The sequence below is a fragment of the Martes martes genome (genome assembly GCF_963455335.1).
Source record: "Martes martes genome assembly, chromosome: 1".
NCBI classification, from domain to species: domain Eukaryota; kingdom Metazoa; phylum Chordata; class Mammalia; order Carnivora; family Mustelidae; genus Martes; species Martes martes.
This window is the reverse complement of record NC_137888.1, coordinates 25517101-25661279: the sequence shown is the minus strand read 5'-3', so window position 1 is coordinate 25661279 and position 144179 is coordinate 25517101. Positions and strand designations below refer to the sequence as shown.

General features: G+C 39.4%; 2 protein-coding genes across 8 annotated transcripts; one reads left to right on the top strand and one right to left on the bottom strand.

The window, feature by feature from the left end:
• The first annotated feature begins 49236 nt into the window (after positions 1–49236).
• Positions 49237–110856, top strand: CXADR (CXADR cell adhesion molecule). 4 transcript variants are annotated; one of them, XM_080829883.1, is made up of 8 exons: positions 49263–49438; positions 78243–78409; positions 82085–82289; positions 88417–88572; positions 90015–90137; positions 90453–90591; positions 91869–91995; positions 110466–110856. In XM_080829883.1, exons 1-8 carry the CDS (start codon positions 49396–49398, stop codon positions 110505–110507), a joined length of 1002 nt encoding a protein of 333 aa, XP_080686009.1. In that variant the 5' UTR covers positions 49263–49395; the 3' UTR covers positions 110508–110856. The 4 variants fall into 4 exon arrangements, with proteins under 4 accessions (XP_080686007.1, XP_080686009.1, XP_080686008.1 ...); XM_080829882.1 differs by having other exon boundaries at positions 91869–92052; XM_080829881.1 differs by lacking the exon at positions 110466–110856 and having other exon boundaries at positions 49237–49438; positions 91869–93382.
• On the bottom strand, positions 110850–130873 carry BTG3 (BTG anti-proliferation factor 3). 4 transcript variants are annotated; one of them, XM_080829925.1, is made up of 5 exons: positions 130649–130873; positions 126332–126510; positions 122540–122677; positions 117451–117658; positions 110850–111647 (listed from the first exon to the last, which is right to left on the bottom strand). In XM_080829925.1, exons 2-5 carry the CDS (start codon positions 126502–126504, stop codon positions 111408–111410), a joined length of 759 nt encoding a protein of 252 aa, XP_080686051.1. In that variant the 5' UTR covers positions 126505–126510; positions 130649–130873; the 3' UTR covers positions 110850–111407. The 4 variants fall into 4 exon arrangements, with proteins under 4 accessions (XP_080686051.1, XP_080686048.1, XP_080686050.1 ...); XM_080829922.1 differs by lacking the exon at positions 130649–130873 and adding an exon at positions 130109–130350; XM_080829924.1 differs by lacking the exon at positions 130649–130873 and adding an exon at positions 129915–130291.
• Between the last annotated feature and the right edge of the window lie 13306 nt (positions 130874–144179).

The window sequence follows — 144179 nt, the reverse complement described above, 5'->3', positions numbered from 1 at the left end:
TGCTTTCTCTCTCTCCCTCTCTCATTCTCTCTCTCAAATAAACAAATAAAATCTTAAAAAAAAAAAGAAGTCTTATATTTTCCTATTACACTGATGGCTTGGGTTTCTTATTGGTGTATTTGTTTTCTTTTTTCCTTAATTAAAGAAGAATGTTGAGGGGGGAGCTCAGTGGCTCAGTCGGTTAAGCATCTGCCTTCATTTCAGGTCATGATCCTAGAGTCCTGGATCGAACCTTGCATCAGGCATCCTGCTTAGAAGGGAGCTTGCTTCCTTCTCTCCTTCTGCCTCTTCTCCAGCTTGTGCTCTCTCTCTCGCTCACTTTGTCTCTCAAATAAATAAAATATTTTTTAAAAGGGGGGGGGGTACGCCTGGGTGGCACAGTCAGTTAAGCATCTGCCTTCTGCTCAGGTCATCATCCCAGGGTCCTGGGACTGAGCCCCGCATTGGGCCCCTTGCTCAGAAGGGAGCCTGCTTCTCTCTCTACTCAGTTTCTCTCTCTGACAAATAAATTTAAAAAATCTTAAAAAAAAAATCTTGGATTTGCCAGAATTTTTAAGATATGAGTACAAGATTTGTCAAAGGCCTTTTAAAATTTTTTTTAAAAAGATTTTATTTATCTTTCAGAGAGAGAAAGAGCAGAAGCAGAGAGAGCTGTCGGCAGAACAGGCAGGGCAGGCAGAGAGAGAAGCAGGTTCCCCGCTGAGCAAGGAGCCATAGGGAACTGGATCCCAGGACCCTAGGATGGTGACCTGAGCTGAAGGCAGATGACCAAGTGACTGAGCCATGCAGGCTTCCCTGTCAAAGGCCTTTTAGATACAAGTCTATTGATCCACACCAAATTTGAATTATCATTAAATATGCTTAGACAGCCATTTGCAGTGACATAGATGGAACTAGAGGGTACTATGCTAAGCAAAATAAGTCAATCAGAGAAAACAATTATCATATGATTTCACTGATAAGTGGAATTTAAGAAACAAAACAGGGGACCATAGGGGAAAAGAGGAAAAAATAAAACAAGATGAAACCAGAGAGGGAGACAAACCGTAACAGACTCTTAATCATAGGAAACAAACTGAGGGTTGCTGGAGGGGAGGGGGATAGAGGGATGGAGTAACTGGGAGATGGGCATTAAGGAAGGCATGTGGTGTAATGAGCACTGGGTATTATATAAGATTGATGAATCACAGGCCTGTATCTCTGAAACCAGTAGTACATTATATGTTAATTAATTGAATTTAAATTTTAAAAATGTTTAAAATTGGGAAAAAATATGCTTAGACATGCTCATGCACTGTTCATTCTCTTTTACTGATCTATAAGTCATTTCTAATATCAATACCATACAAGTTTACTTATTGAGCATTTTAACACATTATAATTGCTAATGACATGAGTTCCTTTATTTCTTTAAGGTTTTCTTGGCTAATGTGGCTCAATATTCTAATCATTATTTATATTGCTATCATGTAGATAGTAAAAATTAATAAAATAGAAAATAATACAAAACAATCTTGGGTACTTTGATTTACAAATTATTTTAAAATCAAGTATCACAAATTCTAGGGGAAGCAGAAATCAGTATGAGCTTAAAAAGTGATGGACAACTTCATAAAAGATATTTTTTTCTAGTTAAAGAAGAGGATAGGAGAAGGGGAGAGAACTAAATTATAGGGTGATGCAGAAGGCCCATATGGTAATTAAGGGTTATTCAGTTTAGGCTGAAATATGTTTGTGTAGGAAATCACCCTTGTTCCACTAAGGATGTCTGTGAAGAAAAACAATTTGTTATTTAGCCAAATAGTTACCAGAATAAGAACTGAGGAATTATAGTAAGATAAGGAAATAAAATCTAATGCAATGATACTGGGTCAAGGAAGAATGAATAAAAATTTTAAAAATCTTACAAAGTGAATAAAAGTATTACCAAACCAGAAATTTCCTGTAAACATGTTTTGAGTTATTTTCTCTTCCAAGAAGTTTATTGTTTTATTTAAATATAATAGTATAAATCTCTGAAAACATCTAACATCATAGTGGTGGAGAGAGGTTGAGTGATTCCTTTAAGCTCTAGGGACGTGCGCAGAGATAATTAATTATATGGATGAAGTTCAAAGAAGGTCTTCACAATACGCTGCCCCATAACCCTTCCATCTTTCTCATCCCAAGCTGTCCACGTTACATTGAACTCCTTGCACTTCTCAGAAGGCACCTCATCTTACCCATTCCCCGACCCTCTATCATCTACCCCCTTTTCCTCTAAATACTTGCTCCCAAAGTGCAGCAGGCACAGGATTCAAAAAACTTCTTCCCTCTCCTGTACCTCCGTCTGGGGTAGGCAGCATTCTCTTGGCTCCTGTTGGACCTCAGGCAAACTTCTCCAAATCCTGGTTTTCTTGACCGTAAAAGGCATCTTAATGGTTCATTAGCACTTAGCATATAGAGAGCATTTTTTTAAATTATGGAAACAAAAATTAACTGTTTTTAGAAAATCTTGAGATTCAGGGTGCAAACTCTTTACTGCACTTGGTTTTCACAACTCAGTGCGGTTAAAATGTGACACGACGGCTGCAAATCAAGCGAGCTCTCCTCTTCCTGTACTGTCTATAAAGATTAGGTAGGAGAAGGCGTCCAAGTCAGTAAGGATCAGAAGAAGGGAATCATAAAGTTGGAAAGACCCGCGAAAATCATTCATCCAGGGGTTTCTAACCTTGGCTGAGCTTTTAATAAAATGCCAATGCCTGGGTCTTATCTCAAAGGAATCTGACTTAGCTTGTCTAGTGTGGCCAAGCAGTAGTATTTTTGGAGTTCCCCAGATGCTTCCAATATGCACCCAGGATTGAGAACAACTGATATAATCCTACTCCTTCCTTTCATTTGATGAGGCTAACATGACAGGTAAAGTCACTTGGTTGGGAAGAGAGGAGACACAATGAAAATAACCACGGTGCCTCAACATACAGTTCTTTTTCCATTAAATCACACTTAATAATAAATTATTTCTGTAAGGGTGAGGAAATAAACTCTGTAAAGTCTAATGATACTCCATGATTCATTACAGAAAGAATGATGAGGAAATCAACAGATGTGTAAGAACCTGCTGGCTTAACGTGAGCACTATGGGTGCGATGAGCTGGACTGAAAGTAAATCAGCCACCAGCTGCGTGTGGTAGCACTTCAAAATAAATGTAATGAGAAGCAATTTGAAGCAAGGAAAAAAAAAAAAAAAGATTCCAACTGCCAGGCAAAGGCAGATTCTGTGCAGGAAATAACTTGGCTGAATAAACAGAACTAGCTAAGACTAGATTATACAAATATGATTTATTTCTAATTCAGACAAAGCTGAACTCTACAGCAACGCCATCTACTTATAATTTCCTCTCTGTGTAAATCTGTTGCTGGTAATAAGCATGTATATACAGCTTTCTACAAGCCTTATGCTTGACAAAGAGAAATAAGAGAGGCTTTCAGGTTCGCAGGAACTGAGGATGGAAACTACATAGGTGCGAGAGGTCAAATTTCTCTTGGATTTCTCTTCCAAACTTAGAATATTTAAAAAGTTAAACTGAGAATGACAATGAGGAAGGTCAGTGGAGGAGACAGATTAATATTTATTGGCAGAGGAGCAAGGGACAGAGGGAGCAGGTGGTGCTGTTTTGTTTCCCCACTGCAGCTCCAATCCCCATCCTCAAGTCAACTCTATTTCCAGATGGTCCCTCAGTTCCAAGACTCAAAGAAATAGTCTTATCCAGGATAAAAACTGCTTGCCTTATTGCTTGAGTTTTATTTTCATAATCATTTTCTGCTATTTCTCAACTTTTTAAACATATCTTTCTTCTTTCCAATTTTTAAAATGTATTTTTTTTTGAGAAAGAGTGAGAGCAAGGGAGATCACAGGGAGAGAGGGAGAAGCAGACTTGCCACTGAGCAGGGAGCCCAATGTAGGCTCCTGAGATCATGACTGGAGCCGAAGGCAGATGCTTAACTGATGGAACCACCCAGGAGCCCCAAGCGTAAATTCTTTTAATATACGGTCATCCTTTCTCAGTTTGTGATCCTGATCATATAGCTAGTAATATAATTTTCTGCTCCATACAAACTTCTAGAATATTTGCCTTAGCTTCCTATTTTTATATACACACATATATCATAAATTTCCATTTTTCATTTCAAGTTGAATTTTTGGGCTAAGGATATGTGATACATGGCCCAAATTAGTGAAACTCAGGGAACTAAAAAACATGCTATAGTCCAGGAAGGATAATGCCATTTGGGTTCCTATCATGCTCTAAACTAGTATAAAGATCGATATTTAGGCATCACAAACAGAAGGATAAAACACTGTAACATAAAGACTGTTATCAGAAAATAGGTTATATATATTACAGATAAGTTGTAACCTTTATTTTCACTGTATTAAAGTAACTTCTAGTTATTTCAAAGGCTGGCTGGTCACTATGTAGGTTGTGAAGACCCTTTCCATATCTGTCTCCTTTCAGTTACTTCTTCATGAGACACACAGGAGTGGAAGGGAAGAGGAAGTAAATCTTTAACCCATCTCAGATGTTCCCTTTTAGCAGCTTTCATAGATTAGAGTAATTTGGATGAAGGATAACTAATGCTTGAGACTTAGAAATTATCCATAGATGTTACTTATCCAGGTTCTCATAATGGAAAACTGCCAACTTTAAGAACTATTCAAATCAATATATTTTGTTACTGAGCCATGTGTTTCACAAACTCCGATCTCAAAGCTACAGTTCCATTTTAGATCCGTTTTAGATCCAATTCAAATGTCAGCCACACAGAAACACCCCCCACCCAACGTGACATCCCAGACCCTTCATGATAAACCTGTGAGAAAACAGAGGCATAAAAGACTTTCAATCCCCCTATCTACCATCCACTTATCAGTTTGTTTTAAAAAATTCAAATGGTTCCAATTTCAAAGTGAATCTGATGCAGTGATAGTCAGGGAAACTCACCACCAAAATGCACTCCTTCACTTTTACGCCTTAATCCATAACTTTTCCATTTTTTCCTAACAGAATCCAAGGAAAACTTGTGGATTTTTTTACACTTATCCTCCTGTAATCTCCCCCTTCCATATAGTACAATGGTACCTAATAATGAGTTGAGAACTTTTTTTCTTGTTATTTCCCTTTTTAGGTATTTGGAGTTTTTTAATAGTTTTTTGTTTTGTTTTGTTTTTTGTTTTGTTTTGTTTAAGATTTTGTTTAAGATTCTATTTATCTAGAGGGATAATCTAGATATCTAGATATCTAGAGAGAGAGAGCACAAGTGGGGGAAGCCGCAGGCAGAGGGAGAGGGAGAAGCAGGCTCCCCACTGAGCAGAGAGCCAGATGTGGGGCTCCATCCCAGGACTCTGGGATCATGACCTGAGCCAAAGGCAGACGCTTAACCAATGGAGACATCCAGGCGCCCCCCTTTTAGGTATTTGAAACTTATAGGACCTTCCCAGTTACTAATCTTTCAGCAAAGTTTACACCTTTAAAGTAAGTATATTCACCTCTGACTTGTAAAATTGTCAAGATCTGTGATAAAGTAGGCAGAGAGGCCTGACTATATGAAGCACCTATCAAGTGTTAGCTATTATTTTTAATGTTCTCCCTTGTGTTCTCTATATTCAGTGTCTTACACAAAGAGGCTCAAGGAATTAAGTAATAAATGAAAGCTTGAAAAGAGTAGTAAAAAAAATAAATAAATAAACAAATGGGTGTTCATTTCAGAACTTCCTCCCTAATTAAGCAGGATCCTCAAGTCATCTTCTCTGAACCTTGATTCCACTGTACTTTTAGTTTGTGAAGAGGTGGCTTAAATGAGTCCATTTGAACTATTAAACTTACACCATTTGAGAAAATTCATAACCCTAGAGAGAGCTCTTACAAGATGAACTAATATAGCAAGGAAGTCTTTAAACTCCAGGGGTGTGAAGTCTTGTTTGGAAGAAAGTAGGGAATCTCCCCCGCCTGTGGTGGAAACACCACATGGGAGGAGAATTAAAGATTTGTGTGACAAACAAACAAACAAACAAAAAGGTACATTTGTAAGAAGGTCTGGAAATCCACTATTCCAAACCTTCATTTAGTTTCTAAAACATCTGGGAGCCACTGGAGACTTCAGAGAACAGTGATGTGATCAGAATATTATCATGACTAACTGTAAGAAGGTAAGCCTTGTCACTTGGAAGAGAATCGATGATGGAGAAGGTAAATGATAAAATGTTCATCACTTGAGGGGCGCCTGGGTGGCTCAGTGGGTTAAAGCCTCTGCCTTCGGCTCAGGTCATGATCTCAGGGTCCTGGGATCGAGCCCCGCATCGGGCTCTCTGCTCTGCAGGGAGCCTGCTTCCTCCTCTCTCTCTGCCTGCCTCTCTGCCTAGTTGTGATTTCTCTCTGTCAAATACATAAAAAAAAGTAATAAAAATAAAAATAAAAAAAAATGTTCATCACTTGAACTACTACTAAAGCTGTTCACTGACAGCTATTACATGTCTCAAATTGTTGTAGAAAGTGTAGCTTCTAATAGGAGATGGAAAACCAAGTGTTTCATTGATAAATCAACAAAAGAATAAAGAATTTATGGAGACATAACACCCAATTGAGTATGCGCCAATCTTTTGTTCTCACACAAACACACTATCTCCCAAATGCACAATTTTTTAGATGCAAAATATGTTTTAAAAGATTTTACTTATTTGAGACAAAGGGAGAGAGCAAGAGAGAGAGAGAGAGCGTACAAGTTGAGGGGGGATCAGAGGGAGAGGGAGGTACAGACTCCCCGCTGAGCAGGGAGCCCAACTCAGGGTTCAATCCCAGGACCCTGGGATCATGACCCGACCTGAAGGCAGAAGGTTAATCAACTGAACCATCCAGGTGCCCCCAGATGTAAAATATTTAAAATTCATTTCATTTTGGGCATTTCAGGCCCTGACCTAGGACTTGGGACTGTGTGACTGACCTTTTGAGTGACCTCCAGCAAACCATGTAACTGTCTTTACTCTAAATTTTAAGTATTTCAGAAACAAGCTTTGAAATCACTGTCACACGCAAATGATCTTTAATCTTTAGGATTCTTGCTATGCTCCAAAAAGGTTTCTCTTGATTCATTCTTATTCGTTGTACAATTAAATGTTGTTTTCCCAGATCTTTGAGGAAATTTTTTTTTGTAGATTGCAGTGCTCCAGATAATCGTATGACCATTTCTTTAAGAAACACCAATTTTTAAAAAAGTTGTATCTATTTTGTATAAAAATACGAGTTGCATTAACTACTTCCCTGCTTTCTGGTTTTTTTGTTTGTTTGTTTGTTTGTTTGTTTTTTTAAGATTTATTTATTTGAGAAAGAGAGCAGGAGCTTGTGAAGGAGGCAGGCAGAGGGAGAGAGTCCTAAGTAGACTCAGTGCTGAGCACGGAGCCCTATGTGGGGCTCAGCTAGATCTCACAACTCTTGAGATCTTGACCTGAGCCAAAACCAAGAGTTGGATGATTAACTGACTGTGCCACCCAGGTGCCCCGCTTCCCTGCTTTCTTAAGCAGAGTGTGCTGAATGTGATTTAATGCTTTATTGATGACTCAGAACCATAACAAACACCTTCATTCTCATGGCGAGCTGAGATTCAATGATGTGTGACCCAACCGCCAAAGGAAGAAAATGTAAGAAAAGCCTACACACACATACACATAAGAGATTGTTTGCTTTCTAACTATTCATTTCACCACTGAACTGGGTGCCTCACTTAAGGGAGGACAGCAGCAAAGTAGAGCATCTAGGGAAGCCAGGATGGTGAGTGGCCTTGAAATAGGGTAGAGTCAGGGGAATGACTGAAAGAAGAATTAGAGGCTTCACTTACAAAGAGAAAATTTAGAAAAGATAAATATTTAAATGTTGGTAGTGTTATGAAGATGCCTTAGCTATAAATCGCAAATACCTCAATCAGAGAACCAGGACCAAGGGGTAAAAATTATTACAGGGGAGCATATTTTGGTTCAATATAAAAGGAACGCATCTTTGTAATTTGCTTTGTTTCACAATTTATACGCAAGATCCTATTTAGTTTCACAGGTAATAGAAAGATGAGCTACATAAGCACAGGCTTCCCAAATGAGGCAAGAGCCCGCTGCAGCTAGAACACAGAATATGTGAGGTGGGAAGCAGAGAGAATGGAAAAGTAAATGGAGCCAGACAATGAGGAACCTGGAAAGCTAAGTTGAGGATTCTAGATTGTTTTAAATAGGCAACTTGGTGGGGTGGGGTGGGGTGAATGGGGGGGTCACCTGGGTGACTCAGTCAGTTAAGCATCAGACTCTGGATTTAGGCTCAAGTCGTGATCTCAGGTTTATGAGACTGAATCTGGAACTGGGCGCCATACTCAGTGGGGAGTCTGCTTCCCTCCCTCTCTCTCTCCCTTTCCCTCTGCACTTCCCCACCCCTCGTGCACGCTCCTGCACATTAGTAAATAAATCTTCAAATAAATAAATAAATACGCAATTGGGAGTGACAAAGTATTCTAAAATCCTTTATAGCTCAAATTTTATTTAGAAAAATAATTATAAAACAAGTTCATTATTAAAAATTCAAAGATAGCAAAATATGGTACGTGTAGAGTAAAAGCTGACCATCAAACCCAACTCCCAGCGGGTATACATAAACAATTTAGCTTGTATCTTTACTTAACCTTTTTGTGGCTCAGGTTCTTCATCTACAATAACAGATAATAATAGCACCTACTTCATAACGGTGTTATGAGGATTAAATGAATAATTGCCAACTCCACGAAGGCAAGGATTTTGTCGAGGTCAGGGATTCTCAACCTTTGCACTACTGGCATTTCAGGCTGACTAATTCTCTGATGTGAAGAGCTGTCTTGTGTGTTGTAGGGTAAACAGCAGCAGCCCTGGCTTCTACCCACTAGATGCCAATAGCAATCCCCCTATACATACATTCTCGTGACAACAAAAAATGTTTGCAGACCCAGCCAACTATCCCCTGGGGGGCAAAATCACCCCGCATCAAGAACCACTGGTTTCATTTGCTGCTGAATGCCTATCACTTAGCACAACATGTAGTACATATCTGCTGAATGGAATGAATGATACATGTAAAGATCCTTGAACAGGGCAGGCACATAGGAAGCCCTCAGTTAACTGCTAGCAATGCTAGCTATTTTTATTATACTATTTTCCTGCAAGACTATGCCACATATAACTATTTCAGCATAAATGAGGTCATATTATGTGTACTTCACTGCAATTTGCAACTTTTCACTAATGATATGTATTAGACACTATTTTATGTCACCACGAACAAATATAGTTCTATCTCAGTCATTTTCTTTTTTAATTTGAATTCCAGTGTAGTTAACATTGAGTGTTATATCAGTTTCAGGGGTACATTATAGTGATTCAGCAGTTCTACATACTACTCAATTCTCACCAAGATAAGTGTACTCGTAATCGCCTTCACCTACTTATCTCAGTCATTTTCAATGAAGTCATAGCATTCTCATGTATGGGATATATCCTATCTTACCAATTCACTTGTTCAATTCACTATTGATGGATATTTAGGTTAATTCCAATTTATTACTATTATTAATAATGCTGCAAAGAACTTTTCCATCAAGAATTTTTAGCAATGTAATGATACAATCTGAGCTATGCAATATATTATGTTCTAATTTTAAAAGAGGTTCTGTATTTAGGTTTCTCCAAAGAAACAGAAATAATGAGAGAGAGAGAGAGAGGCAGATTTTAACAAATTGGCTCATGTCATTATGGAGAATGGCAAATCCAAAATCAACAGGGTGGGCCAACAAGCTATAGACCCTGAGAAGAGCCAATGTTTCGGTTCAAGTCTGAAAGTCATCTTCTGTGGAATTCCTCTTGCTCAGAGGAGGTCAGTCTTTTGTTCTCGTCTGGCCCTTCAACAGATTAGATGAGGCTCACCCACATTATAGAGAGCAATTTACTTTACTCAAAGTCTACCACTTAAATGTTAATTCACCCACAGGGTGCCTGGGTGGCTCAGTTAAGCATGTGACTATTGGTTTTGGCTCAGGTCATGATCTCAGGGTCATGGGATCAAGTCCCACATAGGTCTCTCCCCTCAAGGTGGAGTCTACTTGGGATTCTCTTTCCTTCTCTCTCTGTCCCTCCCCCCACTTGTGCTATCTCTTTCTCTCTCTAAATTAAAAAAAAATTTTAAATAAAATATTAATTCATTCAAAAAAACTCTCACAGAAACATCCAGAATAATATTTGACCACATATCTAGGCACCACGGTCTAGCCAAGCTGACACATAAAATTGTCAACAGATTCTTGTCAACCAGAGAGAATCTCCTAAGTGGCAACATATAAGTAGAGGTTATCTAAGAGAAAAACAGCAGAGATGAACCATGAGCTGACTAGGGTGCTGGACTAGACGATGTGTATGCTCATCTGGGGTTCTGAGTCAAGACTGTGGAGATATCTTCTAGGAAGAGTAATGCATGTCATCATGGCCATAGACTAGTGTATTCTTGAAGTTTATGTGCCTACTATTTAGAATTCGTCTATCAGGAACCTGGCTGGCTTAGTCCGTTGAACGTCTGTCTTCGGCTCCAGTCATTCCCTGAGCGGAGGCCTGGGACCGACCGAGTTCTTCATGGGGCTCCCTTCTCAGTGGGGAGTCAGCTTCTCCTTTTCCCTCTGCCCCTCCCTCCTGCTAGTGCTCTCTCATTCTCAAATAAATAAATTCTTTAAAAAAATAAAAATAAAAAATGGAATTCTTGGGGCGCCTGGGTGGCTCAATGGGTTAAAGCCTCTGCCTTTAGCTCAGGTCATGATCTCAGGGTCCTGGGATCGACTCCCGCATGGGGCTCTCTGCTTACCAGGGAGCCTGCTTCTTACTCCCTCTCTCTCTGACTGCCTCTCTGCCTACTTGTGATCTCTGTCAAATAAATAAATAAAATCCTTAAAAAAAAATTAGTTCAGATTCATGAAGTAAGGTTAGATGTTCAGGGAGAGGAAGAAATCCACTATTTAAAAATGTACCACTGTTTATTTTTAGCTACCATTTTTTAGCATCTAGGCATTAAACTACACTATGCTTAGGAGTTAAGGGTATTCTACAACCTGTCATCATTCTCTCACTGCAGGAGGCCCGTCATTAACCTTTCCATTAATTCTATATCTTTCAGGTCTTCCTAAATCAACACCTACTCTAAATTACTACTTAAATTAAACCCTAGTTTTACATCTACATTCTCTCTGTTTTAGTCTGAAAAGCCTACAAGCTTTTCTGTCTAGTCCCCATTTCTGCCTCACTCCAGACTCTGGCTCGAAGCCTGGACTTTCTCAAATCCAATCGCTTGCAAGCAAATCCTCTATCAAACAGCTCTCTCACATGTTTGTGTATTAAAAATAGCTAATATGACTCACCAACGCGTCTTACTTACTCAAACTAAAGGGCAGCTCTTGTGCCCCAGGGATGGAAGACTAGAGGAGGGAAACGTGTGAAGAAGAGCACCCGATATTCAGAAACAATTTTCTAAATCTTATACTGATGTTGAATGTGTCCCTGGTATTTCCATCAGGAAACATATCTACAAGTGATTTAATGTGGAATTATTCTTTTTTTAGCTGATTTTCCTGGAGAGTTATATTTTTCTTAAATGTCTGGTTTGGCTAATATGGCACTGTCATGTTTATTCATGGATCACCCTGTTTAGACTAATATTAGAATAATGGCCTTGGCTTCAAAAATGGCTTTTGTCAAACTCTCTTCTGTCTTAACATTCTGAGATAACCTTGTCATCTGTTCATTCCTTCATTCAAGAATCATTACTGAATACTTTGTATGGTGTGCAGGGTTGCTATGTTCCCCAGCTTCAGAGAGCACCATCCTCATACCCTCTGGAGTTGAGTTTGTGGGGAGGAGGGCATTCCCTGTGGTTGTATATTTACTGACAGGGATAAAAAAGGTATATATGACATAGTCACCTAGCCTAGGCCCTCCACGAGGATTAATAAATCTTTTTTTTAAAACAAGTAGATTATTCTGCATTCATTGCATTATTTATTCATATAGGCTGGTCACTTGTTTTTTTGTTTGTTTTTTTAAAGATTTTATTTTATTTATTTGACAGACAGAGATCACAAGTAGGCAGAGAGGCAGGCAGAGAGAGGGGGAAGCAGGCTCCCCGCCGAGCAGAGAGCCCGATGCTAGGCTCGATCCCAGGACCCTGAGACCATAAGCGGAAGGCGGAGGCTTTAACCCACTGAGCCACCCAGGTGCCCCTAGGCTGGTTATTTGTTAATGAATAGTATAAGTTTTGGTTTTCTTGGTGCAGACGCTCTCTCTATCCCTGATGCGAAAGTACATATAGTAATTAACATAAGCACAAAACAGGCAGAGATTTGAAAGTAACTATACACTAGGCAATAAAAACGCTGACTTTCACATGAAGTTTCTATGTTGTAAAGTGTTGATAACTCTATCAACCAATGGAATAAACTCCAGCCCTGTCCAGCTGTGTCAACACAGCTGATGACGTGACCTTCATAAATGACAAAAAATCAAGTTTGATTGTCATTTTCATTCCTTGTATTTTTTTTATTCAAGTTATAACAATAGGAAAATTGCTTCTCTTTAATACAAATAAGCCAGGAAGGTCATACAATCTAGTCATGAGAGGTTTATTTGTAATCATTTGTAAAAAAAATTCCTTCAGTAAGAAAACTTTTTTCCTTATAGTAACTGACCTTTGTTTTCTTTTTCACCCCTATCAAACATTGCTAAGACTTAACATAACTATTTCCGTTAGTTGCATCAGAAATACCTTGTGACTCAGGTAGAAATAATTCTTCAAGCAGAACAATTTATATGACTTGCCTTTTACCATCCATTAAGCAGCTTTTTATGTTGGGCCTACTTGTAATGTGTATTAATAGCAGCTTGTAAGAGGAAATGACATTCAGCATTTTCACTGATTTATAAGAAGAAATGACTACTTCACGGAGCACCTGGGTGGCTCAGGGGGTTAAGCCTCTGCCTTTGGCCTGGGTCCTGATCCCAGCGTCCTGGGATCAAGCCCCACATTGGGATTTCTGGTCAGCGGGGAGCCTGCTTCGCCCGCCCCCTCTGCCTGCTTGTGATTTCTGTCAAATGAATAAATAAAATCTTAAAAAAAAAAATGACTATTTCAGATAACCTTCACTCAATACTGGCCTGTACTGAGTGCTGGAAGGAGGTGAATACAAAGATGAACAAGACCTCATCTGTTCTCTCTATGTGCGCGCTCTGGTGCCTGACACCCATGTAGGCTCAAAAGCCAGTCTAACAGGGGTTACAACCACGGATTAAACCGAGAGCTTTGAGACTATGGGAAGATTAACTACAAATGGGGGATTCAAACGTGGGTGTAGCAACCACGTGGGGATGTCAGAGGAAGGAGAAAACAAGGAGCTTTGAGAATGAAGAGAAAGAAAAGAGAAAGTTTTGAGAAATTTAAGCATGGGAGTCTGGTTGCAACGCTCAGACGTAGCCCGCGTGCATCTTGTGTTCCCTGAGGACAGTTTCACGCGCTCTCCCTGTTCCCTACAGGGTACAATCTAAATGGCGTGATTTAAGTCTCCCAAAACCTCCCCTGACATACCTTCTGTTGCTGGGCTCTTGCCCGTTCCATTCCTGTCGGAGGACTTCACTTCCACCAGCTCCCACCCCGACCTCACCACATGCCTACCACCTGGTTGTTTCCCATAAATGCTACCACAAAGCCAGAATCCTTCCCCATTCTTCTCCAGATACGCAATTTATACACTCAGCATTTATTCAAATTATGTGTGTTTGCATGAATTACTTTTTTTTTTTTAAACTGAAGGCCCAGCATGTATTAAGTGGTGTGTAAGATACAAAGTTACACCAGATCAGGTCACTACTACTCAGGGAATTTTTAACTCATTTAAATTCTATCTATCCTCTGAGAGAACTTCTCCAGACCAGCCTGGCTCCTGAAATTCTATATGTTCAGAAATGTCACTACCAGGGTGCCTGGGTGGCTCAGTTGGTTAAACGTCAGCCTTTGGCTCTGGTTGTGATCCCAGGGTCCTGAGATCAAGGCCCACGTTGGGCTCCATGGCTAGCTGGGAGCCTGCTTCTCCCTCTCCTCTGCCCTTCCCCCTGCTGTGATCTCTCTCTCTGTCAAATAAATAAGTAAAATCTTAAAAAAAAAAAAAAAAGAAAGAAAGAAAGAAATGTCAGTATCAATTTCATGAAGGATTTAAACTATTTCCAGCAGGTCTCCTTTTTCTTGAAATGTTATATGAAATATTTATTATTGTTTACTTTTCATCAGTTAAATACTTTTGAACTCTTTCAGAAGGAGCATCTGTTTCTTTAGTAGCAATAATTAAAATATTTTCTGTATTATAGATGCTATAGGTGCTCAACAAATAATTGGCACACACAAATGAAATTAATGACCACAAATATTCTATATTATAAATATTTTAAGTAAAAACCTATATATTACAAATACATAGAATAATATATACATATATAAACATAATGGACCAGTTAAGATGTTGTGATTTTATCTGCATTTCTAATTTCATGAACCAGTAATTTCTTTAATGCATACATGTGTATGTATATATATGACAAAAGTTTATTTTCCTAATTAAGATTCCTTCAAAAATCCATCGTTATTTAAATTATATTATCATAAAGTTGTGTGAAAAATTTGTTACGCTGCCATCAGATTTTCATAAAGCTGAAAAAGAAAAATCAATTTTCCTTATAGTGGAAACATTATCTCAGAATAAAAAATATGATTTTAAATTGAATAAACATGGAAAAAAATCACTACAGTTTCTTAATTACATTTATTTTGCCATTTACTTTTTAATTTTGCCACTTAAATCATGTAAGAAAACTACAGAAATTTGGAAGAAAGTAAAAGCTAGAACCAAAAAGATCATAGTATTATGGGCTGAGTGATTATTTCAATATTCCTTGGAAAAATCCTATACAGTAGGTCTTAGTAAGCTCCAGTAAGACTCAGAGAAGCTAAATAACTTGCCCAAACAAGGTCCCTAAAATACTATATATATATATATATATATACATTTAAAGATTTTATTTATTTATTTGACACAGAGAGAGAGATCACAAGTAGGCAGAGAGGCAGGCAGAGAGAGAGGGGGGAAGCAGGCTCCCTGCTGAGCAGAGAGCCTGATGTGGGGCTCGATCCCAGGACCCTGGGATCATGACCTGAGCCGAAGGCAGAGGCTTAACCCACTGAGCCACCCAGGCGCCCCTAAAATACAATATTTAAACCCAGGGGTTTGTGACGTCAAAGTCGCTGCTTTTTTTTTTTTCCTCCCCCCTCCCCCAAGTAGGCTCCATGCCCAGCACAGAGCCCAACACGGGGCTTGAATTCACAACCCTGAGATCAAGGCCTGAGCTGAGATCAAGATTCAGAAGTTAATTGACTGAGCCACCCAACTGTTCCAGAGTCCAGGCTTTCTGTCTGGTACCAGAGCAGTACAGAGAAACTTCGAGGAAGTGGTGGCATTTTAAATTGAGGCTCTAGGGAGTGCTCAGTTTCCAGGGACAGACAGGGTAAAACACTCCTGCCTAAAGAAGAAACTGTGCTAAGACGCACTGCAGAGAATATGGTGGTTGCTGTGGTTAAGTATCCCCTCTCGGGACTGGAGGCATTCATTCCCAAACAGCTGGCAGGTTGGTGGGTGATGGCAGGGGGGGATTTGCTATCAGAACCACCTCACCCAGGGGCAGCTCACACAGATACCTGCTTACTGCAGGATAAAGGCCTAAGCCCCTTGCCTCAAGGTGGGGGAAATTCTAAAGGGTCCCCCAGCTCCAGAACTCTGTTATAACTACATCTCCCCCATTTTCTGCCCAGTGCTATTTCCTTTGCTCCTCGATAAACTTTCTACATGCAAGTTTCCATCTCAGGGTCTATTTCCCAGGAAAGTAGCCTATGGCAGTAAGAAATAACAACAATAAACAAACACAGTATGGTATACAACAACAATAAGAGGGAGATAAAGTTCTGCTTGGAGAAAACCTTGAATTTCATGCAAAGGAATCTGGACTTTATCCTGTGGAACACCGGCTTCCAGAGTGGCTTGAAGAATACTCTGGGGTACAGGAAGAAGATATTCATTCATTCATTTACTTATTTGAGGGAGAGAGAGAGAGAGCAAGATAGCATGAGCAGGGTGAGGGGTAGAGGGAGAAGCAGGCTCTTGGCTGAGCAGAGCCTGATGCAGGGCCCGGACACGGGGCTCAATCCCAGGACTCCGGGACCAAGACCTGAGCCTAAGGCAGATGCTCAACTGACTGAGCCACCCAGGCACCCCGAAGATATTTATGTGGAGGCCGAGAAAAATCAAGGCCATCCCACCTCCGGTTTAGTCTTAGCATAAGTATAGCCATCTTAGCTCCAGCAGCCGTCTCAGACCCCTGTGCCCAAGAGCTGAACTTTCCCCCACCCTGCTTTAGTAAGCCCCACCCTGCTTTGGTTCCAGAAACCCCCACCCTGCTTTAGTAACAGGAACCCATAAATACCCCTGCCTTAACTAAGCTTGGGGTCCAAGTCCCTACTCTGCTGTGCCAGGTATACTTGGGCCCAAACTTAAGCTTGTCAAATAAACCCCTCGTGTCACTGCATCGGTGCTTGGCTCCTTGGTGGTCTCTCGGACGCAAAAACTCGGGCATAACATTTATTTACTGTTACTCCTATTTTTATAAATGTCTACTCTTCTCTGTTTTATGATACAGATAACATTAGTAAAGTAGTACAAACACAGATACTTTGGTATGTGCTCTAATTTTTTTTAAATAGATGTGTGCAATCAAAAATTGAAACCAGTTATTAACATTGGGAATGTCAATGAAGTTTTGTTTTAGTTTTTGTTTTTTTTTTAAAGATTTTATTTATTTGATAGGCAGAGATCACAAGTAGGCAGAGAGGCAGGCAGAGAGAGAGGGGGAGAAGCAGGCATCCCACTGAGCAGAGAGCCCGATGTAGGGCTCGATCCCAGGACCCTGAGATCATGACCTGAGCTGAAGGCAGAGGCTTTAACTCCACTTAGCCACCCAGGTGCCCCTTGTTTTTGTTTTTTGAGTTGAATTAGAATAGTGGATCTCAACCTTCAACCCAGCAGAATCACCTGGGAACTACTAAACGATTAACATGACCAGACTCCACCACAAACCAACTGTGTCATTCTCTGGGTGCAAACAAACATCAATATTTTTCTTTGCCCTTGAAAAAGGACAACTACCTCCGTGTTGACTTCAAACTCCCTAACTGCTTAAGTTTTTCCTTCCAGCTTATCTTCCAACTCAGGCAAATGACCCAATGGGCAAAGTGTCCTCTGATGGAAACCAAAGCTACCACCTTAAGCAGTAAGAACTGCCCTGAGCCAGCACAACCCACATGGACTGACCCTAGGGCAGTGATGGATTTGGCCTTTACTGCCCACCTGCATGTACCCACCCACCTATGCCACACATTTTCCTTATATAAACCTGAAAGTGTCATCAGCACCTTGGAGACAATCTTTGAGATCTAATCCACTGCCTTCCTGGTGTTGGCCTCACTGAAATAAATCTCTTTCTTGCTTCACTACCACCTGTTTCTCTGCCTTTGGATTTTGCCAGAGGCAAGTGATGGAACCTGGTCTATTTGGGAACCATCTTCCCCCACCCCCAACCCTGCCGCCCCGAGCCAGGTACTCCTGCACCCCTGCGTCCCAGCTACAGTTCTAATGTTCTGGGGTTAAGAACCACTGAATCAGACTTACAATCAAGTTTGATCTGCATTAGCCAATAAAACATTATAGTTAACAAATTCAAACTGTTAAAGATCCTAAAAAATAACCATCTAGTTACAGAGGAATACAAGCTGAAGATTTAAGGAATGCTTTCACCTTAAGTATAAGGTCTGTATTGGAAATAAATGTGGTTATTCTCTCCACATTTCATGTTTACTTCCTTATAAAACCCAGCAGTCCTCCGAGTGGGAAGAAATGAGTAACACCCATTAAGAGACCTTTCACGTTCAACCACTTTCTTATCTGCTGGAATATGAGTGAGCTCTCAGCCTCTCAGCTTGTTTTCTGAGTTTACACAATAATAAAATACACACAATGACCCTCTTACTCTTCCTTACCAGCTGATTATTTAATACTGATTAGCTTTGAAATGCAAATAGCCCTATCAAATAGCAAGCTACTTGCCCTTGCCTGGACATTAGAGTGAAAGCCAAAACCATTTTAGGCAGACAATATAGTCCAGCCAAAGGCTCCTCAGAGATCTCCAATTTTTTCAGGATTATATTCAGGATATGAAATTCTTTGTACTGGCTAACACATAATCTTTTCTCCTAAATGCATTAACCCTTTGCTGACCGTTAGCTGAACTTTCAAAGCAAACATGATGCTTTCAGCATTTGTGTTTACATAAAAAATGACGGATCCCAGTATGAGAGAGAATTTGTACAGAAGAATCTTATCTAGGTATTACATTAGGACCACCACTTGTTTGTCCTAAACAGAGAGGAAAACTTTAAAGCTGCCATCTACCTTTGAGATTACCTAATTCACCCTGCTCAGTTTACAGATAAGCGCTAAGGTCCAGCATGCCTTTACTAGGTCGGTATTTGGGCTGGAGGAAACAGGGTTGGGTTGCTCAATGATAAATTCCTGGTGGGGTGGAAACTGAGCTGGCATGGGCAGGCGGGTGTCAAACCAGTTGGAGTTCCTGGCCTGAAATTCAAGGCTCCAAAGAATGAGAGGCTAAGCAGGGCCTAAAACAGGATATCAAAACTACAGCTGATTTCTCAAAGCAGCAGGAAGGAATGAGGCTGTTGCCAGGTCTCTGGGCGGCACACGAAGAGCCCTTGACTCTCCCCGCCCTGCCCCCCACAGAGTCAGGTGCTCAGGTCAGACTGGGCATTCCTCTGGGGCTACTCATGCCAAGAAACCAGATTAACATCTCAGTGGGATAGCTTAGAAATGACATAGACTTGCGGTAGAAATGCAATGCCTGCCACGCATTAGGGAAGCCCCATTCCGGTCCTTTCTCCTTAAAAATATCTACTATCACAGACCATCTGCCTGGGTTGCCAGGGACTGCGGGAAGGAGAGAATGGGGAGTTACTGTTTAACCGGTGCAGTTTCGGTTGGGAAAGATGAATAAGGTACAAACCGATGATACAATGGTTGCGCGACACTCTGACGGTACTTGCTGCCACCGAACTGTGCACATAAAAAATGGTTAAAATGGTAAATATTATCTATATTTTACCACAATAATAAAAAAAAAACCCTGCCATTAGTTCTGCACTCACCAACATGTACTTTTGAATAAATTTCTCATTGTTGTTTATTTAATTAAAAAACTGCCAAGAAATTCAGGAATTCTATGTTTGAGGAAATCATTAGCAGACTGAAAATCACTTGCTACAGAGAATCAAATCGCTGAGAAAATCTATTTTTTTTTTTTTTACATTTTGTCAGAAGCAGTTGGTAAACAAAGAACAAAAGAACTGTAAATTTCAGAGAGCTAAAGTGTTCCACAACCCTGAATAAAAATATTAGTTCCTAACATTACTTCCCCCACCCTTTCCCAAACAGATCTTTAAAAATAAGTAAATAAATAGCAAGGAACTGTCTTGTAAGTATTCAAAACTCGCCAAAGAAGGGAGCAGGGGAGGGTTGCTTTTTTGTATTTCTTGCTGGGTGTCATTTAATTGTCATTTTACAGCCAAGGAAACTGAGGATTAGAGAGGTTAAGTATTTTGCCCAAAGTCACACAGTTAGGAAGAACAAGGTCCAGACTAGAATCTCAAGCAATCAAACTCCAAATCCTCACTGTTACCAATTGGCTCTTCATATGCAGATGTATGTCTTGCTTCAAGCTATGTGATAATCATAAATAATGCAGTACGGATGCGGGCAAGGCAACGACATTGAGTAATGCCCCAGACAACTGAACTAAATTGCTTCTGAATAGTGGGAGAGTCCTCATAAAGCACTCCATCTGGAACTTCCTTCTAAAAGCAGGCCATGAATAAAACCCTCCCACCACAGCAGTGGAAGCAAAGGGAAACCATGTGCAGAGAGCAAGAGACTCGTACTATGTACACAGAGCTGGCTGGAGCAAATAGAAACAAACATCTAGAACAATCAGCACGTCCTCGGTGTACACTGAGTGTTTCAGCTTGAACCTTGAACAGCTGTACACAGACAGCATTTATAGTTTCTATTTCCTGCCCCCGGCCCCATTCCAGGAAGTTCCCAGCCTGGCGTGAAACTATGATACAACCTAGGGTAAAGACTGGTATGAGAGTTTCAAAAGGATCAGCAGGTGGATCAGAGCCAGAACAAGAGAGCAAGTAGAGAGCTGCTTATCTTAAACTTCAGCTAAAGGCTTTTCCAACACCCTACTGCGGAAGGGTTGAGTCAACCCTTTGTGACTAGACATAGTCTAAATAACTTCATTCCGTACACATGTATTTACAATTAGGTGAGCCAGGCCTCAGGTAAAACTATGGGCAACAGCAGCCATAAATTTGTATTTCCCCAGATCTGCTTTTATTTCTTTGGGAAATCCAGTTTTCTCATATCCTCCAGAATTCGTCTAAGGGGAATGGGAGACTATTCTTCCAAACGCAACTCGGTCAGGTTCTTGGGCCCCTGTCTCTCCTCTCCTTCTCCACTTCACTGCCGGTATTAGATAGGACTCTGGTTCCTTCCCGTCTGCTGAATGGCAACAGTGATGCGGGTGTTTGCTGAAGGTGCTGCCACGGCTACTGAGCGTGCAGCTGAGGGGCAACATCTGGATGTAGAAGACAACATTTTGCTTGGCCCGATCTATGAAGTCAGAGGGCCTGGCTTCAAATTCAACTCTGCCATTCCCTAGGCATATTAATATGAATGGGTGTTTGTGTATTTAACAAATGGGAATTTTAATAGCCCTTACCTGACTGAATTGTGACGTGATGCATATAGAGCCCTTAGGTAACATTATTGAGTGCTTATTAGAAACTGTCTCTGTCTGTTCAGGCTGCTGTAACAGAACATCATCGATGGGGTGGCTTATAAACAACAGTTTATAAGTTCTTGGGGCTGGGAAGCCCAAGATCAAGGTGCTGGCAGATTCAGGATCTAGTGAGAGCCTGTTTCCTGGTTCATAGAATGCCATCTTCTCACTGTGTCCTCACGAGCCGGAAAGGGCAAGTGAGCTCTCTGGGGTCTCTTTTAGAAAGGCATTAGTCCTACTTCATGAGAGGCCCTGCTCTGATGACCTAATCTAAATCTAAACGACCCACCTTCCCGTACCATCACACTGGGGTTTAGGATGTCAACAAAGGAATTTTGAGAGGACAGAAGCATCAGTCTATAGCACGAGCTAAGCGATGTACTAAGATTGTCTTTATTGGTAAGAAGCAAGGGGAAGGTGCTGCTTTCTGCACTCCATTACAGTAAGTAGCTCTGCCCCTTTTAACCTTGATCTTGAAGAAGAGAACCCAAAAATGAAAGAAAAGTTTTATTCAAAGATCTGATTTAAAAAATATCCCTGATCTGAAACAAAAACTGAATCTGCAGGAAAAAAAAATCACCTCTAAGTAAATTCGATATAGAACATTCAACTCCCAAACTAAAGAGCTTCAAAAATAAAGATTTTTTTCTAGCCATCTAGGTTTTATAAGTAAACTACTAGCAAGGGAAGGAATTTAGGCTGGTTTCTAACTTCTCTATGGTAATACTCAACACCAGAAGGAAAAGAACAGTATTAGCCGGCTTCCAAGATGATCTTGTAAGATCCCCATCTCCTGGTGTGCAAACTCTCGTGTAGTCTACTCTCTCTCATTAGCAGGGCTGGACTATGTGACCAATAGAATCCTGCAGAATTAGTGATATGTCACTTCGAAGACCGGGTTATAAAAAGGCACTACGGCTTCAGTCCTGGTGGTACTCTCACCTTCTCTTGGGTAGCGCATTCTGGGGTAGGTTATGCAAAGGGGAAGGCAAGGAGGAACTAATGTCTAGTGCTACCAGTCAGGGAACAACCATATGAGTGAGCCATCTTGGAAGTAGATGTAGGCCCTGTCAACACCCTTGAGATGACTACAGTCCCAGCACACAGCGTGAACACATTATCAGGAGATCTGAGCCATAACCACACAGCCAAGCCACTCTCAGATTCCTGACACTCAGAGACTGCATACCACAACAAAGGTGTGTAGTAAATAGCTAAAATTTTGAGTGACTTGTTATGCAGCCATAGATAATTAAAACAATCCTCAAAAAGAGAAGTAAAGTGACCCAAGAATAATCGATTCAGAGAAGACAGTATTCAAAAATAGAAGTAACAGAGGGGGGCCTGGCTGGCTTAATCCCTGGAGCACGCGACCCTTGATCTTGGGGTTGTGAGTTTGAGCCCCACGTTGGGTATAGAGATTACTGAAAAATAAAGTCTTAAATATTTTTGAATTAAAAACAAGGAATAAAGTAACAGGTAGATATTTTCGTAAGTCAAAAACATTAGGCAACACAACACCCGTTTAAAGAACTACTTGTTAAGAAAAATTAGCCCATTATGAGACTGAAGCAAGGAGCTCAGAAACAAGAGAAACTGGTGAAGAAAATGACAGTGAGAACTGGCTCTGTTAAAACGGAGAAATGACGCTAAGTCACTATGGAAATTTTGCTAGACTGGAAAATAAATGTTAAAAATCATGAAGTGTATAACTGTGATAATAATAGCCTAAATAAACAACACTGGGAGGATTCGCAGGAGTGCTAAGGTTCTTGATCTTTTCTGAGCAAGATGCTAATTACTGTCAGCTAAAATGTAAAGATTTTATTAAGAAATAAACACAATTCCGACCTCGTCATATTTTTCTTAAGTCCTTTTCACAAGTCTTTAAAAAATACTACCTCTCGAGGCACCTGGGTGGCTCAGTTGGTTAAGCGTCTGCCTTCAGCTCAGGTCCTGATCCCAGGGTCCTGAGATCGAGTCCCTGCTCCAGCGTCCTGCTCAGCGGAGAGCCTGCTTCTCCCTCGCCCTCTGCCCCGCTTGTGCTCTTTCTCTTGCTCCATCTCAAATCAATAAATAAAATCTTTAAAAAAAAAAAAAAAAAGAAAATATTATCTCTTGGGAAAAGCTCTGTCCTGATGCCTAATTTCAACAATTCCTTTGGTTTCACTTGTTTTGTTTTTTTATATTGCATATCTGAAGTAAATGCTGCTTAGAAACGGGACTTAACATTATCTCTCTTCTTTCGCTGAAAAACATTGTAAGTCAGGTTCACTACCGTGAACGTCTGGTTCAGGACAGACTTGCAGGGCCAACTTCTCCCAGTCCTGCTTCCCCTTTTGACTGAGGGTCAAGCCAGAGTCTAGCTCCCACAGTCTCATTTCAGGGGCCCCGCTGCATAACTGGCACCTGGGCCTCAGAGGGTACTACCTAGTCCAAATCTATGAATCTACATGAAACCATCCTCAGGTAGAAAACTTGGGGGCAAGGATTGGGGCAATTTATCTCCCCTTCCGGAAGACCTCTGGGCTCCTGATGTAAATGTTTTCCTTCTACTTCTTAGTTCAAGAGCCGTCTTTAAACTAAACACCTCTTTTTACCTTTCTCCTATAGTCAGTCCATGCCTTCTAGGATACACAAGGTATAATGATCTGCTCAAAGCTGGTCTTCCATCTTTATGCATACAAGGACAGAATGGCAACATCTTTCGCATAAAAAGAGGAAAGAAATATTCATGTAATCCTCCCATGGCATAAATTTGACAGATTGTCCTATTAGACAAATCAATAAAAGCTTATATTTATCTACTTGTAATTCAGTGGAATGCAGTCAAACACTTCAAACAGTGCTGACATTACCATAGTAATGTGATACGCTAGTAATCTAATACATTTTAACTACTGGTGTTTCAGGAGAATATGTATCTCTATTGTTTGTCAAGAGTGTTACCTTGGTAGTTTAATAGTGGTAACTCTTGAGTAATCCTGGTGTTACATGTTGAACGCTTGTCAAAATGTCACCACAGAAAGGCAACCAAAATGTGTACATCTTTCAAGAATATAAAATTTCTTCATGCTTTTTAAAATTCTTTTAAAATATTATTATTTTTTACGATTTTATGTATTCATTTGAGAGAAAGAAAGCACAAGCAAGGGGAGAGGCAGAGGGAGAGGAAGAAGCAGACTCTCTGCTAAGCTGGGAGCCTGACATGGGGCTCAATCCTAGGATCTGGAAATCATGACCTGAGCCGAAGGCAGACGCTTAACCATCTGAGCCACCCAGTCGCCCCATCTTCACGCTTTTAGGGAAGATAAAATGAGTCTGTATTTTTATTTCTTTTATGTGCAGATAGCATATGTAAAAAGGACATTTTTACTGCTTAGGATACAGACTCTATGCAATCACACTGTAGAAAACTTCAAAAAAAAACCCTTTATTATTTTTATTACCTATATTTATTTTTTCTGACTAGAGAATTAATATTCGCTACAGAAAACTTGGAATATATAGAAAAGCACAAAGAGAAAACTAATTACCCATACTTCTTCAGCCAGATTTAAGCCTGTTCACATTTTTTTTTAAGTTTATTATTTATTTTTTTAGTAATCTCTACACCCATCATGGAGCTTGAACTTATGACCCCAAAATCAGAAGTTACAGGCTCTTCTGACTGAGCCAGCCAGGCACCCCAAACCTGTTAACATTTTAATATAAGATCTATCAGTATTTTAAGAAAATATATGTATATACCATTTATTTCAAAAACTGAATTCTTTGCATACATTTAGTTTTATATTTTGATGTCTTCACGTACCATGTTGTAATTTTTTTCATCCTATTCAGTATTCTTCTGTGATGTTTTTTAATGGCTGGAGAAGTTATACTCTGTTTAACCAAACTCCTATTTCAGATATTTTAAGTTATTTTTTGTGTTTTACTATTATTTACTTCAAGCAATTTCTAGAAGTAGAATTTTTTGGCAAAAGTGTCTATACATGCTGCAGGCTCATGATACCTACTGCGAACTGCACACAGCCACTGCCCCTTCCCCTACCCCATAGTAACACTAAACTTCACTCGTGCACTCACTAGAAATGCATGCAAAGGCCTATTTTCAGCACCCTTTATCATGGGGTGTTACGTTTTTCAGTATAGCCATTTTCTTTAATTCCTAGAGAAGGATATTTTTTTTCCTCATATTGCATTGCCTCCTGTGTACTTTATTTTATAACTAGGGTATTCAAATTCCTTAAAGATTTTTTCTTTGAAAACAATTAAATGTTAAGGTAATTAGCCTTGTCATGTATTTGCAAACATTCTTCCAGTTTATCATTTTCCTTTTTAATTTTGTTTGACATTTTTTGACATACAGATGTTTTAAATTATTTATGTTGTCAATCTTATCAATCATTTCCCTTATGCTTTCTTCCTTTGGTTTTATGTAATTACACAGGAGTGTTCACTCAGTGAAAATTCATCCAGCATACATATGATTTGCATACTTTTTTTGTATGCATATTTCAATAAAATTTACCGAAAAATAAGTCAAAAGTAAAGGTCTTTGAATTGGATTACATTTCTAGCCCCTAAATATGAATATGCACATGCACACACACATATATACACATATATATTCCTTTGGTTATTTTATTCATTTTTAAAAATCCTTTAATCCATTTGGGTATGTTGTTATAAGTGAACTGAATGTATTATTCCAAACTGTCAGCTAGTTTTAGCAAAATAATGTTCCTCTGACTATGGATAGATTAATACCTTTTGCCCCCCCGAAACTCAGCATCAACATTTGCAAAATGAGTAAGATGGACTGAGCTCTTGGCTTCTGTGTCTACCTCTGATGAAGTTACATAAATGTTAAATAATAATCAATAGTTATTTAAAACCATTAAGGGGGGGGACACCGAATCTAAATATACCAACCAGGCACTTCATTTAACAAGTCCAGGCAGATATGAATAACCAACCTATTAATGGCAACAGTGTTCATACAAGCAAAGTTCAACATATTTAAAAAAAAAAAAAAAGATGATGAAAATGAAGTAGAAAAGCTGTTTCTTCCAGACTTGTAAATAGTCCGGAGAAGAAATTACCAGAAGCAGCAAATCTAGCCATATCTGGAGCTGAGCGCCCTCGTCCACCTTCTGTAATGGGAGATCCATTTGGCCCCATTGTTCCTGCACATCCATATAACCCTCTATCACCCCCTGATATTGATCTTGGTAGCTTTGCAGACATTGACCTAGTTAGGTACAGACTCAAAATTGAATTACCATTTTCCTGCTCATAGACGTCAATTATCATTTGCCCCTGAGCTCTTCAGGAATTGACATGTTCAGTGAGTAAATTTTGGTATTGAAGATTTTTTTTTTTTAAAGGATTTTAATACCAGAAACTGGTCCTAATTGGGTTAGCATAGGAACAAACAAAAGGTAATTCTATTCATTATTACTGAACCACCATTCTTTCTAATGGTTCTCATGGTCTCCTCTTTGGAGAAGCATATGTTGCCATCACCTAGCCTAGCAACTATATTCTAAAATCTTTAGCTCCTGCTGTCACTGTCATGACCCCCTACTGCCAACTAGAGTAGGAAATTCATGGAGGCACCTATGTTTCCTCACGATTATGAGGACCACCACCCACCACAGTAACCTGCGGTACTCTCTTAATTCTTTGGTCTTTAGAACATAGGGTTTCATGAAATCAGAATATATCCCCTGTGATTCAACATCCAAGTGCTCCTGGAATTCTGGATACTAATGTTCATTAAAGGCTCATAACAGCTATTAACATTATTGACAAGACAACCCATGTTCATTGATTGCTAAGGGCAGGGGTCAGTAATGAGTTGTACTTTGTATTTACTATCGGGAACAGACTGCCATTATCAATTAATATTTGTTTTCTATCTCTTTAATCTCAGGACATTTGCCTGGGGCACTTGGGTGGCTCAGTTGGTTAAGTGCCAACTCTTGATTTCAGTTCAGGTCATGATCTCAAGGTCATGAGACTGAGCCCCATGTCCTGGCTCTGTGCTCAGCAAGGAGTCCGCTTGAGATTCACTCTCTCTGTCACTCCTCCTACTTGAGCTCTCTCTCTCAAATAAATAAAATAATCTTCAAAAAAAATTCTAGGGGTGCCTGGGTGGCTCAGTGGGTTAAAGCCTCTGCCTTTGGCTCAGGTCATGATCCCAGAGTCCTGGGATAGAGCCCCACGTTGGGCTCTCTGCTCGGCGGGGAGCCTGCTTCCTCCCCCCCCGCCCCCCACTGCCTGCCTCTCTGCCTACTTGTGTCTGTCAAATAAATAAATAAAATCCTAAAAAAAAAATTCTAGTATGCCTGGTTTGTACATCTGCTGTACCTCATTCTGAGTAAGGGAAGTCAGGAGTGAAAAAATGAAAACTGCCTTCCACCTTAATACTGACCATTCAAACACAGTCATGCCATTTTGACTGTGCTACACTCCAGATATCTTATAATGAATTTTATTTTCTACTAAATCAAGGCCTGATTTACTCCAAGGCTAAATCTTTTCCAGGAGCACAGAAACCTGTCTTGTTTCCTAAAAACTGTAACAGTATCTATCACACATTCATTAGAAAACAAGAGTATTTAAAATCTATTAATTTTTGAATAGGTAATACATTCATATAGCACAACTTTCAAAAGATATAAAAGGATATAGAGTAAAAACTTAGTTTTCCTCCTGTTTTCTCTTAGCCACCCAAATATCCTCCTCAGAAGGAATAACTATTATTGGTTTTTTTCTTTATCTTTCCAGGAATAATAATCATATGCATACACACATATATTTCACACAAATGGTGGTATATGCTAGATACAGTTTTATATCTTTTCTTCAATTAACAAAATATCCTTGATACAGTTATTTAATGAAGAAAGATATATTAGGGCAACCTGGGTGGCTCAGTCAGTTAAGTGTCAGCCTTTGGCTCAGGTCATGATCCCAGGGTCCTGGGACTGAGCCTCCCATCGAGCTCTCTGCTCAGCGGGGAACCTGCTTCTCCCTCTCCCCTCCCACTGCTTGTGTTCCCTCTATCACTGTGTCTCTCTCTGTCAAATAAATAAATAAAATATAAATAAATAAATAAATAAAACTGTGAGTGCTAAAAGCTACATGTAGAAAGCACCTACCAAAATTAAGCAGACCCAAAGGAGTTGACTCATGCTGTGGTCATCTGAACCTCTGGATTCAGTTATGGGTCAGAACTAAGGACAGGCAAGTGAGGCACTCTTCTCAGGAACAAAATTTAAAGGGATGTGAAAAAAAGAAAAACCTGTCATTTTAAAAAAAACAAACAAACAGTATTTTAAAACACAGTTTTTAAAAATCAAAATTAATGTAAAAAAATCCATGATAAAAAAAAATATTGACTTTTAAAATAAAAATAGGACCTGGGGCGCCTGGGTGGCTCAGTGGGTTAAGCCTCTGCCTTCAGCTCAGGTCATGATCCCAGGGTCCTGGGATCGAGCCCCACATTGGGCTCTCTACTTGGCAGGGAGCCTGCTTCCTCCTCTCTCTCTGCCTGCTTCTCTGCCTACTTGTGATCTCTGTCTGCCAAATAAATAAATAAATAAATCTTTAAAAAATAAAAAAAAAAGTAAAAATAGGATCCTACTGTGCACTTGCATCACCTACCTCACTTGCCCCCCTTTAATTCTAGCTCTGAGACACCTTGGTTATGAGAGCAGTTAAATTCTATAAATTTTTTCTTTTCCCATCCAGGTAAATTTTAGGTCTGTCATTTCCAACTGAGAGAGCTCTAACTACTACACCACTTCACAATATCATCACAGCAATGCATGATTTAATGCATGTATAGCACTTAGCAAGAACTTGATGCACATATAAATGCTGGTTGTTTAGGGTGCGGTTATTCTCACTGAAATGTCACCACCCCTCCCCTACAACTTTGAAATACTCCAAACTCCCAAACAAATTTTTGCAGATCTCTTCAAAATTATAAAAACAGTCCTATCTACATGAGTCCTGGGGAACAACCCCAGGTGTCGGGCTCTGAATCCCCCACAACATGGGTTCCCAGGGCAAGCTGCCCACTAGCTGCTCCCAGCAGATGATCAAGTATGGCAGGGAAACAAAGGCAGGCTCATTCCTCACTAGTGACTTTGGCTTGAGGACGCCTCATTGGCCTTGCTTGAAATGTTTAGAACTGCTCTGCATTCTAAGCCTCTTCCCAGCCTCCGCTCCTTCCTTTCCTCTTTCCTTCACAGGTGTCAGAAGGATGTTGTGACCTGAAGTTCTCTCACTTCTTCTATTCTCTCTCTCTCCATTTATCCCCAAAGGCATTTTCCCCAAGAAATTTCATGTACTTCTAATCCTGTCTTCACATCTGCTTCTTGAAGGACCTGAACTAACACAGGTCATCATCATCTTTTCATTCCTGTGTGCACATCTCTCCCTAAATGACTCAGACCATGTAGAACTACCAGCCTGTTAAAAAATACAGACACAGACACAGAGAAAGACACAGACACACAGACACACACACAGAACCCAAGACCAAAACTTCTTGGGCAGCAAGTCGGTCTTACAGACTCGGCAGTATTACTTAGGGGAAGCTGGGCTGTGGTGAAAATCACCAGAACCACAAGCACTTGCAGACAGGCAAGAAGCTCAGTCATGGACAACAGCTCCTCCTCTTCTTCCCCTTCCCTACCTTTTTTTTTTTTTTTTGGCCATCATTTATTTATTTAAAACTAGTTAAGAAATAGAAAGATCCCAGTATTTTCTCGCTTCATTTTCTGAAACAACTACATTCTTTTTTTTTTTTTTAAAGATTTTATTTATTCATTAGACAAACAGAGATCACAAGTAGGCAAAGAGGCAGGCAGAGAGAGAGGGGGAAGCAGGCTCCCTGCTGAGCAGAGAGCCCGACGTGGGCCTCGATCCCAGGACCCTGGGATCATGACCCGAGCCGAAGGCAGAGGCTTTAATCCACTGAGCCACCCAGGCGCCCCTACCAGGCATTTTTTAAGATGTAACTCAGTCATAAGAGATATCCAGTGACTCCTAATCCACCACAATGAGAGAAAGTATTCAGGTCACAATACACAAGGCCCATGCCATGCCAGAAATCTTGGTAAGCCAAAACCAGTAAGCCAAAAAGCCTCCTTCTCAAAGTGGTGCAGGCATGGGGGACTATGATATTTTTCTGATATTGCCTTTGTTCCAAGGTCATGATGACATCATGGCAATTATGGCTACTGTTTCAATACTGGTTAATTTTTCTAGGTACTGGGAATCTCTCTCCCACAACCATCAACACTACTGCGCTAGAAATTGGTAACAGTTACTGCTTCTGGAGGAATTCTAGATGACTGGCAAGCCATAAGGGAAAAAAAAAATATTTGTATATCCTTTACTAAAACTGAAACCATACAATCGCATTACCCACTTAACAAACAAACAAAATATAAAAGAAAACAGACTGTTTTGAATTTTCAATGGTCTTACCAGAATCAATCAAAGCTCATAATTCACCTAATTAGGGAAGATACTTATCTTAGCTTGTTCAAGCTGCTATAACAAAAATACCACAGATGGGTGTCTTAAACAATAAACATTTCTCACAGTTCTGGAGACTGGAAAGTCCAAGACACAGGCACTGGCAAATTCAGTTTCTGGCAAGGACCTGCTTCATGGATAATCTTCTTCCCACTGTGTATTCACATGGTAGAAGACGCTAAGGAACTCTAGGATGGGGTGCTTGGGTGGCTCAGTCGGTTAAGCCTCTGCCTTCGGCTCATGTCATGATCCCAGGGTCCTGGGACTGAGCCCTGCATTAGGCTCTCTGCTCTAGGAAGCCTGCTTCTCTCCCTCTCCCTCTGCCTCTCCACCACCACTGCCCTTCCCCCCCCACTCGTGTTTTTTCTCTCTTATTTCTCCGAAATGAATTAAATATTAGATAAATAAATTTTTTTTTTAAAAAAGGAACTCTAGAGTATCTTTTATAAAGGCACTAATTCTATTCATGATGGCTCTACCCTCATGACCTATTATTTCCCAAGGCCCCACCATCAAATACCATCACATCGGGAGTTAGGATTCAACATAAGAAATTTGAATGTCACAAACATTCAATCTCCAGCGATACTATTCTTCACAACACTTTTACAATGATCTTAGTTATACCACCCGCCTCAAGAACACCTGGACTTCTCTCCTTCACATCCCTGAATCCTAATAATGTCATCCATTCCTCCATCAAGAACATGGTATTTCAATACAACTATGAAATCTATGTCATAATACTTTCTTCCACAAGGCTAAGACTGGTAATTCCCTAACTGGCCTCAACCAACCTGTATTCACTTTCCAGCAAAATGGGACAAGGTCAAAATTTTCCATAGATCTCGAAAGACAGTGACTCTTTGGCACTTCAGGAGTTAACTTTAAATTCCAATAAATTGAATACAAAATCACATATATGTGCACTTATTGTTTTTTCTAGTGTGACAATCTGTAACTTTAATCAAATTGTCCACATAGTTAGTTGATAACCAAAAACCTTAGGAACCGTGTAGCAGATGTTTTGGTGTCAGGCATAGATTTACTCAGCATTTACTGTTCCCATATTTCCTGTGGGGAAAAAATCAGTGACTGAAAGACGATCCTGTATGAGGGCCTTCCCAATGGCATGAGTGTGCTGGACCCCTGAAGGACAGATGGAGAATGCTGGGGAGTTAATACCCCAGGCACAGCCTCCAGCCATCACCAGATGGGAGTCGGTAGATAAACACCCAGCTCCTCATCCTCAGATGGGACAACTCCAAGACTAACTCTATATAATCTACCAGGATCTCCCACTGGGATTGATCCATTATCCGCAGGGTCATTCTGCTCATCAACATACCTTCTGTTGGCTTTTTTCCATGGTTGTCTCACTTCCCTATTTCCTCTCTTGTGTTTCCTGAAATCATATTCTAAATAAAAACTTGCACTCACATCCATACCTCGGGGTCAGCCCAAGTCAAACCACTACTCTACTGGTTCCAATATAGATCATCTGTTCTGGCTGTCACTTGGTTCATCTATACTCTAACCAACCAATAAAATCAGAATGCTTGCTAAATGGGTCAAGTTCTATATTCCTCTTTGAAAACCAGCTATGTTTCACTGATTCCCCCCTGTAATGATTACATTAGACCCTCATCAACAAAAAACATCCTGGAATGCAAGGATTTCATTAGACAAGGAAAAGCTTTATTGCCATGCAGCTTGCAAACCAGGGAAATGAAAACTTTTGGCTGCAAACTGAAAGTACACTCCAAAGGGGAAGGATTAGGCTCAGGGTTAAATGGGCAAAAATTGCAAGTTCTGTGCCCTTTATGGGGACTGGCCAGACTTAAGCCCCAAACTGCAAGTATCATGAGTGGAGTAGCAAGGAGGATAGAGTTCACCATTTCTGGTAGCATTTTCAGGATGTGGCAGGCATTTGAGAGCATGACAGGATGTGTTGCAGAGGTCTTTTTGCAAATTTTGCTGAATTTTGTGCAAGCTTCCCACCTTAGGTTGTGCTGACTAGTTTTGTTCCACGTGGTCATTCAACCTGTTTAAAAATTTTGTCTATCTGTTGTATTGTCTAATTATTGGGGTCTTTTGTTCTAACCCGACTTTGTATTTAACCTCATTACATTCCATATCATACTAGAGGTAGCTGATGGAGAAAATACAATATTCTTCCTAATATCTTAGGCTTCTGTGTCCAGCACCACACCACATATGATCATCTCAACAGATGCAGAAAAAGCATTTGACAAAATTCAACACCCTTTCATGATAAAAACTCTCCACAAAACTGGGGATAGAAGGAAACATCCTCATCTGATAAAGAACATCTATGAAAAACTCAGAGTTAACATTATATTTAATGGTAACAGACTGATTATTTTCCCCCTAGCCATCAGAAACAAGAGAATTATTTCCACTCACAAATTCTGTTGTACTAGAGGTTCTAGCCATGATAATTAGAGAAGAAAAAGGAGTAGTGCCTAGATTGTAAAGGAAGCAGTGAAACTATCTCTATTTCCAGATGACATGATCTTGTATATATGAAATCCTAAGGAATCCACTAAACAAACAAACAAACAAAAGACAGCAACTGCTACAACTAATAAATGAGTTCAACAATGTTGCAGAATATAACCAACATACGAAAATCAGTTGTATTTCTATATACTAGCATTTTTGACCTTTAGACAACATTCCTTTTTTTTTTTTTTAAAGATTTTACTTATTTATTTGAGAGAGAGGGAGATCACAAGTAGGCAGAGAGGCAGGCAGAGAGAGAGGAGGAAACAGGCTCCCCGCTGAGCAGAGAGCCCGAGCCCGATGCGGGGCTCGATTCCAGGACTCCGGGATCATGACCCGAGCTGAAGGCAGAGGCCTTAACCCACTGAGCCACCCAGGTGCCCCTAGACAACATTTCTGAGCCATTGGTTCCTCAGTCAGAAAATGAAATTAAGAAATCAATTCTATTTATAACAACATCAAATATAATAAATTTAACAAAGAAACTTAACACTTTCATCACCCTGAGAACTATAAACATTGTAGAAAGAAATTAAAGACCTAAATAAATGGAAGGACACCCCATGTTTATGGGCCAGAAGACTTAGTAATAAGATGGCAACATTTCCCAAATTGATTTACAGTTTCAATGTCATCCTTGTCAGAATTCCAGCTAGTTTTTTAGAAGAAAATGAGAAGCTGAATTTTTAAAATGCATAAGGAAATGCAAGGAACCTAGAATATCCAACCCAATCTTGAATAAAAGAACAAAGTTAGAAGACTCAGACTTCCTGATTTCAAAATTTATTAGAGCTATAGTATATAAGATAATATGATACTGGCATAGATATGCCTATATTAGAAAAAAATTTAAAAAGATAGACTTATAGATCAATGGATTAGAAAAGAGCCCAGAAATAAACCTTTACATTTTATGGTCAATTGATTTATTTTTATTTTTTCAAGATTTTATTTATTTATTTGACAGAGAGAGAGAGAGCACAAGCAGGGGGAGCAGCAGAGGGAGAGGGACGAGCAGACTCCCAGCTGAGCAAGGAGCCTGACATGGGGCTTGATCCCAGGATCCTGGCGTCATGACCTGAGCTGAAGGCAGACAACTGACTGAGCCACCCAGGCACCCATGGTCAATTGCTTTTCAACAAGGGTGCCAAAGAAATTATATGAGGGATAAACTGACTTTTCAATAAATGGTGTTAACACACTGGATATCCATATGCAAAAGAATGAGGTTGGCTCACAAACCTAAGTGAAAGAGTTAACGCTTAAAACCCTTAGAAGAAAACACAGGAGTAAATCTTAATGAGCTTGGATTAGGCATCGGCTTCTAAAACACAGCACCATAAACACAGGGAGAAAAGAAAATCCTCAGCAGCCCTTTGGGGCCTGAGGGGAAAATGAAAAGGGTGTGAAAAGGAGCTGACCTAGGGCAACAGGAGGCCAAATGTTTATTTCCTCATTCTGTTGGAGATTATAATCTGTTTTGGTTTATTTGTTTTTCAACTTGACTTGAGACCCTTCTTCTTGCTGCCTTTACTGGGTTCTCCACCTTGATAGAGTAACTGGAGTCTTAGGACCCCTCGAAGAAGGCAGCCCCCGGAATCTGCAGGCATGTCTCTTGGCAGATGGCTTTTTGCAGTTCTGCAGACCAAACCTAATTACCCATTTTGAATTGTCATCTGAGTTTCTATTTGAGTTGCCAATGTTTGTCCATTTGATTCTTCTCCTGTCCATTAAGCAATTTTAGTGCATGAAAGAGCATCGAAAAGAATGTCAGGAAACCAGCAGCCGTTTGTTGAGAGCCATATGGGATATCCTGGCACTAGTCACCAGAAGTCCATTTCTTTCCTTAATCAAGCAAGTAGGAAATATATACTATTGCAATAAAAAACTCAAAAAAGATATGGCCTAACACATCTGCAGAACAGTCTGCAAAATTCCTATCATGTTAATAGAGGCCAGCATACGCACGGAATGCAATTCTATTTGGTCAAGAAGGAATGTACTTAATCTCTATCAGAAATTACAGAAAATTAAAATACCGTGAATTGGAGCTAATACTTTTTGAATAAATAATTTTTAAATTAAATATGTTTAAACATTCTTTCCTCAGTTTTCTTAAGTTTCTACAAAGGGTCAAATTCCACCCTAACTCCCAGCCCTACACAGCATCTCTTGTCAAATCTGAGGGCGAGGGTCTCACTCAAAAACACAACAGAAATTAATCTCCTTTCAGTGATACTCCCTATTATTTCCCTCTTGTTTAGCAATAGCAACAGAAGGGAAATCAAATAAATCAATCAGCTAAAGTTTATTTTTACATGCATAAAGTGTTCATAAAAGTGAAATCATAATGTTCAGTGACAAGAATGCTTTTCAATGATGGAGCTTCTTCAATCTTTTAAGTGCTTTTGAATCAGGAATGAGTAACGGACTTTTTAAACATATAAAAGTAGGGGCAGGTAAGATTAAGATTACCTTGATAGCAAGTAACCATCTATACAATAGCAAAATTCTTCCTCTATTGAAAATTTACAAGTTTCCTAGTCCTTTAGAGCTTGAGTTTTGAATCGGGATATGTTCACACTACTAGTGATCTGAAATTAGAAACATCCAATGTACCTGTGAAAGTCTGTCCTAGACAGGGAGTCACCTGGTGGCCCAAAGAATACCGTTTCCTCGCCCACTGCCACTGCCCCTGGGGACCCCCTCAATTTCATCCTCATCCTCTTCTTCACCACTGATTAGCAGAATGCATGGCTGATAAAGGTTCTGCTCCCCAATTTTTTTAAAAGATGATTTCTTTACTGTTTAGGTTTTTTAATGTTAATCTCTACCCTCAAGATTAAGAATCACACATTCTGACTGAGCCAGCAAGTCACCCCTTCTGTTCCCCAATTTAAATGTGTGTATGGGGGAGTATGGTTCTATACCATGAAACAATTCTCCAACCCCAGCAAGTGTCCTACAATTCAACCTAATTCTGACTCGCTCTACCCAGAGACTGCATCAGATTCCATAGGTTGAGGGCTCTGTTCTACACTCCTCCCCCACCTTATCATCTATGCTTCTGACCAACTAGCTATAGATTGGGGGTTCCAATAACTTCCTCCTTGGGCTTAATTTACTAGCGTGGACCTCGGACACCAGGTTTTGAGTCCAGGTTGTCATCTGTGCTTCTGACTGGACAGCTATAGACCAGAGGTTCCCACAATTTCCTCTTTGGGTTCGATTAATTTGCTAGAGCTGCTCACAGAACTCAGGAAACCCATGTATCCAATCAAGTAGGAGTATATTACAAAAGATATTAAAGGATAGAGATCAATAGGCAGATGAAGAGATACAGAGGGCGAGGGCACAAACAAAGGGGTCCTTGTGGAACTAGGGGCCCGGCATGGTGGCACATGGAAGTGTTCTGGTTCACCAACAAAGAAGCTCTCTGATCCTACCTTTTGGATTTTTATGAAGGTCATTACATAGGCATGACTGACTGAATCACTGGCCACTAGTGATTGAGTCAACACCCAGCTCCTCTCCCCTCCCCAAAAATCAGAGGGTGGGACTGAAAACTCCACCCCTCTATTTCAGGTTAGTTCTCTTGGCAACCAACCCCCTAAAGTTAGGGAATTTCCCAAAATTATCTCATTAACGAACCTAGTGGTGATGGAAAGGGGTTGGTTATGTATAACAAAACATCCATTTCATCTTTATGGCTCTGCAGCATTTTCGTGAACTGAAGAGACCAAATATTATAACAAAAGAAGTTCCCATTGCTCTTATTGCTCTAGAAATTCCAAGAGTTTTGGCAGCTACGGGCCAGGAACTATATGTGAAGATCAAATATATACGAGAAATATTTCTCGTATATATTTTGTCATTCAGATGAACAAAATACATATTTTTTAAAGCTTTTATTCATTTGACAGAGAGAGGGAGAGAGAGAGTATGCACAAGCAGGGAGAGCAGCAGGCAGGAGAGGGAGAAGCAGGGTTCCAATGCAATGTGGGGCTTGATCTTAGAACTGTGGGATCATGACCTGGGCTTAACTCCTTAACTGACTGAGCTACCTAGGTGCCCCTAAAATATCTTTTTTTCCCAAATGACCAAATACGTATATATGTATATATGTATGTGTGTGTATATATATATCACACATCTTATAAATCACAATATCACAGCTGATACCTTCCCAAACTTATTAGTAAGGTTGCCAAAGTTATCTGGGATCTGTGGTCCAAGATTTCTTTCTTGTTGATTCAGCACACCTGCTACTCACTCACTCACTCAACTTTAACCAGGGTCCTTTATTCCAATTTTCCACTGTATCCCCACCAGCATCTATCCATGCTAGATCATTGAATAATCTACCAATTCTCCCCTCACTCCCTTCTCCCTAAAACTATAAACAATATTAGTCCCGTACCCTAAATATATACAACTTGCCCTCAAACACTCTGTGCTCCATTGTTCCTGGGAAAAGAATAAGGTTTAGCAAAGAAGTCTTGGCTCCCAATCTCTGTCTGATGGGCAGAAGTTGCTTTACTGGAGTGCAGAGCTGGCCTTGTGAATGCAAGTCCCTAAAGAAACATTCTTATGAAGGACATTTCATCATGTTGTCAGGAAGACCATAGGCTATAGGTGTTTGTCTGCTTCCTTGGGAAATATACATTTACAGCATGGCTGCTATGAGATTTGCAACTGATACAAAAAACAAACTAATTCCTCAAAGGAGTGTAATCTAGGTTTCAAAATCTGGCTCTCCAGCCAGGTCGTCTCTCTTTCTGGCATCTTCACTTGGATGTCCTCCAGGTGCCAAAAACCTAACATTTATACTCCACTAAACCTGCTTGTCCTCTATTCCCTATTTAGTTAATAGCACCCTTATCCACTGATTGCCCAAACCTAGAAACCTGAGCTGGCTTTGTTTCCTGTTCCTCACAGTCCACGTCCAACTGGGCTCAAATCCTCCTAGTCCTGTCTCTAAAATGTCTACGATTCCTTCACCACAACTGGAGTTCAGACCCCATCAGTTTTTATTGTAACTATGACAATAACTGTCATATCAATTGTCATGTCAATGATCTCCTCCCTTGTTTCTTCCTACTCTCTTCAGATCTAGCTTTGAACTGCCTCTAGAATTTCTTTCCAAAACAAAGACAGAACTATGAAAAGCCCTCTTTATTTTTTTTATTGTGTTATGTTAGGCAACATAAAATACATCATTAGTTTTTGAAGCAGTGTTCCAAGATTCACTGTTTATGTACAACACCCAGTGCTCCACGCAATACATACCCTCCTTTATACCCACCACCGGCTCACCCATCCCCCTACCCCTCTCCTCTCTAAAACCCTGTTTGTTTCTCAGAGTCCACAGTCTCTCATGGTTCGTCTCCCCCCTCCAACTTCCCCGATTCACTTTTCCTTTCCTTCTCCTAATGTCCTCCATGTTATTCCTTATGTTCCACAAGTAAGTGAAACCATATGATAATTGACTCTTTCTGCTTGACTTATTTCACTCAGCATAATCTCCTCCAGTCCTGTCCATGTTGATGCAAAAGTTGCGTATTCATCCTTTCTGATGGCTGAGTACTATTAAAAGGTCCTCTTTAAAACACAACAAAATAACAACCACCACCAACACACACACACACCTACCTCTTGGATGGCTCTTCCTGCTAAATCAAAAAAAACTAACTTCAAAAGAAGAGAGATTACTGCCTACTCGGTGTTACACTCAAGCAACTGGTTAGTACATCTCAGGCTTCTGCCAGCAGGAATTCCGCAAGTCTCACACGTGAGCACTTCTGTAAGGCCCGGGAGGAGACAACCTGAATACGGCTATTCTTCTATTAGTCTTCATCCTCAGGTGTCCTAGAAAAATCTACAGTCAGCCCCTCCTGACCACTCAGAGTAACATGTGAAGATGACTGGCAGCCAAAGAGAAATAGAGAAGTCCATTTTCTCAAGTTCAAGTGGGGACTCTTGCTATAGAAAAAGTCCATGGGCTTTCTGTCTAATCTCAGACTTCCAAAGACCAGAGAAAAATTCTGTTTCAAATTGTGGTAGCTCCCCCTAATCACGTTTCTAATGAGCACCTGACTTTTCCCCATTTTTCTAATTGGTCTCTTGTCATTGTACTAGTTTAATAGTTTTAGCTTGAATTAAGTTGTTGAGGCATTCTAAGTATTTTCCTATTCAAATACTAGAATAATAACCTATTTTTTTAATTAAAGATTTTATTTATTTATTTGACAGAGAGAGAGACACAGGGAGAGAGGGAACACAACAGGGGGAGTGGGAGAGGGAGAAGCAGGTTTCCCATTGAGCAGGGAGCCCGATGTGGGGCTTGATCCCAGGACCCTGGAATCATGACCTGATCTGAAGGCAGATGCTTAGTGACTGACCTAATATTTAGGTGCCCCTAAATATTAGAAAAGTAGTTTAGAATGCCAATTATTTCCTTACTGATTATAATTCCCCACTGAAGTTTCAGGATTTGGGTTCAAATTCTGAAAGAACACTTCTCCCCAAATCTAAAGTAATTCAGTCACCAAATATATTTTGAGCCCATATTTAGCACCAAGCACTAAACTAAGTGTTGGGACTAAAATAGTTCAGAAGAAACAGACATGTTCCCTGTGCTCATGGAGCCTACAGCTGCATGAGCGGGATAGGTATCAACCAATCAATCACATAATTTACACATTTAAGTATACAATCGTTAACTATGGCAGGTGCTCTAAAGAGGCAGTGCTTGGTACTTTGGGAAACTATTTTTCTGGAGTTTCATTTAATCAGGGGGTCTTTTTAGGAGGAGACACTTAACTCTAAAATGGGAATGATGACTAGGAGCTACCTGATAGGTCAGATGTTCTGGTCACAGTGATAGTATCGCAGAGTGGCTACAGCTATGGGAGGGGTCTAGGAAGGGTAGGGATAAGGAGATGAGCTTGGAGAAGGAAGGAAGTAAGATCTAAAATCTTCATAGTTGAGAAATATTATCTCTAAAAAAAGGAAGTATTATCTTTATCATAAATACAACTGAAGTCCTTGTAGAGCTTACCTTTATGGGGATGAAATGTTAAGGTCTAATCGAAGAAAGAGGGACTTACCTGAAGTCTATCTCTGACTCCTGAAACACCTTGCTAACACGTTCATGCCTCCATGACTCTAGTTTCTTTATCTCAGTAATCAGTGTACCTCAAAGCGTGTCATCTCAAGTTTTGTAGTGATATTTTAAGGAACAATGAGTCATAATTGCTGAGTTCTTTGAACTCCTTGGATGAAAGATGTTATATGGTCTATAAATGTAAAGCATTGCTATTATCTATCAGACAGAAAGCTGTCTCCAGCCGAAAAGAAACCGGCAAAATACAAAGTCTGAGTCTCCGTCCACTTCTGTCAGAGTTAAATATATAATCTGGGTATAAATTAAATAGGGTTAATGCTGGGTAAGCTCAGCATCTTTGATCTAAAATGCCCAGAGCACTGTGCAAACATTAAGTCATCTGTTCTCAAAATGCCCCATGTACGTGTCATAAACACCAGCCATTAGACTTCTTCCTAGGATTATGATAGAGTTTACAAAGTTTAATTTTTTCCCAAAGGTCACTAGCAAAGTTAGTGTAAAATCCCAGAAAGAGGATATAAGCTCCTGATTTATTCTGCCAGTCCTACTTATTTTTACCCAAACAAGCAAACAAACACCTCAAAGCCAAAATATAAACTACAGAACATGGAGATCAAGGAAGAGCTTAAATAAAACAAGCAACATATTTTTATTCTTAGGTAAATATTGTATCTCTTTCTTATCTTTAGTACAGGACAAATTTAGTACTTGGTGGATTGTTTTGGCATAGAAAAAGTAGAGAAAAGGGACTGAAGATGACGACACTTTAAGGGACTTTTGGCAAGAGATGAAAAGAGATAGGGATGGGGCGCCTGGGTGGCTCAGTCGGTTAAGCATCTGCCTTCAGCTCAGGTCATGATCCCAGGGTCCTGGGATCAAGTCCTGCATCGGGCTCCCTGCTCAGTGGGAAGCCTGCTTCTCCCTCTCCTCCTTTCCAGTGCTTTCTCTCTCTCACTCTCTCTTTCAAATAAATAAATAAAATCTTAAAAAAAAAAAAAAAAAGAAAAGAGACAGGGATGAGAGGAAAATGTGTAAGTTCACCCTTTTCCTTCCCTTTCCCATTAAATCTTTAATATTATTGGTACAAAACAACTAACAGGGGAATTGTGAGGGAGAGGCAAACAATGCTCAGATCTAGTTTATCTAGTGTCTTTTTTTAAATTTAAAGATTTTATTTATTTATTTGACTGAGATCATAAGTAGGCAGAGAGGCAGGCAGAGAGGCAGACAGGGAGGGGGAAGCAGGCTCCCTGATGAGCAGAGAGCCCAATGTGGGGCTGGATCCCAGGACCCTGAGACCACGACGACCTGAGTGGAAGGCAGAGGCTTTCACCCGCTGAGCCACCCATGTACCCCTATCCAGGGTCTTTAAAAATATTTTCATTTCTTTTAAAATCAGAAGAAATAATGCCATAATCCAGGCTGGATTAAACGTCTTTATACCAGCAGAGTTGTAAAAGATAATTTTATTTTTATTTTTTAAATTCTTTTTTATATTAAGTTTTTATTTAAATTCTAGTTAATATATATGGTAAAATTGGTTTCAGGTGTAGAAAAGACAATTTTAATGATCTTTTGTGGTGGGAGGGACCCACAAAGACAAAAATGAAAAAGCACACCTAGGGCCTCTGATGGTCAGAATGTGGCCCTGGAAACTTGGATATTTTGAGGAAAACCTGCTGAGGAAATCCTTGACAAGGATTTATTTACTCCACCTGGACAGTAGAGAATCTTGCAGAAGCAACTAAATAGAATGTTTTTCAAGTGATTGAACAAACTGACCGGAGCAAGCTAAATGAAAACCCCTGGGGGGCTATCAACACAGGAAGACGTGGTTTGATTTCTTCATACAGCCCGCCATCTACAGAGCACAGGAATGTTGTTTTATTTAAAAGGACTAATGAAGATTTGAGAATGATGAGCCTCCTCTGAACATTTATAATGATTAGTATCCTCTCATGCTGATTTCTGATCCAAATTTATATTAACTGTGTCATTTGGGAACTTAATCCCAAAAATTATTTTTAAAGTCTTCCTGTATTGGTTGTGCCCCTGGACCCTGGCAGAAGCTAATACAAACCGTCTCTCAAGGAAAATACTTAAAAGCCTCAAATACTTCACACAGAGAAAGTTCCACAAAATGCACTTGTAATTAAAAAATAATCATAAAACATGAGGGGCACCTGGGTGGCTCAGTGGGTTGGGGCCTCTGCCTTCGGCTCAGGCCATGATCTCAGGGTCCTGGAATCGAGACCCGCATCGGGCTCTCTGCTCCGTGGAGAGCCTGCTTTCTCCTCTCTCTCTGCCTGCCTCTCTGCCTACTTGTGATCTCTGTCTGTCAAATAAATAAACAAAATCTTAAAAAAAAAAATCATAAAACAGAAAAAGGAAACCTAATGTTAAGAACCTGTATAAACGACAAAACACAAAACATGAAGGGTGCCTGGGTCGCTTTGTTGACTGAATGACTAATTATTGGTTTCAGCTCAGGTCATGATCTCAGGGTCCTGGGATCAAGTCCTAGGGGAACTCTGCACAAAGCCAGAAGTGAGCTTGGAATTCTGCCTCCACCTCTGCCCCTCCCCTGGCTCGCATACCACTCACTCACTCACTCACTCACTCTCTCAGTCACTCACTCTCTCAAATAAATAAATCTTGAAAACACACACACACACAAATAAGACACCCAAAGACTTCAAATCACATAAATTATTGCACACATAAATATATTAATTGCATTAAATATGTTTAAAGAAATATAAGAGGGGTTCCTGGGTGGCTCAGTGGGTTAAGCCCCTGCCTTTGGCTCAGGTCATGATCTCAGGGTCCTGGGATACAGCCTGGCACCAGGCTCTCTGCTCAGCAGGGAGCCTGCTTCCCGCCTCTCTCTCTCTCTCTCTCTCTCTCTCTCTGCCTGCCTCTCTGCCTACTTGTGATCTCTCTCTCCCTGTCAAATAAATAAATAAAATCTTGAAAAAAAAAGAAATATAAGAAATATTTGGGGAAAATACTTGGACGTATGAGTACAGAATAAGAAACCAAAGACACAATAAATATTAAATATCTATAAGTGAAAAATATATTTGAAATTAAAGCCCATTTGGAGAACTGAATAGTAAATTCAACACAACAGAAGACCAAAGTTGTTAAATGGAAAATAAAACTGAACATATTACTTGGGATTTAGCTCAGAATATCAAATACATGAAAATGATAAAGGATAAGATGTGAAGGATCAAATAAGGAATTGTAGCATATATCTACTTGGCATCTTGGAGCGCACATCTTAGAGAGTATGAAAAAAGCAATATTCTACAGGAATCTGAATATTGAGTTTTTTCCAGAATTCAGAGATGACAGGAATTCTCTCCAGTTCAGGAAATCCCTGGCAAACAGAAACAAAGGTTACTTTAAAGAGATCATCAGTAAAGGAATTTATAAAAGTCATACTTCTGGGAGAAGGAAAATCATCCCAGAAATGGTGTGATATGCAAGAAGAATTGGTGAAAAAGAATGTAAATAAATCTAGTTAAACATTGGCTATATTTAAAAAAAGACAATGTATAATTTACAAGATGTACAAAACAAAACCACTGGATTACAAATATAAACTAGGAGAGGAATTTGATAGGAAATAAACCAGTCTAAAATCCTTGTATTACCCAGGAGAAGAGCAGACATGTTAATTCTCCTCAGATTTTAACATTTCAATATGCGTGGGGAACTTTCACCTCAATTGAGGACAGATTTTTGCATAAAGATGGGAGAATTAAAAACACAAATTTGTGTGGAGCCTAAATAAGTAAATAAATAAAATCTTGAGAAAGAAAAGAAAGCTGGCTCAATTCTAAGCCAGCAGGGGTCTAAGTGAACCTTCAGAGAGTTTCAGGGTGATAGCATCAGGCGTATCTGAGAACGGGATGAGGGGAACCAAAACAGGGCGATTGGTTCAAAGTTAGTTTAAGAAAAAGTTAAAAACTGAGATTCCCACCTTTGCCCTTTCTGCTAGCTGGCCTAAGACTGGGTGAGTAAAAATGGGTCTTTGGACAGGGGGTATCAGGGGGTATCAAACAGATATACTAAACTGTAGTTATATATGAAAGTTGATGCCCTCTGTGCTACTCCAGTCGTCCTTCCAGAAAGCAGGCCCAGGGGTGCCTGGCGGGCTCAGTGAGTAGGGCATGCGACTCTGGATCTCAGAGTTGTGAGTTGAAGCCTCACGTAGAGCCTGGAGCCAACTTTCATTAAAAAAGAAAAAAAGGGGGTGCCTGGGTGGCTCAGTGGGTTAAAGCTTCTGCCTTTGGCTCAGGTCATGATCCCAGGGTCCTGGGATAGAGCCCCGCATCGTGGTCTCTGCTCAGCAGGGAGCCTGCTTCCCCCCTTCTCTATGCCTGCCTCTCTGCCTACTTGTGATCTCTGTCTGTCAAATAAATAAATACAATCTTAAAAAAAAAATGTTAAAAAAAAAAAGAAGAAAAGAAAAAAAGCTGGCCCACCATGTGTTTACACTTAAGTGCTAGATAACACGTTTGTTTGTTTCTAAAAGTAGGGGTGCCTGGGCAGCTCAGGCAGTTAAGTGTCTGACTTTGGCTCAGGTCATAATCTCAGAGTCCTAGGATCAAGCCCAGCAAAAGGCTCCCTGCTCAGCAAGGAGTCTGTTTCTCCCTCTTCTTCTGCCCCCCAACCACTCGTGCACGCTCATGACCTCTCTCACTCTCTCAAATAAAATCTCTAAAAAGAAAAGCAATTTTACTGGTGATCCCCTGTGATTGACCCAGTCACCAGCAAGCCCAGAACTTTCAATATGCTTCTTTTTTTCAGCCCAATTATAACCTTTGAGCAGAAAACAACGAATTAGCAGAAATCGGAGGAATGCAAATAGTATGAAGTGACAGAGACGAAAACAAAGAAACAATCAGAACAAATAGAGACTGTTCTTGGATAAAAAAGTTAAAAGGCCATCAGTAAAATCTTCAGCTTTGGCCTGTATAAACTATTCATTGTTTTTTAAGATTTTATTTTATTTTTTTTTAAGATTTTATTTATTTGACAGAGAGAGATCACAAGTAGGTAGAGAGGCAGGCAGAGAGAGGGGGAAGCAGGCTCCCCACTAAGCAGAGAGCCAGGTGCTTGGCTTAATCCCAGGACCCTGAGATCATGACCTGAGCCACCTAGGCACCCCTAAGATTTTATTTTTAAGTAATTTCTACACTCAATGTGGGGACTGAACCCACAACCCTGAGATCAAGAGTCACCAACTCCACTGACTGAGCCAGCCAGGCACCCCTAAACTTATCACTTTTGTGTATTCATTCTGGAATCACATTATTAGCGATAAAGGATAATTGGAAGAAAGGGAGACAGGGACAAAGTGCCACCCCCACAACCAAGACGAAGCCACCCTTAAAAGATTTTTATGCCACCCTGGAAGGTGCCCTTCACCCTACTCCATGTGATAGATAGATGACAAAAACCTGATTGCATGACAGGTGCAGGAAGGGTTAGATTAAAACAGCCCTCCAACAAACCCATAAAATTCCCTAGACATAGAACCCCCATGGTAACCCTCTCCAGTACCCTCCTTCTTTGGGAGCCTTGTACTATCACTTAGTAAACCATGCTTTGCTGCCCACCACTCTGTCTGGTCTACCTCTTCATTCTTCAAAGTGGCGTGACCAAGAACCGTGGGCACTGACGGAGAAAAAAATCCTATAACATTAGGAATCTAAAAAAATTCTAGGTCACTGCCTATGAGTTGATTCTAAATATTATATACACGGCATAAAACTAAAGTTTTTATAAATTCATTTGTACAGGGGTAAATAGATGACTTCGATGGTATTAACCCATGAAACCCATGCTCTTGGTATTGTAAGTAGAATACACTGAGAAACCTTCTTCTTCCCTTTCCTTACTTTTAAGTAGGCTCCATGCCCAACATGGGGCTTGAACTCATGACCCTGAGATCAAGAGTCACATGCTCTACCGACTAAGCCAGGCAGGCACCCCAGAAACTGTCGTTTCTTAAGAACAGCATTATCAATTTCCAGAAAGTATAAAAATCAGCAGCATCACCTATGAAAGAAAGTTTCCTGCTTTACATGCCTTTATACGCCAGCCTGTGAAGAGGTAAAAATCCTTTAATTTTTAAGAATTCTTAAGAATAAGTCAATCTCTGAATGTGATCATAAGATTTTAATCATCTCTTGGCGTATTAACAAATCCATTACTGCTGAGAAATCCTTGTAAGAACAAATGCTATATTAACCATTGTTGTTTGTGTCTCCAAGAGTATCACCTTCCTGACAGACCAAGAATCACCTTTCTTCCGGTTGAGAAGCTATATTATGTGGAGTGCTTGGTGCTTTACTAAGATAGGACAATTCATTTAAAGGCGGTGCACTACTGTTAGCTTGGTTTGAAAATATCAATCAATTTGCAGGATCCAGAATTAATGGGATTATTTCATTATGGCTTTCAGGAGACTTAATTTCCAAGCTAACTATAGTCACAAAGGCTTTTTAAGGTGTCATTAAAAAGTTTCAGAGATTTGCATAATTTTAGCTGCTGTTTATACGAAATAAGGTAGTCACAAACCAAAATCTAAAGATGACTCCATTTAATTTTTTTCCTTTTTTTCTCAGCTTTAATAAACCAAAATCTACCTGTAATATAATTGTATAAAGAATTACTTTCCTGAATAAGATAAATTGCTCCTTTCAAAGTTACTTAAATCTTGGAGATGATACTGTTGGAAAAATTTGTGTTCAGTAATCTAATGAAGTATAAAACATTAATTTTGTAAAATTTACATTTTTAAAAGTATATCCTAAAGAGATATATCAAGATGCAATGATTTGTTATTGTATATGTATTAAATGCTTTTTAGTAATATGTCAATATATCAATATATGAATTGAATATATTCAGTTCAACAAATACTAGAGAACCTACTAAAGTTGGTTTCCAAGAGTGACAAAGATGAATAATGTGCCTTTTTGGCCTTCCAGAAATATTGAGAGTAAGGTAAGTGATTGATGGGTATGAAATGCCTACCACAGAAGGAAGCAAAAACTAAGGATTGCAAAAAAAAAAAAAAAAAAAAAAGAAAAGAAAAGAAAAGAAAAAATACTACAAGCAAAGGGATTAAGATAAAAATCCTTTTGGATAATTTCAAAAGATTTCCTCTAGTAAGTGGTTGAGATAACCCATGAAGGTTGACTTTAATTTCTCCTCGAGGAGACACTTATAATAAATCTGTGCTGCTTTTAAGTGAGTAATAGTAGAAAAATGTTATGTAACAGTCTGAAATAGATATGAATAACTTTAATACTTTTGTCTAATTTCATGAAGTATAATGTGTTGAGTAAAAATTTAAGTTCTAAATATTTTACACCTTCAGTTATATCCAGGAGAATTTTTGTTTCCTTAATAGGAAATACCTAGCATTACTCTGGACCCTCCTTAGATCAGTCAGGATTCCATTGGAGACAAGTTAATTCAGGATTGCTGGAGTGGGGGTTCAGATACTGGTACTTTGCAAAAGTCCTCTAAGATAATTTTAATTTTTTAGAAAGATTTTATTTTTAAGTAATCTCTATACCCAAGATGGGGCTCAAACTCCCACCCAGATATCAACAGTCCGACCCTCCACTGACTGAGTCAACAAGGCACCCCTCTAGGTAATTTTAAGGTGCGGTCAGGATAGCAGACCACCAGGCTAAATTTCAGTTGAGCGACTTTGGTCTTACTAATAATCGATTTACTTTCCTTTGCTGGTCAGTAAATAATAAGAATTTTCCCAATAACACTGTTTTATTAGCTACCACTAGACTGAGTATTTCCTAGGCGCCAGGCACAGTGCCAAACATTCTTTTGTGCATTATCTTATCTAGTTTTCATAGCAAGGTGTATTTCCAAATTACTTGCCCAGTTAACTGTCCCATTCCGGGACCCAAGAACTTACCCACTGCACCACACCGCTTCTCTCCTCTAATTCACTCCTGATATGGAACTGTCGAGAACACCAAAGTCTATCAGCAGTTATAAATAAATGTTATCTGCAAAGAGCCACCGAGAATGCAAATGACACAAGAACGAGTATGGAGGATACCAGGAAGTGACACTGTAGGCTGATCAGGCGATCCAAAATCTCTAATTCCCAGGTCCTCCCAACACCTCTTCCAGCCTTCAACCACCCCTAAACCCCACTTTTAAAGCTCACTGGTCCTTGATGGCCAATTTTAGGTCGAGAATAACCTTTGAATACAACAGGTCAAAAAGCCAACCCAGGCATTTCCCAAATCCGAAGCTGCAGTCTAGGGGTTCAGTCATTCCTGGAGATGGGGAAAAGCCTTCCGGAGCCTTCCAAAGCAACCCACCGACTTAATGAAAAGGGAGGAAATGCGGGGTGGTGGGGGAGGTGGAGCGGGGGGCGGGGGGCATGGAGCGGAGGAGGCGCTGATCAGTTCGCTTTCCCCAGAGCCTTAGGTGGGAGACCCTCGCAGCAAACCGCCGAAGGTGGGACGCTTGGCTGGAAACTAACCACCCATCCCCCCCCGCATTCTCTACTACCGCGAGGGGAGAGCCGGGTGAGTGCCCGCCAGTCCAACCATATTTGCCGCCCTTCAGGATCCCAGCGCAGGCGGGCGAGTATTGTCCTGTGCCGCACCCCGGAGCAAGGGCGCGACCGCGGTGTCAGTTGTTTGGGGAGAGAGGCTGGCCCGACCCTAGTGCACAAACCCCGATTTGACTGAAGGCACTGAAGCAGGGACCCCGGCTCTTGCTTGGGGCGGAGGGCTGCCCGCTCACCCCAACGCGGAGCGCAGCGGGCGCGGGAGCTTCCTACTCCGGAGGATCCCTAGGGCAGCCCGCGCTGGTTGCCGTGGCAACCCCACGCTCCTGGCGGAGCCGGCGCGCGCCGCGGGGCTCAGTCACTACCGGAAGTGACGTGTTTCACCTGCCAAGCGAGGGTGGGGTGGGACGGGGGTGCCGAGGTGCCGCCGCCGCCAGCCAGTCGGGAGCGCGCAGGCACCGGCTGACTGAGACCCCGGGTGAGAGCCGCCTACCTTCAGTCACCGCCCACGGCCGGGCCGCCACCATGGCGCTTCTGCTGCGCTTGGTCCTCTTGTGCGGAGTCGCGGGTGAGTAGGGGGCAATTTGGTTCCTAGGGTTCCTGTTGCCGGCACCGCCCTGGGGCGCTCTCTGCCTGCGGCCACCCGGGAACAATGAGGCGTGGGGGAGGGGACGGGTGCGATTTGGGGGCGCTGCGGCAGTGGTGGCTGTGCGGGCGGTATTGCACCGGGGTGGTTTTGCGGAGCCGGGCGTGCGAGCCGGGAAGGTGGAACGGCTCGGAATGGAGCCGTGCGGGGGGGGCGTGAGATGCGGGGGCGGGGGGAGCTGGGGGTAGTAGGACCGGTCCCCGAGATAGGGGGCGGCGGTGGAGGGGCTCCCCGGGCGCGGGTGGGTGGGCGCGGCGTGCCGGGTGCGCCTGGCGTCTTTCCCAGACCATTCTTTGCTGCGGGTGCGAGCTTTGCTTTATTTGCTCTTGCCCTTTCTCTCTGTTAGCTCGTGTCGTGTCCGCGCGGGGTTACTCGATTTCAGAAGCCTAGGGCTGCGAGTTTCCAGGTGCTGAGCAGTCCAGGCGGGGAGGCTGAATTACAAACGCCATGATTAAATAGACACTGAGCTTTTCAGTGTCGCCGTGCGTCCAAGCGATCTCTAGGAAAGAGGCGCTGAAGGAACAGTAGCTTGAGCATTCTTGGTCTCGCAGAAGAAGCGAGCCCAAGCACGAGACGAGCAGTAGTCGCTTGAGCATTCTTCATCTCGTAAGAGGCGAGCCCAAGCACGAGCTGTTAACTAGACGGTAGCTCGACGAAGTAGACGGTGAAATCCAAACTAGGTTCCTGCAAAAATGCAGTCATAATTTCTGCAGTCCCGGAGCAAAGTGCAAAGAAGAAATCGTAAGCTCGGTTTGCGTTTACGATGAGTTAATTCATTTTGAAGATAAGAGGGGATGACTTCCACAGGGCAATTCCTGAAGGATTCGCCAAGTACATTTTTTGACTGCGCCTTTCTCAGGAGGGGAAAAAAGGCATTTAAAAAATGTGTGGACCATTGGAAGGCATAATGATTTGACGCTTTAAAAAACTGATCCGTTTTCATGCAGTGTTTTAACTAACTGATCTTATTTGTCAGGATAGGCATATGTCACGTTTAGAACCAAATGGTTAATTTTAAAAAATCCAACGGTGCGACCCTCAGGAGGCGCACTTTGTGTAGTCTCTGGAAGGACTTTTTTTTTTTTTTTTAAAGTGTTGGAAAGGAGCGGGTGGCCCTTTTTGTTGGGATGGCTCTCTGCTTCCTGTTGAAATGTTAATTCCATTGTTGGATGCCACATCTGTGAGCATTACTCATGGGATCAACATTCTATTAACAAGTCTAATCTTCGATATATAGCACCACCTCCACCTTTTTGATACATATCATTTAGACTTGGGTGAAATTTCCAAAGTAAAGATTCTGGAAAGGATGAAGGGTCAGTAACCAGTTTACATGGTACATTCCCACCTTTGTTTTGTCAAAGACTAAACTGAAGTTGAAGTGGGAAAAATATTTTAAGCTACATCTAGAGCAGAAAAGTGGAATAACATAAACCGTGTAGAGGATCGCCCCCCCACCCAGTGCCACCCGACACCCCGGTGATGTCCAGATAATTGTATGGATTTCATTTTTTTCTGGACACCTCACTTTGTTAGGAACAATCTCAACTGAGGATATTTTTTTTTTTTTAAATGAGATCTGAAGTGACATTTCAATTTTTTTTAAGATTTTATTTATTTATTTGACAGAGATCACAATTTGGCAGAGAGGCAGGCAGAGAGAGAGAGAGGGAAGCAGGCTCCTTGCTAAGCAGAGAGCCCGATGCGGGGCTCGATCCCGGAACACCGGGATCATGACCTGAGCCGAAGGCAGAGGCTTTAACCCACTGAGCCACCCAGGTGCCCCTCAACTGAGGATATTTTTGATACAGAGTCATTCTGCTCATAAACTGTATACTAGGATAGTGAACTTCTCATGAAAGCACTGTTGTCTTTAGCTTAACAAGACAACTATTTTTAGGTACAGTTTTCCAGCTTAGGGAACAACTCAAAAAGCTATGTAATTGATCTATGGCTTTGAGTATTTCTTCAGATAACTCTTGCCATTTTAGGCATTCATTCCTATGAATTTGATTTGAGTGGTAACATGATTGGCTTCTACATTTGGTAAAACAAAGTGGAGGAGGCTTACATATTAAAACTTGCAGTGCTATTTTTTCTCTAGATCTGTTTCCATATGGGTTGTAAAGAGTTTTGTCATATATTCTGGTTGCTAGCAGAAGTCCTTTTGATGTATTTTACTACCTGTCCAGTATCAAGTCACACTACCAGTAGCAAAAGTGGCAGTAGTAGAACAGCTGTAGCAATGGTAGTAATATTAGAGCCTTGATTGAACAGTTATTACATGCCAGGGCACTGTTAAGGGCTTGACATATACTCCATCTACCTAGCAATCCTGGAGGGTATGTATCGTAATGATCCCTGTTGCACATGTGAGGAAACTGAGGCGCAGGGTAGTTATATAACTTAATTTGCTAAGGTCACAGATTTCCTCCTTAATTCTTGCTCTTACCACTTGCTATTTTTGCCTCTAAAACAGCCATTTTCCTCTTTGATTACCTCTAATTGACCTCCTAAATTTCTATCACTGGTTATCTGTCATGCAGTAAGAACCTGCTGTTGGTTTGACTATGTGCCAAATACTGAAGACTTTCATTTTAGCCCTTTATTTTCTTAATCTTAGTTCATGCTCTCAGACACTATTACAATAACACGAGGAACCAGGGCTTAGGCGGGTGTTATAAACTCATGTGGCCCGTGTATCAGCATCATCCTCAGCATCACCTGAGGATCTTGTTAAAGTTTGGGGTGCTTCTGTTTCTCACACACTGTCAACATGAGTGAAGCTAAAAAGTATTTGTCTTCCCACCACTTGTCAGCCATTTGATGGCTGCAGGCCTCTGTCCTTTCTGTGTGCCTCAGTTGCTTTGTGTGTCAAGAATAGGGATCCTACCATCTCAGAGTCATTATGGAGCAGAGTGAAATGTTTTATCATTTTGCTTGCCTGGAGTCTTCCTTTGCATAAAAAATATGAAGATTAAATGTGAACTTTATCCCCTCCATATACCTCTCTTACTATCTACATTTTGGCCATTATACCAACCACCTAAAAAAAAGTTGCCCCTCCTCCAAGGCAAGCCACTTTACAATGGCTTCTTACCCTATTTGTTGTGGTGTGTCCGTCAGGTACTCAGTTTATCTCATTGCACAAGGGGCATTGAGGGGCATTACTTGCGTTCTTATTATAGTCCCAGTGTTAGCTTATGGTATGTGGCAGAGAGCAAATGTTCGGCAAATGTCTTATGATTGCAGGTTTGCAGCTTTTTTAATCACGAGGCCCATGTATGTGCTGTAGCTCTGGTCAGTTCCAGCTCTCTCTCCCTTCTCATCGCATAAAGACAGTCCTTGGTAGTGGTCATTCCAGTTGCCTTGTCTCATTCAGTTGTTAGTCTAAAGAAGTTCTAAGATTTTGCTTTATCTTTGATCTCATTGTTCTATTCCACTTCAGTTGCCAGAGAGAACAGCAACCATTTGGCAAATCCATTTATCTTTTCGGAGCTCCTATCAAGGAGAACCTGTTTGGTTCTTTCCCACCCTGCTAACCTGCTCTTCATCGAATTCATAGTAGGCCCCTTAAATACCAGCCTTCCCCATGATTTGTTCCGTAGTCGTCTTCTCGCAATCTTAAATGTGGGTGGCCTCATTTATCCATTACTATAACCTCCAAATAGTTGCTCGTGACTTAAAAGTAGTGCCAGCTCATCCCATCTCTCCTTTGAATTCTGCGCCACTATTTCCAACTGCCTAACATTCACATTCACCTGAATGCACTTTAGTACCTCAGATCCTGCATGTCTGGAGCCAAATTCATTCATTAATTAATTGATTACATGATTTAGTCATTCAAGTATTTATTGCTTACAATATTCTGTGCTGTGCTAGGTACCCGTACAGTAGTATAGAACTTTGCAAGGTGCAAATTTTGATAGGACACACCCAGCAGATGATACAGGTTTTGCAAGGGCACGGAGATCTGAAAGGGTAGAATGTGTCTTGGGAGGTGAGAAATTCAGTTCATCAAAGCATCTAACCAGCACTTCTCAAACTTTTGATGTGTATCTGAATCATTCTCGTAAGAAAGTTGGGTGAGGCCTGAGATTCTGCTTTTTAGCAAGTTCCTCATCATGTCACTGCTGACCACACTCCGGGTGAGTGAAGCTCTAAGGCTGTGCCAAGAGCTTAGTAGGAGATGAAAGATGATTGACATTTGTCAAGTTATACTAGTCTCCGTGGTGGCACTGAGAAGCTTGTGGAGCCATTAAAGAAGTGAGATTATACGCTGAGATTATTCGCTTAAATGATGAACTCGGCAGCAGTGCTGGAGAGGCAGGTTGAAACAGCGGGTCTAACACTAACACAGGAAGCTATCTGGGATGATGTACACAGAAGCAGCCCCTGTGGAAAAACAGTGGTGTTGGGCCTCGTCTCTGATCTAAAAAGTTGGTTTGAGGGAAATGCACTGAAGCCTGATACCTGGTTGGTTGCAAGAATTAGTTAGAGAGAAGCAGTAAGATTACTGGCTTTGAGTGAATGGGGAAGTCACTGACCTACAGAGGAAAAAAAAGAGGAACACGTTTTAGAGGGAACAGCCAGCGAGCTTGAGTTTGGACAGGTGGTGTTCGAGGCATCTGAGGGGAATGGAGGTAAAAAAAAAAATGTCTAGTAGGAAGATTGAAACAAAGGTCAGGATCTTGGGAAAGACAGATTGGTGGTAGAGAATTGAGAATCGCTGCTGAGAAGTACCATCTGTGTCGAGTTACCCAGGACAAGCTGGTGGGACTAGGAGAGATGGTGCGAGGTGACACTGGAGCACACCGTCTAGTAAGTACACAGCAGGTGAACAGTGGGAAGTGTTGTGGGGGGTGTAAGACAACTGTGGGATGAGGGTGTCCCAGAAACTGGTGCAAAAATGAAGTCAATAGGTCTTACTATTAGGAAATTACTGGGAACATTCAGGAAGTTCTTGATTCCACAGGGAGGACGATTTCTGTAGTGGGTAAAGCTAGATTTTCATAGATTACAAAGAGTGGGCATCAGGTGAGTAAAGAAAGAAAAACACACCAGCATTTGCAGTTGGCTTGACAGTGAAGGGTTGCGTATATGACTTTCGTCCCAAGGTACAGTAGCAGACCATGGGGATAAAGGTAGAAGCCAGCAGATAGGGACTCCTGTAACTTCCAGCCACCAGACCCAGAACCTTACTTTTCATTTTTCTTCATGTACCCAGTATCCTCCTTGTACCTTAAATGTTGGGGTTCCTCAAGTTATGGCTTCAGTTAGCATTTCTGTCTTGACAGCTTCCAGTCTATTTCTAGTCTGTCTACTGAGCTTCTCCCCATCATTTGAAACCCCTCCTTAACATCCCCTGCTTAGACTTCCCACAGGCACCTCCAGTTGAGCCTGTCTACATAGCCACTGCTCCCTCTCCCATTAGGTGGCCTTTTCAGCCATCAAAGTGCCCAGGCAGAAATATGGGCACCCTACCTTCCTATTCCTCTCATCTGCTTACATCCAGTCAGTTTCTGAGTCGCTTGTATCCCTCCAGCCACCACCTAGAGCCCAGGTTGTGCCAGCATCTCTTAAGATGGTTGAAATAGCTTTGTTGGTGTCTGGTAAGTGAATTTTCCGTGCTCTGAACATATTACATTACTGGAGCGTGTTCTAACGGTTATCAAGTGGGCCTTTATTACAATTGTTTTTCCTTAACAGGCTGTACATTTCATGATGTGTCAGGGATTATCTGCTTATTCCTTATTTCGTTCGCAGTGTGTGCCCAGTGCCTGTTAATGATATAAGTGGGGAAAGTGTTCCAGACAGGAATTGATGTATATTGACTTGAGAAAAAGGCCCAGAGGGAAAGAGCATTTGAAGGTCAAGACTAGGTACATTGTGGAAGAGGTGAGCAGGGCTGGGCTCAGTATTCTGCACAGGCCAGCTTGGTGTTTGGTGTTTGTCAGCTTTGCTCTGCATTCAGTAATGGAGTGCATTAGTGTTAACAGTCAGTCTCATTTTAATTTCCTGTCACAGCCTGTTCTCCCAGGCCCCTTGTTTTTGTCTTTCCTCTCTTATATACAAATCATTATCAGGTATAATTAAATAAAGGCAAGAATTGTTACTGGGAACTTTTAATTTGGTTCGTTTGTTCATTCAGTGGCCAGCAGGGAATGGATGTGGACTTTAAAATGATAAAGTAACCCAGACATAATTAAAAATTATCCAAGGAAAATGAACTTACGACTTTATCCTATTGTTTTTCATCCATCTACTTTTTTTTTTTTTAAAGAAAACTAATATTCTAGAATAATTGTTAGATTGGTATTGGAATTAGACTGGTTTCTGTTAAGAGTGTGCTATGTATCAGTAAAAAGCAGTAACCTTTTCTGTTGCTGGTTCCCTATCTTATTTTCTACCCAACTCTTTTGGGGGGCTGAAATGACGAATTGTGGAATGGGAGGGAGTTGGGAAAACGTCACCCTGGCATGATGAAGTGATCTGTTGGTTCGAAGTTTATGGTTTGGTTTGGTGATCTCTTGGGGCTCCATTATTGGCATTGCTTTGTGGTCTGTTCACTCTATTGAATCCATCACTGTCTCTGTGTAAAAATGTAGAGGAAGCTGAAAATGTTTTTACATTCAGTGGTGAAATGGTGACTTAAAGAGACAGTTTCTCTTTTGTGCTTTCCCACAGGCTTTTTCATTTTTTTTTAACTTTTTATTATTTATTTATTTATTATTATTATTATTTAAAGATTTTATTTACTTATTTGACAGAGATCACAAGTAGGCAGAGCGGCAGGCAGAGAGAGAGAGAGGGAAGCAGGCTCCTTGCTGAGCAGAGAGCCCGATGCGGGGCTCGATCCCAGGACCCTGAGATCATGACCTGAGCCGAAGGCAGAGGCCTAAACCGCTGAGCCACCCAGGCGCCCCTACTTTTTTTTTTTTTTTTTAATATTTTATTTATTTGACAGAGAAAGAGAGAGAGAGCACAAGCAGGGGGAGCAGTAGAGGGAGAAGGGGAAGCAGGCTCCCCGCCGAGCAGGGAGCCCAACGTGACTCGATCACAGGACCCTACCCTGGGATCATGACCTAAGCCGAAAGCAGAGGCTTAACCATCTGAGCCACCCAAGCCCCCCTACCACCGGCCTTTTCTGTCACCTTTCTTCCCTCACCTCATTGACTCACTCTTCCAGGTTTCTAATAAAGAGTTAGCCAATTAGAGTTTAAGCATTAAAGGCTTTAGCTTTGACTCAGCAGTATTTGCAATTTATTTTAATTAGCAGTGTGCTGTAGAAGAGAAGACCGTGGCCTGTCCTGTTGACAAAGAGAAGGTAGGCTAAGGGAAGAAGATAATAACAGTCTATTTTTAGGGTAGGTGTGAGATCAATGGCATGGTTTAGTGTGTCTTTTGATAGTTGGTGAGAAAAAGGATTAACAGTCAAATTAACCAGTGTTAATTGGTTAACTGAGACAATGCAAATTTCCTTTGAAACTATTAAATCACTTTCATTATTTCAAAGGCATTTTACAAGTTGGAATAGGAATGACTTTGATTTCATTTATTTCCAAGAAATAAAAACAAACTTCAATTACAGGTAACTAATTATGGTTACTTTTTCACCATCCCATAGTGTAAATGTATGTTCTGAATGAGTTTTTAAACGTTTCTCCAGAGGACTGGTAGTTCGGCTGCACAGATTATATGCTCTCAAGGAATCTCAAGAAACACTTAGAGTGAACCAAATTCAGCCACATCTCTGTTGAATTGTTAGAGTGACTGTAGCTGACCTTTCAGTCTCACTTGGATTCCCCAGTGAACAGAGCTTTGAGCTCTTGAATACCAGATGATTCCCATGGGGGTTTTCCCTGATGGGCCAGACAAAAACTTTTGAGAGTTGGTGCCCTGGGTTGTTGTACAGTAAGAATTGAGAGGAATTACTTGGTCGTACAATGTGAAATCTGATACTTTTAGAATGAACTGGTAACTCTTGGCTAGAAAAGTCAATTGTACCTCTTTTCCCCCTTTATATATATATATATATATATATATATATATATAATATATATTATTATATTATTTTATATATATATATGTATTTGTTTGGTTGGTTTGTTTGTTTCAAAAAACTCAAGAATATCATACAAGTTTTAAATTTATATTTTGCCAAAAAAGGTATCAATATATGCATTATTTATATAACTTCATCAGCGATGGAATTTGAATCAGTACTATAAACATGTTGCAGTCACTAAATCTAGACCATCACAGTGAACCAAAATGCACAGTTGTTACGATGTAATTTGCATGGGTCGAGGGGGAAGTCCTCAAGTGGTGGGAGACCAGCCAAGGGACAAGCCAACTTCCCTGCTGAGATCATGATGGTAGCTGAAACCAACAGTCAGATGCTTAATAGACTGAGCCATGCAGGTGCCCCGATCTAACTTATTTTTTAAGGTAATTTTATAAGTGCCTCATTTGAATCTGCTCTTCTGACAACCTCTGGGTAGGAAGGAGATTTTGTATTATTATCATTTAAAGGAATTAGGGAACACAAGCAGTGGGCAGGGCAGTGGAAGAGGGAGAAGCAGGCTTCCTGCCAAGGAGAGAGCCCAATGTGGGGCTCGATCCCAGGACCTAAGCCAAAAGCAGGTATTTAACCACTGAGCCACCCAGGCACCCCGGGGTGATGGGATTTAGATGGAATTGGAGATCTTGGGCTCCTCAGCCCCAGCAGGTTGTACCTTGTAGAAATATTTGAGTCTAGAGTTGTGAGACATTATAGTTCTTAAAGAGTATATTTTGTTTAGCCCAGTATATACAAAATATCATTTCTATATGTGATCAAATTAGGCATTAATAAGATTAAATTTTTTCCCTCATACTAAGTCTGATTAGCTATGTTAAGTGCTCAGTAACCATGTGTGGCTGCAGCTAACCTGTTGGTCAGCAGAAGTCTAGAAATTGGAGCTTTAGTTCCAGTCACCTTCTAACATATCTAGTCTCTGAACATCCTACTAACTAAAAAGTCATGGGTGTGATGTGCTCACGAGATAATTATTTGTATTACACAGTATTCCTGCTGGTAACAAGTTAAATAAGGTCTCTTGTTTCTTAGTTTCTTGAATTTCAGATCATTTGTTATTATGTACAAAATTATATCAGTTGCCTTTATACAAGCTCTATACATTTACATTTTAGGTGTGAGGGAGAAAAAAGAAATACTTGCACAAAAAAATCACATTTTTAACTTGCCTCTGAGGGAAATAAATGCATTTATAGGAAGGTAGAAAATAAGGACAGACTGGCCCCTGTTGATGGTTGCTAGGGAAATTTGAATTCACTTTGGGATATTAGAAAGAAATTAATGGGAGATTGAGGCAGTCAAGTTAGACATGCTTACAACAGGGGTGATTTTCTTACTGTAATTAACCCTTTCTTTAATACCTTCAGGATTTTCCATAAGGAGATAATATTTACTCATTTTGCTCTTATATCTATTTCTTTGCTTTCTAATTTTCTGTGATCTCATCTTTATGACACTTTACCTGAGTTTTGTTTTGTGTATGTGTGTTAGCTTTGCTTTTTGCCAGTTACTTTTACTGTTCCATGTTAATTAAAGGAAGAGAACCTGAGTTTTTATGAGCAAGGACCTTTGGGCCTCACCACCCTCTACGCCTCTTCTGGTTACTTTAAAACCAGAATTTCTTCTGTAATCCAGGGTTCCCTGGTCAGAGCTCAGTTCTGTCTCTGACATGGATTTATCTTACAGGCCAGTTTCTTTGCTCCTGCTCATGGACTGTGGTGTACAACTATGTACATTGGGGAGACTTTATTGTCCCAAATGTGGCTAGACTTTTTTTTTTTTTTTTGTAAGTCCATTTATAAAACATTGGGACATTATATTTTTAACAAAAACAGAAGTAACCTTTGTCTCTAACTCCTTCAGCTCTTTCACATTTCTTTGAAAGTAAACCTTTTAGGAGCACCTGGCTGGTTCAGTGGGTAGAGCATGCAACTCTTGATCTAGAGTCATGAGTTTGAGCCCTATGTTGGGGGTAGAGTTTACTTCAAAAAAATTTAAGAATTAAAGAAAAGTAAACCTTTTCTCTGAAGTATGACATACATAGAGAAGCACAGAGTTTCCTTATTTACAAGTAAACAGGTAAGAGTTTTCACAAAGCAGAAACATCTGTTTAATCTCACCCTGATCAGGAAATAGAATATATGCCACATTTCTCATTTGAAAACAATCCTTCAGGGGCACCTGGGTGGCTCTGTTGGTTAAGTGGCTGCCTTCGGCTTAGGTTGTCCTGGGATGGAGCCCTGCATCCCCGCATTGGGCTCCCTGCTCCCTCACTCTACCTGCCTGCTCCCCTTGCTTGTGCACACTCTCTCTTTGTCAAATAAATAAGTGAAATCTTTAAACAAATAAAACAACCCTTCCTTGACCACACATCACACTTACTACTTTCCTTCTACCCTTGAGACCCAAGTTCCTCAAAACAGTGGTCACTTCTGTTTCTCCTCACACATCTCAAGTTCACAGCCTTTCCTAGACTTCCCAACTCTCTTCTGATTTCTAACTATGTAGATTCATGTTAACACTGTATAAATGGGATTATACAGTCTGTGTTTTTTGTCTTTCACTTACCACATTAGAAAGATTATTGATTTCGTGTAGCTGTAGTCTATTCATTTGCATTGCTATATGGGATTCTGTTGTGTGACTATATCACAGTTGATTTACCCATTTTATTACTAATGGACTTTTTTCCCAGTTTTTTGCTATTGTGAAAAATGCTGCTTTGTCATTCTCATTCATGTGTTTCAGTGCAAATGCGTACACATTTCCCTACCTGTGAATGGGGTCCCAAAGGTAGTACCTATGTTTAGCTTTAGTTGAAATTGCCAAGCAGGTTTCCAAAATTGATCGTGCCAGTTGATACTCCCACCAATAGTGTATGAGAGTTTCAGTTATTCCACATCCTCCTCAGGGTCTTTTTTCATTTTGGCTATTCTGGTGGGTGTATAGTGCCATATCATTTTTTTTAAACATCCTAATTATGGAAGTTTTCAAATATATAAAATGAAAAATGGTACGATAAAGCTCAGCTTCATCAACTATGAACTTGTATCATTTGGACTCATGATACCATTCTGTAATCCTCCACTTTCTTTCCCATTCGTCTTCACAGATATTTCAGACTTGAAACTGTCTCCAGAAACCCTCTACCTATGTTTTTTCTGCCTCTTCTATTCCAAGTAAATGCTGTATGCCTCCTTTGTCAGAGAAGAAAAATAGAAAAATAGAAAAATAGAGGCTGTCAGTTACAAATTCCCTTAATTTCTTGTATCTCAGGATATAAGCTTATCCATAATTGTACCAGTCTTGTGTCCTTTCCTTCATTCTTATCTATTAATTAGTTAGTTTATTCATTTATTTTATGGTTCACGTATTTATTTATTTTGGAGAGAGAGAGAAAGCGCATTTGCACATGAGCTGGGGGAAGAGCAGAGGGAGGAGAAGAGAGAGAATCTCCCGCAGACTCTCCCATGAGTGTCGAGTCCCATGCGGGGATCCATCTCACAACCCTGAGATCATTCATGACCTGAGCCAAAATCAAGAGTCCGACGCATAACCGACTGAGCCACCCAGGCACCCCCCTCTATTCTTTTTTTTTTTTTTAAAGATTTTATTTTATTTTACTTATTTATTTGACAGAGAGAGATCACAAGTAGGCAGAGAGACAGGCAAAGAGAGAGAGGGAAGCAGGCTCCCTGCTGAGCAGAGAGCCCGATAATGCGATGCAATAATGCGATGTGGGGCTCTTCGATGTGGGGCTCTACGATGTGGGGCTCTGGCGATGCGGGGCTCGATCCCAGGACCCTGAGATCACAACCCGAGTTGAAGGCAGAGGCTTAACCCACTGAGCCACCCAGGCACCCCCACCCCCCTCTATTTTTATTTAAAGTTGTCTTGTTTCCTATTTTCTAGGCACCTTTCTTTTGTGGGGTGTTGATCCTTCAGTCTCTGAGTTTTCTGCTGTGGGTATTTTTTAAACCCCTTTCATTCTATTTGCTCTTTCCCTTTGACCCCTATAAACATGCGCCACCTTTCTTATTTCAAAAACAACCCTTCCTTGACCCCCCATCACACTGTACCACTTTCCTCCTATACCCTTGAGAGCCAAGTTCCTCAAAACAGTAGTTGCTTCTGTCTCTACTCACACATCTCAACCTCTGTAGATAGATACATCCCATTGCAACTCCCCAGAGCCATCACTAAATCAGATTTGACCTAAGTCACTAGTGCTCTTTTTTCAAACATAGTAGATACATTTCAGAGTCATTTGTTTACATAACATATTTTGAGTTCTTTCCATATGGAAGGCGCTGCTAAATGTGAGGGATAAAAGATTAAAAAATACCTTCTCAACAGTAGGAGCTTATGTCCTAGTAGAAGTGATAAGCTTGTAAGATGACCGTGAATTGCCATGTTAGATACTGTTTATTGAAAGATGATCCCAAGGGGCACCTGGGTGGCTCAGTGGGTTAAGTAAGCCTCTGCCTTCGGCTCAGGTCATGGTCCTGGGGTCCTGGGATTGAGCCCCGCATTGGGATGTCTGCTTGGTGGGGACCTGCTTCCCCCTCTCTCTCTGCCTGCCTCTCTGCCTACTTGTGATCTCTGTCTGTCAAATAAATAAATAAAGTCTTTAAAAAAAAAGAAAGAAAGATGATACCGAGTTGTGTTGGAACTGTTCTAAAAGCTTTTCATACATTCTTTTATTTAATTCTTACAATGGAGTAGGCATTACTACTGTTAATATTAGGAGAAAAACACTGATTTAAAAAGGCTGGAAATTTGCTTATAGCCAACCAGTTAGTAAGCTCAGTATGAATTTGAACCCAGATCTGACTTTGGAGCCCATGCTATTAATGGATAGAACTGCTTCCATAATTCAGTATGCTAATGTGTCAAAAATGAATGTCTGCACGTGTAAGTGAGCTCCAGGAACTGCTGCTTACTGCCCTTGAGTTGTGGAAGAAGGGGGAGATGGATGTCGGGGAAAGACTTCTTGGTTGGTTGATTGTCTAAAATTAGGACTTATTTAGATCTGAAATAGATATTTTAGTTCAACACCCTTAATTTATGTGTGAGCCCTAAAGTAGCAACAACATGTCCAGAATGATAGTGAGTTTTGTTGTTGTTGTTTGTGACAGATGACAGATTCCTAGTCTGGTACTTATTTTCCTGTTAAAAAAAGTTCACCCAGGGGCACTTGTCTGGCTCCGTCCGTAGAGCAATGCTGCAGCTCTTGCTCTTGGAGTTGTAAATTCAAACCCCACATTGAATGTAGAGATTACTTAAAAATAAAGTTAAAAAACAAAACAAAAACAGATAAAGATTCACCCAAATTCCTGAACCATGTGCTACCTAAAATTCCTTCTCCTTAGAAGTTTAGTATAGCAGAAGAAAAGTGTGTATTCCAAACCCTCCTCCACTCATGGTGATTGGAGTAGGGTCTAAAACCTCCTGGTGATTCATAGGGCTATTTATTTATTTATTTAAAGATTTTTATTTATTTGTCAGAGAGAGAGTGCACAAGCTGGGAGAGCAGCAGGCAGAGGGAGAAGCAAGCTCCTCCCCACTGAGCAAGGACCCTGATATACAGGCCTAGATCCTAGGACCTGGGATCATGACCCGAGCAGAAGGCAGCTGCTTAACCGACTGAGCCAGGTGTCCCCATAGTGATTTTTAAAACAAGATCTCTGTGTTCAAGGGTGTTTACTGGTGAACTTCTACTTACAGGATCAGTGTGGCTTGGCAGTCTTGTATCTTGCTCCCCATAGTGGCTTAGATACCTCTCAGTATCTCTTTCTTCATTGTAAAATGGGGTAATGGTCATACCTCCTTCCGAGTTATGAGAATTTAGAGTTAATATATATACACTTTGGAAAAGTGCCTGACACATAATAAGCACCCAGTCACTGTTACTGTTTGTTGTTAAGATAATGATTTCCCCATTTCCATCTCTGTTTACTTCCTGGACACCTGTGGGGAGCGGGGAGCTTGGAATTTGCACTTTAAAAACTTCATAGAGGGGCACCTGGGTGGCTCAGTGGGTTAAAGCCTCTGCCTTCCGCTCAGGTCATGATCCCAGGGTCCTTGGATGGAGCCCCATATCGGGGGCTCTCTGCTCAGCAGGGAGCCTGCTTCCTCCTCCCTCTCTCTGCCTGCCTCTCTCCCTACTTATGATCTCTGTCTGTCAAATAAATAAATAAAATCTTAAAAAAAAAACCCTTCATAGAAAAGCATAGAAGTCCACTTAATGTCATTTCTCATTCTTATTAACTTACCTAACTGTAAGTATTATTTTCTTCTTCTTCTTCTTCTTATTATTATTATTTTCTTATTATTTTCTTAATAGTACATATTAACCAACTGTACTGGGTACCCCACGTGGGAATTAAACAAGCAAAACCTCTAAAGCAAGGGGCGTAATTTCTACCTTCCTCTAAGTATTTTTCATCTCTCCCCCAGCAATATTGAAAGGCCTAGTTGGAGTACTTAACTATAACATTAACATATTTTAAAAGTTTTTTTTTTTTCTTTTTCCTTTCTAGAAACACTCACTATTTAGGTGACTTTTATAAATTGCTAATCCCAAAGCAACTTCCTGGTGAGAAGGAAAGTTGCCTCAGGTTGGAGGGAGGGTCTAGGAAATGATCTAAATAGCATGGCAGTTGCATTTGTTAAAAGCATTTCTATTTATTTTATTTTTATTTATTAAAGTAAACTCTGCACCCAGTAGGAGGCTCAAATTCAGACTCTGAGATCAGGAGTCACTTACTCTGCTGACTGAGCAGCCAGGTGCTCTGGCAGTTGCATTTTTGCAGTAATTGGAATATCCTAGAGACTTGATGGCTAACACAGGCATCCGTAGTATTTGTTATCAGATACACACAACAGAATTACACTTGTCCTGATCAACATGTCCCTTAAACGGATCAGTTCCTGATTTACCCAGTTTGTTTCTTAACATTAAAATAGTAATTCTTATGACACTCTTTGACATTTCTTTTTTTTTTTTTAAAGATTTTATTTATTTATTTGACAGACAGATCACAAGTAGGCAGACAGGAAGGCAGGGAGAGAAGGGAGGAAGCAGGAAGCAGGCTCCCTGCTGAGCAGAGAGCCCCATGCGGGGCTCGATCCCAGGACGCTGGGATCATGACCTGAGCTGAAGGCAGCAGCTCTAACCCACTGAGCCACCCAGGCGCCCCGCTCTTTGACATTTCTTTTTTTTTATTATTTTAATAAACATATAATGTATTTTTATCCCCAGGGGTACAGGTCTGTGAATCACTAGGTTTACACATTTCACAGCACTCATCATAGCCCATACCCTCCCCAATGTCCATTTCCCCCCACCACCCTCTCCCGTCCCCCCTCCCCCCAGCAACCCTCAGTCTGTTTCTTGAGATTGAGTCTTTTATGGTTTGTCTCCCTCCCAATCCCATCTTTTCATTTTTTCTTTTCCTACCTCCCCCCAACACCCCCCCCGCCTTGCATCTCCACTTCCTCATATCAAAGAGATCATATGATAGTTGTCTTTCTCCGATTGACTTATTTCGCTAAGCATGATACCCTCTAGTTCCATCCACGTCGTCGCAAATGGCAAGATTTCATGTCTTTTGATGGCTGCATAGTATTCCATTGTGTATATATACCACCTCTTCTTTATCCATTCATCTGTTGATGGACATCTAGGCTCTTTCCACAGTTTGGCTATTGTGGACATTGCTGCTATAAACATTCGGGTGCACGTGCCCCTTCGGAGCACCACGTTTGTATCTTTAGGATATATACCCAGGAGTGCAATTGCTGGGTCGTAGGGTAGCTCTATTTTCAGTCTTTTGAGGAACCTCCACACTGTTTTCCACAGTGGTTGCACCAGCTTGCATTCCCACCAGCAGTGTAGGAGGGTTCCCCTCTGTCCGCATCCTCGCCAGCATCTGTCATTTCTTGACTTGTTAATTTTAGCCATTCTGACTGGTGTGAGGTGGTATCTCATTGTGGTTTTGATTTGTATTTCCCTGATACCAAGTGATGTGGAGCATTTTTTCATGTGTCTGTTGGCCATCTGGATGTCTTCTTTGCAGAAATGTCTGTTCATGTCCTCTGTCCATTTCTTGACTGGATTATTTGTTCTTTGGGTATTGAGTTTGATAAGCTCTTTATAGATTTTTGATACTAGCCCTTTATCTGATATGTCGTTTGCAAATATCTTCTCACATTCTGTCAGTTGTCTTTTGGTTTAGTTCACTGTTCCTTTGCTGTGCAAAAGCTTTTGATCTTGATGAAACCCAATAGTGCATTTTTGCCCTTGCTTCTGTTGCCTTTGGCGATGTTCCTAGGAAGAAGTTGCTGCGGTTGAGGTCAAAGAGGTTGCTGCCTGCATTGTCCTCAAGGATTTTGATGGATTCCTTTCTCACATTGAGGTCCTTCATCCATTTTGAGTCTATTTTCGTGTGTGGTGTAAGGAAATGGTTCAATTTCATTTTTCTGCATGTGGCTGTCCAATTTTCCCAGGACCATTTGTTGAAGAGGCTGTCTTTTTTCCACTGGATATTCTTTCCTGCTTTGTCGAAGATTAGTTGACCATAGAGTTGAGGGTCTATTTCTGGTCTCTATTCTGTTCCATTGGTCTATATGTCTGTTTTTGTGCCAGTACCATACTGTCTTGATGATGACAGCTTTGTAATAGAGCTTGAAGTCTGGAATTGTGATGCCCCCGACTTTGGCTTTCTTTTTCAATATTCCTTTGGCTATTCGAGGTCTTTTCTGGTTCCATATAAATTTTAGGATTATTTGTTCTATTTCTTTAAAAAAATGAATGGGATTTTGATAGGGATTGCATTAAATGTGTAGATTGCTTTAGGTAGAATAGACATTTTCACAATATTTGTTCTTCTAATCCATGAGCATGGAATATTTTTCCATTTCTTTGTGTCTTCCTCAATTTCTTTCATGAGTACTTTATAGTTTTCTGAGTATAGATTCTTTGCCTCTTTGGTTAGATTTATTCCTAGGTATCTTATGGTTTTGGGTGCGATTGTAAATGGGACTGACTCCTCAATTTCTCTTTCTTCTGTCTTGTTGTTAGTGTAAAGAAATGCGACTGATTTCTGTGCATTGACTTTATATCCTGACACTTTACTGAATTCCTGTACAAGTTCTAGCAGTTTTGGAGTGGAGCCTTTTGGGTTTTCCACATATAGTATCATATCATCTGCAAAGAGTGAGAGTTTGACTTCTTCTTTGCCAATTTGGATGCCTTTAATTTCTTTTTGTTGTCTGATTGCTGAGGCTAGGACTTCTAGTACTATGTTGAACAGCAGTGGTGATAACGGACATCCCTGCCGTGTTCCTGACCTTAGCGGAAAAGCTTTCAGTTTTTCTCCATTGAGAATGATATTTGCAGTGGGTTTTTCATAGATGGCTTTGATAATATTGAGGTATGTGCCTTCTATCCCTACACTTTGAAGAGTTTTAATCAGGAAGGGATGCTGCACTTTGTCAAACGCTTTTTCAGCATCTATTGATAGTATCATATGGTTCTTACTCTTTCTTTTATTAATGTATTGTATCACATTGATGGATTTGCGGATGTTGAACCAACCTTGCAGCCCCAGAATAAATCCCACTTGGTCCTGGTGGATAATCCTTTTAATGTACTGTTGGATCCTATTGGCCAGTATTTTGGTGAGAATTTTCGCATCTGTGTTCATCAAAGATATTGGTCTGTAATTCTCTTTTTTGGTGGGATCCTTGTCTGGTTTTGGGATCAAGGTGATGCTGGCCTCATAGAATGAGTTTGGAAGTTTTCCTTCCATTTCTATTTTTTGGAACAGTTTCAGGAGAATAGGAATTAATTCTTCTTTAAATGTTTGGTAGAATTCCCCTGGGAAGCCGTCTGGTCCTGGACTTTTGTTTGTTTGGAGATTTTTGATGACTGTTTCAATCTCCTTACTGGTTATGGGTCTGTTCAGGTTATCTATTTCTTCCTGGTTCAATTGTGGTAGTTTATACGTCTCTAGAAATGTATCCATTTCTTCCAGATTGTCAAATTTGTTGCCATAGAGTTGCTCATAGTATGTACTTATAATTGTTTGTATTTCTTTGGTGTTGGTTGTGATCTCTCCTCTTTCATTCATGATTTTATTTATTTGCGTCCTTTCTCTTTTCTTTTTGATAAGTCTGGCCAGGGGCTTATCAATCTTATTAATTCTTTCAAAGAACCAGCTCCTAGTTTTGTTGATTTGTTCTATTGTTTTTTTAGTTTCTATTTCATTGATTTCTGCTATGATCTTTATGATTTCTCTTCTCCTGCTGGGTTTAGGCTTTCTTTGTTGTTCTCTCTCCAGCTCCTTTAGGTGTAGGGTTAGGTTGTGTATTTGAGACCTTTCTTGTTTCTTGAGAAAGGCTTGCACCGCTATATATTTTCCTCTCGGGACTGCCTTTGTTGTGTCCCACAGATTTTGAACTGTTGTGTTTTCATTATCATTTGTTTCCAAGAATTTTTTCAATTCTTCTTTAATTTCCTGGTTGACCCATTCATTTTTTAGAAGGATGCTGTTTAGTCTCCATGTATTTGCGTTCTTTCCAAATTTTCTCTTGTGATTGAGTTCTAGCTTCAGAGCATTGAGGTCTGAAAATATGCAGGGAATGATCTCAATCTTTTGGTACCGATTGAGACCTGATTTATGACCCAGGATGTGGTTTATTCTGGAGAATGTTCCGTGTGCACTAGAGAAGAATGTATATTCTGTTGCTTTGGGATGGAATGTTCTGAATATATCTGTGATGTCCATCTGGTCCAGTGTGTCATTTAAGGTCTTTATTTCCTTATTGATCTTTTGCTTAGATGATCTGTCCATTTCAGTGAGGGGAGTGTTAAAATCCCCTGCTATTATTGTATTACTGTCGATGTATTTCTTTGATTTTGTTATTAATTGGTTTATATAGTTGGCTGCTCCCATGTTAGGGGCATAGATATTTCAGATTGTTAGGTCTTCTTGTTGGACAGACCCTTTGAGTATGATATAGTGTCCTTCCTCATCTCTTATTATAGTCTTTGGCTTAAAATCTAATTGATCTGATGTAAGGATTGCCACCCCAGCTTTCTTCTGTTGTCCATTAGCATGGTACATTGTTTTCCACCCCCTCACTTAAAATCTGGAGGTGTCTTCGGGTCTAAAATGAGTTTCTTGTAGGCAGCATATTGATGGGTTTTGTTTTTTTATCGATTCTGATACCCTGTGTCTTTTGATTGGGGCATTGAGCCCATTAACATTCAGGGTAACTATTGAGAGATATGAATTTAGTGCCATTGTATTGCCTGTAAGGTGACTGTTACTGTATATTGTCTCTGTTTCTTTCTGATCTACTCCTTTTAGGGTCTCTCTTTGCTTAGAGGACCCCTTTCAATATTTCCTGTAGAGCTGGTTTGGTGTTTGCAAATTCTTTCAGCTTTTATTTGTCCTGGAAGCTCTTTATCTCTCCTTCTATTTTCAATGATAGCCTAGCCGGATATAGTATTCTTGGCTGCATGTTTTTCTCATTTAGTGCTCTGAATATATCATGCCAGTTCTTTCTAGCCTGCCAGGTGTCTGTGGATAGGTCCGCTGCCAATCTAATGTTTTTACCCTTGTATGTTACAGACTTCTTTTCCCGGGCTGCTTTCAGGATTTTCTATTTGTCGCTAAGACTTGTAAATTTTACTAACAGGTGACGAGGTGTGGACCTATTTTTATTGATTTTGAGGGGCGTTCTTAGCATCTCCTGGATTTTGATGTTTGTTCCCTCTGCCATATTAGGGAAATTCTCTCCAATAATTGTCTCCAATATACCTTCTGCTCCCCTCTCTCTTTCTTCTTCTTCTGGAATTCCAGTTATTCTAATGTTGTGTCATCTTATGGTGTCGCTTATCTCTCGAATTCTCTCGTCATGGTCCAGTATTTGTTTGTCTCTCTTTTGCTCAGCTTCTTTATTCTCTGTCATTTGGTCTTCTATGTCACTAATTCTTTCTTCTGCCTCATTTATCCTAGCAGTGAGAGCTTCCATTTTTGATTGCACCTCATGAATAGCTTTTTTGATTTCAACTTGGTTAGATTTTAGTTCTTTTATTTCTCCAGAAAGGGCTTTTATCTCTCCGGAGAGGGTTTCTCTAATATCTTCTATGCCTTTTTCGAGCCCGGCTAGAACCTTGAGAATTGTCATTCTGAACTCTAGATCTGTCATGTTACCAGTGTCCGTATTGATTAGGTCTCCAGCCTTCGGTAGGGCCTCTTGGTCTTTTTTTTGAGGTGAGTGTTTCCGCCTTGTCATTTTGTCCAGATAAGATTTGCTTTCTCCTGCTGCGGAATTCCGCTGTTCTTGGTGACTGAAGTTGGTTTTGGATGGGTTTCTTGTTCATCTTCTGGGGGAGGGGCCTGTTGTAGTGATTCTCAAGTGTCTTTGCCGCAAGCGGAATTGCACCGCCCTTGCCAGGGGCCGGGCTAAGTAATCCGCTCGGGTTTGCTTTTGGGAGCTTTTGTTTCCTGAGCGCTTTCCGTAGAGTTCCGGAGGACGGGAATGAAGATGGCGGCCTCCCAATCTCTCGGCCCAGAGGAGCCGAGAGCTTGGGGTTCTGCTCCTCAGTGCTCTCTCAGAGCAAAGCGCCCAACCGCCCCGCCTCCCTGGCCTGCGGTCGCGCCCTTAGGAAAGCAGTCAAGTGCTGGAGCTGGAGAAAAGCGCCAGGTCGCTTCTGTCTCCGTGGCCTCCGCCCGCGCTCTGAGCCCACCCAGCCTGCGACCGGCACAAGGTAACCCCGGGCTTAGAGCTCACTCCTCGGCTTTGTCGCTGTAGCGGCTTCCCCGCTCTAATACCTGCGAGCTCTCGGCCCTCAGACACCCCCGGTCCTTCTGTGACCCCGCCTGGGTTTCCCCCCGGTTTAGCCTCTGGAGCGATGTCTCCCAGTGGAGCCGACTTTTAAAAAGTCCCGATTTTGTGCTCCCGTTGCTCCGCCGCTTCCCAGGAGCCGGCCCCTCCCCCCGGGGTCTATCTTTCCGTCGCTTTGGATTCACTTCTCCGCAGGTCCTACCTTTCAGAAAGTGATTGATTCTCTGTTTCTAGAATTGTTGCTCTTCTTCTCTTCGATTTCCCGTTGGATTTGTAGGTGTTCACAATGGTTAGATAAGTTGTCTAGCTGATCTCCTGCTACCCGATGTCGTCTCAGCCTGCTACTTCTCCGCCATCTTGACTCCTCCCCCCTCTTTGACATTTCTTAAAAGGAATTAATACCAAGTAAATTACAACCACTGATGGTTAAGGTCGTCATAATGTAGCCCTCCCCAAGAAATCAAAGAAATATGCAAGAGTTTTGGAATGTAAATTTAAATTCTTTTTTTTCCCTAGTCTTTCCCCCCCCTTTTTTGTTAATATCTTTGGAGTGGCTCCAGATATTTTGAGAAACCATGCATCAGTATGTAGTATTTTTTATTTTTGTTTCATGTTTTAAGGGTAGTTGAAAAAATAGGACAAGTAAGTTTTCTTCAGCTACAGTTGTGATTTCAGAATGTTTACAAATAGGTTTCTTTTTAAATTTTTCTTGGTGTCCAATTTCTCTCATTTTAATGTAACTATATGTAAAGTTGTTTACATGTTAATTTCTTAATCAGATTTGCTAATATTTCTTATAATGTGAGTATTAAATTAATAAACATCAGTCTTTGCTACTATCAGTACATGATCAGGTTTGTTCAGCTTTTTCTGAGCTGTATCTCCTGTATGGGATCATTGTTGCATTCCTCTGCTCTCCTGGATTCATGGTCTCCTGTGGCCCTCCTTCCGCTTTTCCCACAAGGACTGATGGCTTTGTGTCCCATTAATCACCACCTCTTTCATACAGTTCCTTCATCTTCCCTCTACTCTGAGCTCTGCTCTCCACTTAAAGTTTATCAGTTTTGGCCAACGCCAGGTCTGGGTTTTTTTTTTTCTTTAATATTTTAATAAATTTAATTATTTCTTATTTTAGAGAGAGAGAGAGCGAAAGAAAGTGTGAGCAGAGGAAGGAGCAGAGGGAGAGGGAGAAAAGTCTCTAGCAAACTGCCCGCTGAGTGCAGAGCTTGCCTCTGGGCTCCCATCTCGGGACCCTGAGATTATGACCTGAGCCAAATCAGGAGTTGGGCTATTAACCAACTGAGCCACCCAGGATTCCCTCCGGGGGTTTATTGAATGAGGCTTGGGACATAACCCTCCAGAAATGAAGCCCCGAGACACTGACAACGGAGTGAAAGTGTGTGTGCTTAGGATGAGGCCCCATAAACAGCTCCCAACAATAGAGGAACATCTTGTGCAACTGGGAGCAGGCAATTAACACTGCCTGTGAAGAACAGGGAAAGCTTCAGAGAGGAGGTGACAGGTAAGAGGTACTTTGAAAAGTGGCTAGAGTTGCTGTCAGTTGGAGAAGGTAGAGCAGGGGAAGAAGTGGGCAGCTGCACAAATGCAAGTACTCCACCAGTAGGACTTAAAACTTTTTTCTCCTCAGCGCTTCCTCTCATTTCTTCGATTTCCCATGTTTGATTGGTTCTAGATGCCTTGTTGTAGTTCCGTCCTTTTTTTTTTTTTTTAACATTTTATTTATTTATTTGACACAGAGAGAGAGACGTGAGAGAGGGAATACAAGCAGGGGAGAGGGAGAAGCAGGCTTCCTGCAGAGCAAGGAGCCTGGAGCTGCATATGGGACTCGATCCCAGGACCCTGGTATCATGACCTGAGCCGAAGGCAGATGCTTAATGACTGAGCCACCCAGGCACCCCGTTAATTTCATCTTTAATAGAGAAAGGTCTCAAGTGATTTTCACTTACTTTTAGCTGCATTAAAACTTGTTCATTTTTCTCTATTTTGAAATAGACCATCTTTCATCTCTTTTCCTTCTCTGATAAGAAGGTACTTGTGCCTATGAGTTGCGTTTTTTTTCTTTTCTTTCTCCTTCCTTCTGTCCTTTTTTAGCTGAGTCTTTGACTTTGAAATCAAATGTGAAATGTTCACAGGGGGTACAGAGTAGGAAAGACACACGGTAAAGTAGCAACTTCAGTAAAGCAGGAAAAGTGCTTATGATGAGGTCCTCATCAGCTGCACGAGGTGTGCATGGAGGGCATCTAATTCAGTTTTGGGCACAAGGAATTAATCCATGTTTGGGCACAAAGAATGCCTCCCAGAAGAAGTGCCTGGACTCAGTGATCTTTAAAATCCCTGTGCATATACCATCACTGCTCAAACTTCACATTTAGTACCTTTTGTTAGAGGTAAAAACATGAAAAATAAGTTTGAAGCTATTCTGTTTTGTTTCCTAAGTGTTAGAACAACAGAAAACCTTCCTCTTCTCAGCAAGTTTGTTAAAAGCAAGTTTCTGGTTTTCTGACCTAATACAGTTAAATTTGTGTTTTTTTCCTCCATAGCTTTGATGTTCTCTATTTTTAAGACTTTACTTACTCAAAACATAATTGAAATTTCTCACATTTACTTTTTTCTCTCTTTAAGTCAGCCATAAAGTTTCATGAGCACTTTCTATTTTCCAGTGATTTTAAGATTGTGAGGAGGAAAAGATACCTGAAGACCATCCAGGTCAATGGGTAACTTAAACTTGAAGGAGTCTGTTAGATCAAAGCAGGTCCTCAGTTCAAAATGTTGCCTTCCTGCTAGAGGAATAGAGTCTTCCATTATCTTCTTTTCTCCTTCGTTCTTAGGGCAGAAACAGATCTTCCATGCTTGGTAGGAGATGATAACATCAAGGCTAAAAACATACTTTGATGAGCTGATGTCATTTTGATGCTCCAGTAGAAGTCAGACTGGGCAGAAGAGAAACTCTGAAGATTCAAGTGTTTGAAATTTGAAGATTAAAAAAAGCAGGCAGAAAACTGGGAGATGTTATTTCAGTCACTGCCAAAATTAGTTGTGATTCAGTGTGTTTACTTGCATAATCCAGTGCTGAGCACTTAATGACTGGATTTTGCAGACTGGGAGTTCATAGTGTTCTACATATTTCATCATACTGAATATAAATTTAAGTGAAATTGTAAGATTTGTTATTTGATTTAGTTTTCAGGCCATGTTTGAACCTGCAAGTAGTTTGCAGTTTAAATTATCACTTAATTTGCTGCATAAATAGAATTGGGCAGCACCTATTAGGAAAGAATCCCTGGAGACACTGCATGGGACTGAGTGTCAGCCTTTTGTCTCCTACAATTCGTGACTGTTGCTTACTTCAACACTTGAAAAACTATGCCTCTGTGCAAAGAGCCCCTTCGGTGTTGCTAGGAAACCCAATAACTGTTTTGTACAATCTTGAGATTTTAATTCATTTCTAGTGCAACACTTTGAAGAGCAGTTGGATCTTTTAAACATTTGAAAAAAAATGCTGAAAGCCATTTAAAAATCCGTTTAATATTTTTTTTAGCAGCACACACATTAAGAAAATATCAGTATAAAGCAGAAATGGGCAGTCACCTTTCTTAAAATCTCAGTTCTCAAAAACTAACTGCTCTTAACAGTTTGGGATATATCTTTGCAGATCGTTTTTTTACATATGTAACTGTTTCCAAGGTAGTGTTTTAAGATAAAAGTAATTTTTATGTGTCAAACAAGAAAGAATGAAAGATACTATCATGAAATTGAATTGCATTTTATTCTAATGACTGCAGTAGAAGTAGGAGGAATTGAATACACATTTAGATATTTGGTGTCATTTAACTTTTTTGATTTTATAAAATAAAAACTCAAAAAGCACAGAGGAACCAGAAAGTTTTAATTTTTTTTAATAAAATTTCATTTTCTTGTATATTCTGGCTTGATATTTTTGAGCTATGTCTTCATTCACTTTGGAACGGAATTTTCATTCTGGGGTGTACTCAGATTGTCCTTACCTTAATACATAAAGTATCAATACCCAAACAAATTAAATGGAAGTAACAACTTATAGTAGCCATGGAAAGGAGGTCTTCAAGTAGCAGGAACAACTTCTGGTAGATTAATACTCTTTTTCAACCTTTATAAAACTGATCAAATTTATAATCTAGTCACCAATTCTTTTCTACTAATGTGCAAGGAAGTACAACAGGAGATAGAGGTAGCCACAAAAATTTTCAAACCCCTTTGGAGCTAATGATTTAAATCAGGTCATGGAATTTTAATTTACTTAAAAATCAAGGTATGGGAAGAAGTTAAGCTTGTCCACATCTAGAACACATGACGAAACCTTGGAGGCTACCTAAGTCAACTTCACAATAAAGCTTATAAAGTAAAAAAAAAAAAAAAAAACTAAGATAGTATATACTAAATAAGTGCCAAATGGGTGATTGGGTAGCAGAAAGTAAAGTACAGTGAATATTTGTAGGAAAACAGAAAGAAAAATCACTGTAGGCTAGAGAGGTAGGAGAATGCCTAAGTGAGTGAGGTAGGAATTGGAACTGAGTTTATCAGAAATGATAGAAAGTATTTATTCAGAGGATTGAATATTAATTCAGGAGAAACACTTGAGATTATACACATAAATACCAAATTATAATTTTAAATAGAATTGTGGACATAAAGTGGAGATTGGAATAGTAATGGACCTTTTTTTAGGATATTAAACAGTCCATTTGGGCTGAATCAGTGGGTTTGGATGGTCTGTCATCCGTCTTTGCTGTGTAACAAACCAACCCAAACTCTAAAGGCTTAAAGCAAAAAATTATGTGTTGCTTCGTAATCCTGTGGGTTCCCAGTTTAGGCCAGGCTGAGATGGGAAGTTCTGGTAGCTCATGGGGCTGTAGGCATCTGGTCTAGAACTGGGGCTGGAGGTTCTAGGGTAGCTGTTGAACACCTCTGTTCTCTCCTGTTTGGTTTGGTTGCTCTGTGGCAGGGGTCTGGAGAGGGCGAGGATGGGAGCAGTAAGGTCACTTGAGGTCTCACCTCGGAACTCAAGACAGCAGCACTTAGACTATATTCTCTTGGTCAGAGTTAGGCCAGCCTCCGATTTAAGGGAGCAGTCTTGTGTCCAGTTTCGATCTGCTATTTGAGAAGTGCACTTAAATGTGATTAAAAGCTTATAATGGTGCTTGAATTATAAGTGGTTTGAATGTAACTTCTTTCATTCTCAATCTATTGGCTTCAACTTTATTAACATTTTATTACAAGTGACAGTCAATATGTATTACGCTTTCTTGGGGATAATGAAGGGATCTTGGGATGGCTAATCATTTAATTCTTCATTTTGGTTTGGTCTGTTGGGATTTATTATTTGAAAAACAACCTCAAAATAATAAGGACTTGATTTACTTACTCTTAATTTTTCTATAAGATGTTAGTATTTTGGTGGCAGCAGGGAAAGGAAAGGGGAGAGAGGCAGTCCTCAGTACCATAGTCTCAGTGCTTAGGGCCTCTTCCAGATCATCCTCCGGCTCTGCAAGGCAGTGTTGGGTGATGGGGAGGACCAAGTGAATGACCATTTGAGGACTAAGGTTCTGCATACGGAAAATGTTGGATTATCAAGGAAAACAGATGTGACAAACTAGTACTATGCAAACCTTCCAGTGTAAATAGTTTAAAAAATAAGTTTTGTGTGGTAGTTTATTTACATACTAAATTTACATTTTATATCAAATTGTTGACTTTTTCAAACTTTGATCTTATATACATAGTAAACCTATTTTTATGTGAATTGTTATGAACAGAATTGCTTTTCTCTTGAAAAACAAAATGTGAAAGGATTATAAACTCAGTATTTTTTCTCTGATATATCCAGAAACTACCATTATGCTTGTACCCTACTTTTACCTTTTTTTGCATGTAAATGATACTAGTTTTGTTATAGTAAACCATTAGCAGCAAAGGGGAGGCTTATTGTTCAGTTCTTATAAAGATACAGTGGATTTAAACCACCTTTAATAGACTCAATCAGAAGAGTCTTGGAATTTTTGGGCCTCAGGACATCTTATTTTGGTTTTTATATACTTTTCAAATATTGCCATTCAGCATTTATTCTCTGTGATCTAAGTAGAAATTTTATAGAATACAGATTCCAGGATAAGTAACAGAATTTTAAGATGTCTTTTTAATAAGAATATGATGGACTTTTTCAGAAGAGAGATGGGAAGGGATGAACAGTAAGAAAAGTCTTAAAGATAATTAAAGTCAACTATTTGATAAATTCAAAAATACCTAAATTGATGGCATTTCTTCTCTTTGAGTTGTCATCAGATTTATTGCTTATAAATATTTTTAAGGGGCATCTGGGTAGCTCAGTTGGTTAAGCGTTTGACTCTTAAAAAAAAAAAAAAGGCATCTGACTCTTGATTTCATCTCAGGTCATGACTGAGATTGAGGAGATAAGCCCCAGGTCAGGCACTGGGCCTGAAGCCCGAGTCTGTCTCTTCCTCTTCCCCTCCCCATCGCTCAGCTTGCTCTCAAAAAAAAAAAAAAAAAAAAAAAGTATTTTTAAGCATTCAGTAAAAATTATAGAATCTAATTTAATAAAGATTTATTTAACATAAGCTCTTTGCTCAGTGTAGGACTTGAACTCATGACTCTGAGATAAAGAGCCCATGCTCTGTTGACTGAGCCAGCTGGGCCCCTCTAATTTAATAAAAATTTAGAATTAAAGAAACCTTGGTAGAAAACCTGTCAAGATTCCAGATGAATGGATAAAGATGGTGTGGTGTATACACACACACACACATACACATGTACATATATACATATATATATGTGTATATATACATATATATGTGTATATCCACGTCTTTGCAAATTGTATAGATTTATGTGTGTATATATATGTATATATGTATATACATATACATATGTATATATGTGTATATATATGTGTGTATACACATATATCTATACAACTTGCAACGATGCGGATGGAACTAGAGGGTATTATGCTAAACGAAATTAGTCATTCAGAGAAAGACAGTTATCATATGATCTCACTGATATGTGCAATTTGAGAAATAAGGCAGAGGATCATAAGGGAAGAGAGGGAAAAATGAAACAAGATGAAACCAGAGAGGGAGACAAACTCTTAATCTCAGGAAACAAATTGAGGGTTTCTGCAGTGGAGGGGTGTGGGAGGGATGGGGTAGGTGAGTGACGGACATTGGGGAGGGTATGTGTTGTGATGAGCACGGTAAACTGTGTAAAACAGATGAATCACCCACCTGCACCCCTGAAACAAATAATACATTATATGTTAATAATAAAAAAAAAAAGAAAGAAAACCTGTCAAAATCCATCAGCATGTGCCCCAGCAGAAAGAGTTACCAGTGTGTCTGGCACTGTGACAAGTAGGAATTAATGTAGCCCTGAGTTAGTACAATATAACTGACCTTTTAGAGACTCTAGCTAAGTTGAGTTTTAAACATCTGCTTGGATATAGGATACCCTCTACTAATAGAAACTTGTATCTCATATGATGTTGGGAGATTCACAATGCTCTTAAAGGAAATTGTATCGAATAAGATGATACTAATATTGGCATTCCATTTCTACAAAGGCACAAACTGAAAACTGGGGACCGCTGAGCTTGAACCTCATCACTCTGGACACAAATCACACCCTGTTCTACTGAACAGCTGGGGTGCGGTGAGTGTGCTGCTGGCCTAACAGCGGATGCTTAGTCCCTGTGCGTGTTTCTTTCTCCAGATTTCACCAGCAGTTTGAGTATCACTACTCCTGATCAGATGATTGAAAAGGCCAAAGGAGAAACTGCTTATTTGCCGTGCAAATTTACCCTTAGTCCAGAAGACCAGGGACCACTGGACATCGAGTGGCTGCTATCACCAGCTGATAATCAGAAGGTGGATCAAGTGGTAAGTTCGCTAAATGCTTGCTCACTTAGTAGATGTCCGTTGAACTTCTTAGGTGTCCGTCACTGTGCTGGTCACACAGGCAGAGGTGGGGACTATGTAGAAAGCCCCAGGCTTCTCTGGCTTGTGGTCTGGGTGAGGAAGGCAGTCACTGTGATGGAAAGTGAGGACGTGCGTGTAATGGATGAAATGGTTAAGTGGCCTAAGATTTTTTTTTTTTTTTTTAAGATTTTATTTATTTATTTGACAGAGAGAGAGATCACAAGTAGGCAGAGAGGCAGGCAGAGAGGGGGGGCGAAGCAGGCTCCCTGCTGAACAGAGAGCCCGATGCGGGGCTCAATCCCAGGACCCTGGGACCGTGACCTGAGGCGAAAGCAGAGGCTTTAACCCACTGAGCCAGCCACCCAGGCGCCTCTGACTTAAGATTTCTTAGTGAGGGCTTTAAAGAAGAAGAGGAGCTTAGGAATGTTCTGAAAATCTGGAGTTGGACATGTGAGTCAGGGAGTGGTAGGAGGAGGGTATGTGGAGAAGGCTTGATAGATAGCATGGCAGGAATATGCATAATGTGTTAGGGGACAGCAAGTAAACGAGACTTTGTGAAGAATTAGAATTCGTCTTTTTGTTTTTGTTTTACTTTTTAATTTTTTTTAAAGAATTCATTTTTTTAACACAAGGATTCTCTTACCAGTATAAGGGTCCTCGAGTGTAACAGTGTAATGCAAATACATATTCACAACAGTCTGTTTTCCATATTCTTCAAGTTAAATATCCTGAATAATTTCTTAAAAAGCAAAACAAAATCTTCATAGCAAAACAATTTATAAAGTATTTAATCTAAAAAATGAAATAGCAAAATACCGTTACGGAAATTTTCCTAATTATGAAGTATTAAGTATTATTAAGTAGTAATTTAATTTAGTTTAATTTAGTTAAACTAATAGTTGACTGTAGCAGGGGACCGGGCTGGAGAAGTTAGCCATCCTCACTCCCTGTGTGATCTCTTTAGTCAGCAAACAGGGACCATGTGCTATGCACTTAACATATGCTGGGAAGTGTTTTATAGATTTGAATTATATATTGTTCTTTAAGCCTTAAAACACCCTACAATGAGAATTTTTATGCATGTGAAGAAGAGGAAATGGAGGCCCAGGGTCACACAGCTGGCAACAGATGCAGATGGGGTTTGAGCTGAGGTCTCTCTCGCTTCCTACTGCACTTTATGATCCCTGGCATGATCCCACACTGCCTCCCGTGGTTCATAAGCCTCTGTCTTCCTGTAGAATAGGAAAAAGACACCTACCTCTCATGGTTGTGATGAGAATGCATAAGGATTTTATAAGTTTAAAAGTCCTGTAAAAATTAATTCAGTGCCAAGTCCATAAACAAAGCAAGTCAAATAGATGTGGTTTGCATCTTAGCTGTGGGACTTTGCAAAAGTTGGTGTGTGAGAGCCATTGCTCTCCTCAGCTTCAGGGTTAAATGCGGACGGCGCCACACCATCCTTGCAGTGTTGTGAAGAGGAATCAGAATTGCCTGGTCGATGTTAGTTCTCTGTCGCATGACTGCAGTTGTGGTACTGTTTCCTTGGGAAAATACTAAGAGAGTTTACAAAATAACTAACAGTGAGGATGCATCTTGTCAGACTCATTAAAAAGCTGCTAAAGTGTGTTTATAACACAATGAGGGATTGAGTATTGTAGACTGAACAAGGGAGTCACTAGTTCAGTGCGGAGGAGGATAGGACAGCCTCGTTTGAGTCAGCTCTGGACCTTTCAACTGCTGCTTTTATTTACTTAGCAAACTGGTATTGAGTGCAGACATTTAATATATACATTTTAAAATTTAGTGGACAGAGGGTGGGATTAGCATCACAAGGGGTGATGATACCGAAAATAACCCAAGTCCCTGCCATCAAGAAATTCCTGCAGAGGACACTGCTATTCTGGTTATACTGCCCATAATTAACATCTTAGATAAAAATTACTTGCAGGATATAGACTAGTCATGTTCTTTGATTATTACTTGAGTTTGGTGCCGCTGCTCTTTGACCCTTAGGTCTCAGGTGACCAGAATGAAGGATTTCGTTAGCAAGTGTGAAAAAATTATCAAGTATGTTAATTTGGGTGATAGAGATGACTATTGTAATTCTTCTCCAAGCCAAGTTTAACACAGAATTTTATTTTCCCTCTAAATCTAGCCTTTAGTTATTTCCATTAAAGCTTGTAACAGTGGTCCAGAAAATTCAGTGGAATTAGAAAGGGGTCTTTGCTCTTTGTCTCAGAAGACTAGTTGAAAGGTCCTGTTACCCTGGGCACATATATCCCAAGAGGTTTATAACTTTGTCTTTTAGAGTCTAGAACCCTCAAGTGCCTCCGACTTTGTATTAAGATAAAAAAAAAATGTCTTTTTTGTTGTTGTTAGAGTCTACCCGTAAATTATCACAAGCATTTTTCGGGGAATAAGGGTGGTGGTATTTACCTGATTTTATACATTTGGTTGACATGCTGTAAGCTCTGAGACCGCCGAAAAGCAGCGTGCATAGGAATTCACACATCTGTGCTCTTGTCCGGTCCAACTAAACTACTCTCTTACGTAGGGCTGTATTACTTACGTTGGGTCTTGGCTTTCCTATTTATTTATTAAATTTTTCTTGTGAATTTGTTTTTATTGGGATATAAAGGATGGGTTGGGGAATGTCATGGGGGTTATGCCTTACCCGGGTAAATGTCCACTGTGAGCTGCCTGGGAGAACTTCTGGAGCTTTTTCTTTTTGGAGCCGCTGCTTTCGCTGCCAGCAGCCTCTTCAGGTCCACTGGTGAGTGGCTCCTGGTTTTCCATTTAAAATGAAAGTGTGCGACCATACTCAAGGATTCCATTGATCTCTGTTTTCTTTCTTTCTTTCTTTTTCTTTCTCCTTCTTTCTCTCTAAGATTTTATTTATTACTATTTTTTAAATTTCTTTCTTGAGAGAGAGAGTGCAAGTGGGTTGAGGGACAGGGGGAGGGGAGAGAGAATCTCAAGCAGGCTTCATGCTCAGTGTAGAGCCTGATGTGAGGCTCAGTCTCAGGACTCTAAGATCATGATGAGTAAAATCAAGAGCCAGATGCTTAAGTGACTGAGCCACCCAGGTGCCCCAAGATTTGATTTGATTTGATTTTTTTAAAAGATTTATTTCTTAAAAACACATTATTTACTTGAGAAAGACAATGAGAGCACCAGCAGGGTTGGGGGACACACAAGTGCACTCTCCACACAAGCGGAAACGGGGGGACAGAGGGAGAGGGAGAAGCAGGCTTTCCGCTGAGCAGAGAGCCTGACGCAGTGCTTGATCCCAGGACTTTGGGATCATGACCTCAGTTGAAGGCAGACGCTTAACTGACTGAGCCCCTCTAGAGCACAGCCCTTCCCATGATTTCATCTTTAAGTAATCTTTACACCCATCATGGGATTCAAACTTAGAACCCCAAGATCAAGAGTCGTATGTTCTACTGACTGAGCCAGCCAGACACCCTGTGATGTCTTGTTTTCTTAATATGTGATTTGAATAATTATAGTTTTCCTGATGATACTGTGTTTTTATTCTTTTTTTGGATCCTACAGAAAGTACCATGGTGTATCCACAGCTCCTTTAATGGGACAGAGGGTTTGCTTATTTGTTTTTTCCCTGTCTTATTTCAGATTATTTTATATTCTGGAGACAAAATTTATGACGACTACTATCAAGATCTGAAAGGACGAGTACATTTTACAAGTAGTGACCTCAAATCTGGTGACGCATCAATAAATGTAACAAATTTACGGTTGTCGGATATTGGCACGTATCAGTGCAAAGTGAAAAAAGCTCCTGGTGTTGGAAATAAGAAGATTCAGCTGACAGTTCTTGGTAAATTGTTTGTATTAATGTTACTTGTTACCAGAGTAATACAACATGGTTCTGTAGTAGCAGCATTTGAAGTAATCCTAATGTCCTCAAATAACATAAAACCAGCACCATTTTTTGGATTAAAAATATAAGAGGTGATCAGCTTCTTTGTGAAATTCATGAAAGAGTTTAAAGGCAAATGAAAGAGTTTTGTGATATGGAAAAAGAACCCCAGGCAGGCTTTAGGAAATCCAGGTGGGGTTTTTTTGGTATTTTTCTTAGATTTGCCTTGGCCTCAGCCTACCTTTGGAAACACAAAAAGATGTAATTATCCTTAAATCTCTATCCTATTCCATTCAGTTCAGAAGTGGTTGTTATGGGCACCTCAAGCTTTTTTCAAACTATGTAACTTTAATAAATGAGATTTCTATGATGAATACTTGGAGTATTTAGAACAGAGAAGATGGAACATGGTAGAACAAATATTAAGGGGATAAGGCCACTAGACATCAGATAATCATTTATATTTTTTTTATTTTTTAAAAGATTTTATTTATTTGACAGGCAGAGAGAGAGGGAACATAAGCAGAGGGAGTCGGAGAGGCAGAAGCAGGCTTCCCACTGAGCAGGGAGCCTGTTGCAGGGCTCGATCCCACGACCTTGGGATCATGACCTGAGCCGAAGGCAGTGGCTTAACCACTGAGTCACCCAGGCACCCCATCAGATAATTATTTTAACCTCTCTGAGCATCACTGTTTTTCATCCTTAAGGTAAAGGGATTAGACAGATGATCACTAGGCTGTCTTGTTTTCTCTATGACAGTTAAGAAGGAGATTAGTAAACTGCCAAAGACTGCAGTGTTCATTCTTCTCTAGATTCTGTGGTTGTGCACAAGCAGTCTTAATTCCTTCCAACTGAGAAACTGAAAGGTTATTGTTTATAAGTATACTTCTAAAGTCTTAACATGGTAGACTTTACCCAGAAGTACAATGGCTACCATGTAGAAAAACACAGTTGTCTAGCTCTGTTTTATGATAGGAAATTCCCCTGTTTTGTGACCTAAGGTGTCCTGTTTTAGGTTTCACTTGGAGACCCATTTTTGGAAGGAAATTTGGGTCTCTGGAACTGCCTGGCATACCCCTAGAGTAACCAATCAAGGCAGTTCTCCACCCACATCAACTCTGTCTCATTCCTTCTGTTTTAGAGAAGTGATTGGTGGTGGGGAGGGTGCAAAAGTTAGAGGTGTTGGATTCCAGACTCCTTTAAAACACCACTCTTTTCTAAAGAATGAGTGTAAGAGCTGGTGGAGACTAGGAGCAAGGATGTGGATTCTCGTGCACTCCAGTGGCAACTTCAGGGGTTGTCTTTGGTAAGACTGCCTTCCACTGACAGCATTGTTGAGTGCGTACACAAGGAAGTCCTGGTAAAAGGCACTTCGTCCTGAATGGCCCTGGTTCAAAATATTTCCTGTGGTATGAAAGCCACTGAACCTGAATAGGGAACCAGGAGAGAGAATATGGTAACACTGGGAATTCTAGCTTCTGTGTCTTCATTTACTAAACATGGAGTCACCTTTCTTTCTCATAAATGTGAAAGCAGGTAACATTTTAATAACTTGTCTGAACTCTTATCCCAGGCCCAGGCATACCTGGGATTATAACTCTATGAATCTTCTTTTATTTAACACATTCTCCAGGAAACATTGAGTTGAGATAGAGATGGAATTTTAACTGGTCCGTAATGTACCGACTATACCTGTTATCAGAATTTCTTTGTTGTGGACCCTGGAGTGGGCAGGTACAGTGGGAAGAATGCAGTTGGCTCACATTCCCAGGAATGGTGTGAACAAGCACAATATGTGTGGGTGTGTGTATGTTCCCATGGGACCAGGTTCTGTATTGAATTTGAAGGTCCTGACTGGAGGGATCACTACAGCACAAGGCAGCTCATTTCCCAGAAGGAACCTGAGTCAGTAATAACGGTTGGCACATAATGTGGCTAAGCACACTCATGACAGCAGCCATGACCGCCATGCAGGAGAGATGTCCCATTTTCATTAAACCTCACAACCCAGCATTTCATACCTCAGGATGGATAAGGGAGAAGCACTGACAGTAACTCCTTTTGTTACGTCTGTGGGGGATCACCATGGCCTCACAAGCTGTGAATCCAAACCAGGGAGGGAGGAGGCATGAAGTGGAGGGTAAGAGGAGAAAGGGAAGTGATTACTGAGGGCCAGTGGGGATGACTAATGCTCTGATTTGACAAGCTGTGTCAGAGCTGGAGGAGAATTTCCCGTAGTGCTCTCTTCCATGTTCTCAGATGAGTCATGGCTGCTGCTGGGAGACACTCCCAGAATTTTCTCTTGCAAGTGACTGTTGAATGGAAGCTTCTATGTTAGCTCTGCCTGAGACATCTGCTTGGATAGTCTAGAGGAAAGACAAACGAAGTGCCCTCTAGGGACCAGACCCAGTGTTAGTCCAGTGGAACTCAGTTCACTTGGAGGCCTTGCCTAATACCTTCATTTGCTTCTGGGGAATCTGGAGGAGATGCCACCAAGGCGTTCACAGAGTAATGATGCTTATTCATTGAGCCCTGTGTGCTGTGTGGACATGACCTGGAATGACTGTGAGCTGCCTGGGTGTGAGGGTGAAGTGTTACTATAGCTTGCCCCATTGCCAGAGCCTGCCTTACTCTTCAGATAGGCCAAAAGTTCATGTGGATGCTGCTCAGTAACAAAGGGAATTGATTGAGGGTTAATATGTGACCAAACATCACTAACACCTTCTGCCCCTTGACCTCTGAAAGAGCATATGATTGAGACCTTTTGATATAAACAGATTACGTTTTCTTGATGAGTAGAACAACAATTAATTTGTTTCCTGGTTGTATACAGCCCAGTCGCATGTGGGGTAGCTCATTGAACGCTGGCCCTGAGGGATTTGTAAGCCATCGGTAAAGGACAAGGCATTTTTCCCCCCATTTTTTATTTTGAAATAGTTTCAAAATAAAATAGAAAAGTTTCTCTAACTGAACATGACTGTTTTCCTCTCTGTGAGTGCAAAAAAAGAAAAGTATCTTGGGACCCACTTTGAGACTATGCAAATATCTTGTTTCTCCTCAAACTTTTGCCCCTGATTTCTGTGCACGACTTCACTTGGAGACAGGGTATTTTGTTGTTGTTCCATAACTTAACCCATCTATTATAGGCTAGCGGTGTTTTAAATGGTGGAGCTTCTCCTGGTCTTTCAGCTCCTTTAGTTACTTTACTGTGATGGCAGAAGTGCTGTTTATCCAGGCACCCTTGGCTACTATTTTCATGTAGGAGCCACAATGCCAGATCCCCACAGCTCGTCTTCATCTTGGTTTTGCCACAGAAGGAGCATGTGTACTTGGCATGCTGGCTCCTGTCAGTCTTCTGCACCATTTTCCTGAAGGAGGCACCACAATAGGCAACGATTCCGACCTTGATGCATTTAGCCACGTCGCTGTAAACTAGATCTGAGCCCAGAGCACGGTGTTTTCAACCAAGCAAAAATAGCATTTCTGGATGGATGATGTGATGTCCCTTACTGGAATTGAGAGTGTTTCTCCCACAGACTGATGCAGGCCATTAGCGTGGAGGGGTGATGGTAGGGTATGTGTATGGAGTGCAGTGTTATTATACTGCTGGGACGCTGCCTGCGTACAAGTTGGTGGACATGCACCTTTTCTTGAGAAAGACTGTTGGCTGTGCTAATGATCATGGAAGCAAATATTCTGGGGACAATGGCCAGGTATCCTGGAACCCCAGGCCAAAGAAACATTAGAAGATAAGACTTTTGTATCTGTAAGTCTTCCTTTGTGGTTTTTATCTTTCTTTCAGTATACCAAGTGCCATGAATTACGAGTTATCTTCCTGTGGTATAATGGTTGGGTTTGGCATGTGAAAGACTTCCACTTGCTCCTCCCAGTGGAAAGCAGGGCCCCTCCAGAGTGACACCCAGAAGCCAGGATTGGTAACCTCTTGTTCTGTTACAGGCAGAGTGTGTATCTCAAGCTCAGTGGGGCCTTGAATTTTTTCAGCAGCCACTTTAAGTAACTGCCCATTACTGGATGTATTTGGTTTATGGGAAAGGGATATTTTGTTAGAAAAGATGAAGGTTAGGGTTAGAACACTATATTACCAATACCTTTTTGATGTATGAAGCAATGCTTTAATATCTCACAATATCTGCTAATTTATGTAGTAAAGGATATATTTGGTAGTTTGAAGAAATGAAGAAAAGAGCTCATTTCTTTGAAGATTCACAGGTTGAAATAATTTGCAAAACTGATGTAAAAGTTTTTCATTGATGTAGTTCCCCAGGGCAACTGATCAATCTGAAAAAGGAACATATTTGCTTAGGAAAGAGAACAGTGCAATTAAATGCATGTGTCCATCCTTGTTAAAAGGTACAGGCAGTGAAAAGAGTGGAGAAATGAAATCAAATTTAAGTATTATCAAGGAATGTGTAAAGATGTGAGATCATGAATGCCAACCTTTGATAAAGATGCTCCGCAGTAATTCTCTTGGTCAACTTTGGAAAACAGTTCGAATGTTTCTTATTGAGTTAAACATGCACTTACTAGATATGATCCAGGAATTACCAAGAAAAAGGAAAATATGTGAATATTTACATAGTGTTGAAGCAGCATTTGTAATAGCACAAAACTGTAGAACCCATTTACATTTTCACAGCAGTGAAACAATAAAAGCCCATCTCCAGGCCTGGAAGAATAAAAATTAGCTCCAACTGAAAAAGAAGCAAGCAGGCCTGCTATTTACCAGACCGGGAAGACATGCAATAAAACCCGCCGTTCATAGGGAACTCTGTTCCTCCCAAGGTCGTGGAGTAGGGGTAACCTAGAAACTGCTGTTACTTCCCCATTCTTGCCCCCCACTTTACTCATCTTTTCCTGGGGTCCGCTGTTGCTAAATGGCCCTCATCTCCAGCGTAATCCCTGCTTCTCCTAATCTTGCCTTGGAAGTAGCCTCTGATTTAGAACGGGTCCACACCGCTCTTAGCCCATACTCAGAATCTTTCAGGATCCCTCCTCTAATGGTGAGAGGCAACACATCTTTTCCCCTGGAGTTTAGCTGATTGAGCTTTAACACAAGCCCTAAAACTGGAAACCATGTTCGCCGGTGGATGAATGGGGAAGCAAATCTGTGTTCTAGTCCCTTGATAGAATACAGCTCAGCATTAAAAAAGAATGATCTAGTGACTGCATGGATCAGCATCAAAAGACAGCAAATAAAAGGAATAAGACTGAAAAAAAAAAAGTAAATGGGTATTATTCCATTTATATGATTCTAGAAGCAGTAGAACAAATCTAGTGTGTGCTAGAAATTTGATATGTGGCTGCCTGGGACCAGGATTTTGGCATCAGATCTCAGCATGAGGGAAATTGCTTGGGAGAGGGTAAGCCATGCTTGATGGTGGTGCTCACACATTTGTTCAAAATGATCCCCCCAGAAGATGCAGTTGTGTTGATTTTATTGCATGTACATTGTATCATAAATTCAGCAGAAGAGTAAGAAATGCCAAGGTGTTATTCCAGTGTTTGGAGTGAGTTACAAGGAATGGGTTTAGCAGCGGCTCTAAGCAGTTTCCCAGAGAGACCTGGAGTGTAACGTCAGGTTTACCTTTTTATAACAGTGATCTCTGGATGGTTTGGGTTAATGTAAATGCAGAGTGTTAATTGGTCCTGTTATCAGCATTATTTGTTATAAATCCCCCGAATGGTAAGATAACAGCACTCAGAGGGATATGACATGGCACAGACTCCCAGAGTGCTACCTTCATGTCAGGCACTGAGTAGAAGAACAGGTAAGGATTGGAGGGAAGTGGAAGCCGCCTGCACCATCCTTTATTCGGATGCGCCCCTTGGAATGAAGGAGCCCAGAGCCCCTGCCTGAGAGGCCTGAGCTCATTCGTGCCTGCTTCGTGTTGCGTAGTTGAGTGAACTGGTACTGATGACTTCTTACTGTCTTTCTGTCTTGTCACCTCAGAACTCAGGACCACATGATAATGAGTCAGTGGTTGTTGCAATGCACTGTGTGTTTAATCCTTGCAAACATAAGTTCTGTTGTCTTGTGTAAAGTTACCATTTACTCTTTTCTCAGTTAAGCCGTCAGGTATAAGATGTTACGTTGATGGATCAGAAGAAATTGGAAATGACTTCAAACTAAAATGTGAACCAAAGGAAGGTTCGCTTCCGTTACAGTATGAATGGCAGAAGTTGTCCAACTCACAGAAACTGCCCGCTTTATGGTTACCAGGTACTGGTGATATTACAGATTGTACTATATGCCATAAGTTTGGACTTAGATCTAGTAGTGTGTGTGTGTGTGTGTGTGTGTGTGTGTGTATTTTGAAATTCCCAGATCTGTACAAAACAATCAGGATTCCATGAGAATTATTCAGTGTTTTATAATGACAACTTAGTGTCATATCGTGTTAATGATATTTTTATAATCACACTGCTTAGGATATTATTGTTTCTTTGTTGTGTATTTTTTAATTGATAGTAATACTGGTGAAAATATAATCATAATGTAGACAATGGCTTAGTTATAGTGAGAGTAGAATCTTGAATGCTTTGCCTAGATTTATGATGAAGTAGGATTTCTTTCCACCTCTTCCTTTTCTCAAACTAAGAGACCAAAACTATATGACCCCTTCTGACTCTGAAACATCTTTCTTCCATCTGCGGGGATAAAATAGGTTTTGAAATCTTCTGCACCAAAGAGCCTTTGTGATGGAATTTTTGGTTTTGTTTTTTAAAGTAATCTCTAGGCCCAGTGTGGGGCTCAAACTCCTCACTGCCCTGAGATCAGGAGTTGCATGTTCTACCAGTTGAGTCAGCCAGGCACCCCACTGTTTTTTAGAATCAGTGTGCCTCTGCTTCAGCTGAGACTGTATGTGGCTAAGGCAGTTATGGATACTCTGGCTTGTGATACAAATGAACTGGAGGGCAGTAACAGCTGGTCCTTGAACAACACAGATTTGAACCATGGAGGTCCATTTATAGATGGGTTTTTTTTTTACAGAGGGTACTGTAAATGTATTTTCCTTACAATTTTCTTAGTAGCATTTTCTTCCTAGCTTACTCATTGTAAGAATGCAGTATATAACACAGATACAATGCAAAACATGTCTGTCGGCTGTTTATGCTATTGTAAGGTTTCCAGTCAAGAGTAGGCTAATTATAGTTACATTCCGGGGACACATGGGTGGCTCCGTTGATTGAGCGTCGGACTCTTGGTTTCTGCTCAGGTGCTGATCTCGGGGTCGCGAGATAGAGCCCGTGTCAGGCTCCGGGCTCAGTGCAGTCAGTTTGAGATTCTCTCTCCCCCTCTCCCTCTGCGCCCCCTGCTCGTGTGTGCACTGTCTCGCTCTAAATAAATAATAAAATCCTTTAAAAAATTACAGTTAAATTTTGGGGGGGTCAAAAGTTATACCCTGATCATTAACTGTGCAGGAAATCAGAATCCTTACACGCCTGCCCGTGCCCCCCACCTCCTGCCACTGTTTGAGAGTCAGCTGTGTCTGTGTTCTGGAGGCGTCCACATGTCTCCATAGACACTTGTTCATACCCAGCTTCCGTTTGTCTCACTTTTACCTGGATTGTCAAGCTTAATAAGGTTTGCCTCTACTAAAAACTTAGCAATACAATATTGTAAAGATGGGTTATGCCTTATACTCCCTTTTTTCCCCATAGACATGAAGTCACCTGTTATATCTGTAAAAAATGCCTCTACTGAGTACTCTGGGACATACAGTTGTACAGTCACAAACAGAGTAGGCTCCGATCAGTGCCAGCTGCGCCTGAATGTTGTTCCACGTAAGTACCTTCTTTCTGTCTGTTGTGATGACGTCTGTTTGCGTTGTCTTCATATAGCTTCCTTTGGTTCAGTCAGCAAGTGTGTATTGAGGGCAAGGGGATGTTAACTTGGCAAAGCACTCTGTGACTTGGTTATTTGCTATTCTAAGTCATGGGAAGGGGAAAAAATATATAGCCTTTATTATTGTAATGACATTAAGAAGGTAAGAGTTGTCAAATTGACTCTTGTATTTAGACATTAACCTTCAATATGACTAGATATGGATACAGTTTTTTTTTACTATTAATTATTTTCTTATTAACATCTTATTCTAGCTTCAAATAGAGCTGGAACAATTGCAGGAGCTGTTGTAGGAATTTTGCTTGCTCTAGTGCTCATTGGTCTTATCGTCTTTTGCTGTCGTAAAAAGCGCAGAGAAGAAAAATATGAAAAGGAAGTTCATCATGATATCAGGTAATTAAGTGACACAAGAGTTGGCTGATATAAATTAAATTTTTTATATCTCTAAAGCATTAATTCTCTTAACCATCTGAAGCGTTTGCTCTTTCCCTCAATACATTTGAAAGCGTTATGTGTGTGGAACCAACCAACCTCTGTTGTGCCCTGCCTCCGGCCCTTATTTTGAATCCTATTTTAAGAGCTACTGCAAATGCTTATCTTAAGACTGTCTGCCTTCTCCCAATAAAGTGCAGGCATGAAGTTTTTCAAAAAAGGAGCAGATGTTGGGGTTTAGAAAGAAAGACCCGCTAGTATCAAGTGACATTGGTAATTTATAGAACTGTTAGTAACAGTGATTTTATTTTTTAATATTCTAAACTAGTAGATCTTTTTTTTTTTTTTTTTTTTTTTTTTTTTTTTAAAGATTTATTTTATTTATTTGACAGAGAGATCACAAGTAAGCAGAGAGGCAGGCAAAGAGAGAGAGGGAGGGAAGCAGGCTTCCTGCTGAGCAGAGAGCCCGATATGGGACTCGATCCCAGGACCCTGAGATCATGACCCGAGCCGAAGGCAGCGGCTTAACCCACTGAGCCACCCAGGCGCCCCTAAACTAGTAGATCTTAACTAGAAGTGTGCATTGCATTATAGAACTTTAAAAGGATAACATACGACTTAAATAACATCCAGCAAGTAAATTGACATTTGGTAGGTCTGGCTCGGGGTCTGGACACTTGTCTTTTTAAACTGCACCAGGGGTAACTCTGGTGTATATTCTTTGTCATTGCTTGGTGTGAAAATTCTCATGCGTAAATTCTGAGTTTTTGTAAATTTGAATCTGCTAAGTTTTCAGCTAAGGTCTTAGAGAAGTAATTTCCATAACAAAAAAAAATTTTTTTTGGTAGAAATATTTCTATAGATGTTAATGCCTTATCCACTATAATGTGTTGGCGTGTTGGCCGACTATAACTATAGATTGTCTTATCAGTGATAGTAGAGTATGAAGAAATTTAAGTTTGTTCCTTATAGGACAGCATTATAGAATCAAATTTTTTTATAACTTACATTTTATTATGTATGAAGGAATACACTCTGTAAATAATAGATTTGGGACGAATACACAGTTCATAACATTGTACCTTATTGCAATTGCTTTTTTGTATGTCATGCACACTTTTATATACACGATACTTAAGAGGATCTTTCTTCACCCATATCCATTTTTCATAGCTTACATAATTGTGGGTTTTTAGAAACTTGTTCTTTGAACTTGTGTTGGGATCTTCGCTTTCTAGGGAAGATGTGCCTCCTCCAAAGAGCCGTGCATCCACCGCTCGGAGCTACATTGGCAGCAATCACTCATCCCTGGGCTCCATGTCTCCTTCCAACATGGAAGGGTATGCCAAGACTCAGTATAACCAGGTACCAAGTGAAGACTTCGAACGTACTCCTCAGAGCCCGACTCTCCCACCTGCTAAGGTAGCTGCCCCTAATCTAAGTAGGATGGGAGCGGTGCCTGTGATGATTCCAGCACAGAGCAAGGACGGGTCCATAGTGTAGAGCCTCTGCACTTCCATCTGTGCTTTCCAGGTTTCTTTTCTCCTCTTCGGGTAGGAAGACTGTTCCGTTCTAAATTCTGCTACCGGCCTCAACATGTATCAAGAACTTAACCAGAACCTGAAAATTATGCTTTAAAAAGTTTTGTTTGGTTACTGAAATAGTAAAGTTGAATTGAAGTCACTAAAGACAGATTCACCAACTGAAAAATATTTCCTTTAAGAGATTAATTTGATAGATTTCTAAATATCAACACTTAAAAGATATAGCACTTTGAATATGAAATCCTAGGTGAAGAAATTGGTGAACTTACATGCCACCCTAAGTTGATGCTTGAATCATGTGCAAGTGGTACTTCCTATTTTCTACCATTTATTTTTAGGTTGCTTTTCTCAATTAATTTGTGATTTGGTATCCCCATCAAATTGGTAAAGAAACATTCATGGCAGAAATACTTAAGACACATCTATGTTTGTTCTTTTTAAAACTTCTTTGGAAGCTCGTTTAAATATGAGTTTGAAACAGCTCTAATAACATAGAGTGATTGTGCCCTCTAGAACACTACAGTTTCTAGAAATTACTAGTTTTACTTCCGAATCATTTATAGACCTTGTCTATAAAATGATTTCTAACTATTTAATTGATAGACTGCTATAGGCAACAAGGACATAGTAAGCTCCTTTACATGCTAAAATAAAGGAGCATCTCTCTGATTCATTTAGAGATACTAGTTAGCGGGGCGGTAGTGAATATGGGTTTTGTTGATGAGTGATCTGATGCCTTGAGGCCTGTGACCGTCTTCAGAACAATGACCAGTCAGAACAAGGATGGAATATTTTGCAGTTCCCAACTAAATACTAGCCCTTGAGGTGATATTTTTCTAATAAGAAAAAATACGACTCATTATTTGACAATTACAGTTTGAAATTCCCCAATCATTGGTTCCAAATTTAAAAACATTTTTTCAGTGTTGGGGGGGGGGTGGATTATGTTGGTGTGGCATAATATATGTTTTAGAAACATGTAATCCTACATTTACCACTTGAATGTGGTTCCTGGAGGTTATTTTCTTCACAGACTCAGAATGATGAAATACATTTTCAGCTAGGAGGTGTCCTCCATCGATTCTGTATTTCGTACTTGGGAGGATGTATAGCTCTTTTATGGCCAACATGTCCTTGTGTAGTTGCAGAAAATCAAGGTGAGCTTTGAAAAGAGTGAGTCTTAGTTTTGTGAAAGTGATTTATTCTTTAAAAAAAAAAAAAAAAAAAGGAGAGAGAGAAATGAAAGGAAAAGGAGTAAAAGGTATACTCCGAACTGCCAAATGTGTTAAATACTATTGTAGTAGAAGAAAGTGAGTTTATTGTATTTCCCTTAAGATTGTGAGGGAGTGTGGATATAGTAAAATGAGCCAACAGTTTCTTTATAGTAAATAAGGTTTGCAATAAATTATTTCACTAGCTCTAAAACCTTTTCCCTAGATTTTGATAGGGAGTCGGTTTCTGTTGATCTCTTCGGGTGCTGTGGTGGTAAATGCTACATTATAAATTAATGTTCGTATGAATTTGAGATTAGGCAGAGTATTGTGTATACTTTTTAATGCTGAACTTAAGCTGAATGTCTGTGTAATGGATTAGTGTATAGTTTTATATATTTGGAAGCATTTTTTAGTAGGTTTTTAACCCTATATAATATTGCTTTTATACTTGCGTTAACATTTTCATCTGTGCCTTTGGGTAATTTTAATTTTTATTATGAATTTCTGGTGCCTATGAGCTAGCTATCACCTGAAAGGTGCTTAGAGGTGAAGGTACTGTTAAAAACACATCACTGTGACACCTTTCTCTTTTCATACTTTGAATCTTGCCTCCTCTTCCCTCTTCTTTTTGGGTGCAACTTAACCGATTGTGTTATTCATAAAGATTCTAAAATTTCAACATCCCCAGCACTCTTTGACTGTGTATGATTTTGTAAAAGTAGCTATTTTTGAATGCCAGATGTTTGGCCTGTTTTATATAATAAAATTTATAAGATAGTGTAAGAATAAATAACAGATCACAGACTTGGATAATAAAAGCATTTGGTCCTTCCCATCCCCAGTTTTCATACAGTGAAGATTACTCTGTCAATCTAAGTAGGAACTACGGTAAAAGGTGGACATGTCTGCCTCTCTAGGATGTGGCTCTGAGTAATCAGACTCTCCCAGAAGTGCTTTCAGGTCCACGCCGCTTACAGCCTGAGAACAGAGCTCGTAAAACGTCACTTGTGTGACCTGAGAAGACCGGCTAGGTAGGATTAAGTTTCGAGGACAGAGTTCAGTTTTAGACTTACTTCTCCAGCTGTTCTCATTGTAAATTTCAGTTGATCCAAAAGTCAGATCAGTCAGGTACTGATAACTTCCCGAATAATTCTCAGCAGTCATTCAGTTGAGCTGGAAGTATTTCTTCTAGAATAACTTAGTAATCATCAAGCAATTCAACCAAAACTGGCTATTTGAAGCATTACCATGAGAAAGCCAAGCCAGGCCACTCCAGAACAGCCCTGCATCTTTGAGGAGAATCCATTTGATTCTGTTTGACACCTGAGACTTGACACCGTCTTTTTGAGTTACACAGGATCATTTGGAAAGAAATGGTACTGGCGAGGATGAGTTCTGTGCTTGGAATATGTAGTTCACTGGTATTCTTTTTCTTATTGGCAGTCTTACCAGTATTCCCCTCTTTGAGAACCTCCCAAATTTCTTATCAATTATACTGATGACCAGTTTATTCAGGCAAATAACTTTCTTTAAATGTGGGCTATCTGCCATGAAGTGGTTACTTTGGAAACACAGTCTGAGTGTGTGTTGGGAGGGGTTAGTTGAAGAAATGCAGTTAGATTATGGATATGAAGAAATACCTGATTTTGTTAAAATGCTAATTTTTAAGATTGAGTTCTGGAAATTTGGAGCAAGTGAAGGGGCAAGTAAACATTTTGATTAAATATAGAAAGAACTCATTGCATGAAGTTGGATATTCAATTCTGTAACGTATGGGTTTCTTAAAATAACTACTCTGTCTTTCTGTGTGCGTGAGGCATGTAAATTTGAAGTTCTATGAATGTTTAAGGTTTTTTCCTAATCTGTTCATCTCCACAGTGTTTAGGGCTGTCAGATGCCTTATTCCAGTATGAACAGAAAAAACAAACATTTTATGTAGTTAATGCTTTGATGTGTCACATAAGGAGTAGTTTGTAGAAAATGTTGGTACAACTTTAACTTTTTAGTGGCTTGTGACATTATATATATGTATATATATCTTCATGAAATTCTTGTGTTTGGTAGTATAAATGTTCTGGGCAAGTTTTAATATATCAGATGCCTTTAGATAGTCTTGCAATAGAGGCAACACATTCTGCAGGTAGAGTTTTTATTCGTTTACCTATTTTGACACTAAAAAAGGTCCATAACTGAGCACAAATTCTACAATGTTACAGAAGTAAGGAAAAATAATGAATAAACTTGTAAATTGTGGTTCTGTTTATCTTATATATGGTGACATCACTAAATAATTTCTTCATCTAATCTCTTACTATTATTTAAAATCAAGCTTTTAAAAAATACCCTATTTTTAAATTTTAAAAGTATGGTGAATATCAGTTGGATTTGGTTGTGAACACTAAAAGCTCCAGTCAAGGAAGAACTCTGGGTTTTCTGCTGACTTAATGATGTAAGTGTTAAGAGAACCACAATTTATTCACTTATTCTCATTCCTAACTGTGAACTTTTGTGATAAATACACTTGTACTACTGAGAAAAAATATTTTGACACTTGACATATGCAAGTAGAGAATTGATAAGTGTCAGTTTCAAAAATGATTTTGTATTTAAAGTTTCTGGCTTACATATCCAATGGTGCAGATTTTGAAATTTGTAAGAACAAAATTTGTTTTAAAAAAACGAAAAACTTGCTCTAGTTTTGTGACCTTGTGTACTTTTGAAATAAAATCAAGAAAGCAGTTTTCTGCCTCATGGTGTGGCTTTATTGTGCCTTTTTAAAAATGTCTACTTTATAAAACTTTAGTGTGCTATTCCTCAGGGTTTCCTTTTTTCTCCCCTCCTTGCATCCTTTTAAACAGAATAAAGATCAAACTGTCAAACATCAATGAAAACATGTCAGACATTCTTATATTTCCCCACTCCTGTGCATTTATGTGACACCAAATAACATAGTATCTGGGGTTGAAGCCTCCACAAAGTTGTGTGATCTGTTCACAATTTATAGCGTTAACTCAAATTTGAGTTCTTGAAGAGTAGCCTTGAATGCATAAATATCTAGTTGTGGTTTCAAGTTTTCTTGCTGATTCTAAACAATGATTTCAGAAAAGAAAACAATGAGGTCTAATACTTTTGTAAGAAGACATTTTTAGGGGTGTTTTGTTACAATAGAGTTTTTCAGGGTTAGCACCTTTAGAGCCTTTGGGCTAGATAGTCCTTTATTGTGAAGGACTGTCCTTTGCCCTGTAGCATGTTGAGTAGTAGGCCTGGCCTCTTTCTTCCTCCCCGAGATTCGACAGTCAAAAATGTCTCCAAACATTGCCACGTATTCATCGGGGTGGAGGGCAAAATTGCTCCAGTTGAGAACCCCTGGTTTATACTGAGGTAAAATTTTCTCCCCAGAGATTAAGAGGATAGGCCTTGTCATCAGACTTGTCTAAATTCTGCTTATGACTAAGTGCTTTCCTTAGCTTCACTTTCCTGGTGTTCGAAATGGGGATAAAAATACTACATCCTGGGGGATGCTGGATGGTTCTACGAGTGAAACTACCAAGTAAAATTTAGTGCCTTTAATTTAGACCATATTTTAACCCTGTAGCTCTAAAGGCCAGATCATATTTCTGGTTAATTAAGTACCAGATGGCAAAACTGATGAAATTGAGATAAGATTGAATATAAAATAATTTGTTTTTAGATAAAAATGGTCTAGCTTTAAGCCTGAAGTATAATCGAATGTAATTTCTAAATGTAATAAAGGCAACAGTGAAAAGATCATGAAGCCAATCCTGGGAACTCAGATCAGTTTTTCATGCTGGTGTTTCTGAAATCGAAATCAAGTGTGATGTGTTGTTTTGTTACTTAAGTGATTTTTCTAAATTTGATAACTATTTATAGAAAAAGTTGTTGCAGGAAAAAACAAAAAAAAACCTCTAGAGTGATTGAAGAACCAAGAAGTAAATTTCAGGAAAAGGTCCTTGATGCATCAGTTTGCTTCTCGTTCTACTAGTGAGCTGTGAAAATTCTAACTAATGGAGAATGAGAAAGGGGGGAGAAGGTGCAGGAAATTAGAAGCAAAAACCAATCCTCTTGACCTGATACAAAAGATCTTTCCAGGTCCATTCCATGTCTCCGTGTTTTATTTTCTCCATGCCCTCAGGTGTGCCTTTCCGGTAGCCGTGCTCGATAGCTAAGGGGCCAGTTTCATACCTTCGTGAGTGTGTAATTTGTTAAGCCAGAGAACAGCCCCACCTTGCTTACCTGCCCTGCAAGTGTAAGTTCAGTCATTTTTCCTGATTTCCACCCCTACCCCTCACTTATAAATTAGGGGTGCATCTGGGCCCTCAACATCCCCAGTAAAGTCTTTTAGGGCCCAAATCCTTTGCATTCCATTTGTTTAACCTGCTTAATATGCCCTTTTACAAGTTTGAAGTGGATTTACTCCCCTCTATCCTCAGTGCCTAACTCTCACTTGCATACTGCTCAATAAATGTTGAGTGAATTTTTAAAAAGGAAACTGAGCCCTTGGGGCAAGTCTGCATTGATTTCTTATGTCTCCTGCGTTCCACAAGACAGCTTCCCTGGTCGCTTCCAAAAAGACCATGTCTGGAGAGAAAGGTGGAGTGAGTATGTGTGGGGAGAGGAATGTGCACGTGGCTCAAAGAGTTAACTTGCACAGGGGTGCCTGAGTGGCTCTGTTGGTTAAGCGTCAGACTCTTGGTTTTGGCTCAGGTCATGATCTCACAGCTGTCCTGGGATCAAGCCCCGTGTCAGGCTCTATGCTCAGTGCAGAGTGTGCTTCAGATTCTCTCTCCCCACTCCCCTACTCCTCCCACTCTAGGAAATAAATAAAATCTTTAAAAAAAAGTTAACTTGCACAAACACAGAAGGGGGTAACCTGATCGAATAGGAGCAAACCTGGAGAAGTAGAGAAGCATTTTAGAAGGAAACTTATAAAATCCTAATGAGAGATGCTGAGTAGTCTGGAATGAAGTTAGTGACCGTTTTCTCTCCAAGGTTATTTTTATAATTACTTATGGGAACCTCTGAATTGTCAGGAAACCCTTTGCAGGTGACTAGTTTCCATGCTAAGTCATTAATGGTGGTATGGTTTTTTTCTTGGGTTTCACAAACTTCCAGAAATATTGGAGTATGCCTTTAGAGAGGCCAAAAAACTTAGATGCTTATTATCATTGCCTACTTGTGGTATACTAATATTTCTTGGTATCAGAATTCAGGGAGATCTACTTAGATAACTAAGTTACCATTTCTTAGAAGATTTTAATCCCCCCAACCCCCCTTCAAAAAAAGAATGTCAACTCTTCAGGTCTTTTAAAATAGTCCTCTGAAATGGCTAGTCATTTATCATTAATTTATGTGTATGATTGCATTAGTTTGCTAGGACTGCCCATAACAAAGTGGCACAGACTGGGTTAAACAAATTTATTGTCTCACGTCCCGGAGGCTAGATGTCCGAGATTTGGGTGTTGGCAAGATTGACCCCTTTTGCTTTCAGGGGAAGATCTGTCCAGGTCACTGTCCTTAGTTTGTAAGGACAAACTTTGGCTGTCTTCTCTTTGTGTCTCTTTATATCCTTTCCTCTGTGCCCACCCTGTTGACCTGATTTTAACTAACTGTAACTACAAGGATCTATTTCCAAATAAAGTTATATTCTAGAGTGCTGGGGACTAGGACTGCAACCTAGTTTGGGGGGCACACAATTCAACCCACATCAGTAATAATGATTGGAAATTACAAAGAAGAACAAATAAAATAGTGAAAGTGGGCATGGAACACATGCCCAGAGAGTTTCTTTGCTTAATTTTTAGTAGTATAATAAAAATATCAGCACCTAAATAACCATGCCAGCAGTTATTTAATGCTTGTCCGTCTCCCCTCTCACCTCCCCCAGAAGTGTACTATTTCAAATACGTGTACAGATACGTATCTGTATCAAATATGGAGTGACCATATGTGCTGTTAACCTCATATCTTTTTTTTTTTTTTTTTTTTGGTCAAGGGAAAAAGTAGTTACGGATTTGGCTTTTCTTACGAATCTTGCTGGCAAGATGAAACTCTTTTTCTGGGGAAATAGTTTTTAACCTCAGGAAGACGTGAGGAGGTGATATGGACCACTTTGGCAGGGGACCGGGCGGGGGGTGGGGTGTGGAGAATCTACGTTATTGTGGAAGCAGATTCATGGTCGTGGCTCTACACTCACCCATGATCCAGATAAGAGTTGATTAAAACTCTTCATTTCTAGGTGAATTTTCTTAAAGCATTTTGGCTCACTCTCTTGCTCAAAAGCTTTCCTGGACAACCTCTAACTTAAAAGTTCGAACTCCAGCCTGATCTTAGACTTTCACAACTGGTCTTCCACTGCCATACTTCTGTGTTTACACTTGCATACACATGTTTTGATTTTAAATAAAGTTTTATATGAATTTTTATTTTTTAATTTTTTTTAAGATTTTATTTATTTGACAGAGTCAGAGATAGCAAGAGAGAGAGAGCAGGAACAGGGAGGAGAGGAAGAAGCAGACTCCCCACTGAGCAGGGAGCCCCACATGGGGCTCTTGATCCCAGGACCCTGAGATCTTGACGTGAGCTGAAGGCAGCCGCCCAACCAGCTGCCCAGGTGCCCCTATATGAAATTTTTAATTTAACAGATCCTCTCAGATTATTCTGCCTCTCTTTATCTTTTGTGTATCTACCTAGAACCCTGGAACCTACCTAGAACCTAGGTCTACTTAGAACCCTAGGTCTTCAAAACTATACGATGCATCATAGTGATACACTGTAACTTAATCAGTCTCCAACTGAGGACCATTTAAATCGATACCATCCTTTTGATATAAGGAATAAAATCATAAGCAGTATATTTGTATATGCATTGTTTTGCATGTATGATTCTATCCTTAAGGTAAATGTCTAGAGGAGGAGATGCTGAGTAACAAATATTCTGTTCGCTATTACTAAAATACCTTCTTGTTACAGGAGCTTATGCTTGCAACAAATGAGAGTGCTTATCTTGGCCCAAATCTTCACTCATACTCTTAATCTAATTTTTTGATCTTCCCGCTTTCTGAGAAGAAAATTATCTCATGGTTTAAAATTTTATTTCTATTTATTCACTTGATTATCTTTTCCTATGTTTAAAAGACCTCTGTACTTCGGAGAACTGTGTTCATATGCTTTGCTTATTTTTCTTTTGTATTATTTTGCTAATTTGGCAGAGTTCTTAAATATTAAGTATTAATAAAATTAGTCCTTGGTGATATGATTTTTTGGGGGCGGGGGCCAGGTTACCCTTTCTCTTTCACTCTGTTTATGGTCTTACCCTTTTCTGATCATGTAATCCTAACCCTTCCTAAACCATCCTCCCTGAACCATTCTCCTGGTTCAACCTGACTTCTCCCTAAGCTGAGGGTCACTTGTCTTTCCACGTTTATCTCCTCTCCTTAAGCAGATGTCAGGCCTTTCAGAGGTGGAACATCTTTACATCCAAATGATCAACACATAGATTCTCGGTAATCTCTGTTGATGAGGATAATTACAGCAGCTCTGGGTGTGTTCGCATCAAGTCATTGCCACACATACTCCATCACAGTGTGTTTTTTTCTCAGTTTATCTGTGTTTCTTCAAGTTGCTGGTGTTTGGGCTCACAGCAGTTTCATGGAGTCAGCACAAAACTACATTCATGAAGAAATTAAGTTATCTGGCACTTGGAAAGAAGAGTTGTCTAGGCCCTGGGTTAGGTCAGCTGTCACACACTATTCCAAGATGAATGTTGGCTACTGGCACTGTGCTCTTTTAATGTTGCTAAGTAGGACATTTTCCCTCTCACGTAGTCCCAGAACTGTCAACAGTGAGAACATTTCTAGGGAACAGTAGAATGACCTTGCAATTTTCTTTTTAAAGATTTATGTATTCATTTTAGAGAGAGCATGAGGTGGGGAGAGTAAAGGAAGCAGGAACCCTGATGGGGGACTCGACCTCACAACTCTGAGGTCATGACCTGAACAGAAATCAAGAGTCAGACCCTTAACTGACTGAGCCACCCAGGCGCCCCTGACCTGGCAAGTCTAAGAGGAGAGTGTGGTTCTAGAAGATCCCAATGACTGACCCAGAACCTGTTGGAAAAATCACAGTCCTCTGACATTCGGTCTCCACCAGTCTTTCGATCTAACAAGAAGGGGACCTTTTATGTGTTCACAGAAACAAAGAACACAAAGTAAAATAATTACATGGAAAATAATCTACTTTGCCAATTTAAAGATACTATGTGCCATGCCCAGGACAGGGTAGAGATATACACTGTATAGTAGCGAGCAGGGCTGGTAGCATGTTTATGTAGGTTTGATTTAAACTTTTTGCAATATGGGCAAAAGATTTGTGATTTAGTTGAGAAAATTGACATGGCAGTTTGTTTTGTAAAAACAGAACAACCCAAAATATCCATAGGCTATATTATCTAGTTCAGCATTATTTTATGAAAAAACAGATTCAGAAAGGTTTCAATTCCCCCAAGTCACATAGTTAGGAACAAAATCCAGGTCTCCTGACTCCTGGTCTAGTATTTTTCTAAGACCCTCCGATGCTTGGCAGTCTGGGCTCTGTGAGAACCATATGAAAGGAAAGAAAATGGAAGAGGGTGTGTCTCTCTCTCATCCCTCATTGCTCCCAGCAACATCAAGCAGGCAGAAAGCCAGTGTTTGAAAAGAGCAGACTCTGGCCTAACGAGGGCTTTCTGTCCTTTCCTAAACATGGTCACCAGTGCCCAGGGCACACTGAGCATTGACAGATGCACTCTTCTTCCAGACGGAGTGAAGCTCCCGCTGGGGGTTACGACTGGAGCGCGCGCATTGTTCGTACCAAGCCCATTTATGCTAATGTTACATTGCTGATTACATAATTGAAGTAAATTGTACATATCAGCTGTACTAGATGTGGTGGAGACAACTTATTTAAGGAAATGATTCTGTTGGCACATAGCTTCAAACTATGTTTTCTTTCAACTACAGAGAAACTAGACTTTCAATTAGGGTCAGTTTATTATAGATGTAGGTTATAGGAGAAAGAAAACATAACTCCTAGCAATAGACCCATGTATATATTTTTTTAAGATTGTATTTGAGAGAGAGCATGAGTGGGGGGTGGGGCTGGAGAGGTACAGAGGGAGAGGGAGAGGGAGAAGCAGGCTCCGCACTGAGCAGGGAGCCCAATGGGGGGAGGGGGGGAAGGGTGGAGGGATGGGGGGCCCAATTGCAGGACTCTGGGATCATGACCTGAGTGGAAGTCAGATGCTTAACCCACTGAGCCATCCAGGTGCCCAATAGACCCATATTCTAAGAAAAATTCCTAACTACATAAATTTGGTGACAAAGTATATTGATGTATTTTAAACATTTTAAAATATACAAGGGATACACTATTTTTAATGGTTTTCCACTTAAAACTTCTTGATTGGCACTCCTAATTGTGTCAAGGGAGAGAGACTTTGTTGTAAATCTGAATGCCAAATCCCTGTCAGATCCTGTATTTTAACTTTCTGTGTATTCCCTCTCAGATTTCACAGTATCAAGCATCACAAATGGTATCTTCAAAAATTTTTAACTCTTACTCAATATCAGATTTTAAATATAGTCTGTCTTGTCACCGGGAAACATGAAATAGATTTCACTTAGGTGACAAAACTAAATTTCACATTTTTCATGTTCCAGTAATTTTAGACAAATTTCAAAAATTTTAAGTACTTTCATTTTTAATCAGTAAATTTAATTTCACTTCTTTAGTAGAAGTGCTTGATGGATGATTTATAAGATGCAGAAATTTTTTTCTACTGAATTTAGGGAAACAATCACAGGCTTATTACTTATTAACTCTAAAAAATTATCATCTGTCCATTTCCTATATGAATTCAAAAAGTTAGCAGTTCTGGCACATGATCAAATTAAGCTCTGGGCCAAAGGTGGGGGTTGAACTCAGCACCTGGAGGTAAGAGTCACAGGATCCACCAACTGAGCCAGCCAGGTGCCCTTCAACTTGTCCATTTATTCCTAAACTTGAAAGGAATACTCTGCTACACGAAAGCCCACTCCAACAAAGCTGGTATATATTTAGGTATATGACTGAGGACATTTCCAAAAGAGATCTCTAGTTTAACATCTAATGATAAAGATCGGTTGAGTCATATACATGTGAATACCATGAAAACCACTAAAAATCACGTTTTAGAAAAAAAAATAAGAAAATGTTTCACATTTTCAAATTATGTGACCATAAAATGAATATATTTCATAATACAACAGTATTGGAGTATACAAAGTAAAAGCTTTTTTTAAACATCCCCATCTATTAAAATATTAATATTGGTTAACTGTGGGAGGATTATAGGTGATTAATGCTCTTTCTCTGTGCTTTTAGGTATTTTTTTTCTTAAATGTATATTACTTTTGTTAACAGAAAAATAATTCTAATAAAGATATGTATGAATAAGTATGGCATACTTAGAAGTCCCCATTAGCAATGACAATTCTACATGAGGATCCATAGGAAAAGCAGTGGTTTAACTTGAAAAAACTTAAAAACTTTAAAAAAAAACTTTAAAAACTTACAATAATTAAAAAACAAAACTGTAGGCAGTAGGGCTTTTCATGGAAAAGGGAGATGAACTACAAATACAGCCTTCCACTTCTAAGTTGGAAAAGAATATCTGATGCCCTCTTGTGGCCAATAATTTTAATAAGGTAGTTTTTTCTTTTTCATTCAAATCAGTCGAAGAGAATAATACCAAAATGTCTATTCAGTTGCTTTCTAAATGACAAATAATGCTCACATACTATTCTTTTTTTTTTTTTTAATTTTATTTATCAGATAGAGATCACAAGTAGGCAGAGAGGCAGGCAGAGAGAGAGAGAGGAGGAAGCAGGCTCCCTGCCGAGCAGAGAGCACAATGCAGGGCTCGATCCCAGGACCCTGAGATCATGACCTGAGCCAAAGGCAGAGGCTTTAACCCACTGAGCCACCCAGGCACCCCACTCACATACTATTCTTAACAACTTAGTCTATTTTCCCAACATGTGTCCTGGAGTTATACTACCACAATTTGAAGCCCTGATAATTTAGGTCACCTGGGGCAACATACTTGAATACTCTTAAGACAGTTTCCTCATGTGTAAGATGAGAATAGTAAAACATACATAGGTTTATCTTAGAATGGACTGGTAGTACCTGTCAGACAATAGGGTGAACATCTTCCCACGAGTAGACACAAATCATTCTCTTACTGGTCTCATGTTCTTACATAGTATGAATGAACTATCATCTTTTATTATGGTAAATGCTGCTTGCTGCATCAATTGTACATTTTTATACATTTGCAAAAGTATTTCCATAGGTTATCTTCTAGGTATGTAGAGTTTGAATTATGGGGTTAAGAGAATATATGCATTAAAAAACATTGACAGTATCAAATTGTCTTCTACAAAGAATGCAAACCACAGTCTTTTCTGTTTTTGTCAACGTGTTAGCCAAAAAATGGTATTTCATGGATTCAACTTGTGTTTCCCTTGTCATTAGTGTGCCATTAGCACATTTTCTGTTTTTAGCCATTTGCATCTCTTTATACTTATTTAGCTCTGCTAAATAATTATATGTAAGGGCACCTGAGTGGCTCAGTTGGTTGGATGACTTTGGCTCAGGTCATGATCCTGGAGCCGCGGGATCAAGTCCCGCATCGGGCTCCCTGCTCACAGGGAGTCTGCTTTTCCCTCTGACCTTCCCCTTCTCATGCTCTCTCTCTCTCATTCTCTCCCTCTCAAATAAATAAAATCTTTAAAATTAATTAATTAATTATATGTAGGAGCTTTTCATATTCTCAGAATAGTAATTCATTTTCTTTTAAACATGCTGTAGGGGCGCCTGGGTGGCTCAGTGGGTTAAGCCTCTGCCTTCGGCTCAGGTCATGATTCCAGGGTCCTGGGATAAAGCCCCGCATCGCATTGGGCTCTCTGCTTAGCAGGGAGCCTGCTTCCCACCCCACCCCCCGCCTCCTGCCTCTGCCTACTTGTGATCTCTCTCTCTGTCAAATAAATAAATAAAATCTTTAAAAATATAAAGAAAAATAAACATGCTATGGAAATTTTCTCTTTGGAGTTACTTTTAGTTTTATGATGCCTTTTATATGCAGCTTACTTTTTAATTCCAAACCACCAACATTCCTGTTAAAATTGGGGAAAGTTTCATAAGCTAAAATTAGTAAATATCTCCCTTTATATTTTATATTACTACTTTTACAGTTTCATAATTAACATTTTATCTTTAACCTATCTGGAATGTATTTTTATAGCTTAGGGTAGGAATTTAGTTTTTAAAAAATGCATACATACAGGGGTGTCTGGCTGGCTCAGTCAGAGAAACATGTGACTCTTGATCCTGGGTTGTGAGTTTGAGCCTGGGTGTAGAGATTATTTAAAAAAAAAAACAACTTTGGGGTGCCTGGGTGGCTCAGTTAAGCCTCTGCCTTCAGCTCAGGTCCTGATCCCAGGGTCCTGGGATCTAGCCCTGTGTCCGGCTCCCTGCTCCACCATGAGTCTGCTTGTTCCTCGCCCTCTGCCCTGCTCATGTTCTCTCTCTCTCAAATAAATAAAATCTTAAAAAAAAAAAAAATAGAAAACTTTGACTTAAAAAAAATTTTTTAAATGCATAGCCAAATAATTCACTATTAATTTTGTATTAGTGAATTATTTTCAATTTGAAAAGTCACATTCACCATATATTAAACTTTTGTTCCTGGTTGTGCTCTTCTAATTGTTTCACTGTTTTCAGTCTTATGTTATACTTTTGAGTATATATTGAGAAATCATGTAAAAGGGAAAATTGAATACTCCCTGTCCATTGTTCTTTAAAAAAAATAATTCTTGGCTATTTTTGAAAATTATTCTTCCATGTAAACTTAAAATCAGGGTTTCATGTTTGATGACAATTTTATCAGACTTTTAATTATGATTTATATTGACTTTACATATTAACTTGAAAAGTGAAGTTTCCATAACGTTGAGTCAATTTAGAAATACAGCATATTCTTCTTGTTGGTTTTCTTTTTGTAAATTTTTATAATTTCTTCTCCATTTGACTGACTCACTCCTTTCTGTTGTTAATTTCGAGGTATTTAGTACTGTTTCTTAATTATAGAGGTTCTCTCCAACAAAGCAGTATTTTAAATTTTTCTTATGGAATTAGTATTAGTTACATATAACTGGGAACAGTGGAGGAAAAGTATATAAAACTACCACTCTATTACAAGCATTTATTATTTTGGAATATTTCCAAAATAGATGCAGTATGATCAACAAACAAAATTTTTAACCACACTGCAATCCTTTAATTCAGAAATTTAATAGACTGCCCATGAAACATACATGCAATTTGGTTATCAATATTTGTATTTGCTAAAAATATATCCACCAAACTTGTCTTAAATTAAGTACTCATAAAAAATGTTTTGTCTCTCTGCCTCTCTAGTTACAAAGTAATAATGCTCAGTATAAAGCCTTTTTTTTTTTTTAAGATTTTATTTATTTTATTTGACAGACAGAGACCACAAGTAGGCAGAGAGGCCGGCAGAGAGAAGGGGAAGCAAGCTCCCTGCTGAGCAGAGAGCCCAGTGCGGGACCCATCCCAGGACCCCGGAATCATTACCTGAGCCAAAGGCAGAGGCTTTAACCCACTGAGCCAGCCCGGCGCCCTCAGTATAAAAGTCTAAAGACTGAAATGTACAACCTAGAAAAATAAAGTTCTCTGTATCTGACCCTTTGCCCTGCCTCTGAGATCACTAGCTACTGTCAATTTGGTATTTTTTTCTAGATAGTTTTTGGCATCATAGAACTATTTTTCTTCTCCAACTTGCAGTTATTTCCCATTTTCAACATTTTATTTTCTGTCATTACAATTTTTTTAATAGCTACATGGTATTTTCCACAGTATTTTCTTGAATAGATGTTCAGATTTTACTTAACTGTTTACTTGTTGGCTGCTTGGAGTTTCATTGTTTTGGCTACTCAAAATTTTGCAATAAATACTTTTACATAAGTAATGGCCCCCTTGTTTGAGTATTTCTGAAGACAGATTCCTAGAAGTACAGTTTCTTGGTCAAAAGATACGCACATTTACATTTTTAACTGCCCTTCAAAAATGGTGGCACTTAAAAGGCAAGTTATGGATGTCTACATCATAATCCTTGGCATTTTCAAAGCCTGTGAAATTTAAGCAAGGCTCCAATTAGTAACTTATGGGAGCATTTCTGTAACAAGTCACTCCTTTGAGGGTAAAAACAATGAAGTTTAGCACTTCTATCTGTGCTGATCATGTGCTTTAAGGAAAAACATGAAACCACCCTAATTGCAGTGGTGTATTTGCTACAAGTACTAATGGTGAATTTGCTTCTGACAAGGATTAGAGGGGTTTTCATGTCATTCCTTATGTTATCCTTTAAATTATGTCAAAGAACAAAGGAATCTGGAAGGTGCCTAATGCTATAAATTGGGAGACAGACCATACTTTCTGTGGTGAATAAAGTGTGTACATTTTTAACAGGAATCATCTAAGCCTTTTCTTGAATTAGTGCTTGCATAACAACATCCCAGTATAATAAGCCGATGCTCCATCAGTAATGTAGGGATATTGTTTCCCTTCAGACCTCGGAATATATTACTGCCTTTCACAACTGGAATACAGACTCCAGAGAGTATTATGAGAACCCTGAAGTCCACGTTAACTCACCAAATACTTGATAACTAAAAGAAATTAAAGCCTGTGATAAACTTGGGCCTTAATAATACCATTACTTCTCTATGTGCGATCTTTCCCCTGGATCTGTCGTTGGTACAGTTTGCTTTGTCATCTCAGTCCTGTCGAGTGCACTGTATTTCCTATTGCAGTTTGATTTATAGTTCAAGCAAATAAAATGTTATTAGTCCCTTTTCAGAAACATCTGAATAGTTTGTAAAAAGAACTTTGTCAAGGCTTTATTGTTAATCAGCATGTATTTTAATGTCTTGTATCCTCACTTGCTTAATCAAATCTTTGCATGTTACTCTTTTTCAAACCTTGGTTTGATACTAAAACTTCTCACAGTATAAGTAATGAACTGAACCAACGTACCATCAACCATGGGCTTTATAAAACCCAGGTTGGTTTGAGTCAAGATTTCATTTCTAGCTTTCTGTTGTCTTGGTCATTTTTAAACTCCTCTGAAAGTCCTTACCTAAATTGGGGCAATAATGGTACCTACCTCATGGGGTTATGAGGATTAAATAAGTTATTGGCACATAGATGTGAAAATTTTTATAACTTATTTAACATTACCTGTAAAATGGAGAGAATGGCTGTTCTGGCAAAGGAAATGTAAACACATGATAGTGTTTAAGTTTTGCTTCTTTCCAATCATCAAATAAGAAATCACTTTCAGTAATAGTTGAGTAGAAATCAGCATAAATACTTTATTAATCTTAGATTGAAATCATTAAGTTTGCTTAAAAGTTAAATATATTAAGATAAATATTACACTGAAAAACTGAAAATAAGCACTTTAGTATTGATATGGTAGAACTTACCAAAAGAATTTGTATTTTCTAACTATTAAAATTTTCATGTCCAAATTTAATCTCTGAATTCAGAGCTTTGTAGTTATACTACAAATATAAGATGGAGAATTAAAACAAATTATCATCATTCAGTCACAAATCAGTTCTGTTTGAAACAGCCTGAAAAGGAACCTGAAATTATGCAGCAATGTCATTAGAGCAGCCCTACATTGTCTAAGGGAGACAGACTTGGAGTTGTCCTAGAGTCCTAAATACCATTAAGAGTTTGACAAACGGGGCACCTGGGTGGCTCAGTCATTAACCATCTGCCTTTGGCTCAGGTCATGATCCCAGGGTCCTGAGATGGAGCCCCACATTGGGCTCCCTGCTCGGCAGGAAGCCTGCTTCTCCCTCTTCCACTCCCCCTGCTTGTGTTCCCTCTCTCGCTGTGTCTTCCTCTGTCAAATGAATAAATAAAACCTTAAAAAAAAAGTTTGGCAAAATTGTACCCCATGCTTACTAGACTTAAATTTAGGACTGATAGAAAGATGGCTTTTTTCATTAGGAATGGATTAGAAAAGCTGTATCGATGAGTTTTCTTTTGCTTTAAATAACTTTTCTAACAAAGGTGGGAGGCTGGATAGTCAATCAAAGGGCAAAATCTACAGATAATATGTCTAATACACAGTCAAATGCGAAATTAGTCTTTTTTCCAAGGCACTCAGCCATTTAGCTGTCAGCACTACTGAATAAGAGATTTAGGTTTTATAGTAATCAAATGTGGAAAGAAAAATCTGGTTACTAGATGTGTGCCAAAAATACTTCCCTTCTTGACAGTATGGCTATTATGCTTCTAATTTTTCCAACAAGCTTCTAACTACATGAGCAAACTAAAAGAACAAATGCTGACTCCGTGATAAAAATACTTGAAACCTGCCACCTTTACAACTGCACACAATCTGTCATTACACAAAACTCTCAACATGTTAAAAACATTTTCAAACTTAAATAAAACTAATCTTCCTGTGATGCCAGTTACCCCTAGAAAAATATGCTTGTTTGAATAGGCATTCATTATATATTTCAAGAAAAAGGATCATCATGGTTTGAAATATATTAAAAGATACATGTAGTTTATCAAAGATAATATTAAAACTAGAAAAAATAATTAAAACTAGAAAAAAGTCTACCTACTGAGGTTGCAGAATTTAAATTCCACATATTCTCAAACCTTTGGGCTATATGCATCCTTATGATTTGTGCACTTCTCTGGTACTCTATACTTAAATAGAATATATCAGAAAAAATGACAACAGGAATATTTGGAATAGCCAAGGCCTTCTAATGACCTATTAGGGAGCTGTGATTTTTCTGACAAGTCAAGTAACTTATGACTAGAATAAAAATATGGGTAACAGGAAAAAGTATTTATCTTTTTTAAAAAATTTAATTTGGGGGGAAAAATCCAAATTCTTATATCTCTTTCTCTCTTTTTGTAGTTCAAGTATGCTTACAAGACTGATGGCATTACGGTGGTATAAATATGAAGGACTACTGAAGAATCTGAATGAAGTACTGTACTATTTGGCTTTATTTCAGACATCTATTAAAGACTTTCTCATATGTTGGGAAAAAAGCACAAGAATAGAAATGTAAGAACATTTCTGCTTTATGCAGTGGCATTAGGAATGTAAGTCAGATGCCATTATCAAAATTGATACAGGCTAAATTCTTAGAAAAATCCTATCTATAGCAACTTCGATGGCTGAAAGATGTTTTATTGTATTTACATTTTCAATTAGTACTACTAATAAACTATAGATTTTTATATGCACATTTTGATACGGCTGACTTGGGGAAAGTTATGGTTAATAAAAAGTTGATTTTTTTAAAGAAAAGTTTGAATTTTTTTTTCTTTGCTTAATATTCAAACACATTAAAGTGAAGTAATTCCCTTTGCTATTTCTCCCTTTTTTTAATGCACAGAAAAGAAGCACACATTGTCATGCCTCAAACTACTTTTTATTTGCAACTACATGATTTCACGCAATTCTTCTAAACAATGACATAAAATAGATTTCCTGTGTATAAATAACTTACATACTCTCCATAAAGTAAATGCTCAAAGGTGCTAGAACAGATCGTCTGCTGCTACAGTGTTCTCGTATCCAACAGAGTTGATGCACAATATATAAATACTCAAGTCCAATATTAAAAACTCAGGCACTTGACTAACTTTAATAAAGTTTCTCAAACTATATCAATATATCTAAAGTGCATATATATTTTTTAAGAAAGATTATTATCAATAACTTTTCTATAAAAATAAGTTTGATGGTTTGGCCCATCTAACTTTACTACGAGTATGAACTTTTAACTTTTAATGTGGTCAGCCTTATTCTACCTTCTCTCAACACTGACACCAACAGAATCAAAAGCAGCTAGTGAGGTGCTAACATGTGAGGATTAATCCAGTGATTCCGGTCACAATGCATTCCCGGAGGAGGTACCCATGTTACTGGAATTGGGCGATACGGTTTATTCTTTCTTCCCTGATTTGGATAACCAAATGGAATAGGAGGAGGATAGTGATTCTGATGACCATTGCCTCGGTACATTCCTGGCTTTTTTCTGGGCAAAGGGTGCCACAATGGAAGAGGTGGGAACATCAATTCTGAAATCTGCATGAAAGAGAAAAAAGTTATTAATTCAAAGGAAAAATTAGTCACATTATATGTAAAAACAAGGTGAATTTTCAGATTACCATTAAAGAACAACAAAATCACTCAGCCATACCCTTAAGAGTAGATCTAAGTGACATTCCTATGGTCAGATCTAAATATATTAAAAACTTCATATGTAGTAAGTGACCGATTAGTTTTCTGAATGAATGAAAATGAATAAACTCAAAATAACCATAAAAGATCAAAACAGAAATGAATGGAAGCTTGAAAGGACACATGTTTTAGACCAGTAGTTTCCACAGCTGGCTGGTTAATAAGGAGACACCTAAAAGGCTTTTATATATATATAAAAAATATTTATTTTTCTTAAAGATTTTATTTATTTGACAGAGATCACAATTAGCAGAGAGGCAGGAAGAGAGAGAGGAAGAAGCAGGCTCCCCACTAAGTAGAGAGCCCAATGTGGGGCTCGATCCCAGGACCCTGGGATCATGACCCGAGTTGAAGGCAGAGGCTTTAACCCACTGAGCCACCCCGGCGCCCCCTAAAAGGCTTTTAAAACACAGAATATTCATGCCCTAGCCCTGGTGTACTGAACAGTAAGAATAACAAAAATTTTAAAAACAGAGGCCAAGTATTCTGACCACAGTGTGGGTGGTGATTCTGATGTAGCCAATTTGTGTTTGGGAACAACAGTCTTAGATTATTTCCTAAGTCATATGGGACATAAGTTCACATTACTCAAAAAGTTATCAGCAGTTTTGGACCCCCCTTGCTCAGAATGCTATACCATGTGACTATGCATTTCTGAATTCTCTGATTTCTAATCTGCTCCTTTTAGTACAGGTATTTTAAAATTTGTACTTTATATAAAACTGTATTCATATCATAGAAAATACAAAAGGTATATAAAAGTATATATAGTAAAAAGTCCCCTTTATCTGATTACCAGCTACCCAATTACCCTCTGAGAGGCAACTGACACTAATTATTATTTTTTTGTGTGTATACCCTTAGAAATATTTCATGCGTATACTTGGGTGTACATCTATGCACACATTTTAAAAAACATGCACATACAATTTTGTTTACTCCTTTTTGCCCCTGATAAATATATCTTGGAGATATTCATATCAATACATAAGGCCCTTTTTCATTATTCTACAGCCAGATATAATGCAAGGACTATGCCGTAACTAAATTAACTAGTGTCCTACTGATGGAACATTTAGGCTGTTTTCAGTGTTTTACTACTAAAAAACAATGCACAACAAATAAAACAACACTTCAATGAATAACCTTAGTATAGTTAATCCTTGATTATATAAAATAATGAAAAAAATAAGGAAAAATTTAGAGTTCCAACTAATAATTGACCTATACTACAAACAGGTAGCAGAGTGAAATACTTTTCATTTCTTTTTATACTAGGATGCTGAAAAGGTTTTAAAACTGTCAGAAAGAAGGCATGCCTGCCTGGCTCAGTGAGAGGAGTATGTGACTTTTAATCTCGGGGTTTTGAGTTCAAGCCCCACTTTGGGTGTACAGATTACTTAAAAGTAAAAATCTCTATTAAACAACAACAACAACAACAACAACAAACCTATCAGAAGACAAAATTCTGGAGCCTAAAATACCCTTTCCAGTTATTCCTCACACCCCACAATCAGCCACTGTTCTGATTTCTATCATCAGACTGAGTTTTCCCTGTTCGTTAACTTCACATAAATAGAATCATTTAGCATGTGTTCATTTGTATATGGCAAAATTCTTTGCCCAATCGAATGTTTTTGAGGTCTTTCCATAGTGTGTCTATTATTAGTTCATCCTGTCTTATTGCTATTATTCTACTGTGTGAAAACCTCATAATTTTTCTCCCATTTACCTGTTAATGGACATTTTGGTTATTTTCCATTTTATTATTATGAAAAAAGCTGCTATAAACATTCCAATACATGACTTTGGAAATACTTATTTTCATTTATCTTGTTAAATACTTAAGGGTGTCTAATTGTTGGGTAATGGGGTAGGTGCATATGTAATAAGTGCCAGAGTTTTCCAAAGTGGCTGTACCATTTTACATTCCCACCAACAGTTTATGAATCTAGCTACTTCACATCCTTGCCAACAGTCGGTGGTGTCAGACTTTAATTTTAGCCATTCTGGAAGAAGTAGTGTTTCACTATGGTTTTAATTTGCATTTCCCAGATGACAAAAAAGGTTAAGCACCTTTTCATGTGTTTACTGGACACTTATATAACTTCTTTTGTACAGTGTTTATTCACATCTTCTGCCCAGTTATTTTTAATTGGGTTGTTTGTCTTCTATTATTGATTTATAGGAATGATTTATAAAGTATATTCCGGAAACAAGTTCTTTGATGTATGGATTGAGAATATTTTGTTCCAGTCTATGTTTTGCCCATTCATTTTCTTAATGGTTTGTTTTGATGAGCAAAGATTTTAAATTTTGATGAAGTCAAATTTATCAAGTTCTTTTCTTGTGTTTTTTGTATCCCCTGGAAGAAATCTTAGTTCATCTCAAGTAATAAAGCTATCTCTCAATATTTTCTGAAAGTGTCAGAGTTAGCTTTTATGTTTAAGTCTATGACCCATCTCAAATTAAATTTTTTGTGTATGCTGTCAAGTAGCAGTTAGGTTTGTTTCTTTTCCTGTATAGAGTATCCAATTGTTTTAGTACCAGTTCTTGAAGACTTTCCCTATTGAACTGCTTTGAGACTTTTCTTTAAAAAAGAAAAAAAGACTACATATGTAGGTCTGTTTCTGTGCTATTTTGTTCCATTAATATATTTGTGTCTTTAAATCTTTACTACGCTGGGGATGTCTGGGTGGCTCATTTGTTAAGACTGTGCTCTCCAGAGATCTGGGATCGAGCCCTGCATTGGGCTCCTTGCTCAGCAGGAAGCCTGCTTCTCCCTGCTCCCACTCCCCCTGCTTGCCCTCTCTCTGTGTCTCTCTGTCAAATAAATAAATAAAATCTTAAATCTTTACCACACTGTCTTGATAGACATGATAGCTTTATATAAGTATAAGGCCTCTAACTTGATTCTCCTTTTTATAAATTTTAGAATCAATTTGTCACTTTCTAGAAAAACCTTGTTGGGATTTTGATTGATATGTAGTTGAATCTATATATCAATTTGGGGAAAAATGTCAAACTTCACTTTTTTTTTTTTTTAAAGATTTTATTTTATTTGACAGAGAGAGATCACAAGTAGGCAGAGAGGCAGGCAGAGAGAGAGGAAGGGAAGCAGACTCCCCGCTGAACAGAGAGCCCGATGTGGGGCTCGATCTCAGGACCCTGGGATCATGACCTGAGCCGAAGGCAGAGGCTTTAACCCACTGAGCCACCCAGGCGCCTCAAACTTCACTTCTTAATTAGTAATCTCTGGGGGTACCTTTAAAAAACCAGGCTCCTAAGAGACCAAAGATCCCAAGCTAGGAACTTTGTATCCTTACTTTGATAAGCCCCTTTTTAAACCTTTTAGTAATGCTAGGTTCAAGATGAAAACATGGATAGGAAGAAAATATTAAAGTGGGCCACTTGCACTAGCTTTCTACACGATGGCTTTTAACAGCCATGCTTCTCTGTCATAAAAATGTTTTGTTAGTGAATATAATGTCAAGGAAAAATGTTTTATTTTAAAAGCACACAAAAGACATTTCAATTTCCATGCCTTTGTTATAATTTTGTCCTTACAGTTTCTCAACATGGGGGGAAATAAATACAATTTAAAAGGAAAATCTAAAAATTAAAGGTCAATTTACTTGTAAAATATCGGCAGCAATCAATTCAGTTTGAGACTTACTTTCTTGCTTTGTTGAGTTAACAATAAAATTCTGAGATAATATTGGAACATGTGAACGAATTACAGGCAATTTAACAACAGTTAATTTAGAGTATATAATACATCATGCAGAGAGAAAAAAAGCCCAAAATTTATGACAAAAGTCTTTTTTTTTTCTTTTTTTTTTTTTTTTTTTAGATTTTATTTATTTATTTGTCAGAGAGAGAGAGAGAGAGAGAGAGAGTGAGCGAGCATAGGCAGAGGGAGAAGCAGGCTCCCTGCCAAGCAAGGAGCCCAATGTGGGACTCGATCCCAGGACGCTGGGATCATGACCTGAGCCGAAGGCAGCTGCTCAACCAACTGAGCCACCCAGGCGTCCCTTTATGACAAAAGTCTTAAAAATGATCCCTGAAATACAAATATAAAGTTTACTTATCTATGTAGAGAATCTCTTAGGAAGAATACAAAAATAACTGGTAATGAGTACGTCCATGGAAATGTACAGGACAGAACTGGTGATTGGGGAGTGGTGAGGGAGGACTTGGTTACTATTATGCTCTTTTACACTGTTTGAAGTTGTTTACAGCAAGTGCTTGCTATCTTACAATATGCATATATATATACACACATATATTCCTAAAAATGATAATCCTCAGACTAATCTTCCTCATAAGCCTAAAAAGATAATTCAACAAATGAAAAAAAGAGAGAAATGAAAAATCAAGTTATACTGAAAGCATGTTTATTATATAAATGTATGGTGAATATAAAGATTTAGTTTCTCATACTCAAAACTCTCATTTCTAACTCATTAAGGTTTAAATTATTATTATTATTGTTTAAGTTTTTATTTATTTTTTTGACACAGAGAGACATAGCGAGAAAGGGAACTGAAGCCTGGGAAGTAGAAGAGGGAGAAGCAGGCTTCCCGCTGAGCAGGGAGCCCAGTGTGGGCCGATCCCAGGGCCTGGGATCATGACCTGAGTTGAAGGCAGACGCTTAACTGAGCCACCCAGGTGCCCCAAGGTTTAAATTCTTATTATAGCCCAAATCCAACCCTACCTTGAACCCGTTATATTTCAGTATGTCTAATTAAGGCCAAATTAATAAAAAGAGATATATTTTAAAATATACTCAAAATTAGAAAAAAGTACATGCACGGAATAAGGCTCAACTCAAAGATTTCTTTAATTTTTTTGACTTATCTTCTCTGCCAAAGAGTATTATTGTATTAAGAATTTTTAAAAGTATATTAAATATTCTTTGGTATGTGGGGTATAGATAATAAATAAGTGGACAAATTTGTAAGTGCATGCATGGTTGCTATCTAACTCCTCAACTGTTGAAGTAAAGGAGATAATGTTTTAAGTTGAGTGAAAAATTAACTCATATATAATTCAGTGAAGTTTCTTTTTAATCATGGAGAAAAGAAAGTTAACCCCAATGGTATGAATTAGAAGTGTTGAAGACTACAAAAACTGAATACCTACCTTTTTTTTTAAGCAAATCTTTTTTTTTTTTTTTTTTTTAAGATTTTATTAATTTGACAGAGCCCACAAGTAGGCAGAGGCAGGCCTCTGCTAAGCTAAGCAGAGAGCCCGATGCGGGACTTGATCCCAGGACCCTGAAATCAAGACCTGAGCCACCCAGGTGCCCCTCAATACCTACTTTTTAATATAATAAAGATTTAAAAATATCAGGAATGTTTCATCACTGTGACTTTTTCTAGTCTTTCCCACACTTTTAAAAATATATTTATTATAAATAAATAAAATGTATTTATCCTACTTAACTGAGTAATAAAAGCAGACCCTTGATAAAGTGACTCAGGATGCCCATTTACATGTCAAAAGAACAGCTTCCTTTTATGTGGAAAAGAATTGGCATTCAAAATCTCAAATCAGAAATCCTGGGCAACATGAGCAGGACTACCCTAGGATGACCTGGCAAGCCCTGCTCACAACCTTTAATAGAAAGCCATTCCATGGTTACCTGGTACACAGGGCTTGGGGTCGCAGTCATGGAACTGGGTTTCACTTCTACTTCCTTACTCGTTTCTTCATCTGAAGAAGAGGATCCTGAATGATAATCAGAGGTAACCTTATCAAGGGCCCTGGTAACTTTCTTGGAGATTTCATCCTTGTTCTCATCCTCATTTTCAAAGCTGGCAACAATGAATGCATTGTTTTTCTCTCCATACCTAAGGATTAAAAAAACAAACAAACTCATAAACCTTTAAGTACCATCAACAAAAGCAAGAAATTGTCCATAAAAAGAAACAGGCTTGGACATGCCATTGGTCCAAAGCAAAGAAGGAACCCTCCAGAACATAACCCGACATACATAGTATCTTAACCCAATTCCATGCCAATAGGCAGACCACGACTTTCTACCCCGGCCTTATTTAAGTACAAATAAAAATGATTCCATTCTCTTTCCCAATTTTCTTTCCTACTTTCCTATTTTAACAAGAATAGTTGTTTAAAACACCAAAGAGAAATTCACTGTTTACATTTTTGTATGTATCATTAAACTGGTTGTACAGTAAAAATTTCTCATGTGTTTTTAACTAACCACTGTAATGTAGATGCTAGTAATTCAAGTCATAAATCAACGAGTCATTTCCTTTGACCTCCATGATTAAATAAAAAAGGGACCTGGTTTGCCTGTATCCACACTGACAAAAATGAGAACTGAGGCAACTGAAAAACAAGTGTTGAAAACAAAGGGGTTTTACTTGAATTATATTGCTTCATGGAGATTCCTAGGAAAACTGCTTACTTCTCATCTTAATTTTTGTTTTTAAAAAGTAAAATGAGCTTTTTAATCCTGCCAAAATACTTTTAGAGACTTGAGCTAGAAAAATAATTGTTAGAATATGTAACTTTGGCTGTTGGCTACTAAAAGAAAAAGGAAAATAAATTATGCAATGAGGGAAGATAGCATAATGAATAGTAAAACCAGTAGTACTTTTTCTTCCTCTGAGAGAGAGAAAGAGAGAGAGCATGCAAGCACGTGTGCAAAAGAGCACATGGGCAAATGGGGAAGGTGGGTAGGGGAGGCGGGGGAGAGGAAGAGAGAGAATCTTAAATAGGCTATATGCTCAGCTTACAGCCCAGCGCAGGCTTGACCTCATGCCGCATAGATCACGACCTGAGCTGAAATCAAGAGTTGGACACTTAACCAACTGAGCCACTCAGGTGCCCCATAAAACTAGTTTTCATTTGGAGAATAGAAGAAACCCACAAATCTATTTGGATAGACTGCACAACATAAACACCATGAAACAATTTCTAGTTAGGACAAAAGAAATGAATTGTTAACTAGTTCTTACACAATATGTAATTAAAGTTAGACAACATGATTTTAAGCTTAAAAAAAAACCAAAAACCACCTTAACAGAAAAGCAGAGTTAATAATAACTATGTCAATTAATTTCATTTTGAAGTAAGTCTTGTCTCAAATTATTTCTGAATCAGGTATGTATAATAAAGTAAAAGGCCAAACTGTAATAAAGCCTTTGAAAGTTTTATGGAAATCATGTAGCCTCACAGGTGAGTTCTACTTCTTTATATAGTTGTGCTGTCTTCCACTCTCACACAGGCTGAATGGGGCCATAAATGCTACCTAAATATGGGACATAACTCCCTTTTCTATTCTTTTTCAGTTTATCTCATAAAAGGAATTGCTATAGACGGTAGAAAGAACACTGAACATCTTTCTGGTTCTGGCTCTCCCACTAACTAGCTCCGTGACAAGGGGCAAGTCATTGAATGTCTCTAGGCCACGGTTTCCTATCTGCTAGGCAAGAAAGCTGGAACTGGCTGGATATTGGTTTGTCTTCAGCTAGCGATTCTTCCTAGTATAAGATGACTGAGCAGTTAGGAAAGTTCTTCACAACACAGAACTCCTGTACTATAATTTCAAGTTTACTTAGCACAGAGTTTTAGCAATGGAAACATACCACTTCATCCTGCCCTCGGTTTAAAGACTCAACAAATTTCAATACAAAGGTTAATTCACATGTTAATAAAGTCAGCAATATTAACAATGGGTTTAGGCCTACCTTCAGTTTTGCCCATTAACAGAGTAAAAATTCAAGTAAAACAGAAAGGTAGGCAATTTGAGAAAAACCCCTACCTTTGTAGAACAGAAACCTACATCAAGGACAGACATCTAATGATTGAAGGTCAAGCTTTATTAACTCAGATTTCTTTGACATGCAAGTTCAATTAGGTTCTCCATCTTTCCCTTTCTAGTATTTTGGTATGAATATTCTTTTCATGGTAAATGAAGTGGCTTACTGTATTACTGTAACATTAGCGTGTGCAGTTAATGTCAGAATTAGTAATGGACAACTTTTAAACTGCATTTTTCAACTACACACTGCTAAAACATTAAGTCCAATTTAGTTAATTTGAAACTAAATCAATAGTATCTAATGCTCTATATCAGGAAAAGAATTCTAGAAATTCCAAAAAAAAAGGTATACAATATGTTGGACAGATAAGAAAGCTGAGACCCTATCTCAGGCATTCTCTTTATGGGAAGAATGTATTATCTATTCTGTATCTCCTCACATAGTTCACTAAATGATAACCTTTCAAACTACGTAACACTCTTTGTACACTTCAAATATTTTATCCTGATGGAATAACTCAATCATACTATGAAGAATGTTCCCTTGAGTGCATTTCAATTTTTTTATAAGCTTAGTCTCTAGTGTACCAGTAAGTTATTATTAATGACTCTCAGATATTTGTTCAATTATGTAACTGCTATATCAGCTTTATTTTAATTTTCAGAATATTTATCTTTACAGTTTTGGTCCCAAAGCACTAATCAATACTGCAATCTCCTTTGTTAACTTACAACAATTACCTCTACTCAACTGCTAGCATGCGGTCTATTATCACAGAATGAGTACCCCACATTCTGAAGGTGATTTCTCTGAGCTGTGAAAATTATCACATCACAGCCAATTTTCACCAAAATTTTAATTTTATGTAAAAATTATTAAAAGGTACTGAATGCAAAGATTTTCATATATCAATATGATGAAAGCACAATAATTTTTCATTATCTGGAATCATTAAAGTAATGAAGCATCCACCTAAGTAGAATGTCTATTTAACTAAAGTTTCTATCTTCAAGTGCCAAGATTTAATTAAAGCCATTTCAAATAAATATGTCCAAAATGTTTATAAAATTACCCAACTTCTTAAGCATCTTTGAATATAGAAACAATTCATAATGATTTAAGATCGTCATATTAAATACTCACTATTTGACTGGCTATAACACATTTTGCCAACTCTTTAGCTTTTTTGCTCCTGCCTCCACATAAGACTTTTGATATTCTTTTTTTTTTTTTTTTAAAGATTTTATTTATTTATTTGACAGAGACATAGAGAGAGAGCACAAGTAGGCAGAGAGGCGGGCAGAAGGACAGAGAGAAGGAGGCTCTCCCCTGAGCAGAGAGCCTGATGCGGGGCTCAATCCCAGGACTCTAGGATCATGACCTGAGCTGAAGGTAGGCACTTAACTGATGAGCCACCCAACCGCCCCACTACATAATATTCTTTCGGTAGCTTTATAACTACACGAAAAATCCCCTTTCAAACACTACTTGTAATTTTTTATGGCTGAAAAACTACATAACTAACTTAAAGAACTGTGTGTTAAATAATAGTGAGTCAGGATCTAAGTGCAGGCCTAATAAAAAAGTAAGCAATTCAATATAGTAACTTTGTGAAAGCTATTGCTTATATACTGAGGTCTTCAGTAGGTGTTCAGTGGCTAAAGTCTGTGAAGTGTGACCTTAGTCCTAAATTAGTCCCAGAATCTAAAAATGTTTGACGTTCTTGGACCAAAATTGAGATGGTCTTGCTCTTCTTTTTTCTGAGAAATAAGTGCTGACTAATCTAGCACCTCAGTTTCCCAAAGCAAGAATCTTACACAAACAGCTTATACCAAGAAGCTCCAAGGTGATCCGGAATAATTCAGTGGTAGAATTACTATGCATTTTTGTCATGACATATCACCTCTACTTTTATTGTTGGAGATCAGGTCAAAGGCTATGACCACCTTTGAAATATAAAAGGACTGCATCAAAAAGCACCTCTACTGTATTCAACAGGTGAAATGTACTTAAAATCCGAAAAGAAATACCCTAAAGTAACAGCTGTAGGAAATCACTTGCAGGGGATTCCTTTCATCTATTATTCATCCTATTCTTCCTGCTTGAAAACATCTTTCCCACCTTGTCATCTAATCAACTGCATCCTTCCCCATCCAGCTCTAGCATCACCCCACTTGGTAGTCTTTTCTAATTCCCAGCAGAAGCAGTAACTTTCTCCTTTGTGCCACCAACCACTGCATTTTGTACATATTTCTATCACAGCATAAATCACCCTGCTGTAATCTTATTCTTTCTTCTCCCTTATTATACTTTGGACACCTGACAGCAAAATGTCCTTTCATTTTTTAAAACCCCACAACTAAGAATGCCTGTACCACAATGAATGTTTTTTAGAATGAATGGAATTCAATTAGATATCATACCTAACACTCCCCTTTTACAATTCTGCTCATTAGGAGATGAGAAATAATCTCCATTATAAAAACAAGACCATGAAAATACTTGGTCACTTAAAAATCAAAAAAGGGGAGGGAGGCAAGAATAGAAACAAACAGAAACCAAGCAAAAGTTGTTATTATCCATTACTGTTTAGGCTTAACTTCTTTCCCAACTTGAAGAGGAGAAGACAAGTGTACCACCGAGAGACAACAATTGACCTACAGAAGTCTAGGTATCTAAATTCTGCTTCTTGGTCTATAAAAAGCTTCTTGGCAGAGCCCTAGAAAAACGCTACCCAATTAAGTTTTTAAGTTTCTTTAGCTGTAAAAAAGGAATGTAACCAGTCTTTCACCTTCAGATTACAAAATTCACAACTACGAAAGCCGAAACAACAGATTCTGGCCACAAAGACACACAAGCAGGCAGTAACTGAGAGAACTTCATAAAATCAGTTCCAGCATGGTAATCAGTTCAGATTACTTGGCACACTCAAGAACTCACCGACAGCACACCTCACATGGATCCACCCACAGAGTGAGTTCCTTTGGTAAGCCTAGATCACTGTACAAGATGCAGCTGTTCTCACAGGCTTTCAGGACATCAGGATCAACTCTCTGAAACTTATTGACACGAATGCATCTGCAACAAAGTAGAGTAATTTTAACAGCTTTAATTGAATCTTAATCATAAACCATGTTATATTATTAGTATTGCCAATGTGAATTTAAAACAAATAAACCCTGATGGAGAACCCAGGGGCATATCTATCCTAAATAGATAATAAATGTGAACTGAAGGCAGAGAGGCAGCATCATCAGTAAGACTACTCAGCCTGGTGAAAGAGAGGGCATTCATCCAAGCCCAGGGAAATCATAAGAACTGGCTTTGCATCATTTTAGCCAGAAACTACTCAATCTCACATGTATATTAGCAGACCAATGAGCATTAAAGCTGCATGAAATTACCCAGAGCTCTAAAGGTAGAATTATTAATAGGCCAAGTTACTATAACAAAATCTAACTAACAAAAGACCTTTAAACAATGTTTGAAATATTTTGAAATTCTTGTGATGTTTTGGCCATTTCCTTGCTTATAAATCCCAGATCGTGTTAAGAAAGGTGTCCTTATCCTCACTTATAATTGTTCTATAAATATAGAATCAGTCCAAGATACAGAACCATTCATATCACATAGCTATATTAAAATATAATCCAAAGTGTTACTGGCTTATTTGTTACCAAAGGGTTTTTTTAATTAAAAAAAAAAAAAGTCGTTAAAATAACTGGGAAAAAATAAAATACCTAAAACCAATAGAGCCTCTGTTCCATTTTTTAAACCTAAGAAATACCACATCTACCTAATGGAATGCTCAAAGATAGCTCCCAGGATGAATGCAAAAGTATATGTTAAAGCAGGCATTTTGCCTACGTACAAAAATGGTGGCTACAATAGAAGTATTTACTGCTTCTACAGTTATGAAATCAATCAAGAGAACCCAGATTTTTGTACTAATCCTACTACTTATTTATTGGATGAGTTTAGATTAAGTAGTTTCACCCTCTCCTCAGATGCAAAGCTCTCAAATATGGAAAAAACAAGTTTATTGACAAATAGTAATTATACCATTAAATACAATGACATCAATAGAACATGCTGTTTAAAATTTTTTTTTAATTTTATCATTGATTTCGATTTTCATTTAGAATAGTGAAAAAGTTCTCAGTAAGTAACAGCTAATACATATTTCTAAATAGTAATAACTCTTTCTGAAGGTTTACTATACAATGGACAGTTTCTTACGTGCTTTACATGTATTAACTTTTTATTTTAACAATTATCCTATAATTTACATATCACTTTCCCATTGTAAGAAAGTAAGGAAGCAGAGTTGCCTAACTTCACAACTATAAAGTGGTGAATATCTGGACCACCAGACTCCAAAGTCTATTTCATTAAATATCCTATTTTGTCTGTGCTAATCTTATCATGACCACTAACAAGTAAGCAATTCAGAGTAAAAAAATTATTTTACAGCATGTAAGATGCCATTTGTCCCATTCTTTAAGATGGTCTATGTTTACAAATTCTAGTGTTGTGTAGGTTGATTCAAAAGTCCCATATGCCCCAGGATCAAAAGTAGTTATAGGTAATGAGATAGATTTTAGAAGTACATGTTTTTGTTACCTAAAATAAGGGTGATGTAGTCTCAAAGCTTAAAAAATATGTATGTAAATAAAGATGCTTAGAGACTCTGCTTCATTTGCATATCTTACATATTTTTGTGCTGTTTTTTAACTCTATATACAGTGACTACTTATCCATTAAGCAGTCTTCAAAAACCGGATTTTAAAAGCTGCATAAAAATAGTCTATCATTTACTTAATGTTGACAGTTCTTTCCAATTTTTTGCAATTATAAAGTGTAAGAAACATCCATATTCATACATATTTATCTGCATTTCTGATTATACTTCTAGAATAGATTTTTAGAAACTTACTGTTCAAAGAGTAGGAATATTTTTACAGATCTTGATAAAATTGCCAAATTGCCCTTATTTGTAGATATTGTGAAGAAACAATTTTAATTTATGAACACTTTAGAAGAAAAAGAACACTTCCAACTTACTCTGGATTCAAGAGTCTCACTCTGGCTAATCCTATATTCTATTCACTTTTATAACAGTAACAACCCACCATTAAGTCTAATAGTTTTCTACTTCAAAGACAGCTTCAAAATGACTCAATAATGATATTTCTGATCATATGCCAATTTAATCATGTTTAGCTAATTTTTTCCCTCAAGTTTTTAGAATTAATGGAAATGAAACTGTACACTGTCTGACCTTTAAGCATTTACTTGACAGTGTCTTCTTTTCTCAGTAATAGTAAAAAGTTGGTTTGGCACTTCCAGAAGCCTTTGTCCAATGTCAATTACATCAGTGTAAAAAGCCTCAATAGCTCTAACTTACCAAAGCTGTTCACTCTATCAAAAATAAAAATGTGCAGGAAAAAAATTAAGAGAATCAACTAAAAAGATAAAAAAATAACTTGAGTCTGCTTTAAATGGAACATCCACATTACTACTTTAATTCATCACATTTTCCAATCTACTAGGAAACCTCCTTGGATAAAAATGAAGAGAAAAATACATCAATAACTTTAACTTTTGTTTTCAATAGAAAACATGCTCACCTGTGGCTTTTAACATATGAGAACTAAACACCTATTTTCACTTCCTTTGTAGACTCCCTGAATAATCTTGCACTTGTAAGAGCTAAGTGACTGAAAGGAAGTCCTTTTTACATCAAAGCACAGAAATGCTGATTGAGAAGGAAACTATGGGGGCAACAATATGCATAAATAAAATAATTTCTTTAGTTACAACTGTTTTACTTTCATTTTTTTGGGTGGCCACCTCCACAAATGGGGCAAGGTTTGACAGCTGAGTTATTTAGCAGAACCCAGGCTCTCAACACAGTGATCACATAAATACTAGGGAATGAGCATGCCAGAACATGTTTTGCAGGAGCCTGCTCTTCTTTACTCTAAGCTATAAATGTAACTTATAAACCAGAGTACAAAAAAAAAAAAGACAGCTGCCAGTGAGAGTTACCCTCTCAGAGACAGGGCAGTGGTCAAACTGTGGTGTGCAGAAGCCCGTAAGAATTTAGGGTCAGTTAGTTAGACCTGAGCTCAAATCGCAGAGCTAATATTTACCACTTGTAGGTTGTAATAAGTTACCTTCATCAAGAAAAGTTACAGTGGCTTCTACCATAAAGAATTATTTATAATATAAATGAAATTATTTCTGTGTCAACAATGCATTAGGTTTCTAATATTCTTATTCTTAGTTCTCGTTTGCCATAAAATTTACTTTTTCCAAAAACAGATAACATGTAATCTATTTGTAAAAACAGAGACTCATTTCTTTCAACTCTTGCCATGCCCATTTATGGGTAAGTTTTAGGGGTCCTCTAGAATTGTGAAAACCCTCAAGTACCTGTGATACATAAAGAAATGCATTCAGTCAGAAGCCAAACTACAACCACAGGACTAACTCCTACAGGCTGACAATATTGTGATCCCAAGTCTAGGTAGTGGGGCCCCATCAACAAATGTTTCTATTTTAAAATGCGTAAGGAAAGAAAATACCAAAGACACCCCAGAGTTCTGTATTTTGTAGTTAAACTGTGAAAGAAATGGACTGGACACCCTTCAGTCCTCTGGCCTTGCACTCATTTTCAGGAGCTATCAGCCTCTTAGTCCAATCCAACTGTCCAATCTAATCCTTTACCTGTAGGCCTGTCCTTTTGATGGTTTTTCTGGATACCAGTGATTTTTATATTTTTCTTGAAGTATAAGAGTCAATTTCTCAGCAAACCGCTCAACTGCCTCTTTTTTCAACTTGTCATGTTTTCGAACTAGCCTTGTAAAAAAGAAGACAACAGCAGCAATTTCGTTCTTCATCTTTCCCTGCAAAGAAAAACACTTTTTCTTAAAAAACCAAAACACAAAAACTGGAAGATAAAGCTCTGCAAAATATCCCTTCTTCATAGCTCCCTTCTTTCAATTTTATCTTGTGTTTTATTGGCTCGTATCTGGAAAAAGGAACAAATAATCACTAATTTAGGCCATAAAGACCTTATTATAATACTATCTAAGAACCTTATCGCTTAGCTTTGTGAAGAAGTTCAGTAAAGAGGGCACACCAAAATGCTCCTGTTGGCTAAAATAAAATCAGAGATATCACTCAAAGAGAAGCACTACAATGATACCATTATATACTTTTTCTACTTTTTTTTTAAAGATTTTATTTATTTATTTGACAGACAGAGATCACAAGTAGGCAGAGAGGCAGGCAGAGAGAGAGGAAGGGAAGCAAGCTTCCTGCCGAGCAGAGAGCCCGATGCAGGGCTCGATCCCAGGACCCTGGGATCATGACCTGAGCCGAAGGCAGAGGCTTTAACCCACTGAGCCACCCAGGTGCCCCTATATACTTTTTCTAAATATGACAATGTTTAGCTACAATAATTTAAGTTTAAAATTTTGTGAAATAATTTGAATTTTAAAACACAATATTGTATAGCTATTATAGAAAACAATGGTAATTCCCAAAAAAAAGTTTGAGTTACTAAAAGACCAATCAATTCTACACTCATAGCCACATACCCAAAAGAAATGAAAACATATTTCTACACAAAAACATGTACACAAGTGTCCATAGCATTATTCATAACAGCCAAAAAGTAGAAGAAATTCAATATACAACTGATGGACACTGACATTTGTCAACTGATGGACAGATAAATGTGGTATATACATGCAATGGAGTATTCTTCAGCAACAAAGAGGAATGATGTACTGATACATGCGACAACAGAGGTGAACCTTGACCGCACCGTGTTAAGGGAAAGAAACCAGTTACAAAAGACCAAATACTATATGATTCCATTTATATGAGTTTTCCAGAACAGGCAAAAACAGAAAGTAGGTTAGTGGCCTAGGGGCAGAAATTATGGGGGGAAAGGAAAGACATCAATGAACACAGGGTTTCTTTTTAGGGTGAGGAAAATACCCTAAAATTAACTGTGGTGATGGCTACGCAACTTTGTGAATATACTAAAACTAATGAACTGTAGATTTTAAATGTGTAAATTGAATGCTATGTGAATCCTATTTGAATAAGAAAGCTGTTACACATAAAGAAAAAAAAATGCAGCACTGAGTTTCTTCTATAAACATTCTTTCAAGAACTTAGATATATTTACCTAGAAGATATGCCCCAAAACAGTGCCTCTATCAAAACATTTAAGAGTAGAAATTCAGGGTCATCCACAGAAAAATCAAACCAAAAGAAATAATCAGAGATATAGCTGCATCGTGGAACTGCCTCAAGACTCTTTAAATGGCAGATCTGACTTACCATTGATTAATCCATAAAGGCAAAAACCTTATCCTGGGATTGTTTCGATGTATATTGTGTCTTTACGTGATGAGCTCATTCATTTGGCTGCTTTAAGTAACTTGGAGTTATTCAGATGCTACATTTACTAAGCAATATCATCCTTTCCAGAGCCAATTATCAAAGACATACAGCTTCTGCTATGTTTAGTATAAAAACCAACTAATCTAACTGATAGTTGTTTTCTCACACATTTGTTTTCTCAAACCTCTTAAAGTCTCTTCTAATGATTCCTTAACTCCTTGTGCAAATTCAAACAAGGGATCTCACTGTGAAATAAATTCTACAGTCATCTGAGAGGTGTGCTGGCAGCCATACCCACTCTGATCTCCAATGGGAAGACACCCAAACCTTCCTCCTGGAACCCTAGAATGCCAAATCCACCTTCTCTGGCCAGCTACCAGACAAGAGGAACTGGGTTGCATATAAGAGTTGCAGAGGTACATACAACCCCAGTCTTCCACAACTGCTATGAGGCATCCTCCTAAGAAAAATGTTGAGCCATTTCCACTTTATAAAGCCATATTTATATCCTACCCCGTTATAATGGAAAAGAAAGCCCACTGCAATTTAATAAACGGTATGGGATCAAAGTTGCTTGCTGATGGAACTACATTAGCTTCCATCTCACCAAAGAAAACAAGGAACCGCACTAAAGAAAAGTACTGAATCCTTAACTGTATCATTCTCCTCATTCATTTGTCTACGGTGCTCTACATATCTGAGTTTAGGGTTTTGTTTTCCTTTTTGTTTTGTTCTGTTTCATATCAAAAAATAAAAGGAAGGAAAGAACCACTTAGTGGTTTCTATTGCTTGTAACACAAGATGAGTCATATGGAATTACTTTTTTTTTTTTTTCCGGTTTGAAGGAATGATGCCTGGAATAGCAGAAAAATTAACCCACTCCCACCAGTTAGAATTCTGAGAGTATCGAAAGGTAAAAGGAGGAGTTATAAAGTCTGAGAGGGAGAAACTAGAAGGGAGCTGGGCCAATAAGACCTCAGGCGTCTTGAGTAAGTAGCCACAATTCCTCCACCCACACTCGGAGCGAAAAGCTCCCATTTTAAATATCGCACGGTGACGTCATCCTGGGACGTAGTCACCGCGGCGGCGGCTCCTCAAGTTCTACTTTGTTCCACAGGCTCCTCTGCTCACAGCGGCGTGCGTAAAACCCAAAGGAAAACCAAGCCCAACCTTCCAGGAGTTCATAACTTTGTACTTTTCCCTGTGTTGTAACGAAAGGCTAATCGCAACCGTTTCTAGACACAAATATTTCCGATAGACGTTCCCAAGGTTGAGGAAGCGGGGATCCTGGCAGTGAGGCTGAGGAGCCCCTGACCAGCCTCACTGGCGTTACAAAGCGGGCTCTCCGGACGCTGAGGAGACGGGATTTCCCACGGGGCCGAGACTTGGACTTTGTAAGCCATCAAAACCTGCTGCTAAGCACTCACGCTTGGGTTCTAAGAGTGCTAGGTGAGTAGGCATCAAACATCTCCACCCACTCTGGAAAGAACGGCCTGCAAGCGCGTCCAACTTCTGCAATCGCGGTTTTCCCCCAGTTAAGGGGGAAGGGCCGTGGAGCCCCATTCCCCTCCTCCCCCCAAACAGCCTCCCTCGCAGGGTGCGCCTTCCCGTTCGCCCGCCGGTCCGCTGCCACCGGGCCGGTTCCAGTCTCCGGGTGGTCCCGGGTTCCAAGACGGGGGTCCCCTCGGGCGTGACACCCCCCCACTCCGGACAGCAAGCCGGGTCCCCAGCTCCAGAAAACACACCGACGCGGAAGGCGGGTGGGTAGGCGCAAGGCTGTCGCCCACCGCGAGCGGAGGGTAACGCGCGGTGGAAACGTGGCAGGAGCCTTGAGGCGGCGTCTTCTCCGTCCCCAACCCACCGAAGTCCCGCGGAAACCCTCTCAGGTCACCTCTCTCGGTCCATAATCCTTCCTTCTCGCCGGGCCGGGGCCGATGCAACCCGGTTGGATCCCACACTCCTCCCCCTTCCCCGGCGCGCCGCCTGCCGCGAGCTTTCGACGTGGCCTCAGGGGCGCCGGGACCACCCTCCTCCCGGTGCCCTCAGTTCCACCATGTCCGCCTCCCCCCGGCCCGGTCTCCTCACCGCCGCCGCCGCCCTGGGGCCGCAGATTTGGCGGTCCCGACCGTCTCCGGGCCGGGAACCGAGGGCGCCGCCTCAGCGGGCCGGCGCTCGGCGAAAGCGAGCGCAGCGAGCCTAGTTCGGAGCGTGTGGCTCCCGCGTCGTCGGGCGACGGAGCGCGCGCTGAGAGGGCGGGCAGGCAGGAGAACGCGCGCGCGCGCGCGCGCGCGCGAACGAGCACAGCCCTGAGGAGACGCGCGGGGGGCTCGCGGCCCGGAAGAGAGGAGGGGCGATGACCCGGGAAAGGGTTGGCGCCGCGCGGGACAGGCTGGCGCGCCTTGGGGGGTGGGAGAGGAGGAGCCGGAGGGGCGGAGCCTCGCCGAGAGCCCGCCCCTGAGACCGGGGCTGAACGGCGCGTAGACCCTTCCAGTCCGACGGCTAGGCCCACAGAACCTCGGCCTACACCCTCTGTCGAGATCCACGTGGGAGGCCGAGCTGACCCACGCCAGCCTCCCGCCCTACGTGCTGCATCGCCATCGGGGCCGTGCTTGGGCCTCCTCTTACCCTCTGGTCTCTCCTTGCCAACCTCTAGACCTAGCTCTGCTCCGGCTGTTGAGAGATGGGGTGGCGACCCGTATCAGATGGAAGGAAGACTTTGCATTTGTGGACTGATCCTCGTGTGGTAATCTGAGGCACGTCCACTGTGTAGCTGCTCTGTGATATTTCAGGTTGTTTTTTAGAACTCCTAGTTGGGCTGTACCCTGGCCAGGCCGGAAGCTCCCTCAGAACAGGGGCTGCTTCCTGTTAACCGGTGTTCCAGCCTGGCACTGAGTACAGTGTCTTGCACAAAGGAGGAGCTCCAGGGATGTTGGCTGAATGAATGAAACTTTGAGAGTCCAAGCTTTCTGTTACTGAGATGTTTCTACTCCAGAGCTTCCGTCATACAAAGCTTAATCTTTGGGCAAATACAGATGTGGAAAGGTACATTTCTAACATTCTGAAAAAAAAGGAGCATCTTTCCAACCTTTTTAATTGGCACCATGTTAAGGTTTTGTGAAAGCACTTTAATACCTCAGACCAGGAAAATTCAAGACCTTTCTTTTAAAAATTATTTGTGAAAAGATAGCCAGTTTTCACTCTTTCCAGCTAAAACATGTAAATTTCTCAAGCACTGATCGTTCAAGTTGTAGATTGACCAGATTCTTCACTGCCCTTTAGGCCTAGGAGCATGTTTTCAACCCTGTTCTTTGCATATTTTAATTTTTTAAAATTACGGTATTATTTTTATTACTGATACTGGTGATTATAGCTTATTTACAATTCAAAGCAATTTTTAAAGCATTAATAAACAGGCAATTCCAAAAGCAATACAATAAGTTTTATTTGTTAAAAAAAATTATATTGTCACCTATGGCTACTTATTGGTTGATTTAAAGAGAATATTGTTATTTACACCCTGGACTGTTCTAGGAGATATGAGGGTATTTTCATCATTCTAAACTTCTAACAGTCTGATTGAGATTATTTTACTGATAAAGGCTTTTATCTCCACAATTTCATAAAATAGCTAGGTCGCCACAAACATTACTAAGAATTTGTCCAGAAATTTCTATAGCTTGAGATTAATATTTTGTGTGATATATATAAATCTCTGATCCACTTGGTCCAGTCTTAGAGCAGGGCCATATTCAAATACACAGGTAAATACCTGAAACCTGATTTTGAAATAACTCTTAAAAAATTCTCATAGACCACACACCGTGAAGCAGATAAATAACAACATATCTTAAACATCTCTTTTTGCTCTCATCCACTGTTCTCATATAAGATAGCTGCTTGAATGCATTTGTCTTTCAAAACATGCCTTAACTCTTCTCCATTCCTGGATATGTACTTCAGATCTTTCCCCCAGCTCTCTTTCTTCCTGATTCCTTATGACAAAAGCCCAGAAGAATTGGTCTACAAGGCAGGACCCTTTTTAGGATGCTGAAAGAGGGAAGCAGAGCTGATACAATTACCCATTAATATGTATTTTTTTCCTTTCACAGTTGATTCCTTTCCATAGTTAACTCCAATGTTCAGTAATACTATGTGTTAATGGGTATGGTAGTTTTACAATAAGTTTTAAGGCAAGAGTGTGTGTGTGTGTGTGTGTGTGTGTGTGTGTGTTTTGAAAATGAGCCTCCATAATAAGTCAGGGGGTCTATAATCACACATATCTTGTGGTGGTATCCCAGAGTCATAGAGAACACGACTCACTCAGTCATCAAAATCTATGAATTGCTTTCATAATCAGGACTTATTTTCCACTAAATAACTGTAACTCTTTAAAATCTGTTATTCCTTTGAGCTCAGAGAAGTTCAGCACTGTAAACAGAACAGTTTCAAATACCATCTTCTCAATCCACACGTCAAGTTTAAATTGAAATACCAAACCATTGCTTTTATAGTGGACAGAGAGAGTTCTGTTATGTAACGTTGAGGAAAAGTGTGCAGACTCTGAGGGCCATTGGAGATCTACCAAGTGGGATCTAAGACTTTTTAATTCTAAAGACACTTTAATATATTTCTTCAGAAATTTCTAGGACCTAACCATTTGGCTAAATTAAAAGGAGCTAAATCTGCATTTTTTGCTTCAACTTCTTAAATGTCCATAAACTGGCAGTGGTTAAGAAAACATAAGCATAAAGAAAATTTGTAATCTTCATTATTTTCTCCATTACATCATGCAATAAAACTGACTTCCAAGAGTCACAACACAAACTCTCTTGATGAATGAGGCAATGGAAACTGGGCACACTAACCCCCTATTTTAAGTTGCATTAATTGTTGAAACCCTCCTTCCCTGCCCCAGCCATGCCCCAAACGTGGCACATCTTTTTTAGAAGAAAATGTTTCTATCAAACTACTCAGACTCTTTATTGGTAATTGCTTAAGATTTGTTGATTTGTATCAACCAGTTTAAGAAAATGTTCCTAGCTTAGGGAATAGGGCATAATATTTAGATAGGCGGCACAATCTGGGCTCAAATAGAGCTTCATATTTGAAACCTTTGGTGTAAAATTTCCCTGCTTGGCAGGACATGTGCCATTGTTGTTGAGTTCCTTTCACAACTCTTTTGTTCTTTGTACTAACAGAGAAACTGACTTCTATTAGTAAGTAGTATATAAACGCCAACTCTTATTCCATGTAACAAAATTAAGAGTATGGTATATGCAATTAGCAAAAGGTTCAGAAGTTTTATAAAAGAAAGAACTACTTTGAAATGCAATGTTAGTCAGGATTCTCCAGAGAAACAGAAACAATAGGATGCGTTATGGAGAGAGAGATTTATTTTAAGGAATTGGTTCATGCTATAGTGGGTGCTGGTAAGTCTGAAATCTGTAGAGGAGCCAGTTGGCAGGTTGAAAATTCAAGCGAGAGTTGAAGTTGCAGTCTTGAGTCCAAAATCTATTGGTAGGTTTTCTGTTATGATCTTGAGGAAGTAGTATTTATTCTACTCCCAGAAACTTCAACTTTTTTTCATAAGGCCTTCAACTGATTAAGGCCCACCCACATTATTTAGAGTAATCTCCTTTACTTAAAGTCCGCAGTTTGTAAATATTTTTTTTAAAGATTTTATTTATTTATTTGACAGACAGAGATCACAAGTAGGCAGAGACGCAGGCAGAGAGAGAGGGGGAAACAGGCTCCCTGCTGCGCAGAGAGCCGGATGCGGGGCTCGATCCCAGGACCCCGGAGCCATGACCTGAGCTGAAGGCAGAGGCTTTAACCCACTGAGCCACCCAGGCGCCCCCACAGATTGTAAATATTAATCATATCTACAAAATACCTTTCCAGCAACATCTAGTCTAGTGTTTGACCCAACAATTGGCACCATGGTCTAGCCAAGTCAAGACCCAAGAATAACCATCACAGTGACCTCCACTCAATAGTATTTCCTCAAAGGCACAATGATAATTAAGTTTTAAAAAGTTCCCTTAGTGAACAACATAAGGCATGTTTTCATTAAGAAAACAAATCCCCGTGTTTTTTATTTTCTTTGTTCTTTTCAGTCAGTTGTTTTGTCGTGGAGATGGGGAGGAATGGGGGAGGGAGGATCAGATGTGTTCACATGCCCTCTTCTGTATAACCTTGTCAAATATTTGTGCTAGAGCATTGAGAACACTGTGTTTGTCCATTAGAGAGAACCAAAATAGGGCAAATAAGTTACTCACAAGTTACTCATAATCTGGAAGTTAGAGATATGTAAACAATCTACCTTACATATTACATATTACATATTACAAGTTGTGTTATAAATTCAGTGTCTCCAAAAGGTAAAAAGGCAATAGTATTGAAGGCATATAAAAGGGTTTGGATGTGATTGGACTCCCAGCTGAAAGGAAGTTTCACAGACATATAAGGGCAGCATTGCAAACCTTCCTTACAATTTTTCAGCATGGACAGGTAGAGGGGGAAAGGGCATAGCATAAGGAAATTGTTTCTAAGGTCGGGTCACTCCTCAGTTGCACAACAGAGATGGCTAGAATTAATCAAATTCACACAGCAAGTCCTGACATTTGATGGCCTAATTAGAGTGATTATGGGTACGCTTTAAAATTATGCTTTGTCAGCAGATGATCCAATGAGATGTTTCCATAAAGAACATGTTCCCACTCCACACCTGGACCAGGAGCAGCTCAAAACATGGAACTAAAGTTAGTACATTAATAATTGTTTGTGATGTGGTTGGCAAAAATACTTTGTAATTGTGCTCACAGGAGTGCTTTAGGGAGATAATTATAGCAGGTCAGGTTTTTCTCTACCTGGTAGGAATGTTTTAGGAACATTTTTGTGATAAAAAAAAAACTTTGTATGAATACATATATATAAATGTTTATAATATCATATATAAATAAAAGCTTTATCTTTGTTTGAGAGGGAGTGAGAGAATGAGAGAGATTCATGACAGAGATTTGTGACACACACACACATATATATATAGGTAACATGTACTATATATTATGTGTGTGTGTTTATACTAGTCTAAAGTGCTCACAAATACTTTTTTTTTTCCCTCAGAAGGAAAGTTGGTGAGAACAATAAGCTAGCTGTGACCTCTGTATATATCATAAGCAACAACTGAAACACAATGGGGGCCATAGGTGTGGAAGGAAGCAAACAGTAGAACAAAGTTAGTAGGTTGGTAATTTTTGTTTTGCTTTTGCTTTTAACTACAGCATGTAAATACTGAATTCTCATAGTGTTGAGGAACTGAAATGAAAGAATAATACTCCTCACCAGATATTCAGCATGAACGTTATATAAAAATGTAAATAATTATAGGATGTGAAAATGTCTCAGAGCAACAGCTATTGAGGGAATATAATTCACTTGTCTTTTGATATGGGTGTGTAGTTTATGCTAATTTCACTAGGGTTTTTCTACTATATGATCTGTGTTTAATACAGAAGTCCCGAAATTAAGTGATGGCTCTTTATTTTGAATTTTCTGCAATAGTACAGATATTATTCAATTTTATTATTTTTAAAGCAGTGTTGGAAAGGGAAAAATTAACTTGACCCTTTAAGGTTCTTCTAGCTGGTCTAAAAATTAAATTGACATGAGACAGATTAATAGGAGAAAAAAACGAAGTTTAAAAATGTGTGCACAGAGGCCCAATAATAAAATTGAGACCTAAAGAAATAACCAAGGCATGTCAAGACCAAGCTTCTATATTTTTTGGACAAAGAAACATAAATCTGTGAGTAGTTGACAGGACAAAGTAAATGTATGTTCAGAAGCTTCAATTAGTAGGGAATTCTAAATGGAATTTGGTCCCGTTAGTAAATTAGTAAGAGTAGCGAGGTTTGTTTATATAGGCTTCTTTTCCTGAATTCCCTATCTTTGGTGATAAGGATGTCTCTTTACCTTTTGGTACAGGGAGGATACCTTTTGCTTAGAAGATTTATTTCCCCGCTTTCAGGAGACAAAGGAGGGTCAGAGTGTTCTTGCACTGGTTATTTCTTAAATAACTTTAATTCAAAATAATCGATATGCCATTGTGGCACATTTTGGGACAGCCTGGGGCCCTTCAGCAGATAATTCATTAAATACATAACTAAATATTTAAAAAATATTCCAGATTGTGAAATTATTCATGTATTTGTATTTACAAGTCAGAAGAAAAATGACCTAGGAAAGACTTTTAAAAAGGAGTAAGCCAGGAAGCACTACTCTTCTTTCTTTACATTCATTCCTGCATGTTTGAACTCTTGATCTCATGGCTTTGAACACCATTGTTGCAAGAGGACTCCCTAATTAATAGTCCCAGCTCAGATAGCAGACTTGTATAACTAACAGCCTAATGAACATCTCTTCTTGGAGTCTGATAGGTGTTTCATGTACATAACATGTCCCAAGATGAATCCTTGCTTGCCCTCGTGCCTCAACCCTCAATAAACTTGCCCCTCCTGCACTGTTTATCTCAACACAACTCTTGTACCCTTGGTTTAGGCCAGTGATTTTGGAGTCAACAAGGACTCCTTTCTTTCTCCAGTACCCCTTAGGCCATCCATGAACAAATCCTCTTGACTCATCCTTTGATTTTGGACTGTTTTTGAGCCACTCAAATGGCAAGTTTATATGCTTCAACCTAGCATACCCAGAATCTGACTATTTTTATCACCCTTATGATTTCCCTAGTTTATACTGTTGTGTGAATTATTGCAATACCCATATGCAAAGTAGTTTAGAGTGATCCTTTTATAATGTAAGTTTGATTGTGATATACCTACCCCCAACCCCCACTGGCTTCCATTTCATCCGTGATTAAAGACAAAGGCCTTACAGTGGTCTAGAAGGCCCCACAATATCTACCCTCTTGTTTCCCGTCTTCCTGTAATCCATCCTCTCTACCTCTCTTGTTTCATCTCCTATTGTACTCCCTACCTGTTTCTATTCTTCTTCTTTTTTAAGTAGGCTCCTGGAGCCCAATGTGGGGCCTAAACTCACAACCACAGAGATGGTGACCTTAGCCAGGATCAAGATTTGGACACTCAACTAACTGAGCCACCCAGGCGCCCCTTCCTACCTGTTTCAATCCAGTGTAGTCTAAATTAGTTTCTATTGCTGTCAAAGCAAATGACCACAAATTGCCACAAATTTAGCACTTTAAAACAGTACAAATTTATTATCTCACAGTTCTGCAGGTCAGAAGTGGGGTTGGTTTAGCTGTTTTCTCTGGTTGTTGGCAGAATTTTGTGCTATGTTTGTAGGACTGAGGTCCCTTTTTTCCTTGTGGTCTGTTAGCTAGGGCTTGCCCTTAGCTTCCAGAGGGCTCTTTCTGGTTCTTGCTCAGGGGACTTTACATCTCTGAGCCAGCAACAATGTATAGTATTCTTTTCATACTTGGAGACTTTCTAGTTTACTTTTCTGCCAAATCTCTCTTTCTATAGCCAGGAAGTTCTCTGCCTTTCAGGTTCATGATATGTGAGACTCACCTTGATAATCCAAGATAATCTCTTTATTTTAAAGTCTGGAACTTTAATTCCATCTGCAAAGTTATTTTGTCTGAAATATAGCAGTGTCTCAAGTTCCAGAAATTGGGACATGGTCAGCTTTGGGGTACTATTATTCTGCCTACTGTTGGGCCTCTTGACCAAGCATGTTCCCATCTTAAGACCTGTATGCTTGCTGTCCTGCTATCTGGAATATTCTTCTGCTGCATAATTACACAGCTCATTCCATCACTTCCTTCAGGTTTCTGCTTAGTTATCACCAGGTTCTATCAGCCTCTTTGACCAGCCTTTAAAAGAAATATCCATTTGCCATTGCTCTTTTTTTTCCTTTAAACTTTTTTTTTTAACTTTCTCTTACCATTGCCTGACATAGAACATATTTGTTTACTTGTTTATTATGTGTCCCTCTACTAAAATTCCTGGAGATCAGGGACTTTGATTTATTCACCACTGGAATCCCACTACCTATAGCAATTCCTGGGATATGGTAAAATGTTCAATAAATATTTGTTGAATGAATGCAAATCACCAAAAAAGCCCTTAGAGCCCTCACTCCATTAATCATGTCTGAGAAAAATGAGTCAACTAAGTATGAATTGACCTAATAGAACAACTTTAAAAAAAAGAAACTGTTACTCAAAAGTTAATTATTAGTTTGTCAAATACCTTGCTGAAGTCTTTAGTGGCAACTTCTATAGCATCGCCCAGTCTATCATAAAAGAAAACTGTTTGGCATTTCCTTCTTTCTTTCTTTCTTTCTTTTTCTGAGACGTACTGATTTATTTTAGAGAGGGAGGGAGAGGCAGAGGGAGAGAGAATCTTGAGCAGACTCCCTGCTGGGCAAGGAGCCCAATATGGGGCTCTATCTTAGGTCCCAGAGATCATGACCTGAGCCAAAAATCAGAAGTCCGGTGCTTAACTGACTGAACCACTCTGGTGCCTCCCAGGGTTGGCATTTCTATCCTTGGCATACATAAAGTAGCTCAAAGTTTTCATCTCTTCTGTCTCTAAGTGTTAACAAGTTTTTTAATAATCTGTTCTAAAACTTGAAAGAGCTCAAATCTGTAGTTTTCAGAATCCATTTTTTCCATTTTTCAAATTAAGGATATATCTCATTTGCAAATTCTTGGTATTTCTCTTATTTAAAATATTTCCTCAAAGATTATTGACAGTGAGCCCTAAATCTACAAATAACTCTAGAATTAGAGCTATTAATCCCCTCAAAAGTTATTATTCCTTCTTTTTTTTTAACTCCCCTCCCTATGATGTTTGTTTTGTTCTTTCTTGTTTAAAATTGCTTTGCTTGCTGGGTGTGGTGCATAAACAATGAATTTTGGATCACTGAAAAAAAAAAAGAAAAAATAAATAAAATTGCTTTGCTTGGAGCAAAGAATGAGCACAAAATGAGATTTTTGAAGATTTTGCTTTCTATCTCCATATACACTACAAAGAAATCTGAACACTGTTCTCTGACTTTAGCTAAACAGTTCCTTGTGGGAGTATCAGCTCATCCTGACATTTAGCCTTCCCTTCACCATTGTTAAGGGGTTCAGCCTGGGTCTTTGTCATCTGTAGCTGATCCGTCCAGTAGCACCTCATGCAGTCTCTTTAAGTCCCTATACATGTTTCTCTTTACTTTCCTCCTGGGTAATATCTTTGATAATGTGGGCAGAATATTTTAGAGTTACTCATTCCTCCTGAGATATTTTCTATTTAAGTATTTTCTCAATTCGGAGCTCAGTTTGTTGAGGTCGTGATCTCAGGGTCCTGGGATCGAACCCCGTGTTGATCTCCCGGTTCAGTGGGGAGTCTGCTCAAGGATCCCCCTCTCCCTTTGTCCCTCCCCCCACTAGCATGCATGTACCCCCCCTTCTCTCAAATAAATAAATCTTTAAAAAAAGAATTTTCTCAATGCAAGCATACCTATCCTTCTGAATTGAAACACATTTTTTAAAAAATAAAGTTTTTGAATCCATGCTAAGTGCAGACAAGAAAAACTATGATATACAGCAGAGCATTTTTTTCTCAAAGCGTGGTCACTGGACCACCTGAATCAGAATCATAGGACAGGAAGGAGTACTTATTAGAATGTATATTACCAATTATGGAATCAGAATTGGAAGGAGATAGATGAGAGGCTTGGGAATCAATGCTGTTAATAAGTTTCTCAAGCATACATTTTAAAGTTTGAGAACTTTATTTGTCAAGGATATATGCAGAAGCATAAGCCGCTGCTCCTAAGGAGACAATACTAAGATGATAAAACCTAAAAATAATACGTGGCAAATTAATGGCATAGAAAATAAGTGTACTTGAGTCAGCAAGTCCAGCTGTTAGGGGTGGGGTGAGGGCTATTCAGGTTTCATAGAGCAGGTGTGCATTAGTTTTATCTCTTATGGAGTTAATGATGGAGCTGTGCTGGTAGGTGAAGAAAACATAACTTTTTTTTTTTTAATTGAAAAAGAACTTAGAATCCTCTTGTCTTTCCTCATTATCATACAGATAAGGAAATTGATTCCAGAGAAGTGATTTGACTTAATTGTCCCCTGTCACATAATATGGTGCTATTGGAAAAGATTAGACCCGAGGTTTCCTAAATCCAGACTTGGTGCTTTCTCTGATATTTCTTGAGAGATTTGGACTTGCTAAGAGTAAAGAGGAAGGCATTTTAAGAACTGGACTAAATTTAGTTGAATGTATATAGAAGAGTTGTGTATTAACCAATAGAGCAGGAAGGGTGGAGGGTTTGCTTCAGAGTCTAATGAAAAGGTGAGTTGCGATCAGACTGTGAGCTATTTTGAACACTCGAGTGAAGGATATAGAAGGTGGAGAGCTGCCAAAAATTTTGGGATAAAATAAAAAAAATGTATTAGGCAAATTAATCTATAGTTGCCACTGGGAAAGATAAGAGGGATGAAATGCCAGAGCCAGGTAGAAATGGGAGAAGTTAGCTTCATGGTCCATAAGGAGTAAATTCAGACCCAAACTGATAAAAGAATGGACGTGTGATCAAATTTAATGACTGGATCAATAAAACATGGAAAGTAGTTTAATTCTAGTCTAGTTTAGGACTTTCCTTCTTCCTCTGTTTTTTAAATTTTTTTTTAATTTTTTTAAAGATTTTATTTATTTATTTGACAGAGAGAGATCACAAGTAGGCAGAGAGGCAGGCAGAGAGAGAGGAGGAAGCAGGCTCCCTGCTGAGCAGAGAGCCCGATGCGGCACTCGATCCCAGGACCCTGATATCATGACCTGAACCGAAGGCAGAGGCTTAACCCACTGAGCCACCAGGTGCCCCTTAAATTATTTTTTTTAAGCTTTATGTATTTTGGTGGGGGGGGGGGGAAGGTACAGAGTGAGGGAGAGAAAAACTCAAGCAGACTCCACCCTGCGCATGGAGCTCAACCAGGGTCTCACGACCCTGAGATCATCACCTGAGCTGAAACCAAGAGTTGGATGCTGAACCAACTGTGCTACCCAGGTACCCCAGTTTCCTCCTTTTTTTAGTTGACTAATATTTTAGCTGCAATTTTTTTTAAAAAAGCAAGGAACTCACTCTTTCTTATACCCTTATAGGGCCCAACATTTCATATTTTTAAAACTAAATAACTAGTAAAATATAAGTCTTACATTTAGGAGACCATTAAAGCACTATATTAAAATACTATTTAATTCAACAAACCATTAAAAGAAGCATCTACTTGTTGTAAGACACTGTGCCAAGTTCTAGGCCATTAGAAATGCATAAGATATGGTTTCTGTATTAGGGTTCTTCAAAGTAATAGAATAGGATGTGTACATATTGAAAAGTTTATTGTAAGGAATTGACTCATGTTATTATGGAAGCTAAGAAGTCTCAAGATCTGTGGGATGAATTGGTAAGCTGGAGACCCAGGAGAGTTGATTTCTAATCCAGTGGTCAGCAGGCTCAAAACTCAGGAGGACTAATGTCAGAATCAGACAGTTCAAGTCTGAAGGCAGGAGAGGGACAGTGTCCCAGTTTGAAGGCAGTCAGGCAGGAAGAATTCTCTCGTACTTGGGGAAGGGTCAGCTTTTTTGTTCCAGTCAGGCCTTCAACTAATTAGGTGAAGCCCACTCACGTGATAGAAGGCAATCTGCTTTACTCTGTCTTCCGATTTAAATATTAATCCCAGGGTGCCTGGGTGGCTCAGTGGGTTAAGCTTCTGCCTCCAGCTCAGGTCATGGTCTCAGGGTCCTGGGATCGAGCCCCGCATCAGGCTCTCAGCTCAGCAAGGAGCCTGCTTCTCTCTCTCTGCCTGCCTCTCCACTTACTTGTGATCTCTCTGTCAAATAAATAATAAAATTTTAAAAATCTAAAAAAAAAAGGGGGGGGAGTGCATGTGTGGCTCAGTTGGTTAAGCAATTGCCTTCGGCTCACGTCATGATCCTGGAGTCCCGGGATCAAGTCCCACATCAGGCTCCCTGCTTGGCAGGGAGTCTGCTGCTCCCTCTGACCTCTTCCCTCTCATGCTCTCTCTCTCTCTCTCTCTCTCGTTCTGTCTCTCTCTCTCAAATAAATAAATAAAATCTTTAAATATTAATCTCATACAGAACCCCAGAATAATCTTTGACCAAATATTTGCTCAGCATGTGGCCCAGCCAAGCTGACACAAAATTAGCCATCACAGTTGCTGCTCTCAAAGAGCTGACAGTTTACTAGGGAAGACAGACAAGTAAAATAATCATAGCTTTAATGCTTCAATATAGGTATTTTCTTTTTTAAAAAGGTTTCATTTTTTATTTCTTTTAAATTTTTATTTATTTATTTGACAGAGAGAGACACAGCAAGAGAGGGAACACAAGCTGGGGGAGTGGGAGAGGGAGAAGCAGGCTTCCACTGAGCAGGGAGCCCTATGTGGAGCTCGATTCCAGGACCCTGAGATCATGACCTGAGCCAAAGGCAGACGCTTAATGCCTGAGCCACCCAGGCGCTCCAATATAGACATTTTCTTAAGTAATATGCAAACACAATGGGGAGAATGATAAATTTGTCTGTGGAGGGAGGGGAAGTCAATGAAGTTATAGGAAAAATAGTTTCTGTTCAGAAAAACACCTGGGTGGGTTGTTTTGTTCATATATATATATATATATATATATATATATATATATATATATCAGTCTCTCTGAGCAATGTGAGAATAACTCAGGATATCTCCACATCACTCTGAGTGAGAAATAAATGTGCATTTGAGTGTTGGATATAGCCAGGAGATTAAGACCTAGAACCAAAATATATTGCTTTCTGAGAGGGTGGTGGGTTGTGGAAAAGAGAATGCAAGTACAGAAGTTGAAATGGATGGCATAGATCAAGAAGACAAAGGAAGCAGAAATGGATAGAGAGAAAGCTGATGTAGAGAAGCAGACCTCTCCTGGCTCCCTCACACCAGCCAAAGGAAGTGAACCAAACTTGGGAAAAGGGAGACATCAAATGTAGACTTTAATGTAATTGTAGAAAGACCAGTATTATATTAAGAGGATGATGGAAATCTAAATAGTGAAATGTATTAAATCCTCAGACTAGGTTTTTGTTGCATTGACATTGTAGATTCTTTAACTTAAATATAGAACTGGCAATTTTATCTTGAGGAAAGGATAGATTATGACACTTACTATAGAATTTTATAGAATTCAGTGGTAAGTGGTTTAATAAAGTTTTACAGTTTGTTGCTTTTATAGTCTTAGACTATAAAATAAAACAGTTGAGCTGAAAGTGTCTTTCTCTTACCCAATTTCACCTCCCCACTGCTTTTCATGCTCTCTTGCTTTTTGTTGGCCAGCACACTGCTGCGTTTTAAGCCAAGCATTTGAAAGTGTCAAGTACAAGTACTATTGCAGTCAGGCAACAGCTGACTTTGTTTTTACTCAAGTGTGAGATAGCGCCTACGGATGTCAACTTGGATTCTTTTTTAATGAAATAATTTCTGTGAATTCCAAATACACTAAAACATGCCAGAATTACCTTTGAAAATGTAGTGTACAGGAATCAGTTTAGATTCCAGCAACAACTCAAATATACCAAATACTCATTCTCATAGAGACCTGGTGAGATACAGTAGTATTAAAAATTTTACCTTTTTGGAAAAATTCACTCTTGAGAACCTTTTCATTTTATACATTTTTCTACAGATTCTCATTTTATGTTTCTCCATGTTACTGCCGTCTAAGACAGGCTGGTAGCCAAAGGCACGTTTGTGCTGCCTAACCACCCCTAAGTACAGTCAGTAAACTCGATACCACTTGATTATTGGATGATGAAAGGAAGGTGGGAGTTATTTCTCACTGTTTAAAAAAAATGTCTGAATTTGGGGAATTTCAACAGGAAGCAAACATGATTGAGAATTTGTGTATAAATAACTTATTTATTTATAGTTTCAGTCCCACATAGTAAAAGATTCAGAGTGAACCATTTGAAGTCAACAAAATTCACACATTTTTTTCAAGTATGAAGGGTTTTATAGTCTGTAGGTTAAAATTGGGGTCTGAGTTTAAAAAGTCTGTGAGATACTAAGTTTAAACATTCAAAAAAAAAGTTTAAGGGTTCAGAGGGAAACTCAAGAGAATGTAATGTGAGT

What these genes read in the sequence shown, in the direction of transcription:
- BTG3 (XM_080829925.1), bottom strand. Translation starts at nt 126,504, where the DNA reads ATGAAGAACGAAATTGCTGCTGTTGTCTTCTTTTTTACAAGGCTAGTT. An exon ending in CCATGTGAGGTGTGCTGTCG is followed by an intron (nt 117,659 to 122,539) that starts GTGAGTTCTTGA and finishes TTTAATCCTTAG; the next exon opens with GTATGGAGAGAAAAACAATG. An exon ending in CCCCAAGCCCTGTGTACCAG is followed by an intron (nt 111,648 to 117,450) that starts GTAACCATGGAA and finishes TCTTTCATGCAG; the next exon opens with ATTTCAGAATTGATGTTCCC.
- CXADR (XM_080829881.1), top strand. Translation starts at nt 49,396, where the DNA reads ATGGCGCTTCTGCTGCGCTTGGTCCTCTTGTGCGGAGTCGCGG. An exon ending in ATCAGAAGGTGGATCAAGTG is followed by an intron (nt 78,410 to 82,084) that starts GTAAGTTCGCTA and finishes GTCTTATTTCAG; the next exon opens with ATTATTTTATATTCTGGAGA. An exon ending in GCGCCTGAATGTTGTTCCAC is followed by an intron (nt 90,138 to 90,452) that starts GTAAGTACCTTC and finishes ATCTTATTCTAG; the next exon opens with CTTCAAATAGAGCTGGAACA.